Source organism: Nipponia nippon, unplaced genomic scaffold (genome assembly GCF_047370975.1).
Source record: "Nipponia nippon isolate SJK-2023a ecotype South Korea unplaced genomic scaffold, ASM4737097v1 scaffold_4, whole genome shotgun sequence".
NCBI classification, from domain to species: domain Eukaryota; kingdom Metazoa; phylum Chordata; class Aves; order Pelecaniformes; family Threskiornithidae; genus Nipponia; species Nipponia nippon.
The window spans coordinates 26,100,207-26,212,125 of NW_028262358.1; the positions used below are offsets into that span (position 1 = coordinate 26,100,207).

General features: G+C 36.8%; 1 protein-coding gene across 5 annotated transcripts; it reads right to left on the minus strand.

Moving 5' to 3' along the window:
• Positions 1 to 7,108: 7,108 nt before the first annotated feature.
• On the minus strand, positions 7,109 to 93,435 carry SYT14 (synaptotagmin 14). Of its 5 annotated transcripts, XM_087775089.1 has the most exons (9): positions 93,367 to 93,435; positions 81,178 to 81,225; positions 66,249 to 66,413; positions 59,505 to 59,723; positions 32,747 to 33,015; positions 30,326 to 30,775; positions 13,646 to 13,835; positions 10,505 to 10,561; positions 7,109 to 9,342 (listed from the first exon to the last, which is right to left on the minus strand). In XM_087775089.1, exons 1-9 carry the CDS (start codon positions 93,377 to 93,379, stop codon positions 9,029 to 9,031), a joined length of 1,725 nt encoding a protein of 574 aa, XP_087631215.1. In that variant the 5' UTR covers positions 93,380 to 93,435; the 3' UTR covers positions 7,109 to 9,028. The 5 variants fall into 5 exon arrangements, with proteins under 5 accessions (XP_087631215.1, XP_087631217.1, XP_087631216.1 ...); XM_087775091.1 differs by lacking the exon at positions 59,505 to 59,723; XM_087775090.1 differs by lacking the exon at positions 10,505 to 10,561.
• Positions 93,436 to 111,919: the final 18,484 nt, after the last annotated feature.

Sequence of the window (111,919 nt, forward strand, 5' to 3'; positions counted from 1 at the left end):
CAAAAAGCTGATTCCATGTACAGAAAATACTTTGAAATAACCAAAGGATACCCATTCCAGCCCTCAAAAGGACAAAAATACATTTCACAGAGGTATTCAATACAAATAGAGAGAGCAAACAAAATACAAATGCACAGCCGCGAAGCTTCAGATACGCGAAATGACTATTTTAATGTTGTGACAGATCCATAGCTTGAAAATATACTATAGCATGTTTTAATCAAACTAACGTGGGATTACAGTTACCTGTGCTGTACAGGTAAATGTAACTAAAAACAGCTGGTGGCATTCTGCCTCTCCCCAAGAGCCTAACGGTAATGGGATGTGTACGCTGAAAGTCCAGCTTTTCTTACAAAAAGAGAACTGACAACATTAAACTAATCTTGCACACTGGAAACCCTCAAGATTATTATACAGTAGCACAAAAATGATAAAAGTAGTTTTTTGCTGGGTAATAATATAGAAAACAAAACAACAGATATCTGACAACACACAACTGGAGATACTGTAGATACGATGTGACACTTAATTATAAATCCCTCTGGGGATTTACAATCTGACACCCAATATGCAGATCTGCACATTCATCGCCAGAACTCCTGTTTTCACCTGCTGTGGACCAAAATGCCTTGAAACGTATGTCTTCATCTGGATTATAATGACAGTTTCAAACAAAATCCTAAGACTTTAATAAGCTGCATGAACCGTTGCAAACAGTAATTTGCTCTATGTTACTGTCAAAATGTAAAAAAAAAATTTTTTTAGAGAATTTTAGTTACTGCTTATTCAACTTAAAAACATAGCAGAAAAGAAAAGAGGCTCAAGGAATTCTGCAAAGAGGGGTGAATTCAGCCACAGACATTAGTTAGGGGCTCCAAGGTTCTGTACAGAAATGAAAGTATGAAAACAAAATAAGCAAATTCAGGAAAGGAAATGAGCACTGATATTTCACCTCTAAAAACTTCAGCAAAAATGCTTTTCTTTAAATGCGTATAATTAGGAGCATGGTTGATAACATGACTGCAATATACTAATTTTCTACAATCTTTGATTGATATATAAAAATAATTCTCCGATTTCTGTGCCAAACAGGACTTGCAAATATAACCTATTCCCATTAAAACTGTGCTTGGTGTCTTAAATGTTTAAGGCTATACATGCACTGAAATTTAAGGAATTTCAAGTTGAAACAGTACTTGAAAACTGTGTTATATTACATAAATTACACAATGAAGGGATACTGGTAGGAAACGTACATACAATGCAGCATGAGTCTGTTTCTGTAAGACCAGCATAGACTAGACAGTTAGATAATATCAGAACTTCAGACACAGAAAAGCTGAATCTGTTCTCAAAGTTGCACGCTTCAGATATAGGTTTTATACCTATGGGTAAAACAAGCTAATTTGACAGCACTGACTTACTTATATTTCTGCTTGTGATGGGATTTTGATTAAAATGCACAAAGAAATACAACTCAAACACTTTGCTACTGATACGATAATGCACAACCAGTCAGAAAAGAGGTATCTTGCATTCTCAGCTGTGAGTCACATTTGCAGAAGCCTATTTTATATTTGTTCAAAGAGATCCATTATATCATTTCTGTCTTTAAGTAATAGCAAGTCCAAACATTATTTGTCCAAAGAATTAGAAACAGACTTGGTTCTTTGGTTAACACCATGTGACTTACATCAGACACAGGAATCGACTAAGAAAGAACAGTCGTATGAGGAGGTTTCTTGGAAAGGGGGGCAAGGAAGGAAAGAGGAAAACTTCCAATTTAAAGAAATGCATTGCGTTCAACTGAACTGCCACTGGAAACCTCCTGTACTAGGAATAACCAGGTTAAGACATTTCTTCAGTTGCAGTGACATTGCTTACACACCATAACTTTAGTTTCTCTACGTATTAGTTTTATACAAAAGAAAGAAGGCACCGAGTGCATCGGTGGCGTATAGGCAGTATAAAAGTATGCAAGAAAATGCTACATACTGTATATTTCATACACTTTTAAAAAATGCAGCGAATGCGTGCTATCTCTATGCAATATGATGCTTCACAAATCCAATTCCTTATATCCCAATGAAAGAATGAATTAAAATGCGAAACACGTTTTAATAATCTTGCTGATAACAGCACGATTCAATATTTGTATTCACTAAGATCAGTTATTAGCTTATAGCCACCAGAAAACAAGTTCAAAATTACTGAAGATCAAGGGAACTAAAATCTATAACTATACTTTTGGGACAGAGCCAGCAGCCTTTACTCATGACAGATGTCCTACTAAGAATGGAGAGGAGGCTCAGTTTTACCACTGTTATTCATGTTAATAGTGCCTTTCTCGGAGTCATCCCGGAAAAACAGATGGAACTGCTTATGGGGAAAGGTACTACACAACATGAAAGACGTGTGGTTAAACCAGGACCTGAGTAAAAGGCAGTAGGTTCAGGCCCTCAGTCGTTATATTAGCACTTTAGATTGTGTAACAGTGATATACCTTGCTCATAGAGCATTTAATTTTACATTGTTGAATCATCTTATATAAAAATAGGTAAGAAAGCTCTGTAAGAAAGTATATATACTATATAAGGAGAAATCTCTCCTTAAAAAAAGCAAAGAAAGGGAAAAATTGAATAAAAGGTTTCACTAATTACACTTTGTCATGAAAATCACATTAAAAACAGTTATCGTAAACGAAACAGTACTGAGCACTAATGAACCTTGTGGTTTACCGGAAAGGACAGCAAACTAGCTGTAGAGTAAGAAAAGATCATTGCTCTATCTCCTTTTTTGTAAATATTCCTTAATACATTCAACTGCTTAGAAATTTTCTTAAAATGTCATAATAAGCCATTTGCAAAATTTACTATCAAAACTTGTTCAAAGCCCTGCTCCTTGCTTGCGCTATGGCCTAGAGCCTACATCTCAAAGCGATGATAATGCTTCTATAGTTAATTCTGTAAATTCATTCAAACTCACGCTTTGGAAATGAACCAACAATTATAAAGCAATCGACTTTAGACCCTCGGCATGCAGTGAACGTCCACAAGATTTGCAAAACACCACAAAAAAATTAACTTGATACAATGGGCAAGACTCCTGTCTTCAGATGTAAGTGAAAAAAGGATGGCATTAGTTACATCCCTGAATGTCCATGAGGTATTCCTTCAGTGGTATGGAGTTACTGCTTCTGCTCTCCTGAGTAGGGTCCTCAAAGACAGGCAGCTTTTGGAGGCTTTATACCAGCCCTACCGGTAGATGCTTCCAAGGAAGTGAATGAGTTGTTCATCCTATTAGGCTAGCCTTGCCCATTTTCTGGGCATAGCTGTTTCCTGGTCTTCATTCCTATGGGAGCAAGACTACCCACTTCCCTGACTCCTGGCACGTTCCTCTGCATAAAGATCTTACTTCTGTATTATACCAGCATAAGCCTGCACAGAAAAACCTCATCCAGCATGTATCGGACCAATTTATCAATTCAGTCACACCATGTTACGTATGAACTAAGCTTGCTAGCATTAATGTAATTGTGCCGTATTCAGGTAGGCATAATACAAGCAGATACACTGGGTGCATAAGATTTCTGCATAGCCTGCAGAAAGGAAGAAACCCTGCTTGAACTTAAGGAGGGGCAGTGATAAGTTTTTAAGGCTAAACTAATCCATGTCACTGTAGGCCAGTTGGTACCCTAGGCAAATAAACACCATCTACCCTGCTTACATCTGAAAAATACACTAGGTTAGACGCCATGGAGTGCCCACACAGGCCTCTGCCGCTTTGAACGTATAAACTCCCACAGTTCACGTGACACGGTTCCTCTGAGTAGGGCCTTTGGAGGGCCACAAGGCTCCAAGACTGGAATTTGAGTCACTGTCGCTGCCACTGTATGAAGCCGTCTCTTACTGTAATGCTCTCGCTCTCAGATGACATCTCTTCATCAGGCGTTGATTCACCGGCAAGCAAATGCTCCTGTGACGTTCCCATCAAAAACTACCATCAGAACAAAGTAGTCTGAAATCCAGCTGTGATGCACTACAAAATCCGGCAGTTGAGTTAAATAGACCAAAATATAGAACATTCCCGCTGGCCTGTTCTAACAATAAACTTTGCTGAATGTTCCAGTTAAAATGATCAAGATGTTTGGGGATTGCTGTAACATTTTTAATATTAAAATTTTAAAAATATTTCAGAAGCTGAGGAACAGAAGAAACAAAAACAAGAGAAAATGATTAAATAACAAGTTCGTGACAGTATCCGGGTATTTGCTTTTTTACTTCCATTCACAACTGAAATCACATTTGATTGTGTTGCGGGTGCCATACTGTATCACCGCTCTAACCTACTGATCCTGTTGCACTTCACGCTTCCAGGGTCAGGTCTGCTCTCCTGTGGATGCCCATGGGCTCCTCTCATTCACATTAGTGGCAAGTAGGCATGCACATCAGTGGGAGAATTAAATGAATGTTTAGCTGTTACTGAGAATTCAGCTTCAGGAGGAAGTCAGTCTGCCTTGCAAGTGACAAGCCGTAATTTTAAAGACTGCTTTAAACAGGACAGCTTTTTTTCCTCCAGAGAAGTGTGATGAATAAGTAAAGGGTTCAATACAACTCTCAGTTAAATGAAAGGGCATTCTGCTATTAGTTTCAAGTTGGAACAGCTCAGGCCAAAAGGCTTCCCCTCAAACCTCATTCTCTGATTTTACCGCAGATTTTTTGTTAGAACTTGTACGTGTAAGAGTGATCTGTATTCAATTCCTACATTAAAACGTCTCCTTCAAAGAAAAAAAGTTTTCTTCTTCTCGTTCACTATATTAAGTTGAGCTGGTCACAGAAATTTTGCACCAGTACCGTATTGTAAGAGGTGCAGAGTGCCCTTGACTTCTAAGGTCCAGTGACTGCCACAGACAGCGTCTCAGGGTGCTGGGGAGCTTGCAGGACCAAGTCATTAGGCAGAAAAGAGAATACATCAGTAACACAAACACAAATTTTAGACAACAAAAAAGATTTCTCCAAAGGTGTGAAAAATAGGAAGGTACTGATGCTGGCACTGCATCTGCCATCAGGAATGGTTGCAGAAATTTACAGGTGAAAATATCTCCTACAGTAAATGCCATAAAATCTGTTTTCAGCTGAAGTATTCTCTTAATTGATAAACAATGTTCAGCTCCAGTAAGAACACATACATTCATTTCAAGGGCTCACCATATTTCAAAATCTAATTATTAATGAGGTTAGAGGATTTTAATTGGATTTAGAAATTACATCATGTTTCTCCAGTAGCAGAACTTACACCTTGCCTAACTTCTGCCTTTGCAGTCAGACCTCGCAGTGTGGTTACAACGTGGATGTCTTAAGTCCTGAGCGTGAGGCAGGACCATGGGGACCAAGCTTTGAATCTTACCAGTACTATCCTCCTTCCCTGTGCCGCCTGGCTGAACAGGGAACAGAAGCATGGCTCTGCCGACTCCTTGCCTCCACCTGTGTGGGAGACAGCGATGTCCTGCAGACGCTGTACAGCCTCTCATCCTTCTGCACAGTGATTTCATGCTTGCCTGTACTGCCCTGCACAATCTTGCCCTTACTACAGAAAGGAACTAACCAACTCTTTCCTATTTATAATACTTTAAGAAGACCTATGTGAAATGTTCTAAACATTAAACGGAATAGATCATATGCAGAAAGGATGCAATATTTTCAAGAATAGAATCTGTAAGAACGTCACTGTTCTATAATTATTTAAGGCTACACTGACAGGAAACAGATTCCATTCAAGAGCTGTAATCTCTACATAGTATACTGGCACACAGAAAAGTAATTAATTTGATAAAGTCTTCCAAGTACTTACTATACTTTTTGAACAAAGGTAAACAACAAAAAGCTATGTAAAAAAAGCACAGACAACTCTGAGGAAAACACAAATGCCTCTAATTTGTTTTCGATACTTTGTTCTTTAGAAATTCTGTTGCATGCTTAAGACCTAACTGAATGCGCAAAAACACGCTGTATGTATAAGCCCTTACGTAGGGTTTAAAAAAAACAACATCTAAAGGCAGATTTCAAATACAAAAGTATAGGTTTGCATAAAGCAATAAGAAAACCAAAATTACAAACAAATCATAAGAACGGGATCTAGGAAGAAAAAACAACACGTCAGCTATCAATACTATAACTAACTCATAAAAATCCCAGGGCGAATCCCGTTATTGTTGTGACTGGCTTTGCATGGCAAATCCATATTCTACTGCCTCAAAATTGAACGTTCATTTCCATTCTTTATACATTCAGTTCCCAACCTCTGTACAGTATAAATCCAAGTAAGCCAAACCTCCTTTTGTGAAGCACAGACTGGACATGGATACCTTGGGAAAAGTCACATGATCTAGAAAGAGATTCCTCTTCCCAAATGTGCCCAAGACAGACTACTATAAATCTCTGCTGTGTCTAAATTAAGATTTCAGTGTCTTAGAAATCTAAATGGTTAGATATAAAACTGAAGCAATGCAACCCACAAACAGAAACCCAAGTCATGACACAGTTTAGTTTAGTTTGGTTCTGTAAGAGGTTATTTGCTGCACCTTCCAAACTGACTTCTTCATTTGTTCAATGGTGATGTTAAGTATATTCTCCACTGGAACTGATTTGCTCAGTTCTTCCTGTTAAATACTGTACATTATTTTAGAAAGCAACACCTGTACAAAGAGACAACCATCAAGAGACAACTTTCAGCTTTAGAAAAGAGCATCCAAATATCCACAAACAGAATGCGTAAAAACACTTTCACATCCATTGAAAAATTGCTTTTAAACAGCTTCTAAGGTAGTGTTTCTATTATATGGAAAGCTGAAAGGATTGGGAAAATCTGAGCATTTTCCTTATGCATATAAAATTAATGTTGATTTTTTATTAAATTCTACGCTCAACATTACATTTCACAAACTAAGCAACAACGAGGACTGAAAGAGGCAACTTGCATTGTATTACTGCAAGACCATTCCTGTTCAGAGAAAGTTTTTGCATTATTTGTACTTAATAAATAAAGCTTCTGTAAATGAAGCAGCAGCGCAATACCGGGGGGGGGGGGGGGGGGCGGGGGGAAGGCCTGTAATAATGTTTTATATCTTTAAATCAATAAAAAGTGAAAGCCTGGCTCTGCAAATAAACCCCTCAAAAGGCACCAAATAAACCAAGAAGTGGAATTACAGTATCCTTTAAAAAGGACTTAATGACATTGTTAAGTAGTGTGAGAATTTGAGAACCATGTGAAATATCTTTATTATAGCATACTCACTGTCTCCAATCTCACTGTATTTGACTGTCTGTATACCCTAAAGCCAGGATTGTTCAAAGGTATTACAAAGAAATCCAAGAGAAAAGCATTTGTCCTAATGAGAACGCTCTAGGCTGCCACTAATTCTCTCAACGAAATCAAAAACTTCACTCTTCTACCCACCAAGCGCTACAACAGTCAGTGAGGTCCCATATTAGTAAGACATCACCATCATTTATAAGAAAAAAAATTGCTTGCTTTCCATACAGCAACAATTAAAAGTAAATGAAACTTATAATTACAGGCAAAAAGAATATTTGAATTGGGAAGCTTTTTAAAAATATGTTTACTCAAGAATCCACAATTTCAGTAATATGAGTTAGATTCATCAGTCAGTAAATCAGTACGATTCCAATTGAAGTATTTGGGACAAATAGGAATCTCTGAAGCACTGATATTTCCCTAATTTCAGCAGAAGCTGTGAGTGTTTATCTGATGGCAAACTTTCTTGTGATACTGCGGCTTCTCAATTGTGTCATTAGAAAGTTCTGTTTCCCAACCTGAACATAAGCAAAGCAAACTTCTATTTCGGGTGTGAACATGCATTCAATTGCTGGCAAATCACTAGAAAAATAACTTACTAATGTTCTCTTCTCCAAGAAGAAAGGTAAAAACTCCTGGTCTGCTCTCTGCTTCCCACAAACAGCATATGGTAATCCCTAAAACAGCTCAGAAGAGACTCAAACGGATACTTATTTCAACCAAAGCCACAGTATTTCACCTTCATTCAGAATAGTTCAACTGCTGCCGCTTCCTTCATAGTCTTTCAACCTAACTTCTAACTGCTGACATTTTAAAGAAATCCGTATCAATTTGTTTAACGAAAATATATTTTAGTAAAGTCGTGCTCTGTGAGCTTCCTACATTGGAATACATGAATACAGGAAGTGCTTTCAACAGAAAGTTACATAGTTTTACAGTACAACCTGTCTAAGGAGATTTGGAAGGGACCAAACTAATGATCTGGTCTCTTTCGATTAGGCAGAAGTACAGGCAAGAGGGAAAAACCCAATTTATGCCATATATAGAGCTCGTTCCTGTCACAGATTGAAGAAACATTAGTTTGATGTCAAAGTTCACCTGATGCCCAAATGCTAGTATTTTTCAAACCAATTGCATATCAAACAATGAAAACTTACTTGTACTAAGCTCCTGGAAAGAAACTCAGTGTAAAACAACAGTATATTCATATTTGCTATAGTACTAAGTGTTCTCCACCGGTGTAGTTTGGTTTTTTTTTTTCCCTTTTGCTCTACAGATTATTAACTTTTTCTCAAAGTGCAAATTATTGACCTTTAATCTGAATGCAGGCAGGTCAGAAGCTACAGTTTTAGAGCAATACAAAAAGTACACAAGGAGGAGCTTACATTAATTTGGAGAACCTTACATAAAATGTTTCTGAATTGAAAACCACAAAACAAACCCAAACAAATACAGCATCAGGTGGATGGGGGAGGGACCGCTAACTTATCTGTGTACAGCAAGGTTTCTCTGACACCAAGGAAGTGTCTGACACTAAGTGAAGATTATATATTAAATCCCATCATTTTGCATGGTGTGCATTCTTTACGATGGAATGTTGACCTCAATGTTCATTTTTTACTTCCACAACAAATCTGTTGATTGTGGCTGGGGATGATCATCTTCTTGAGAGACCAAACTCCCTTAAAACCATGACTGCACTTCATACCATCCATTACGATTCTAGTAAAGTATGCCATCTACATACTTGCTGTCCTTTAGATTCTTTCATTTCAGTCCAGTGATTGAGTTCATCTTCTCCTGAGCTGTTGAGACCTAAGGAAATCCACCCTATCATCTCTTTTCGTTTCATGCTGCGCTTATTATATACAGACAGTATGAGCGTCACATCTGAAAGCTGAAACAGTGCCACTTGGAAAACGAAGGTTTCTTTGTATACTGGATTCGGCTGTCCTCGGCGGATTGAAGTTTTGCATTTGGACATCTCTTGCCCCATTGAGTTCAGCAGTGTTAACTTAACATATGTATCTACAAAAATAAATCATATATTGGAATGTCAGATATCTTAGAGCAGAAGTTCTTGAGAATGAGAGATTTACAAGACACAAGGATATGGTGTATACCAGGTTGACTGAACACAGCTTAGTTAAGACACATGAAAAGATGACAAGTAAGCAAAATATTACAAACACAATAACAAATTAACTAGCTTCAGTACTATGTAAATGGGTTAAGTTAAGGGTATACCTCATAATCCTCTTCCCGTTGACCCCCCTTATTTGTTCTAAACAGACTTAAATTGCATTAACATTTAGCAAGCTCCAACTAGCCACAACACTGTAAAGCATACCACTGAATTTTCAGAGAATAAGAATAAACAAAGTAGAATGGAGGCAACTAATGAAGTGAAAAAAAAAAAAACAAAAAAACCAACATTGATATGCAGTGACGATATCAAAACAGCCAGAATAAAATGCTTAAGAATAATCTCTGCATGGATGTGGTTCTCACTTTGGGCTTTTCAGTTTTACTCATTTTAAAGACCAAAATGTAGCAAAGTGCATTCAAAGGTAGAAGCTTACACAATACAAAAAAGCTCTTAATTCCTAGATTAATGAAGGAATACATTTAATACAGTTTTAAAGAGAAATAAGTTTCTGCATTATTCAATATGATTGTTTAAAACATAGCTTGTACAGTGCTCTTATGAAATACATTTAAGAAGCTGATGCAAGTAAATGTGGTTAGCACACATTGGGTGTTAATATTTGGGTATAAATCTTTATTTTTAAAGCTCTGTTTTCATTTGACTAGAAGCACCAAGCCATGCTCCTGCAGAACAATGCGCATTTCATGAAGTTATAACTGATTTTAAGAAATATAAAACTGTATAAAACAATCTGTTTTTTCATTCTTTATTCCTGTCACATTCGTGTTAATCAATAATATTGTTAAAAGATTGGAGGTTACGTAAAAAGAAACACATTGAATATTTTCACTTTGCAGGTACATTGAAATCCCAACATCCATAATCAGAGATAAATGCAATTTTTGCATTAGAGTGCGCCACAAATAATAAAGGTATACTTTCATAAACCAATATGGTAGGCAGCCGTGGATAGCTTTACTGCTGGCAGGTTTTCTTTTGCATGAAAAAGACAACATCCAATTAGTTTCTATAGGAACTCACCTCGGATTATATAAACCTGTCCACCTATCAAGTGTTTTAGACAACAGAACAGTCCGTCTGACAACAGGGGGTGGAAAGCAGTAAAAGAAATAATGACCAGATGTCAATAGTTGGGTGAGAGAGGATCAAAGGTTAAAGTTTAAGAGGAAACACTATTCGCTGGAGTGGAAGAACACAAAACCTTAGCATCATAGCTCGGAAAAAGGATTGAACAAAAGGATTGTTGGGTAAAATTTAATGAAATGAAAATTTTGTGCAGTTTTTGTGTAATCTTTAACAAAAATTACACTGCTTACATAATGGGTTATCTTAGCACTAATAGCTACTGGGTTCTAAAGCACACTGAACATAGAAAGAATCATGCAAATGATCAGGTTATAGAAGACCAGGTAAAAATCACTGTATCCTTTTTATCAAACCTTATGCTTTTTCATGCAAACTCCAGCATATTAAGAAAAACTGCACACAGTAATTATACTTCATATATTAAAAGCATTAAAATGAAAAATCACTGAACTAAGCTGGTTTTGCCCTTAGATTTTATAGTTACAGATATTGAATTGTAATACTTTAGTTCTTGAGTAGTGATGGACTTGGGCACGAGAATGACTCTGATCTAATCTCTAAAAATAGCTGAGGGATGCTTACACCTGAAATTCAACTATAGGTCTCTTTAAAATGTAAAGATCGCACTTGTTAAAAATCCATATATTTATGGATTTAACGTGTGTTTGCGTGCACACACACATATGCATTTAATATGCAGAAGCTCATACCCCGTTTCAACAAATTTTAAAGGATACTAAGAAGCATCTTTTTCTCAGACAAAATATTAACTGTCACACAGAGAAACAAAGACACATTCTAACCTCAAATGTTACTGCCGGCAGGATTTGGCTTATTATCCTGTACTTAGTTGCTAAATGAGTTACAATATAACATGTAAATATCAGCAGAGTATATACTACCAAGAAGCAGAAATGAGGACTCAATCCGTATTTGCTGCAGAAGCAGTTCACAAGAATTGCATCGGTTCACAACGCCTAGACTACAGAAAGGATCGCATGTGGGAAAGAATAATTGCTTCCCTTTCTATCATAGTTTCTCAAGACCTGAATGAAAACTGACCTATGCGTGTACTTTGCAGCCCTTGTCAGGATTTTGGACCACGGATGGTCCAAACCACAAATTTGATGAGAGTATTTCAGCATTAACCCTGTGGGCCTTAGTGTTCATTTTGTGGGAATGGCTGGTATGTGCCCACGATGCAGCTGACAGGGAGTTAGGAAATGGCAGCGGTATGCACCTGGGGCCAGGAGTTTACAAGAAAGTGCTACCACTGTTGGGGAGGAGCGGAGAGGGACGGCACAAAACAGCCCACAGGAGAAATTTGGATTCCATGATATTCTGTGCATGGTCTTACCAGACCCAGAAAGGGCATTCGTTTCCAGCTTTTTAGAAACAACAGAACTCCACACCCACATTTGCCTAAACAGAACTGGACTACTATTATTATGAAAACAAAACTTCCCCCTGTCCTTCACAGGGGATGACAAAAGGTAACACACAAGATCTTCCCTCCAAAGAGGTTAGACAGAACGTGGTATTACAGGGCTATGTGCCATGTTCTGTGTTGCTTTCTTGCAATCTGAAACAGATTTTCACCCCAGTGACACACACAACTGTTAGCTAGACAGCATGGACCCACGGAACGCATTTTGGGAATTAACGTATCAGTGAATGAACATATCTGTCTTCAAAACAAGTACTGAACCCCCATCTAACTGGCATATTCTAAATATTAAGAAAAACTTGGCTTTCTCTAGAGATGCCAGAAAGATAAGCATAAGCCACCTACTGTTTTTCGCTTTAAGGGAGCACATGGTCCCTTCTCTGCAGGTCGTCTCTCCCATTCATTCCTTCCCCCATCCCAGTATCCTTGGGCTTTCTTGGCTTTCCCCATCTACTTCTAGGCTTTGTCTCCAAATAGGAGGCTCTGGGGCAGCTACCTAATTATATAAAAGTATTCGAGATTCTTCTTTCACTTTCCTTCTCTGGTCACGTTAACAAAGTCTGGCTCCATCAGTGTGAAAAGGATAGAAAAACCAAAGCAGAGTAAGGCTGAGCCAAATGTAATTAACAAATGGAATAAAACATGGGTCAAGAAAGAAAGAGGAGAGCATCAGTCTCAAGTTGTTTGGCTTACTTCCTAAACTCTGAAGACAAAGTGAGATGTGCAAACCACTTAGAAAATGTTGGCAGCCTGCTACATAATCTACTAGTGTCAGATAATATGCTAGTGCCATAGAAATTTGGGGATTATGGAACAGAAAGAGGGGCTAAAACCTAAGCCTCCAGACAAAATCAAGAGGAACAGGTAGATATGTCTGGCTACAACTTATGTAAATCAGACTCATCATCTAAAAAACAAGAAAAAATATTTTTTAAGAATGTTCATTACTGAACTTTCTCAAGCTATATCAAAGAACTAGAGACAGTAAAAACATTCTGTGTGTGTGACATTCCATCTGGCTCCACTTTAAAAGTGTATAAAGTTCACAGATATTTCAGACAAATGTATTTTTGAACAAATGCTTGAACAAACAGTTCAAGTCCCTTCCGATGACAAACATTCCTTCTGCACAGTATATATGCCAAAGGTCTCAATTTGTTTCTCCGTTGTCTTCACTGACATTCCCAAGTTACATATATTACCACCACATCTACACGGGCACAAAAGCAATTAAAGACTGCAGTATCAACCTCTCTAGGAACAGCAATAACTGTTCAGACTGTTTATATTAATATTAGCTGGCACGTACTTTCTCTTTAAACACCAGCTTTTCATTCTTAGCCTGTGATGTGAGGCATTAGTAATTTAGCAATTAATCATTATGATAAAGGTAATTTATTAATTACTTATGAAAAATTAAACCAGTCTTGTCAACTTACAATTAATATTTTGAATTTCAGATTTTTGCTATTTCCCAACTGACTAGAAATATAAAACATGAAACAGATTAGTTGACGATTGCTCTATTTCATTTTGTTTCGGTAAGACTAAATGATAGGATTGAAGTCCTTGTTACCGAGAGCCCCACCAGTACAGAAGCATTAGGATGAAAAAAGATTTTCACTCACTGGGTGGTCTGTTTGCTGCCAAGTTTTTGAAGTGGCTGCCTTTTATCACTTCTGCTGATAATCTTCCAGTTGTAGCGTTATAAAGGAGGCCGATGAGGATTTCTGGAGCTGAGCCATGTACCAGAGACTGACAAGAGGAGGTACTTTCACTGCAGGACACTTCTGACATGCTCATTTGAGAGTCACAACCCTATAAAACAGATTAAAAGTTGTAGGTATTTTATGCGATGATGTTACTGGGAAGTCAATTTTTAGAATAATGCATAGAAAATTAGGAAAGCAATGTACTGACAGTAACAGAAGTTCCATTCAATCACCCAATAAGAAATGTACATCCTTAATATATACTCAGTTTGCACATGTTAGAGGTAACAAAGACTAAAGCGGTCTGGAATTAAAATAATTCTTAAATTTTGTGTTTCCGTTGCTTCATAATTCAGGAGGAATAAGAGCAGAAGATGAAGAGCAGCCATTATGGTCCCTATTTACTTCAGTTGCTAAGATAAGACCTGTAACACAATTTGTCCGCATCCTGGAGAACATTAAACCTTGGATCTTTTACTTTCCGAAAATGGAAAACACTAGTGGAACTTTGAAGATAATAAAATGCAGGAAATTCTTATTCATCCTTGGTAAAGGTTATTCTCTAGACTGAGAATTTATGAGTAGTAAAATAACAGAACACATGCAAATAGAAAAATGCACTCTGTCTAGAATAAATTAGCTTACAAGAAATTTAATTGATCTAGGGATACAGAATTGCAATAGACCCTTTGTCTTGGGTGGGAAAGGAAGAATGCCACCCTAAGGCTCAGCAGGTGATGCTTTAATTTCCCCCCTGCAAGCTTCCAAAAAAATTCAGATCTCTCATGCATTCCCACCATGTCACATCTTTGACGGGAGCTTCTAATATTCATTTTTATCATTTTAACGCCTCATTACTGGCCTTAAAAAAAGAAAAAAATTAGACTAATGCTAATCATACCATAGTTGTTCCTACTTTCATTTCTTGATTTAATACGCTGGCACATAGAGTTGCACCACTGAAAACAAGAAACTGGACAGAATCTAGGTAATGGCAGGGCTATTTGCTTTGTAGCCAGGAAGAGACTTTTGAATTATCAGTATGTCCCTTTATGATTCTCTCAGAAAAAACATAAATTGGATCCACAGATTTTTCAAATATGGCTTGACTCATTTGGGAATCTGGCAGCACTCCTTCAAGGAGTCATGATGATTTTATGAAGCTGATTCTTCCAGATTCCAAATGTCTCTACCATTTCCAGCAACAGCTGACATGGGTGCAAGATCAGACCTAAAACCTAAATAGCACAAATCCTCATCAAGATAAATGTTAACTTTAAAAGCAAGTCACTTAATCTGACATATAAAGCCCAAATGCATTACAGAATCTCAAATTATAGAAGACGATACCTACAAGAAGAAATTATGAACCTACATAATATCTTTCATACTGACATTGTAACTAGTTCTTAATAGAACATTTCCAAGAAGTCTGGCCAAAGTTTTAAGTAGCAATCCAGTTCCTCATTAATAAACATTCACTGTTGTTAGCAAATGTATTCTTACTACTAAAGAAGGACCTCAACAAAATTCTCTGACTTCCATCCCCCAAGCTGCTAATTCTGAATTTTAAATCTTTGGTTATTTCTCCGAAAGTTCTTTATTCAATTCCAAGAATAAATTTCAAATGGGTTGCAAATTGTAAATTGCTGAAAATGAATTACAAGTACGCATTCATTCTCTGGTTCTTGGCACTCACAAAACAGGAAACTTTTGATTCCTAACTTGAACAGTAGAATACAAAATGGAAAGTTTAAAAGAAAGATGGCTTGATTCAGCAGTCACAGTACATATTGCACACTTGAAAGCCTCAGCCTGTCACAACTGCAGCTATTACTTATGTCTTCCGGTCTTTTAAAATTATAACAGATTACCCCTATGGTGCTTATTCATCTTATTATTTTGTTGGGCCAGGAATTTAACCACAGTCAACCTGATACTGTTCAAAGCTTAGGTCTCAAATTTGATTGTGCTCATGCTGCAAGTCCACAAAACAGACATAACACAAAGCGAGGAGCTTGGGTACCACTCCCTCACAAACCATCAACAAAGGGCTTTGACACCTGTACTGAGAGAAGGTGACGACAGCACTTTTTCCTAATTGTGACTTATTTATACAGGTTATTGATGTTCTCATAGGGACTCAGTCTAAATCAGTTTATGACAGAGTTAAACTGATTACAGTGGGTATCAGAATAAGGTTTAGAATGCTAGAAATAGTAAATAGTAAATGAGTGATGACTGAGAGGGAATGAGTCCTGAAGTACCTTGAAAGGGAAGACAAGTAGCTTCTGTGTGATACAATAGAGAAGGGGGAAAATAACTGAGAAATGAAGCAAGTGTGATATTACAAAGTTACATAAGGATGGGTTAGAAATATCATTCCTTTAAAGCAAAATCCTGAGTGGACCTGAGAAGGACAAGACTGCCATTTGTCAAAGCCAGAGAAAGGATCTTGCCAGCTGACAGGTGGGATGAGAGGACCTAGGTGATGCTTCAGATCTATAAATGGATGGAAATGCAACTAAGTGGCTGTACCTTAGAACTGTTGCACAGAAAGAATTAGTAGATGTAGCCTTGATGAAAATCTGGAGAGAGGATTTAACTTAAATGTTTTGCTACAATATTTTCTAAAACAAAATATTTTGCCTTTTGAGACAGGTGGCAGGTTTGAAACAAACAAAAGCATGTTGTTTAATCCTTAGTGTATAATAAACTTATGAATCTCCTTCCTACAAAATGTTGTGGTGACAGAAGTTCAAAGACATTAAAATAAAGCAACCAAATTCACTGAAGAAACAATCTAACCAGTATTTTGTTTTCCATTTCACATTAAAAAAAAAGACTCCAACCCATTTTGTTTCATGCTGACCCAAACATATTTTAAAAAGTACTCTGCTTTTCAGTTATGAACTGGAAAATCTTAATATAAAAGAAAGTGAGACGTTAAGAAAAATGAAGCAGTGAGGTGTGAAGCAGATTAGAAGACAGACTGATGTTACTGGGTAAAAACAGGGTTAAACCACATAAACCAAAGTACAATTTCTGTGTCTATGATAAGGGAGAAAACAGAGAATTTGGGGGCAAGTAGGTAAAAAGATATGAGAAAAAGGGGAAGGTGAGGTTGTATTGTGTCAGTTTTCTTTTGGAAGAAAACAGAAAGAGCCACTGAGGAAGACAAGAAGAAACAGCAATCAGGGGAGCTAAAGAGACAGCCGAGATCAACAGGGCTCAGATCAACAACTGAAGACTCTTCATTGCAGGACAAAGTTAAAATCGGGGATACTGACTATTATTAGATGTCTTCTCAAAAGTATTTTCTCCAGCACACAGTTTATTGTTCACATTGTGGAAATCCATTCATTGTTTTAAGTAAGGTATTCTGTGATAATCATGTCTGTTGGCAAGTAACCTGACTTTGTCTTAAGTCCGTAAGCTGCACTAGAATTGAAAAGAACAGGTTTTTAAGTCTCTGTTTAGAGTTTTTTTCTGTTTACATAGTCAACATTCAAGAAGAGTCCTAACAAACTCATCAAGAAAAACTCAGCAAGACAAGAAGTTAGATTTTTACCTGCTCAAAATATAAGCTTCATGATCACATGCCAAATTATAAAACATTAACACTGAAATTGCTAATTGGTACAACATGAATATAAAGTTAGCTGCAACGAAGCTTTCATCTCAGGACAACATTATAGTGCTACCAGATGCTTTTCATCTCCATACAGATTTGCATTTAGTCTATCTGTAAATCTATCTGTAGGTCACTTTGATACTGTAGCTTCATTGCGGGAAATGTAATATTTAGACCAAAAGTTACTATCTGTTTGAAATAATCTGTCTACGTAAGTTTATTTTTATAACTCTTCCCACTCTTCCTCTATAAACACTGTGTGTATTTTAATAAGCAGGGTAAAAAAGAACTAAGCTTCCATAATAGCAGAAGCCTTCCAAGGTCAGTGAAGCACCAGAATAGCCTAGTAAGAACTGTCGTAAAATCTTAAATGCAGATTTTTAAGAACTTGGATGAACTGTCAAGGTATTGATGATCTAGCCACAGTGCAAGGAGCTGTCTCTTGAGGTTGTCTCCAGGATATTAATGCGAAATCACTAACCTGTTTTTGTCAATTTAGCTATAAAAAAAATATATTATTAACAGTAAACACAGGCAAAAAAACATTAGGTAAAGTCTATTCCAAATATTTGGTTCAAAGGTCTGTCTTACTACAGTAAATTACAAATTTGCAGCTTTTCAATTTTATAACACAGAGCTTTGCGCAAAGGACCTAAACCTTTCCCATATACGCCACAGGATAGTACTTTATTACAAAGTTAGGTGGATTTTATTTGATCAACACTTACAAGAATTGCTGCTTTTCACTGGATTATAAGAGTAATATGTGGCATATTCTACAAAAACTTTATTACTAATTCTCCAAACTGTTGTCCTTGATGACTTCTTTCCATATACTATCTAGGGAAGAAACATCACTTTTTAATAAATGTATAATAAAAAAATTCCCTTTAAGCAGTATTTGTATTTCATATGTTCCTGTTGTACAAAAGTTGGCAATCAAAAAAAGAACACTCTTTTTTCCCTGAAAAGAATGGAAGCAAACACATACAATGCACGATGTCACACCTGAATGCCTAAGAAGTATTTTCAATAATCTTTTTCTCTGCTCCCTGACAACATAGAGAATCCTCTATTTGCAACAATGATAATATATGTAAAATGTATTTATTTGTCTTCCTTCACCATAATGCCATGGAAACCGGATATTGGTTACTTACATATTCATCTCCTACTGTTATTTTTCTATACCCTGAAGTTCTGCTTAGAAATTCTGCTCTTAAGCCAACTGGAGTTAATCACAGGGAATAACGCGGCCATGCTCTGAGGGCAGTTAAAAGTTCATTTTCCTCATTGCACAGGTTAAAATCATGCCTCTGTAGGCTTACAGAACAAGAACATCTGATTCTCTTGGCTTTTCAAAATATACACAAGAAAGATGAAACCTTGCTGACAATCCTTCAGCAACAAAAATCTGATTCACAGCATGTTACTTGTCAAAATGTCTCTCTCAAATTTTAAATGTTAATGTTATACCACTAATCTCTTAAAGAACTTTTTTGCACATTACTTTCTTCTATATCAATACAACTGAGAGGTTAGGAAGGGAATTTGAATCCTAGTAGGCAAAAGAGGGAACTGAATCCAGGTCTCCAACATTTTAGATAAAAGTATTCATCTCTCTTCATCATCAGCCCAGTGCTGAACCCCAAAGCTACTGCTCCACTTGGAGGCAAAAGCTTGCTGAGGTGATGAGAGCACTCAGGCACCACACAGGCTCCAGATCAGCTTTTAGCCTGGAGCCCATCCCCTACTTCTGCTCTGAGAGCCAGAGAAGAGGAGAAAACTGAACCTAGAGGCTCCACATCCCTCATTAGTGGCTTAAGCCCTAGATACTTTATAAAAACATGTTTCAAAGCTAAAATACTTTTGAAAAAATATCAAGATCATTTCTAGGAAAGAGAACTTAAACCACCTGAAGAACTCAGCCCTGAAAACAGAGGGATGTAAAACAATTACAGATGTCAAAGAATGGAGCTTTATAATTTTGAATTCTGGCATCTAAATCCCACTTACATGCTATACTGAACACTTTGATGCTTTTGCAGAGATGTTTGCCTCAAGTCCTCTTCTGCTTGTTTCCCTTAACTCATGGAAGAACTGTGAGGATCGATATACTTGAAAAAAGGAAGTCCTTAAAACTATGATATTCATAACAAAACAGTTCCTTCAACTAAACAATTGATGCTCTTTCTGTATACTAATACCTGGAGGAAGTATCAACTTTTTGTTTCTAAAGGTAGAACTCAAGTGTTACATGATGCTCAAAACAATAGTAAATGTTCGAAATAATAAGATTATTATTAAGTTTAATAATAACAAAATTTAGCAAAGATATTGCAAAATAAGAATTAAATGAAGAAGGAAGTGCCAAAAAAGGTTGGTTTGTTTTTTTAAAAGGTTTCTTTCTGTACTGTATACCATTTTCATTTTGAGGCTTTGGCGATTTAAAAAAATACCTGATTTTAAATAGTGTCAATCTAGATGTTCTAGCTGGGGTTTTTGTTTGGTGGTGGTTTTTTTTTTTAAACAAACAAACAACACAATATTTTTGAAATCGTATAAAGCTACCTATCTTCACAACATGTTAGGGAGGAAATTCCAATACCTATTGTAGCTAGCTGTCCTGTATAGTAAAATTAAGAGAACATACAGAATCATAGAATCGTTTAGGTTGGAAAACACCTTTAAGATCATCAAGTCCAACCATTAACCTAGCACTGCCAAGTCCACCACTAAACCATGTCCCTAAGTGCCACATCTACATGGCTTTTAAATACCTCCAGGGATGGGGACTCAACCACTTCCATGGTCAGTCTGTTCCAGTGCCTGACGACCCTTTCAGTGACGAAACTTGAGGCTGTTTCCTCTAGTTGTTATCAGTATATATATATATATATATAATAGTATATATAATAGTTATTAGTATTTTGCTTTAAACTAATAAGCTGAACATGCAAACATTGAAACATATAGTTTTAGGCATCTCACAAAGATTCAAGTTCAGGAAAGCATCATTATTTATGACAGGTAATTATTCATTTTTTTCTGCTTAATAGCTTCCTTGAAGCATGTTCCAATTAAGTATAATGCGCATTTTAATTCATGTACTTAACACTTTACAATAATAATATCCAAGTCAACTTAAATCATAAACATGAAAGGAAATCTTCTAGTAATATTTCCATTATGCAATTTGATATTAGGAAGCAAAACATATTTATTTTGGGTAGAATGGCATGCTTTAAAAATTACCAGGACTTCCTATTCAAAAATTCCAATTTAAAAATTTTCAGCAAATAAATACATTCAACATTGATGGTATTCACATCAAATACGGAATTGTTTTGATTATTAAACTACTATTAATGTAGTAAAAAATCAGATTATCTGAAGTGAAAAAATTCACATTCCTCATCGAAAGCTTCTGCTCTACCTTGTTTTTTTACTCTCAAGAAGAAAAAAACTTCTGGATGCAGAATTTTACAAAACACATTGTTTTCTCACAGATGAAACATTGGAAAATGGAGATCAAATGAAAAAATAATAATTCTTTCATTCACTACAGTCAAGGGACTAAAACCTTAAAAATTCTATGCACAGCTTTCATTTACCACACATGCTATGATGTACATAGCTATAATACCTCCTTAGATACATGACGATACTACCCAAATTTCAATTTCAAAGTAATTTAAAATTAATTAATTTTAACAAAAATTAAAACCATCATGGGCTTTATAATAAGAAGAATACAGTGTTATTAAATTAGCGTTTGTTTTCAAACTTTAGGATACCATAATTTAGTCATAAAATGAAAACGACAAAATAAAATGTGTACATTCTTAATAATGGCAAAACAACATTCCACTTTTCTGAAAGATTTTGAACAAGTTCACGGTGAGATTTCTGTGTTGATTTTCATATTTCATGAGGATTTGCTATTAGTACTTTCTGTCTAAAAGTTTTTAAAATTATCAGCTCTGCAGAACAAAACATTAATTCTCTACAGAAAGGGAAACATTTTAAGTTTTCTATAACTTCTATTTATCTGCATTTAAATTACACCTTTGGCTTCCTGGCCACATTATGAAAGGTCACCTAGTTGTTCCACAGACTTAATGGGCCTGAAATTTGCACAGCAAACCCAAGCAGCAGTGGAGGCAATTGGAAATGAATGTACGATGGAATTTACAGCATTTACAAAAGTGCTCTGTTTTCACATTGCAAAAGTCTACCAGCTTTTTATACAGCCATGGGTGAGGGGAGGAAAAGAGGCGAGAGGCCTTTTATTATTGAATTCTGTTTTCGGAGATAAGACATGTAGTAAAAAGAAACACTCAAGCACTAAAAGCTGTTAGATGTTTGTGCTAGCAATTTAGTTAAGAACATCTGACACAAAATGCAGACATTTTACCTGCACTCCCAATGAAGCTATGCTAACAGCTCCTACACAGACTCACTCACACCTCCCCCTCTCTTTACTCCCTGTCAAACTTGTAAGACCACGGAGATGTTACTGTGGGACAGCTTCCAAGACCACAGACTTCTTTAAATGACAATGCTCTGTCCAGATGGAGCTACTCTCTATGCTCATTGGGGACATCAATGGCAAATAATTTCATTTTTCTCTTTTCTCTCTTGATTACAGTCTTTCAAACTGGGAAAAGAGAAGAAGATTCAGTGATCAAACAGTAAGCATAATTTATGAGTAGTCAATCTATGGAATAGTATTTGATTGCATAAACATTCATGCAATTATTTTTCACAATGAACAAATCCATAACATTAAAGGTATGTTTATAACGCATTTGTCAGTTAAACTATTTGCGATTAACAGTTCACCCAGCTCTAATTTAATCTGCTGGTGGTACCACTTTTGATGTGTTCCGGTCATGTTTAATCTCATGATCTGAGGATCAGCAGGTGTTGGCAGTTGCAAGGGAACTGCTTCAGTTCTAGAGCTATCATAGACACCACAAAGAAGGGCAAGAGGTGGAGATAAGCTGGATTCTCCTGGGGCCAGCTGACAGCTGATTAAGCTCAACAGAAAGACAGGAGCTGTGAGAGATGCAGCTCAAGGTCAGACAATATCCTCAAGCCTGACAAGAGGCAAACACACTAAGACTAAAAGGATCCCTTGCTAAAGGCACCCTATGAACAGAAATGTTTATCTGATACCAAACACAGGCTGCTTGAATATACAAAAGAAGTGATTACCTGGAGACCCTCAAGTCTGAAATGAAGTACACTTACATTATACTGCAAAGCCCAGGAGAAGAATAATCACCCAGTAAGTAAACCAAAAATTAAAATTAAAGTTCCACAAACATGTAAGTTATAAATTTGCAGACTAGGTAACTTCACCTGTTTGTGCTACGTCTCTGATTAGGATTTCCCCCATTGGAAATAAATTGGAGGAAAACACTGCACATGCTTTTGCTGAAGTGTGCTCAAACCTGCAAACAGAACTGTTTCTGTGTTTTTCCTTTTTCTTGTTTCCTTGAAAGACAGTAAGAAAAATGAGAAGATGTTTGTATGTACACATACGTGCAAACAAGAAAGAATTCAAATTATAAGAAAATAAGATAGTTGGGAAACACGGTATCTCTAAGGGAAACGGAAATTTCACTTGGATTCATAGGTTAAAGAACATATCTCCACTGAAAATGTTGCTTGAAGAAGATTTAAGCAGCAGCCTGTAGTCTTCAAAAGTGGAAATTTCATGCTAGTGACAACCTTGATAGTCTTTATTTGTAACTCCTACAAAGCCACTTCTGGGAAATTTACAGTATGTTTTTATAGTATGATTACTTTCCTTACTGCTCTTTGAAATTGCAATCCAGGTTGGGAAATCATACTCATGCCACAGAGAATGATAGTCTGAGAATCTCACAGATAACCTCATGAAATTCTCATTTTTCTAGCTTCATGTATTGATGAGTTTTTTTTTTTTTCCATTTTATTTTTTTTAAAGATGATCAAAACTAGACATACAATTCTAGACAATATGTTTGTCACTGATGGACTGGCTTTCTGAGGAAATAAGAGTATTGCTCAAGAGGATTACTTTGATATAATCTAGAACAGTCATTCACAGCCTGTCATTTGACTGGGGGCATTTTAGAGACTGAAAAACATCATCACACACTCAAAATAGTAATACCATGTCTGAAACATAGTTTCCATTATTTGCTGACCCAAATATCAAAGATTGTGGGGATCAAACTGAGTAAATAACTTTCTTCAAAAACTCATTGATTAAAGGAGAAAGATACCAGTTTTTAATTGTTACTTTACTCAGTGCACAGATATTAAGATAGAGAGACAACAAACAATCTTTATTCTGGCTATGTGACCAACTGAGGATTTTGACAAATAGATTAAATTTTTACATTGCTGTCTTCAAAGAATTCTCCCAGTATCCTACATTCAGGGTCATGGTAATAGATCTAGTTACCAAAGTAGGAACTTGCCTCCCATCTGGATATCAGCAAGGTAGTTGAAAGTTCATGTTAAATTCAAATTCTGTTTTTGCTAATGTGTTGAAGAAAGCCCTGGTGTTATTCTGGCATTTTTTTTTTTCAACCTCTAAAAACCTTAAGACCAGGTGGACCTTGTTAACTCTGCCATGGCAGTGGCATGTACATTCAGAATGCTTTGACTGTCCACATTGGTCAGCATATCCCAGAAATGGTATGTAAGTACCACTTTGATACAACTTTTATTAGCTTTGTTATCCATGACTGGATAACCCAATAACTGGAATCAAATTATTCTTCATGTATCTTAGAAAAAAGTCCAGCTTACTGCTGGCTAGAAATGCAAATTAACTGAGAAATGTGGTGGATGGACAAGATTCAACTAAAGGTTCTCAGAACCTCATAAGAAGTCAGAAGCTTGTTTCCTGAGAATTAGGATTTTTTATTTGGAAAAGGTTTATACTCCTTGAATTACTGAGAGAACAGGAATCACAATCCTAGCTAGCCCAGACACGGCAGAGTGACAGACCTTGATTGTTACTTTGTGGAAAGCTTCCCGAACTGATCCTGGACTTGATTTTCAATGGACAAATAGCAGCAATATGGCCCATGCCTATGATGGTATAAGGCAGAGCATTCTGATGACAAAGATCCCTCTCTTGATCACAGTGGAGATAGCAAATACCCCATGAAAGCACTGACGTACTGAGTTTAGTTATAGAGTTTAAAGCAACTTGCAAGGACTATTGCCTCTATATGAATTTCTGTACAGGTTGAGGAAACATTCTAGCATTTCTGGACAGCTTGCTTGAGAGGCTTGTTCAGTCTGTGACAGAAATAACCATATCACCCTCCACAACAGTAATCAATTATCAAAACCAAGCAGAATATGTTGAAACTGGTCAACCATTTTGCTCCCGAAATGACAGAATGGCTGCAGTCACCTGAGACAAGTTGTGACTGTAAAAAAAAAAAAAAAACAAAAAAAAAAAAAACAAAAAACTTGAAAACTATGTAAAAGTGTTCTACAAAGTACCAAGGTTATTCTATATGGGACTGAAACAGTCTCAGAGTCTCACTGCCTAGTCCAGTGCTTCTTGGATGAATAGACTAAGTATATGCCAAAATTGGCCATGAATGATTAGACATTTACATAAGAAAAAAACAGGAGCAAACAGCACTGATTTGGAAAGCCAATTAATTTTTAACTGTGACGACTGAACTTATCTAGTGGGAGGTCCTTATCATCTGGTCAGACTCTATTTGAGTTCTTGAAACTTGCATCTGTCAGAACAGTGCAGACACACCATTGGTTTTAGAGCACAGCAGCCACAGTTGCCTTTGGATTCTCCCTGCCTCACGTATCCTCATGAAGACCTGAGCAGAGAGAGCTGTGGGTTAGCACTTATCTTCTCAGCTGCCAGGAGCCATGCTCAGGGAACAACACACAAAGGCACACAAGTTTAGGCAGCCATGACACTGAGAAGACAACGGCTGGTGCTTGCCAATACTGCTGTGAGATCCTGCGCAACCAGCCAAACACAGGGAGCCTGCTTCATTTCCCAAGTACTGTCAAGTTCTCCTGCAGCCTCAGTAACATGATCACCATTTTCCAATCACCTAATAATTTTCTTCAAAGAAATCACAAGAGTCATCTTTCTTATTGTGTCAAAGAACGAATTCTCATCTTCCATGTTTTACACCACTAACTCAAATGAATTCAGCAAGCTATTACTGAGATAAGAATGTGCTCAGCGTTTAAAGATAATTGCCCCTTACTTTGATGGACATAATTTTTACACGCTAACTGAAAGCATTTATGCACCATCACATAGGAACTGATCCTTTTAGGTAGAACTCTAGTTAAATAAAATACTATGAGCAAAATCTTTTGAGTCTTTTTTTTTTCCCCCTCTAGACAAGTCTTAGTCATTTTTTTCTTTAGCTGTTTTAAAGTATTGTACTGGTAGCTACTATTTAGTAAAGATATGTTTATACATATGAATTTTAGTATTTAGCCTTCAAATACAATCCTGAATAGACCATGCCATAAGAACACAGCAGTAAAGTCACCAATAGGCCTAAAATATTAGGATTTGCACAAAACCTGGCAGCTCAACTCTATAATGGCCAAGAATTCACAAGAAAGAAATGCCACGCTGAAAGCTTTTTTCCCGAGTTTATAAACTGATAAACACCCATTAGAAAGAATACTGAAGATATGCCACACAAAAGCAACATGGAACAAATGCCTTAAGCGCAATGTATAAAACAATGTATACTAGAAGATTAACCATCGTCCTCAAAGAGGAGAGAGCACGCAAGTGCGTGTGCAAGAGCATATTTATACAATGCATGCATAAACGCCTTCACTCAAAAAAATTATAATTAAAATAATTCTCAGACACCCTGGCTATTTATAGTAAACATACATAGACTACTCAGAGGGTGGTGAGGCACTGGAACAGGTTGCCCAGAGAGGCTGTGGACACCCCGTCCCTGGCAGTGTTCAAGGCCAGGTTGGACGGGGGCCTGAGCAACCTGGTCTAGTGGGTGGTGTCCCGGCCCATGGCAGGGGGGTTGGAGTCAGATGATCTTTAAGATCCCTTCCAGCCCAGCCATTCTATGATTCTATGATAAAATAACCACGTATGAATGTCTACACCATCTGTTCTTTGTTATAGGAATCACATCTGGGAGTTCAATATGTTAGAAATGAAGAATGTTACAGAAAGAAAGAAAAATAAATTTAATTCTCCACAGCAAATATCTTGTTATTGACAATACATATTGAATGATTACTAGATTTGCTTAGCATGAAGAGCTGTGTTTTGGTCGTTGAAACTGTACTTCCAAAATCAATCAAAAAAATCTAAAACATGATTGTTGTTATTCTACACCAAAAAGCAACCTATGAGATGGTGAAGAGGATTACACTTGGTTTTTTTGATCTTTTCCAAACAGATTTCACTCAATAAACTGCTTATATGTTTTTATAATCACATCATACTGGAGGCGGCTGTTCACCGTCAGGAAAATTTCTTTGCTTTAGAAGAACAAAGAGCAACTAAAAACAGGTCCACAGGGATTTCTTGAAGAAAAATAAAGAACTTCACAATGGATTCTAAACTCCAAGACGGGTGAACAAAAATTTGTCTACCATTGTAGACTAAAAGGAAAATTTCTCTAAGAGGATCAGCAAACGTCTTCCTAAGCAAACTATACTCAGACAAAACCACGATGTACAGCCCTGCTATTAACTTTTGATGAAATGGCCACTTTCTATCAAATCTGAAAGGGACAGTCTCAGATCACAGTGACAACCACACTCTAGCTAGCCCATATCGGTTCTGTTGCTTCTTCCTCACTCAAACATACACTGAACTTGGAAGGAAGGGTGGGATAAATAAGAGGGCTGATGATACTGTGTGAGGAGGAATTCCCTGTTACACGGGAGAACTGTAGCAACGCAGGACTGTTAAAGACAAACGGCAATAGGACTGTGGATAATAGCTGCTAATGCGAGACGTTACAGGCAATGTAGGAAGGTGAGGAGCTGGGTGAAATCTTGGGTGAGGAAGATCGTTTGTTAATACATTTGTAAATTCGAAGCCATGTGTAGTTTTGAAACCCATTTAAGGAACATACTAGTATCATGTACTCACCACGACACATACTTATTCACATTTTAGGAATAACCAGAGAGCTGCAGGCCTGCTCATGTGAGCATGCCGCTATGTTTCAAAGGCACTGAACTTGCTGGTCTACCTTTAACCAGATTTCCTTGTGAATAGCTTTAAGGTATGCCTGAAAAAATACTAAACTTCACAGGATATGAACTGTTCTTATACAATCAGAAGGCAGATGATTAGCTAATAAAATACATAAATATAATACCAGGTGCAGACAGAAGCAAATAAAATACGTTTCTGCAGAAGAGATTAGCATAGATGTTTCAATGGGTTAGGAAGTTTCAGTGACAGAAAGTATATTTAATATATAAAATCCATATAATGAGAAGCAGTGGAAAAAAAATAGGGCAACTGTCATGTGTCCAAGAAATATTTTCTAAAAAAGCTGTCAAATATAAACACTTCACAGCAACAAAACACTCTGCAACTGAACAAGGCAAATTTAATTCAGAATTTACAATGTACCTCATCATGGATTTTATAATTACAAAAAACACTGAACAGCTACATCTCTCCAAACTGAAACAACACTTACCTTCTCCATTACATAACTCCTGCCTGCCATTTATGATTAGTTGGACATAAAGATTGTTGTTGGTTTATTTTAGCAAAAGGACAGTTGAGAAGGAATACAACCAATGTGTATAAATAGACCCAGAGGAAAACACCTGAGAAGGGTCAGAACTAATTAAGCTCAAGGACCATGCTGGCATAAGAACAAATGGTTATAAATTGGTCATGAAGAAATTCAGGTTGGAAATGAAACAACCTGATGTTTTCAGATGAAAATTCACAAATTTGTGATCAGGATGACCTGGCTGTCTGCAATAACAAGGGCTTGAACTCAAGTGACCCAGGATGCCACCCCCTTCCAGTCATACATCCTAAAAACACAATAAATTTTAACACTCTTGCAGAATAACTATATGTTAAATCCAGTAATAGATCTAGTCACTGAAAAAATGTTATAGGCTATAAATAATAATAGAAAAAATACCTATAAACTCAGATGTGAATGAATTTCCAAAGGTTTAAAAACTGATTTGTGTAGTTCCAAAAAACCATGGATCCTCATTCAAGCTATCAAGACTATGAAGTTTGCCTTCCAGCAATAGGTAGGGCTAAGATAAATCTGCCTAAACCCCATTACAGCAACAAACTTTGACTTTCATTTCCTACCAATATTCCTTGTTCTTGTTCCTTCCCCCCAAAAAATAAGGAGGAGAGTAAAACGCAAATACGGCATCCCTTACCATCACAGAAAATAAATAACAATCTTATCTTTGATGCCTTCTGGAATTTTTTACTCTCCCTGCCACAAAAGCTCAAGAAAATAATACAGAAGAATAACCAATGCACATATGGGATATACCAATCAATCAAAAGGCCCATTCACTGGCCTTTTTCACCAACTTTGGTAAATGTGATACCAGAACCTATTGAAAACACCCTGTTGTTTCATGGGGTGCTTTTTTCCTAGCTGTGAAACAAGTAAATTCTGCATTAGGAAAGTTCACACTAGGTAAGTGAACCGCTTCATCCTTGGAATACGGAATCTTAAAAAAAGCTGTTCTATTGTCAGTTGATCCTCCATCCATCAGATCCAAGTTTTAGTCTCGGCTTTTAATAATGCTAACTAAAATATTTTTAGTCATTAAATACAATGGCATTTTATTTTGAGTGTCTTTTGTAATACTCATGTTCAACAGAAATGCCATTTCAATTGATCCATACTTTTTTTGAAAATGCAGAACAAATTAACTGCATTGTTTTACCTGAAAAAAATCTTTTCCTTTTTTTCCCCTTCTCATCCTCTTTTTCTTTTCTTGACGGTTTTTAAAAAAAACACAAAACACATACAATGTCCAAATAAGGATGCTTTTGCTAAATCGCCTTCTCTTTCCCCCAAAAGTCCATTATTTAGCACATATGCAGCTCTTAAGCAATGAACGTTAAAGCAATCCTAGCCTAGGAAGCCCTGACCACATCATCACAAACATTCCCCTTCTGGACAAAAGCATACTTAAATACTTACAAAAAAGAAAAAGGAGATAATGATCACTGCCCATACAGTGATCTGTGTTTTTTGATAGTGATACCTAAGTTTACCCTTAATTACTGTTGCTTTGTTTTATTAAAAATATTAAAGTTAAATTATTTTGGGGGACAAAAAATTTTGTTCGTCAGATAGGTAGGGTTTTTTTTCAGCAAACGAAAATCCTTTTCAGTTTGAGCTACTTTTCACACTATTTTTCACTTCAGACTGAACCAGAAATCAATTATTCATGAGGTTCTAAGCTGAAGTTATTAAAAATGGCTTTGTGCTCTCAAAATTCCTCTTTCCTACCCTTCTTTCTTGAAAGGAAAATACCTATTGCAACCAAGAATGAATTGCAACAGATAGAGGGCACTTGCTAGTATAGCTCCCCCCTCCCCCTTTTTTTTTTAAATGCTGTGGGTAGCAGAGTAAAGATTATACTATTAAACACATATATATGTATTTTCATGTATATATATATATACACACACATGTATTTACCAACTACATCCCTATTTATAGACTGGAAAATTCTCAGTAATTAAAAGGAAAAATATGGGCAGCTTCTGCAGGTGGAAAGTGAATGCACTTACACAAGCTCTAAGGAAATTATCGTTGTGCTAATATAGTGCTATGACTGTTGAAAAAAATCGAGTGGATGTGATGACTCTATAAATATACACACTATTCTTACAAAATTGAGGACACTGTATATCACTGCATTCTTATTCTGCCTCATTTAATACTCACAGACAGATTGTAAGAAGGTTCCAGTATCACTGGCACTGACATCTTCCCTTGAAGATTCAATTTTGTTAAGTAAAAAATCTTTTCTCCCACAATCCTCTCTTTTTTCATGCGACGTACGCTGTACAGTCTAAAGCGAACTGCATAATTCCCAATCATCTCAGACTCAACGTGATTAAATTTGAATGTCTCTGTGAAGACAGGGCACGGTCCCCGCTGGATGCTGGTTTTTGCTCTCTGCTTCTTTATAGGGAGAAGAACTAGGTGTACTTGCCACGAGCTTCCACCTGTCCTGCTGTATGTGGGAATGTCTGTGACAGCTGTCACTGTCACCAAAAGCTTCTGTTCCTGTGAGTCATAGTCAAAAGTCACATCCAGTGTGCCATATTTAGCTACTGGCTCAGGATCAAAAGGTTTAGGAAGCTGTGAAGATGATCCTCGAGCTGACATATCCTGAAGAAGAAGGAAAAAAAAGCTTTTTATTTATTTATTTATTGTATTCTATTATTAAATCTATCGTGGAAATATATGGCTTTCTCTACGCAATAAGAAGTGACTATGATCTTTTTGTTCATTTCATAAACAAGGTAATTAAACACTGAAAGCCTGAGGAGATGGCTGACTAGCAGCCAAGAAGAAATCAAAAGACTTTACCTGGCCAATACTGCCAAAAGCCAACTCCAATCAGACCGAGCTCAGATTAAATAAGGCTGTATATATGATCTCTTCTTCCATGCCCCACGTTAAAATCCATACACATTTGTTATGAGATAGAACTACGTTATTTCTGTGCGAGTATACACAAATTTTTAAGTTAATGTATTATAGTTCTTTAAGAGCTGACTGCTGATTGAGAGCACAGTGAGATGCCAGCGAAGAACACAGGAATTACAACACCTACTTGCACATGCAGCTCTTGTTGCAGTCCACAAGTGTTCTATAAATGTGCCAAAAATGATCATGGCTTTATTAATGTAATTGTACTGGAACTGTGTAAGATGCATCTATTTTGAACACGCTTTCTGAACTTTCTGTAAGTGGCATCAGTCCCAAAACTGTATTTTAAACCTAATTTTAAAATTGTTTATCATTAAAATTTTGAACAAAATATTAATCGCCTACATTGTTACAACAGCTAGTTTGATAGTGATACTGAAACACAAACTATTTACAAGTACAGGTCAACCTACTGTTCCTATAATAAGTTATTCCAAGTAGGTAAAACAGATGTATTTCCTGTATATTTTCATATTATCAAAGATACGCTTGTTCACGTAAATGAATAGATGCCACAATATAGCCATTTGGATTAAAAAATGTTATGTTCTTGTTTTAAACCGGTTGCTACATAGCTACGGGAATTCATTCCTCTGAACGCTTCATTCTTCAAGTTGTTGAGTGGCTATAAAAAAAGTTGGCAGCATTCTCACTTCTTATTGGGTGTGCTTACATTAATGACTGGTGTGACACAAAGGGGGAAGGACTAGGATTAGATTTGCTGCAATCCGTTCAGGTTCAAGGACCATATGTACACACTATGTCTTTACCAGAAATGAAGTTCATACAGATTGTGGTCCTAGCTGATCATCAGCTACTACTAGACAGCTAGCTACTGGAGAACCTTGCATTCACATAGCAGGTAGGTCTTCCAGATGTTGCACCAACACTCCAGGTATGCAGCATCAACTTACCAAAAGGTCTACTAAGACAGAAACAGCTGTTGCCACATCAGGAGTGCTCCCTAATATGCACTTCAAAACTTCAGGTAGAGACAAAAGACAAATTTGTACCAAAAAGAGCCTCTTTGCACATGACATCACTAATGTAGACTTACCCATAAATGTCAGTGCAGCAACTGGTTGCTAAAGACATTTCAAGGAAATACACGTCAGAAAAGATTATTTCTTCATAGTAAAAATAAATAGATACCATTACATTTTACAGCAGAAAAAAAGGAAAAATAAATGGAACAAATCTCTATACTACCATCAACAATTGAAAAAAATTCTTTGTAATACTTTTTTTTCCATAACAGTTGTTTTACATTATGGGGTGTTCAGTTTGAAAAGTGTAAACAGGTTTTTTAATTTTTTTAAATTTGAGTTGTTTGAAAAATTACGTGGAAGAAAAAGAATTTTGACTGCAGTCCTCATGGGTGATGAAGTTTTCTGAGTTGTTTAAAAAACATTCACTCTTACTAGGAGCTTGTTTGAAAGTTATGATGCCATAAAGATAACTATAAAGAACAACCGTAAAAGCTATTGTAATATTTTCTGACAACCTAACTTTTTTAAAAGAATGAGCTGCAATATTAGTGTTCATGTATCTGTACATCGATCTTTAGGGAGGGGAGGGAAAAAAAAAAAAATCTCTCAAAAGGTTGCACTGCATGACACTTCAGAACACTCAACTGGTTTCATTTACCTCCGGACTAAGGACAGCTGTGCTATCACTTGGGACATCCTCTTCGTATCCTTTGTTATGAAAGCTTTCTATTTCGTGTCCCGTGCTTCCCTCACTTGGGCACTTATATGAACATCTTGGACTGTTGCTACACTGGGAAAATTCACATTTACTGTCTCCAACTTCAGAAGGCGTACATGAAAGATGAGGAGAACCACTATCATCCTGGTATGGAGGCGGCTGCAGTTCATCTAGCGGAGGTGTTCTTCTCATCCTCTGAATGCAGTTCGCTGAGAATAAGCGAAAATTCTTTACTTACTTTCTGATTATTTACTATTGAAACAGTTCTGTGGAAAATGATAATTCCAAATATCTGGACAGAGTATTTAAAATCTATAAATATCTTTTTTTACTTTACATTTTAAATTAGATACCAAATACTACCAAAAAATATTTGTTTAAAAATGGAAACAAATGATCTCTCAGATGAAAGAGATGTGGGAAAAAGCAAAGTATTAAATATATAGTCACAATGGGCTGTGTAAACCATATATAAATAAATATAGCACAAATATGACATGACAAAAATTCTAGGCTTGAATTTCAGGGTTGCTTACCTTGCAAAAACCTCTGGATAGCTTAAGTCAGATTCTGTGCAGGTGGAATGCAGACCAATTAAGGAAACAAAATGCACTCCCTAAAGCCATGATATCAAACTTCTGATTACCTCCCATGCTGTTGCTCACCCAGGTAGATATTAAATTAAACTCTGAAGACAAATAAGGTACTAATAAAGGCAGACACAAGCGCTTTCACACAAGCGAACTCTGATCACCAGTGAATTTAACAAGGGAAGCAGTGTCTCAGATTCTTTATTACTTGTTAAGGACAGCTAAAGGGTACGTACCCAGTGTCTAGAAGTTAGACACTAGGTCCAGTCACTAAAGACAGTGGCAAAAGGACCATGAGCAATCTTGTGCTTGGGATGAATACTTGATGCTGACCATCTCTGCTTCTCACTTACACTAGCTAGCTAGCTAGAAATGTGGTTATACATCTCCTCAGAAAATAAACCCAGGATGCATGGCTATGGATACAGAAAGTTAATTCAAAATAATTACATCTCAATTTTTGATCCCATATTTTACTATGCAGCATTACACAGTTGACTGGAGTTTGGACAAGCAAGACAGCAAGGTGTGCAGTAGCTGATATGAAAGGAATACCAAGGATAGGTAAAACCTGTATCACATTTTGTTTACATCTTCATTAAAACCTCTACAGAAGATTTCGATGCCCCTCACATGTAGAATTAACTTATACACAAAAATTTCAAAGCAACAATGTTTTCTGGTGTCAGACATACCACCTTCACTCACAGAAAAAATCTACCAAACAAGGAAGTTAACGGAAGTATTAACATTAGAACAATATAAGCTTTAATTTCAGATTCATCTAAGAAAGAAACTGATCTTTCCCACGTAACAAAGGTGGTACATTTTAGCTTCATCATCAATTTTTTGTGTATAGGATTGCCCTGCCTGTGTCCTAAAGTCTCACAAAGCACATCAACCTTTTAACTGCTTCAGAGGTAATTACCAGTTGTTCAACATATCACATAAACAGAGTATGCTAAGAGTTACCCTTTATGGAACAAGGCTGAAAACACAGTAATGTGGCTCTCTTGGGAAACAAACAGTCTTTGCGAAAGGCTCCCCTTTGTTCTCCTTTCCTTTGGAAGTCTGGGCTGTTTCTGATTGTGGCATGCAGGAACATTTCACAGTTTCTGGCATTTGATGTAAACCCAAACCACCGTGGTTTCGGTGCACACCGTCCACGGGAAAGCAAACCCAGACACATTGACTAGAAGGGAGCCCATATGCATTGCAGATCCCCGAAGCTGGACAACTGAGGGACAGGACAGCTTATTATGGAGCACATCTACTGCACAGATAGGCAGAAGCCTCAAAGATAACGAGGGAATGCAGGGCTCTTGTCTACTTCACTGGGCTCCTAATGGAACTCCTCTTAGCTTTAGCTAAGGCAAATGAGTAATTAAAACACCACCAAGCACTCCTACCAGATGATACCACTGTCAGGAATCCTCTCTTCTCTGATAAACCCATCAGAGCCAGCCCACCACTCAGAGCGATTCCAAGTTACTCTTACAGCACTCATGCAAAGGTCTTCTGCTGTTAGTTAGCCCAGTGCCACTAACTCTTGAAACTCCAGCCCCACAGAGCTGGAAAGGGAAACGGAGCAGGCAGGGAATCCTATACTCGAGATGTAGTCATACACATAAAAGCTTACATATGAAACAGAGTGAAGTGGGATAGTCAGAATCTTTAAATTGCCATGCAGAAGTAGTGAGTAAGCTTTATCTGCAAAACATGGAGAGATCTGGGAATGCACTTTTTTTTTTTATATTAGATAACTTGTGTCCATGAAACTAGACAGACATAATTTTAGAATCTAAACTGATACTTTAATCATAACAAAATAATAACAAATATCCTTTGACTCTCTATACTGTGAAAACAGGACTTCCTTTTCATAATTTATATAATTAAATATTCTAGCAAATTTAAAGCAACAACATTTCTGCTCACTGTTGCTAAAAGGCAACGAACAGCATTAAATGAGACAGTAACCACCATGTAGCTATGACTTAATTGCTTTCTTTTCACATGTAGTCTAGTCTGCAAAGACTTTAACTCCCAGCTTTTCCACAAGCTAGAGAAATGAAAGCGTGTCTGGGTAACTATCAACATCATTATTGTCTTACATGAGTAAATAAATGACTGTGTGACTCACTTTTTTCACTTTGATGAACTCCACTATATGTCCCTATGGGAAAACTGCACAGGCTGTGTGACAGAAAAGGTACTTTTAATGTAGGCGGTAAAGAAGTGAAGAAAAGAAAATTCTTATTAACCAGCTGTGATTCAAAAATCTCAGAAAAAAACTGAAACATTAGGGCAGGTTTTAACTATGTATTTTTGAAAGTTTAGTCTACCAAACAGAAACAGAATGTAAATTCTTAAAACAAATATCCAGGTTTAAAAAATCTAAGGACACCTATGTCTAAACAGGCATAAGCTGTTTTTGAACAAAAGGTTTCTCTACATAAAGAGATATCAAAGTTTTCAAATGAATTTTTGAAGTGAAAATGTCTCATTTTAAATTAATCTCCCCCTCCCTGCAGTAAATGATGCAATAAAATCATGATTTCATGTTACATCTCTCTGAACAAATGCTGCAAATTTGAGTTACATGAAAACATTCTAATGACCGACGATATCAAAGACAAATGATATCACAGACAAAAGTGAATACAGCAACACTGAATATCTGATACTGGGTATTTTCCTTAAAAATTACACAGAAGTACCAACAAACTTCAACAATCAGTCAAGAGCATTTTGCGTATGTAGCAAAGTTTCAAATAAAAAAACCATTGCTAAGGCATGCTGGCCTATCACTGATTGTATTGGAAAAAAACATTTGGAGCTGAAAGGAAAGCATGTTCTGAAGTGTTTGCATATTTACCTATAGAACCACCGTCTATAACATACCTTGTACCTTTCATTTAAGGTGTAAACTTAGACACTGTTACACTTGTGCATACTTGTATACTGTGACAAAGCCAAAGAATACCTTCCACAGACCACTGAATGTGGATAATAACATCTGCTAGAGAGTTACTCTTAACAAGCAAATGGTTACAGTGAAATCTAAAATTAATTGTTGCATCGTTTCTATGCAAGTTTGCCAAGAAACTTTCTGCTCTCAAACCAGATAGAAAGTAAATTTTGCCAATTTCCCCCAATGAAATTAATCATATTAAATTACTATACAATTTTGGACTAGACAGCGTGAAAAACAAGCCAACATATATCCCAAACCTGGAAGAAGGGAATAATCACAGAGAAACCAAATCGGGTTCCTACCAGCCAGAAAATGCCAGAACAGAGGAAAGACAAAAAGAAAGTTATAATAGGATGAAGATCCCAGATCCAGTTTTCCACCCAAAATATGTGAAATAACTGCATTCTCATAACATAAGTGAAACTAAGCTGTTTAGTAATAAGTATTTAGTAAACTCTAAATTGAGAATACACTGTATTGCTGTGAATAGGTGGATTTGAATAATCACTCTTTTAAGGGTTAACTATTTTAATTAAAATTTTCATCCTTCTATAGTGGGCTGGGAAAACACTCTCATAGTGGTAACAGCAAAGTCCTTGCTTAACAGCTGAAGAAACCAGAACTATAAGCGAAATACCTGACAAACACAAGCAGATTAGCATTTTGCTGGTACACTCAGAAATTACAGCGTGCAAACTGTCATTAGCACATTTAAGTCAGAAGTAAATAAATACCTTCTTTTTAGTACTGTTTGTTAAACAATGAAGGTTAATCTGTTTTCGTAAATCCCTGTAGAGGGGACTGATTGAAAGGCAAGGGGCGATTATACCTATTCTTGCCATCAACCTCAAGGGACTGGTCAGTATAACCAGACACAGCAACCACGGCCAAAATGAGTATTCCTGGAACATACAATTGATAACTGTGAGAAAACACACAAACTTTTCCAGTCATTTTTCTGAGTGGAATCACAGCTTAAAGACACACGAACTTACTACAAGAAATGTTTTTTCTTTAGGTTTTCAGTTACTATTTGAACTTTCTGCTCCCAAAGCTCCTCATTTCTCCTCTCTGTCCTGGTCCCTTGTGGACCACGCTAGGCTGTACAACATTTCACCATGAAGCTGGTGATGTTCCTTTCCATGTTTACAACATTTAGACTTTGCTATCTTAATTAATTTTCCCAAAGGTTGCCAGCAGCAGCACAAACCTAGCTTTCTTTAGACCATATTTCCTAATTCCAAGAACATGCATCTCTTAACATATGGAAAAAGAAACTATCTTTGTGGTTTTAATTCCCCTGTCTCCTAAGCAGTAATTAACTACACTTCCGCAACATGGAGTTTCTCATATACATTACTTCTTTAAATATTCATACTATTGTGGGACGCAGCATTACCGCAAAACTTCTTTGGGAATCTGGTTTCCAGTTCCTTTAAAACAAATAATCGCTACATAGACTAATAATTTTTGCAAGTCATATTTTGTAATTATCAGAATATCTTCATACTCAAACAGTACCTTTTCTTCCTCTAATATATGTCCACATACACTATGCTTCATAATTAATTTTTTTTAATCTAACCTAAATTTCAAGTTTTCAAGCCTTCAAGGGGTTCTATGTAAATGTTAAGACACTTTAAATAAAACATAAAATGAAATACATGTTTAAAAATTAAAGAAACCTTTCTTATTCTGAATGATTAAATACCCTTAGAGATTTCTGATATGCAGCACAGACAGTCCAAATGGAATTTTCATGTTTGAACTTTTCTACCATCCAAAATACTATATTGACTGAATCACCCCACATTACGAGGAGTATAAAATATAAGCATTAAATATTGAATGAAACCTTGGGGCTCTCTTTCCTTTAAAATGAAAAGCTTACATGCATCTTTGTGAGGAAAAAAACCATATTATTTCACAATAAAACAAATTATCTTGGCATTATTCTATTTCTTTTCCAAAAGAGTTATGGCACGAGTCTTGCTTAATGAACAAAGGGGGAATATAGGAGTGGTATAGGGTCATTATGGACAACAGAAAATAATTCTTTTATCAGCTTTCTCTTTGGATTTGTCACATTTTAGACTTTTATTGACAGTTTAATTATCTTCTATGCTAAGCAATTCAGCAGTAAACAAGAAAAGTAATCACATCTGTTTGGTTGGGTTTTTTTTCCCCCTCAGTAAAAAATAGTTCTCCTCTGTTTCCTAATATTTAGAAAAATTCCATACGCTATGAGCTTAATCCCAGACCTGTGGAAATCAAAACAGCGTTGCTGCCATTTACATCTGATGTCACATGAAGTTCTTAGCACTGCATTTTCCTCATCTTCTAAGGCTAATTCTACCGGTCATTCATGTAATAAAAAGGTTCTCTTTTGTTTTTTAATAAAACTAATCAAAAATTATTGAACTATCTTTATGTCCAGTCCTTAAAGCTTCAGTTTTCTTCCTCAGGAAAGGTCTAAGACCAACTGAAGTTACTGATACTCGCACAGTAATTTCCTTTTTTATTTGTCTGTTTACATCATGAGCCTGCAGAAGTACAGCTTGGTTTTATTTGCTGACAAAAGAAATTTGCTCTTTTCTGCACTTATTAGAGCACTTCTGATTTGTAAGAATTTATCGTTCTGTTTTACAGAGCAATACAGAAAAGCACTGCCTGCTGAAAAATTCCAAGCTTTCTCTTCCCAAAATTAGCCCAAATTAGAACATTTAAACTACAAATACATTATTAAAGCATTATAGTGAACTAACTGTCAAAGACATTCTTTTGTTTCCTTCCCAAATATTTTGGTCGTCTTTCAATGAAAATTATACATTAGCATCTCTTGAATTCATTTTCTTTCAATTTAAGTATCATTCTCTGATTCCTTATACAGTATTTCTATTAATTTGAATAGGAAGGAGTTCTGCTACCTGGTTCTGTAATTTATACTTTCCAGCTGTCCAAAATACATCTAAATACTGCTTAAACCTACTGGTTCAATATTTTAATCTCTTACTGATGCAAATATCAATAAATCAAGCTTTCCAGAATTTTTTTTTTTTTTTTTTTTACTTTCAAAAGGAGACTTCAAAAGCTCTTCGCTCTTTCAGCTCTGAAGCTTTTTGGAAGCAGTGATCTTTAAGAAGTTAAATTGTAAAATTGTTTGCCTTCCCTTCCATAATTATATTTCCTTAGGTAAAGCATTTGTATTAAGTATGTTCATTCAACTTCTTAGGTAGAAAAACTTATTTTCTGTTCCATTTAGATGCTGGTTTCACTGTTACTGGTTTTATAAGCTGCTAACTTTCCTTTATACTACTTTTCAGATCAGTATGTTGGTTAACTTCATAAATGAACAGGTATTCCTTTGCACCTCTGTTCACTGTTAATTTTTTCCAAGTTATCAAAATTGTTAGAAGAATACCACTTCCAAAAAGATAACAAGTTAAATGAATTCATAGAACCTTCCTTTTTTTTTTTTTTTTTTTTTTTTAGTCTTTTAAAATACACTAGAAGTCCTGCTTGCTGAAGGTGATTGACAACCGGCTTTGAAATCTTAAGAGTGTCTTGGTGACAAGGAAATGCCTTTTATCATCTCTCTCACCAGCATTTACGGATGCTTAACAGAAATTCAGAGCTTAACAGCTAAAAGCTTTGAAAACTCCACCCACTGTAAACCATTTCAGGCCCCTGAGAATCCCCATTTCTGACCAGTGTGTGCATACTAGCATCTCTTCATACCTCTGGACCACAGCGGCTGGATGTGGGCTTAGAAAATATTTTCCTGTTGTTGCTATACTTCATTTGAGTACAATTTTCACTTTAAATTATAGTTCAAATTCCAGTCCAGTTTAATACTACTACAGCACTACAGCTGCAGCATTAAGCACAGGAGTTGAGCAGCAGGATAAAGTGCTGAAAAGGTGAAAAAGATTCTACAGAGGTCTAAAATCAATTCCCAGTAAAGTATTGTAACACACAGCTAATATTACTGTAATGTTCCTGCTCTCATTCTATTTGGTCTCAAATGAGGAAAGAAAGCATGATTAGAAAGCAAGATTAATGTGTTATGTGTATCATTTTCTTCACCATTTTAATATTTTTGCGGCTCATTTCAGGCATGTTCATTTTTATTTCACAAAAAAAAAAAAAAACCACAAAGTTTTCTAAGCAATAGAGAACCCCCCTCTAAAAGATCTCAATAATTATTCATTTGATGATATAAACAAGATCCATTCAGCAGTATACACTGCACTTAAATGTGTTCCTTAATTATCCGAATTCCATCATTCTTTTTTCCATATTTTTATTTTAAATAAGATACAACTGCTTCCTTTAGTGAGAACTCTTTCTGCAACTTAATATGCAATAACTTCACGGTTTCTTAAAAACAGCTTCACCTTGGTAGCTGCATTTTGCAATTTTTTTCAAAAAATTGTGTAAAGTTCCCTAGTATTTTAGCTCTCTATTTATTACTACCCTAACTGGTGAAAACGAACCAGGAAAGATGTTTTCCATCAAGAACTGCTTCCAGAATAGGAATACAAAGCTTGCTTTGATTCCTCTGCCTTATTTTCACAGCAATTTTGAGCGCACTCTGTTGGAGTGAGTCACTAACACAGAGCAGCACTACAATGATTCTGCATGAACCATTTCAGTAGGGCATGAGTTAAATTTTCTGCCCATCTACTGAAGATATCTATATGATCCCAATTTGGGTATCTTGTAGCTGTTAATATATATAAGTGAAATATATATTACGGTGAATAGTAGTACTACTATAATAGTAGAAGTTAACGTGTTTGGCATTTTACAGATGGAGAACTAAAGTACAGGTTTAAATAAGAGGTAATAAAGACTGCTGTGAATCTAGCTCAAAAGTGCTCATAATCACAGAAAGCTTCCAATGAAGTGTGGAACTGAAACCAAGTCTTTTAAGACTAGTACCCTAGCTGTTTCTTCCAGGTATTATTTTTTTTATTTTTACTTCAAGCCTTGTAGTAATTATTATTAGTCTAAAATTCACCTGAATTGTGTACCACCACCAACATGGAAACCTCCAAGCCACTAGCTTCTTAAGAGATATACCCCCACAGAATTTTCCATTATCATCAGCTCTGCAGTGGAAGAGAAGGAAGAGAAAACAAAAAATACAATATTAGGGTGGGGAAAAAAGTAAAGAGAAGAAGGAGGGGGGAGAGGCAAAATAAAAAGGTAGAAGGAGAAAGTAGGTGCAATGATTCAGAAAAAAGTGATAGGTTGTTGGGAAATGAACAAAGGAAAGAAATAAAGGGAGAGAAGTTTAGTAGATCTGTATAGAAAATGAGAAAAAGAGCAAAGAGAGGAATAAAGAACAGACAAGATGCAAACAGGAATGAAAAAGTACAAACAGCTAAAATAACAAACCAAAAACGACAGAGGAAGAAAGGTGAAGGAATGGGGAAATAAAACAACACATGACATGCAAAAAAGTGGTTCAGATCTGAGAAAAAAGCAATGTCAACAGAGCAAAGAGATAAAAGAGATGTCTGATGGGTGGGAATATCCATATTTGTAGATGAAAATCTGCACAACCTAGAGAATACAGCTAGTTACATTCCAGGAGAGGCAAGACATTTCCCAGAATAAGCATTTATTTTTATATTTATATTTTATATTTATTATCATTTTTCCTTTTGAGCAGGGAGATGGTGGCAATTATTTATTCAGATCCTGAGATTCCAAAGGACCTTGATTTGTCTTATCTATTGAGGCACTTTTTCCCCTTCTTTCCTTGACACACTGGCTCAGTGACTTGCTTTAGTAAAACGGACTGTATTTCCTGCAATATATTAGAGTATTCCTGTAAAAAGGATTCTAGAAAATTCAGATTTTTTTGCTTTTGAAACACCTCTCATAACTTTACCAAATAAAAAGCAGCTAGAGCCCAGAAAAATCAAGGATGATCTCAGTTTACAGGAGAACCTAGCAGGTCAACAACAAAAGAAAATTGTCCATATATACTCAAGAACTCCTCTAAAACCTTTTAGATATTAGTGCCTGCAGAAAGTATACTTAGGAATAATGGCACTAGTACCACTTTTGGGGCCAACTGTCTGCAAAAAGGAAGGCAAAACAGACACTGTGAAATCATAGGAAATGGATATGCTTCAAAACCAAGGTATCTTTCCTTCACACACCCAGTAAGAGGGCTACGAATTCACAGAAAAGGCACGGATTAAGCAGCAGGGAGCATGTCAGTCTGTTCCACTCACTCCAGCAAGGCCTCAAACAAGGTTCTTCAGGCATAAAGAAACACATTTACTCAAAACTAAATTTCTTGCACTTCTTTGTGGCGCTTCTGAGACCTCCCACTGTCACAAATGAGCTGCTTTACTAGGCTTATATGTAATATATGATGTAGTTGTTGCTATGTTTCCATAGTTGTCATGTAATTCACAAAACGGGTAATTTTCTGCATTTTGACTGGACTAGATGAATATGAGTCTGCCTGGTGAAGATGTTCTCATTCAGCCATAGCACCAGTCATAAGAGCTATGCAAGAACTTATGAGGATCAGAGAACAGCGGCCAAGCTGCATATTCCATACGGAGGGCTTATAAGGTCTACAGAATGATGCTTCAGCCCTCAACAAACAGTCGGAGAGGAACTGTTCTTCCCTGCAATCCACCCAAAGAAAGAGTAGCACTGAACAATCACGGGTCAGAGTGCAGCATATCATTCTCAACCCACTTAACTTCCCAAAACACTAACTGGTAAATTGTGCTGTCATGAACATGGTGTTATACCTACAATATTCAACTTACTAGCCTTTGTGACAGAGTAAAAACATGCATATCCATCAAAATATGTTTCTCACGGACCTTTCTTATACTAGCAAAAATTTATATACCTAATTTGAAATTACTGTTTGATGCTGCTTGTTGAATAAGAGACTTAAAGGTGGTGCACAGCAGTTAATTAGTAATCAAAGCCTGACAGCCACAGCTGCAAAATGTTTGTATGATAATTTCAAAATTGAAAATTATTTATTTCACTCTACAAGAAATTAGTGTACACTCATTAGAAAGTCAGTGATTATCTTGAAAATAATACTACTGGAACATTTCAGTAGCTTTGCTACAACATCACAAAGTATACAACATATGTCTCCAGACCTATTACCATCCCATTCTTTCTCATAATTTGGTGTCAGCAAAGTTTTTAGATCTTAGCATTACAACTGAAAACATATGCAGCAGAATGATGTTTAATACGGTTCATAACCAGAATGCTGATTTTTTCAAATCTCAGCATTAAGAGTTTAAGCTACTTTATTAATAAACTACTTTATTAAGCTATATATAAACCCGACATATAACTGATATGCGTGCTCGTTGCAACAAAGGAAATTCTGATTAAATATAAGGAAAAAACTTTGAAATCAGAGTGGCTACAGACTGGAAGAAGTTACTCAGAGAGGCTGTGTAATTGACAGCCTTGAAGGTTTTAAAAGTTCTCCTGGCTAGAGCCCTGAGCAACCTGGTCTAACTTTGAAGTTAGCTCTCTTTCAGGAGATCAGACTAGATGACCTCCACAGGTCCTTTTCAACCTATTATTCACTGATTCTACAATACACATTGAAAAACTCAATTCTATACTATAACAATCAAGGATGGGGATCATCTTAAATACAGGTATCTCAAATATCTATAAAGCTCCTTCTATAATACAGCAGTTTAACAATTCACAGGCAGGTATAACTCCTCTACATATGCTAGTTACATTGCTGCATCCTGCATTGAACACATACACCTACCAGCATAGTACTGTCATTGCTAAAAATCAACAAACAACTCCAACCAAAAAAACCTCAAAACCACCACCACAAAAAACCAACCCCCAAACCCAACCCCAAAGAAACAAATACAAGGAGCAAAAGAGATTCAGAATACTTTGTTAACTGGTGACGTTGTATTGCAGTATACTTTGTGGCTGACTAGTTTTAGACAATGTAGTATCACTGAAATTTTTACTTTGATAAAATGAACATGCCAAGATACACACTTTTTAATTAAAAACATCCAGCAATAGTTTACACAGACACACATAAACACATATATACATACACACACCCCATGGCCATGTATCAGTAACAGGAACAATTTAAGGTTTATGAAATATTAAATATAATTAAGATTACACTGAGGAAGTAATATCCATTACAAAATGCTGATGTTAGACAGCAAATATTGAACTTTATAATTTATCAAGTTAAAAAGCCTTAATTTGCTTTTTATTCAAACTTTAACAATAAGTATGATAGCTTAGATGGCAGAAAGAAAAAAAAAAAAAGAAAACAGCATTTGCTATCACTTTGCATTAACATTTTGACCAGTCAACAATTCGGCAGTGATGAAATGTGCAGTTTGATTCAAAGTAAAACAAGGCTATTTAAATAACTCAAAATAAGAAATGGGTATTGAAACATGAGAATTTTGATAAGCGATCACAGCTGCACTAGAATTAGTTTCTATAGCAACAGAGGAAATAATGTGGAGAATTGCACTGCAATACAAGATGGATTCCTTACAAACACTGCTGTTCAAATAGAAAACTTTAAAATTATTCACCGTATTAAAATATTTCTATTAAAATGGTTATTCAAATATCCTATACCTTGTACTTCACACATTGTTCTATTTTCGTTCTCCAGGATTCAATTCTAGTCCATCCATTCAAGTTTCATATTACATTTTTCACACTTTCCCCCATTGCTTACCTTCTTATTTTAAAATTAATTAAAGTGACTTATTCTGAAAAATACTGTATCTTCAATCTCAAACTAATCTGCATTTTCAATCATCTTTTTATTATCCCTACATAGGAGCACCCATTACATTTATTTTTCCAGCAGTGCACTTGCAAAACATAAGAGAATGCTTTGCACACGCTATTCATAAGAAGCTGCATCACAGCCATGAGAATTAACATCACTATGGAACTTCTGAAACTTGTAGTCATATGAGACTTGCACTAGCTTTTATCAGTGTGCCCTCTCATGTCCTAAGCATGATTAAGAAACCATAGCAAATCTCTTAGTATTCATGGACCAAATACCCACAAGAAGGTAAGAGAACAGCCTTTCAGTTGAGCACGTCTTTAGATTTCAAATGTTGCTCATTTCTAACACTAAGAATTATTGTTTCATTGCATCGTCTCTGATTCTAGCTATTTTTTGGCAACTAATTAAAAGCATATGCCTGAACCTTTTATGTATTTTGCCCTTATAATGAGACCTATTACTCTGGCTTATTCTATCCTTTTGAGTTCCAAAGTATCTTTCGAGTTACCATGGATACAAGTGATATGCTTTCTCCCACAACTGCTTTGTGTGCCTTATCAAACACTAGAAAACTGGCACAGTAGGAATCTGAGCCATCTATGCAGGATGAATACCTAACCCCTTGGAAGTCTTCCCCCCCCCAAAAAAAACCCTGAGGTATACCATATACTAACATTTGTAAAGAAATAAACAAGCAAGTTCTTTTCTATCTGAAATCTCGTACTTTTGCTCAAGGAAAACAAAATGAAAAAGGTGCAGACATAAAACAATTTAATCTGATCAACCCTGAAACAGTGTTAAAATTAAAATTCCAAGTTTGCCATTTATTACGAGTTGACAGAGTTTAAGTGTTTCTATATCAATATACCCACTGAAGATGTGAAACGCAGCAAATTTTGAGCAAGCATTTCAGAAAGGAGCTGCAGAAACATTATATGCAACTCTGAGATTATGCATAAACTATAGTAAATAAAACTCCTTTAAACAGAAATTGTTAGGCCTCTTTATAGCAATTTATTATGGGCATTTTCAAATGCAAATTGCATTCCAACAAGCTGGGAATAATTTGTACTAATCAGTGAAGAAGAGGGCAGTTAGTAAACTGATTTTTCCATTATGTTTCTGTATTCTGACCTCTTCTTAAAAACAAAAGACTCTCTCCCACTCAGACAGCAAAATTTACACAGGATTCAAAACCCAAGTGCTGATACTAACATAATCTGAATTAATGTATGAGAAGTAAAGGGGAATAACCAGAATGAAAAATAAATTATTGTAATATGAACTCAATATAGACTCATTCAGAACCATCTCCCAACTTTCAATGCATTAAATCATTGGAAAGACACCAGCTACATAAATGAGTGCCACAAAGGCTACTAAGAGCTAGAGAGCCAGGGAAGAATGGGTAGGCAAATGCTGCTCTTACCCCTTTTCCTCAGTTATCTAAACTTCTCTAAGTATTACAGCAAAACTCTCGACAAAAAACTTAACCTGACTTGTTCATATCCACAAGCTCAGCTTTGCTTTAAAATAGAGATTTTGAAGCATAATATCTGAGCCAGAGACACTGAAGCATAAAAACCAGACTCTTACCATTGTTTGTATTAACATTATGAAATAACTGTATCATTCTGATAAGTTTTCCACAAGCACATATGAACTAAAGACATATTAAATATTTTCATTTTTCTAACAGTATCACTGTAGGTTAGACTTACATTTGCACGGATTTCATAAAAAGTATTTATTTTAACTTTTAAATTTAACTTTGAACTGTCTCAGGTTATGATACTTTATTTTGGGGACAAAAAACATCCACATAATGTTTTTACTGTGAACACTCAACTGGAATTAAATCTCACTCCCCCCCTCCCCCAAAAATTTCTTTTCAAAAGTAACTGAAAGCTAGAGAACAATGAAAAGGAACTCAAAATTGACTGCTACATTGTGGTATTTATGGTAAGTCATCTGTATTATCAAAATATTACTAGTTCTGTAGTTTAATGTTGGAACCACTCACAAAAAAATGAGCATCTGGAACGGTGGAGATATTTACACAATGGCTCTGTACTCCTGCCATTACATTCACCGTTACACATGCCATCATTTCTTCTCTGTATAATATTCTCCTGGATTATCTGCACTGTGCACAAAAGCACACAAGAGATCCCCCATTCCCCTCTGAGCAGAACTAGAGTGAAAACTAGTATTTTTTAAGAAATAACTACCATTTTTACCATCCTTCATAAAAAGGGCTCTTAAGTTCTTCCTTCGCAGAATCTCAAAGTTGTCTGGAAATTGCCACTGTTCCCTACACCTCTGAGGCCAACAGATTGCCTTTAACACTAATGACAATTACTGTTTTTCTTTCCAAAGATTTTCTTCTTTTAAAGCCCCTTCTTATTAGCAGGAAGGAAATGGCACCAGGAAAAGCAGATGATTGAAAGCAGTGCTTCTCATTGCCAGTGAAAGGAATTTTGTTCTGAAAGCAGGCAAAGATAACAGTCGTTATCAAACAGGATGATGAGTTCCTCTGGAGGACATTAGACACCAGTCTCTTAAGAGATTAATTATTCCTCAGTTAGAAGGGAAAATGACCATCAACTCAAAACACCTTTTCAAATTTTACCAGATCTATTCAGGATTTATCTATTGGCCAAATTTTGTGTGGACGTACAATTCACGATCCAAGATTTGACAGGAAAAGAAAAAAAGATATCAGAGCACTATACAATCACCTTCATCTTCAAGAAGAGCTTTTAAGTCATACGTTTACTTGCAATTTTTCATGTGATTATTTCTACACTAAAATATAAGCAAATAAACACTGTAAAGTCCAGGGAAAATAGATCATTATTCTCTCTTGTTATTCTCATAATCTAAAAGTAGTTCCATTCTGGCATTACGTACAGAATTTAACATAATCAAATACGAAGCACTCCAAGCAAAATAATTTTGAGAAGGCAGTTACAAATTAATGCAAAATTAGACTAGTTTTCTGGTTTGAACCCATCACATCTTGAAAACAAGTGCAATAGATTTTTTTTTTATTTTCACGCAACTCATCAAATTGCCATAGATGCTACATATGCAACAGAAACACTTCGAAGTATAATAAATCTTAATAGAATGTAACATAGACAGCATTGTATTTTTCATTTCAGAGTTGTCTTTTTTTCTATTAAAATTCACAGGAACTTGGACAAAATTCTAAAAAGATACTATCTGTTTTAAATCTTATTAACACAGTGGTTTTAGTGCTGAGGATTTAAAACCAAAGTTTTGGAAGTCATTACACGTACTACCAAACTACAGACTGCTAAAATACAGGGATGACCAAACAGATCGGCTATAACAAAATCAGGAACTGAGAGATACTGGAAGCCACAGAAAGTTTGAGAAAAATCAAGCAACATTCTAAACAAGATTCCTTGAAGACATGACGAAAGAGTCTAATCACTAGTGTTAATCTTGATCAACTTAAACAATAACAGACCCTGCCCCGCTTTTTTGCCAAAAGATGCAGAGTTGGCCCTGACCTTTTGGTTATGAGTGTGGTTTCTGGTACAGATGTCAACTCTTCGCAGTAAAACAACAGCAATCGTGTCACCTGCTCAAGTCATATACATAAGCTGTATTTGTTTGGGCTGAGCATTTTCAAAGAAAAGAAAATCACACCTGAAGTCAGCCTCTTGAAGAGATGAACCTTTTGTAGTTTCGTTCTCCAAGATTTGGATTTTTCAGATACACATGCTCTTATCAGCTCTATTTTTAACCTGCTGCTCATATAGGATACTTAAAATTCTGAACATGTTTACATTATCCATCCAGCAGGCTAATGGAACTGCACACCAGACAGTCATGCATAATTCAAATCAATATCCTCAGGCTTGCAACTCTAAGTCAAAGCTGCCTTTAAATAAGCTGGGTGTGACTTTAACATGAATAAAATGTATCTAATTTTTAACCTTTATCTGACAAATTGATATATTTGCAAAGGAATGTCATAAATCTTCTTTAAAAATTAAAACAAATAGAAAACGACAGTAACTGAAAATCTTTTAAAAAACACTTCTAAGGACAAAATTTAGAATGGTTCAACAAGACTGAGCGCAAAGGTTTCAAAAAGAGAGCTGGGTAATTTTTCTGGTTTTTTTTTAAGGAAAATGTACAAATATATACATAAAAAGACATGCTGGCAGAACATTAAGTGGTGCGGAAGGTGAATGTAGCAGGATTTCCTATTTACAAATTTAAAAGATCAAGCTTTAATTGAATTGGGCATAGGTGACTCCACACAGAAAATCTTATACCAGTTAAGCATGTCTGCTGGCTTTTCTCTAAGGAACAGAATAAGAATTTCCATAATAAAATAATTTTCCCTTTGAGTTTTCCTACATGCTTTCATAAGACCATAATTCCATCACAGTAGATAATCTTCAGCCACACTGAAATGACCAGAAGCATTGCAATTACACCAGCTAAGGATCAATTGCCAGCTTACTTGTAAATACAGTGGAGGAAAAGTAATTGCAAACAAACAAACAAATAAAAAACCCCAAAACCCTCCCCCCAAAACCCTCATCCCAAACCAAAAGAACAGAAAACAAAAAAAAAGGACTTCAAGTTGTACAATATAACATATCACGCTTTCCCTCTCCCTCATGGAAAATATTCCAATAATTCCTAAAAGGTAGGATAACTTCATGACACAAAAGTGTTGTAAGTAGCACGTAAGAGCCTATTTTAAGAAGAAAAAAAAAAAAAACAATTTCATGTTGTTTACTCAGATACCATACAGTCCCAATAAATAATATACACAATTAAAGTAGCTATGAAAATAGTCATCCTACCAATGAAATACGTGCTATTAGATAAAAATGGTAACATCATTCATCTTGTACGAGGACAAAATATTCATTGAATAATTCCAAGAGAATACTTATGATATAGTTATAGCATGTCTATGAAATTGATACATATGCATAAGGAAAATAATCTACACTGACTAGGTAACAAAGAGTTCAGTTACAAAAATAACACGTTGTTCTTCTTTTACCAGAGAGACAGTTGAAATATAACATGATCAGATGATAAAGAACAGTCCTAATGGTAACTGGTCTTTAACCTAGGATAAAAAAGCACAACTGGGAGGCAAACATTAGTCTCAGACTAGAGTTAAAAATCTTTTGATTTTAACCTTTAAAGGTAAGAAGAATGATCCATTTATCCACAGGTGCTATGGAGAAATAACTGAAAAACTGTTCTTTTGTAATATTCTTACGTAAAGTTGTAATAACGTTTTTAGTTCTCGTATTTATGTAAGAAGTACTGCTCCATTCTGCTGGCCAAGTAGCATGACTATTCTCAGCAAATAAGTAGAGTACTGGGTGTATGCAGGGTAAAATTCCTTTTTCCAATGCACCTAAAAAAATGTCTACACAGAGATTTCCAGTCTACTGTTTGATCCTGTTTCTTACTCACTCATTCCATGCTAGAGCCATGGGGTCTCTGCAATTATGGTTACGATTAATGAAAACTGTACCTACTGTTCTGTGGAAGTCTTTCAGAACAAGACATGTCTCATGGTATACATGCATAAAGATCAAAGAAACTGGTCCCCTATATCACTAGATATTACAGTAATACCAAGAAAAAAGAATGCCCATACTCAATAGCTTTTAGATGATAATAGTAAAAGAAATATCCAGTTTCCAATGTGAACTCTCAGAATCAGCAAAAGCACTAGGTTCATCAAGGAAGTGATCTTTTTTGCTGATATAGGACTACCCCTTGTATTTATATCACAAATCAGTTCTACATTTTATTAATGTGGAACATCTATATCAAATACAATGCCACGAGGAACTACTTCAGCCACAAATATATACGTGAGCTTTTCCAGTTAATGACAGATCTTGATCCTTTCATAAATTCCAGGTTCAAATAGATGAGAAACTTATTAAAATAATAAGTTTACAATAAAATGGAAACTTTCCTGTAATTATTAATGTATGGTTTACATCATTTCAGATACATCACATTGCTAAGGGTGACTTTCTTCAAAGCCTTCACATCAATGCAAAGGGTATTTCTTCAAAGACTTCAAAACACTGGCAGGAGGAACCTAATTTGCCCTTTCCGATTGGAGGACAGTTTTTCCTCCTCTTTGGAGTTGGTCTAGCTGGAAAAGGAATTTTCCTGTTGAAAATCTTATCATCATCACTGACTTTGAGTTTTGTTAGTACTTTTCTCCTCTTCCAGCACCTCTGCTGCTAATCACAGGGTAAATCCATGATTTCAGAATTATTGAAATTCATTCTATCAAGCACTTTCTTGCGTTTCCTTTGGTTGACAAGATACTTATTGTGCACAACTTTGATATCACCTATGTGGCTTTTCAACTCAAAAGTTCTCAATGTAACTCCATTCTCTTCCAAACTATGTGAACTCAGACACAGATCTCCTTTGCATTTAAATCCAATGTTTATGTCTTGCCACCTCTGTAACATTCCTCAGGAAAATTACAAGAATAATACTGAATTACGCATGTACTTTCTACCCCATCTGTGAATTCTGTCCATTCCATGTCTGCAGACTCTGTAAACGCTATGCTTGTCTGCCATTCATGCAGGGAAAGAACCATAACCACAACATGATCGTAGCCTAATACATGAATTACTTACATGAAAAGTTCCTTGCAATCAGGAACTTTTCAGAAGACAAAGGGTAACACTTTCTTGGGAAGTAAAAAAGATCTGAATTATGTAAAACTGAATAAAAGACAGAGCAAAAGTTAATCTTCAAATCACCTTAGTCTCTGCAATACTCAGTTGACTATGTTTTTGGGAAACACACATCATAATTTCAAATACTTAACAGAACTGACTGTCTTCCACTATTATAGAAGAATAACAGAGAACCGCCATAATGCACTAGGAAGCTACTTCGAAACTCTTGTGGGGTGGGGGGAAACAAACACAGCATCAGAAAAATTAAGTAGAAAGCAACGCAAATCATGTCAGCGCTGGCCAGTATTCTGCAGATCCTTGAATTACTAATGTATCTTTTGTACTACACAAAACTATCCCTAATACATTCCCTTGATATAGCTATGGATTGAACTGCCACACTCCCCAGAGCCTTCAAAACCACAAGAAATTATCTTTCTCCATTTTTTAAGGGCTTGGAGCCAACGAAGACTCACTCCAATTTACCAATACACAGGAGGCAGACACACATAATCAGGGATCAGAACTTTGTATCATTAGTATTACATCATTGCATTTTCTCCTGTACTACATGAAGATTTTAAATTGCTCTTGAAATAAAGAGCGTCAAGGGTAGCTGCCTACATAACAGAAAAAAAAGCGTAAGTAAGCTAGATCAACTAAAGAAATAATGTCATTTAAAAAATCCCCTTTTTCTCTCCCAAGAATCTCTGAAAAGTGCATCAAGAATGATATCAATTGATAGTACACATGTACTATCAGCTGAGGTACATGAGTATGAATATTTGGAATATCTCATAGCTGTAGCATGACTCAGCCTTCAAAATACACTCTCAAACATTCGGGAAATACTGCTCTGAAGATTACTTAGGACTTTTCTTAAGTGTCTTTACTGAAGACCCTTTTGAAGTATCTGATGAACGTACTATTTGAAGCCCTAGATCTATTCAAAGCTGCCAGCCAAAAAGAGTATTTTCTTCCAGTAGGTATTATACCAGAAAAATCTCACAGGTAACCTGATAAAGACACACCAGAGAAAAATGAGTGGCCACCTTCTTCCTAAACACTCTTTCCATTGTATTTCTAATTTATTTCTTTAAAGCACATTAGAGGAAAAAGAAGAGAAACAACTGTTTAAGTTATGATCTAGTATTCAACTGATCTTTCAGTCTTCCAGTCTGAATACTAGTTCATAGTTCTTATTCCATGTAAGCCATCTTCTTTTGTCTGTAATTCTTAGCATCTGAAATGTACAGAGAGACTAATTTTGAGAGAACTTTGTGGCCTTATTTTGCTGAACATGATACAACCATACTGAGGGCCTCACTCCATAATTTTGAAACAGTAAGTCTTCATTCACATTTGGCTTGAAAATAGATCTGCTTATATGCAAGGAATGATGACAGAAACTGAACTGGAAAACATATGATTATCATGGGATTCCCTGAGGGATCCATTCTTCCTCTCTCAGCCTACCCTGTGGCTTTCACCTTAGCTTGGCAAGTCTGAAGAAGCAGGATCCTGCTTTACAGAAGGTATTTCCTGCAGAAAACTCCCCCGGGTTGCTTTAACAAACTGGGGAGATTCACCTGTATACCAGTTTTGAGGTGCTTATGAAAGGGCTTTTGGCATTTAGGTTGGGAAGATACTGAAAGAAAATCTCTCTATATACTTCGAGTAGTTCAGTGAAGAGACTTTTCCCGAGACATGAAAACTAACAAGAGAGAAAGAAAAGGCAAAAAACTGCATAAAGAATCAGATCCAAGAGATTCCAGAAGAACAGTCGCCTTCACGTGCAAAGATTGACACTGAGGAGCAAGGCGAACATATGTCCAACAGACACATCAACATAAAGTGCCGAAAGCCTTGAGAAGAATAAAAGTGGAGAAGATAAACTACAAAAATAACATCATACTCTACCTTCACAATATGGAAAAGATGGATAAAATCCAGTAGCATATGCCTGCTAGAGCAGCAGATTCTCATTTAAAAGAACTTATGTTTTCTCACTGCAGTCTTTTAGTGCTTCCATATGTTTCCAAAAAACCTTGTGAAATGTAAGGCACTTGGGCCAATCTCAGAAATAGAGTCTCCGAACAAACATGTCTTCAGCCGTGGGGCTTTATCAATTGAGAAGTTAGAAAAAGACTGTAAAATAGGCTGGAGATGGAACCTGTGGTTATACTGAGCTGCTAAACTATAGCTAAATAAAGTACATCTAAGTATGCTACGCAAGCCAGTGAGCTTACTACTTTTTCCATCATGATGTCACTTACTTTGCCTCAGAATAGGGATCAATTCCCCTTGCTTGCTCGCTAATCTGGAATTTTGCACAACTGTTAAAGAGGTGATTTGGGCAAGACATGCTTTAAGAACATCACAAATTAACTATAAAAAAAGAGAATGTTTTTTCCCCTCTTCTACCTTTCTCATCTTAAGGGATTCAGAGAATCTTGATTTCAAAAGCAAAGAAGAACCTACAGCTTTTTTGACATCTGCCTGCAAAACTCTAATTTCAATATATTTACCCCAAAATTTCTAAGTTTAAAAACTTCCATTTTTAGGAATTTAAGGGACTGCTTCCTTAAAGAAAATATATTGTACTTGCATATGACGCTTATAGAAATAAAAAAGACACAACAACTTGCTTGTATAATGCTTGAGTTTTTAGAGTTCAGAAAATAGCCACTACTGGAGACAAAGAGGCTAGTTTAATATCATATTGTAAGTTTTTTTGAAATTGAAGTTATTAAGAAATGGTCCATTGAAGATCACGACCGATATAGATGCTAAAAAATAATTCCAAAGTACAAAGAATAATGCCAATTTTAAATGTAAAGTTTGTACACTTCCTTATTTAGATCACTATTTCAATTCATAATCTCCTTTTTAGCAGAAATATCTTCTGGTGTTATTTTTGTTTTTTTGTGGTTTTTTTTTCCTTACTTTTGTTCTTTATTTTCTGAAGCAGATGTATATCACAGCCTATATTAATCCCCTCTTCCAAAATATTACAAATAATTGGAGCACATAAAGGCAATACTACATATTCAACAGGATAATAAGAGCATTTGAAATGGTAGGGAATAATACAAGAAGTAGGATGCACATTATAAAAAATGAAAAGGAATCGACATCAGGATATGTATCAGGGAAAAAGAAAAAGGTCACGTCAGTAGTATCCACACTTTACTGGATCACATGAGAAAGAACACAAAGAATATTACTGGAAAAAATAAGATTTAAAACTTTGAGTTGACTCTAGAACTGTGGGCCTTAGCACAGAGACTGGGTTAAGTCCACACATAGCTATCAAGAAATACTGTAGTTATAATCTTTTCTGTGATTAACAGTTTTGAGTCATTTGTGCAGAGTTGGAAATTTCAGATGTAAACCTATCTTCTGTACCATTTTATTTTGCCATCTGTACCATTTACTTTGCCATTCTGCACCATTTTACTTTTGATGACGACATTTGTCATCATCTTGATTTTCTAATGAACTAGATTTTCCTTTAGAGATACTCTGATATTAAGCCTGTCCATGAGGAGCTCACTGCAAAAGTTATATATTTACAATAGCTCGGAGTCTGTAGGAATACTTGCATCTAAGCAGAATTTTTTTTCCATTTAAAATATATATTATAACTTATCAAAATCTAAGTGCATCGAATGTGCTATATGAATATATGAAGTGGATCAGACACTGGTCATAAGCAGGTATTTGTGAACCAAAGTTTAAAAAATCTAAATTTCATAGAATGAACTCAAGCACTACTGGAACATTCCATCATCAAAACACACCAACAAAACCCCAAAAATATATTACTTTCTTCATTTAACTATTAAAAACATTATACAAAATGCCATGTCAGTTCTATATAAATATGCTGAAAAGGAAGATTAGTATGGCCATCTAGAGGAGAAAAGAATGATGTGAAAACATGCCACACACATTTTCAGGCTTTAGAATGAAACATTTTGAGAGGCATGCAGCCAGAAAATAGATGTAATAAACTAATTATGTAATTGATAATAAGCGAACCTTATAATAATATGATCAGAAATTTTGTAATGCAAACACATTAATATTACACATGATTTTAGCAATGCAAGCAAAGCTTACAGGGTGTATTAATAAAGGCAAGATTATATTTTTGTCTCATTGTGAAATTTTGCATGTGCATTGTTAAGTGCAGACATGCCTAAACAAATTTTAAAAGTGAAGATTAAAGTGCAGAGCAAACAGTTATTAGTAAAACTGTTTATTGACTCCTTTGAAAACACAGAGCACACTGTTGCAAGATACAATGTGACAGAGATTAACTGCTGAAGACAAAATAACACAGAATTTTCCTAAAATGAAATATCATTTTCATTGCTCATATTACTTTACCTCTGATGGAATTTTTAATGATATCATCAGAGTCTGATTTACTAGCGATGAGCAGGGGGAAAAGAGAGATGAGAAAAAAAAGAATTCTCTCCTCTCATCACTTCACTGTAACACTATCAAGCCCTGCTCAACATATGGACTGCGTGGTGCCTTAAGCTGGAAGTACGGCTGAAATATTTAAGTCTTAGAAGAAGAAATGATAAAGTACATATGAGCAAACAGAAGCACACAAAAGTCAAATATATTGACAATTCTTTCTCGTATGAAATAACGTACATAGGAACACACTGCTTGCTCCCCCTCTGCTACAAAGAATCAAGAAATGGTTCTATCATTTGTCTTTACACTTCTTATAAAAATAATTCAAGTCATAAAAACTAACTATTTAATAAAAATTTCAGGATTTCTACAGCATCAAGTCTTCTACAGATTTATTTTGCAAGTTTAAGGAACAGTAAAGCTTTGCATTTTTAAAAATTACACTGAAACATCTAGAATGTTGATACTCTCCATTTGGAATCAGAGATTTTTAACCTCCTCTGTTCAGTGAACTGAACACATATGAACTGTTTGGTAGCGATAGCCAGTCTATCATTTATTTTTGACTTCAGGCTTTCTTCATGAGGTTTCCACCTCCTCTTTTCATCAAAGTTCTAGGTTGGGCAGCTCTGTAATGATCATAACATAACAAGGCATATTCTGTATTTTCCTCTATTCAAACACATTTTTATCATTGTGCAAAGATTCTTTCTTTTATGTTTGAAATAATTTAGGAAGAACATAAAAAGTACTAACACTAATTATTCTAGTGTGCCACCTTTAGGTCACTGAAAAGTGAAAAATACTGATTGTTAATTTGTTGCCACGTCCAATACCACAAAACTCTTTAATACTACTGAACATAATTTTGTTGAGATTAATGGATTACAAAAATTAGACAAAATCATCACTCTAGTTTGCAAGCATTTTGCAGAAAACTGTAGAATGATTGCAGGCTATCAAATAAATAACATTGCTGATTCTCTACTCCTGGTAAAACGTGGGAGGAGAATGCTCTCACAAGCAGCAGCAAAAGCAAAATACTGACAGTATTCAAGCTTTTTTGCAAGTAAAACTATGGGGTTAAAAATTTACAGTTTTCTAAGTTAGAAAGTTTTGACAGTTTTTGCTTTAAAAGTTTTTTTCCAAACCCTGAATGTTCTTTCATTATAAAAAATTCAATTTGCATAGTAATTTTAGAGTGAATATGTGTGTGCATATATGTACATGGGTTTTACATCCAGCCAGCTTCCTGAATGGAAAGAGCATTGAGAAGGGGTAGCAGCTGGTGACAGATATCTTTAGCAATAGAAGAAAAAAATGAAACAGGAGGAGGGCAAAACAATTATAACTTTCCTGATGCAATACTTGGACTTGCCAACAGGGTTCTTTTGTCTTAGATTCTAACCATGATATAGATTTCCAGACTGGAGTTCTCATTCCCCAGAAGAGGATAAAAGTCAGTGACTATAAATTTTTATGATCTGAGAGGATGATAAGGAAGACAATTATTAAAAAAACAAACAAAAAAACCCCAGATACAGGCTAGTACAACGCCTTTGGAGCTTAAGTCTTATAGACCCAAAGTAAAAAGCTCAGATGAACTGAGACCTTTTCACTGAGAAGGAAGATAACTAGGCAGGATAAAAAAATCTGAACTGTGAAATAGAGAGAGACACGTCACATGTTCCCTCCCATAGGAACTATTCTATGATTATTTCAACAAGCAGCCTCAATAGTTTGAGAAGAGACAAATACATCATTCTCGGTATCTGAAAGTAGTCATCTTGTAAGATTTGTATCTGGTATTATTTGCTAATAAATACAACTGAGTTTTCCATCTTCTGTTAATATAAATCACCATTCTTTCCCAATAGTGACATGAGCCATACAAAAAATTAGCATCTTATCTTTTATATTCCCATCAACGCTGTTGATAGATCTCAGTAGATATAAAAAACAAACATGATACTTTCACTATCCCTCTTCCTTGTAGTCCTTCTCCATCACAGTGTCCAAGGATCTGTTCTTACCACCTGACCTCCCCTCTGCATCTCCTTCCCTAGCCTCCCTACAATTTAACAGCAAAGGAAAGAACCAAAATTTCTGATGATCAGAAAATAATCCTCTTTCTTACTCTGCAACTTACTTCAATTATGGCTTTCATGTCCTTTGTGTCTTAACTTGGAATCATGAATGAGCATGCACTGTTTAAAATTTCAGTGGCAAACACTTTTATATAATTGAAGTACATAATATAGTAGAAAATATAAATTTTTTCAAGCATTTCTGGACTGTACAGAACTTTTAATTACATGTATCTACTTTTTATTATGAAAATATTAATCTCCAAAAAACCTTTTCATTTTAACATGTTAAGGGAGACCAACAAATATCTTACTATAGCACAGCATCTATATTAGAATCTGACTTTTATGTAACTTCAACCAAAGCTCACTTTTCATGCTAGAAAATGACTACAGACACAGTTCTCACATACTATTTTCAAGCACAAAAAGTATATTGATAAAATATTGACAGCAGAATTCTCAGCCTCTATGTCAGGTTGTCACCCTAACTTAACAAATATATACCACAAAAGAAAACATCCATTGTTTACATCCAACTTTTAACTCCATAGAAAAAATTATATTAATCTAATCTTTGTAGTAATTTCTTTCTGTGATTTCAAGAGAAGAAAAGATACAGAACATTCCAGTAATGCACACTGCAATGACCATATGCACCATAAGCAATAACCAATTCCATTTACTTTGCTGTTATGTCAGCTTATCAATAGAGGAATAACAGGTCTTTGTATTTACAATACCACAGAATTCATCAAGAGTTGCCATGTTTCCTTCCTAAATAAAAACAGTTTAAATTCCCCCCAAAATAAAATGACTAATGATAAAATTGTATGAAACTTAACATAACAAGATACTATATCATTTGTAGTATTTCCGGAAGAATGCGCAGAAGTCTGTGCCTTTTTTTGAGCATGCACAAATATAAAAGGTATCTGGATATTTCTTGTAGACATTGACTATTTGCAAGTCAAGCTGTCCTCATCTAGGACTTACTTATCCAGAACATAATTCTGAAATTTGTAATAAAAGGAATGCTTTTAAATCACTCTTACCTTCATCTATTGAGGCTTCACTACTGTATCCATCATATTCTGCAGACAGGGGACTATATTTTTGTCTGGTTTCCCATACATAGTTTTTTTGTTGTCTGCCATCCACCACTGGCAGCCTGGAACTCTGGGTTCTAGACAAGGCCTCATGATATTTACCCAGTGCTTCATCTTCACTCTCAGATGATGAACCATGCTGGTCTTTACTCATATAAGAGTTGTCTGTTTGAATAAAATAAAGCAAATCGACTACAGCTCAAAATAGAATACAAGAAAATAACCATAAGAGGTTATCATTGAAGATATTTAAGCTATTTCAATTAAAATTTCTGTATAAAAATATCATCTTGTTGTAATTATAAGTATTATGTGATTTTGTAATTGGTGAGAGCTATTTTTATTTTCTAGAAAAACTGAAAGATCATTAAGCCCCCAAAAAACATTCTAAAACTTATTCAACAGAAAATGGATCCATTTATGTAAGGCAGCACACACTGAAGTTCTTGAAACCCTTCATTAAGTAAGAAAACGCTCAAAATAATTTATGTAAAGTAAATTCAACACTGCTGCAATATTACATTTGGATACCTAACATATCAAAAAAGCAGCTCCTGATCCTCCATTCCCAGCTGATTTTTGCTCTGAGCATGCAGTATAATGTTGAAATGAAACTGATTTACAAAGAGAAGCCTACAACAAAATCGTCTTAGGATATTTATGTCAGTAGTGCTTAAATTCACAATAAGAAATGGGAAAATGTTAGTGAAAGATGTTTGCATGCACAATTTTATTTAACTTGTAATAAACAGTCCCTTGTTCAATAACTGAAATTAATGCAGATGCTCATTGCAGACATCTGGCAACAGCAAAAATTGCACAGAAGAAACTATCTAGTTAATTCTTTTATACCAGTTCCTCTATAATGCCCACTCCTGTGGCCAACTTTTTCCAACTACATCTCAAGTATGACTTCCTCCCACAAATCAAAGCTTCAGCTGCATTTTTATTTCTGTAAAAGGAAAGCTTCCCCCTCCCTTTTCCAAACCTCAAATGGATTCTGTCCAAACTTAACATGCCCTGCAGAGGTTCTGTAGATCTCAAACTCTAACAGGCATTAAAAGAGTCCATGTAAACTCAATAAAGGTCAGCGTTACCACTACTCTGTGAGGAAGCCTATGGTATATGATTTGCCAATGGATTTCCATTACCGGCAGAGCTCTGAGATGCCCATAATGCTGTTTTTCGCTCCTGATTCTGCAAGGGAATATTGTCTAACATGCTATCCAGCCATGCTCAACTGCTTCTCCCCTCCCTGCTTTTATGCCCTCCTCCCAATCCCTGTCCTAGCTCTAGTTCTGCATTTCCGCTCGATTAGTCTCTGTCTTCATGCCCAGCCAGTCTCACTCCTCTGCCTGGGTATTTCAACTACAGGAGGGATTCAGCTTACCCAAAATTCAGCCATTTAAAATTAAAGTAACTCAACCTATGCCAGCTATTAGGCCTCTTTTACAGTCAAGTGTTTGCCTCTTCCTACTACACAGGTCCTTCCTTCCCACTTTTAGTTAAGCCTCTAGAGTAGACGAGTAAAATCACTTCCCATAGAAGCGATTCCCTGGTACTCATACAGAGAAGTCTATGCTGCAAGTTTAGACATCTTTTGCAAAGTTACATTTATATGAGTAGAATCTTATCCTAAGTTTCTGTCTCCTGGCCCCATACTCCAGGTTCCTGCTCCAAGCACCCAGTTTTGGTCTCTTATGGGGATTTCCTCTTTATTCTCTTTGGCTATTTAATCCCAAATTCTCCTTACTTGCACCTAACCAACTACATGTAACGTTAGTCTTTCACCCTTAGGTCTCTCCACCTTCCTATAATATTATCAGTTGTCACCCATCCTACTTCAAATCCCAGTCTACCACTTCCATCGTGTCACGTTTGTTCAGGAAGTTTCTGTCCTCACATAAATCATGTTTATTCTCAATTCTTCTGTTCAAACTTCCAGTGTCCTTCAGTAACCGTAAGTATCAAAAGCAGGATAAGACCTGCTTTGTTCTTCAACCCCTACAATGAAGCATATGAGTACAAATGGGATGGTCAGTGAATTTAACAAGCAACTTATAAGTGTTTACTATGCTTTTTCCAAAGGCAAAGGTTCTAAAGATTTGCAATTTGGTCAAACGTATGTGTTTTTTTGTAGAAGGATATGGGCATCTCTGTCACGGGAAAAGTGCTCTCCCACATTTCGAGTACATACTCCAATATACAAAGGTGACAAAGCATCTTAGTGAAGCAGATGTGAAACATACTTATTTTTTGCACAGATAACCAGCATGTTTTTTCCATACTCTATTCCCGGAAACAGCTAAAGATTTTAAACTATAGCGTAAAAAAAAAAAAAAAAAAAAAAAAAAAAAAAAAAAAAAAAAAGAGGTCAGACAGAAAGCATGCCAAATTTCATCCCAAATATTTCAAATTTGGCACACAGTTATAAGCAACTGAAAATAAGGTCTTGAAATGGAAAATGTCGGGAAACCTTAACTGCAGATGGTGCTACCAGCTCTACATGCAATGTGTATGTAATCTTAATTCAGTATTTATAGGAAAACAGGTGCCATAGAAGACTGTTAATGAGCTACTAGATCTTTCAACTCCAGGCTATCAATTTTAATTCAAGTCTGACTTCTTCCCATTGTATGGATGGCTATAAAGCAAGTTCAGTTTCACTGATCGCTTATTGAGAATATCACAGCAAGCAAGGTATGTTCTGGCTAGCAGATTCACTGCAAGAGGCTGCCCAGAAAAAGGAGCCTCCTTTGCTGGTACACAGAGTAAAATTTTGTATCTCACATGGCCCTCAACAGGTTGAAACCTGCCACCTAGGAAACTTCTACAGATTTCCACAACTGTAATTAAAGCAGGACATACCAGGACTAACATATAATGCCAGACTTCAGTATTAGATGCATCATTTATCATTACAAGAAATGTATTCACAAATATGAAATTAGGTTCGTTAATCAGCCTGCATAAAGAATGGAATAGTATAAAACATGGTAGCAACACATTTAAAAGAAATGATGAAAGTTATGCCTCTAATCATACACTGACATTTGTAAGCACCCAGAAGTTCTCACTGATACCAGATATTTTTTCTCCAGTTCCTAGCATAAAAGAAATAGAATGAGGATGTATACTGTTATTACAAGTCAGGAAACAAGACTTCTTCAGAGGACTTAAAAACCTAATTAAAGTTAAACCACAAGCTAACCAGGCAAACATTTTTTAAATGAACAATACAAATCTGTTTCAGTTTCTTGGGAAAAAATACCTTCCTGCACATTAAAAAAAATCATCAGGGTTTTATGCCTCTCCTTGCCACTTCTCTTTTGATTTTTATATGTTAGTTGGAAACTTGCCTAAGAGAATTCATGTTCTTATTAAAAACTTTCCTTTATTTGGCTAACACAGGTCATATTGAAAGCTATTCATTTGTTTATTATGGGACCTAAAATGCCATTTTTGATAGAGAATATACTTTACATATATTGTATTACATGAAGAAATAACAGATAAGAACATAGTTTATCATACAAACATGGAAACCACCTCCAAAATGAAATTAAAAACAAACAAACAACTCAAAACCCAACAAAATTAATAACTGAAATTTTCAGATAAGGGAAAACACACACACTGGAAAAAACAACAACAACAACTGATTTCTATTATGAAATCATTCGTTTCTCTACAGAAACAGCCTCTCCAGAAAAGCCTGTGTTGCTTTCTAAAAATTCACTACAGAGTCTGCAAAACAATTGTGTAAAATGCAAGGTTTTAATTCTTACTCACAAACTATCATTGCAATCCCATTTTCATACTGTTTAAGATTGGATGTTGAAGACGGCACACACAGCATCCGTATCAACAACACATAGGTTTTCTTTCTAAGACTACAATTTTAAGAAAACCCTCATTCAATTCCTTCTGTACTTAAAATCACTTAATTGCCACTTGTCATTGAGTTTTGCATCTTGAAATTACTCTTACGTATTGCAGAAATACATTCTGAAGACCTACTATAATGTAAATGTAACATAAGGGTTTTTTTCTTTATCACCTTATCATATTTTATGCAGTATTTTTTAAAATACACAAAATAAAAACCACCTTTCACAGAACAAGTGTTAATTTCCAGTATTAATTAATTCATCGTTTTCAACAGAAACCACACAAAGCACTGCAGAAAAGGTAAGAAAAACTGTATATAGGAAAAGAAAAGTTAGAACGTAGGAAAGGCATTTATTAATCGGTTCCTTTCAGTAATACTTTAAAAAGTAATTAACTTCAAAGAAATATCAACATAGAGAATGAAGCACTGACAACACAGACCTACTTTCATCCACAGGAAACACTATTACTAAATGTGTAAATTAGGTGAAAAAAGTAGGAAGTATCATAAGTTTCAGGAAAGGCTGAAGAACGCAGTTTGCTGACAGACTCCTCACCTTTTCCTGCTGTTTTCTTATTACATAGCTCTCTTGAATTCTTTTCTGATTTCTTTGAGTTTTTCTTTTTACCCACTTTTGCAATTGTAGTTGACACATTGTCTTCATCCTTTGATACAGATTTTCCTTTTCTGTCAAAAAAGGCTTCAGATTTCTTTTCTTTGATTTCATTAATGCAATTGGGACGGTTATTGTGTGTCTTCTTCAAGCTGGAGTCTGATAATTTTTTCTTCTGTGCTTCAAAAAGTTTTGTTTCTGCATCTTGGGGAACCTTCATACTATGCACTTCTTCAGAATCCTTAAAATCAACTCCAGGTGACAGTGGTTTGATTTTTCTATGCAAGTGATTCTTAGAATTATCTGATACTGCATGTAGGCAATTATCTTGTTCCTCAACAGATTGCTCCATTGTAAATTTATTACTTTTCAGGTTACTATCCTTCAAGAACTTATCATTTACAAAACACTCATTTCCTCCTACTGCTTCCCTTTTAAAAGGTCCTCCTACATTCTTCAAATCCTGAGGTACTTCTGTATCACTTAAATGATTATTACTATCTCTGCCTTTTAACTGGCACTGTTTTTTGTCCATGACATGGTCAGATAATCCATCTTGACTTGTATCTTTTTTTACAAAATCTAATGAATTAGAATAATGAGTCTCTTTCTGTTCTGCAATACCTCTCTTCGCTTTCATATTAATTTCCTGAAAATGAGTTAATGACTGTGCATGTTCCTCTCTCCCTTGCACAGGTTTATCATTCTGTATTTTGGAGCTTTCGTCTTCGGCTCGAAGGCCATTTATCATGCTTGTTACTTGTTCTGTTACTGAATCAGCTACACTGTAGCCAACTTCACCAACAACACTGGTCAGGTCATCCACAGCACTGCTAAGTGTGTCAACCAGAGAAGACACAGAGGGAAGGCTCAGATTTTGGTGGAGGTTTCTGAAAAATGCCATTTGTCCAACCTATTCAGCAACAACATTTAATACAGAAAGGTCCTCCGTTTCACAAACGGACCAACTCCATTTCTCCAAGTTCAGAGCTATTTGCTTTTTTTATCTCAAACTCAATACATTTACCAAGGGAAGTTGCAGCTTTGCTCTTTCCATTCAATATGCATTGAAAATAATAAGAAAGCAGCTAAGTAAATATCTTGAAATGAAGCCACAATCAACCAGCAAAACCATAGTCTTTCATCAACTGCAGCATCAGCTAGCCATAATAAAATTCAATATTTTCAAAAATAAGACAACTGTGTGAGGTGGAAATATGTTTGTTTTTTTTTAATTCTAACCTGCAAAGAAGAAGTTGTGAGACATTTAAATTACATCCTTTCATCAATGTCGCACTAAAACAAGCTTTTAACATAATAACTGCACATAAAAACACGTATCACGGAGACTTCTTCACCCCAAAATATTTGTTGTCTTTTACATAAGGCAAGATATTTCAGAACTGCAGACTTGTTTTGTAGCAAAAAGAAAGTTGACAGACTTAATTTCTAGGGGTGAGAACTTCTTCTGTCTCCAAGAAAATTGAAATAAAAATTTAGCTGCATCTTTTTAAGGGGAAGAAGGGAAGAAAACCTCTCAAATTTCCCATTCTGTTCTCTGGTGCCTCTCTCTTCCTCTCAAGTCAGCTAACAAAGCCCATTCAATTTCCACAGCCCAAAAGCAGAAAGGGGTTATTTTACCAACCCTCAATATCTTTTTTGAGGTCTAATTTTCTTCATTTCACATTATCCTTAAAGACCTTATTCTATTAAAGAAGTATAGAAATAATTTGTTAGTCAGAGATAAGATGTCTTTAGTTTCTAAAGTTTTCCTTCTTTAAAATTATTTTACAGTTGAGTAAATGCAAGACCTTCTCCAAAAGGTTGGTGAAGGATTTTAATAGGCTGAGTGAAAACCCAATGATCCCATTCACAAGTTTACTTGAGAAGATTTAATTATACACAACTATGGAACGTTTAAGATATGGTCAAGAGTATTCTCATAGTGCAAGAGAAATATCTTCCCATAAGTAAATGTCAATTCTTTGGTTACATAGCTGTTGAATTTCTGTGGCTTGTGAATACAAAGGTTTCTTTGTTTCCACATACTGCACAGTCAAGGGAAAAGTCAACATTATGTGTTTTCATCACTTGAGTCAAGTGATTATTTCTGTATTTCTACACATCCTTGTAAAAATGTGCATTCTTATAATTAGGTTTAGTACACTGTATTTCAGATACTTACAAAGTTTATCTTGTGAATTCTTTCTTGTAGTGTATCCTGAATCAAGATCTGGGAAACCACTAACATTTTCAAAACACATCTTCTTATTAATATATAGGAAAAGCAGCAACATGAGAATAATGAACACCCCAACAGCAGACAGGAATCCAATTGCTTCAGGAGATACTAAAAGAAACAGAAAGAACACATTTTAATAACTCTTGTAAAAGTTTAACTTGTAAAAGTTATATTTATCAGGATTGATCATTAATAAATACTACTAAAGTTCAAAATATATATGCAAGATATAACTGAAAAACCACCATTTAAATTTGAGTTAATGTTCAATACTGTTAAATTTCATCAGTTTTTTCTCTTCCAATCATCTTTTCAAAGAACAAAAAAGTATCTGGTCCTAACCTAAGGGAGGACTGACACTGTGAGCAAGAGGTTCTGCCGGAGTACTGGACCCCATAACAAGACAGGATCTCTGCGGAAAATGGGGAGATTATCAGCAGATGCCAAGGCTGATGATTTTTGATGGAACATCAGAGAGAGAGAGAGTGTACTGGAAGGGAGCTAAGAGCATCTCCCCTTCCTGGAAGGGGCTGGAGGTTTGGCTACCTGGACTCAGGGCCAACTCTGAGACAGTATTACTGGGGAGGGACTGAGCCCTTGCTGGTGAGGCCATTGCCTCTGTCAGCCTTGCTATGTGCAGCTCCTGGCTCCTCTTCCCCTAGGGACCAGCTGGCCCTCACTGCTCCCTGACAAGCAGTATACTGTGCGAGCAAAAAAACAGAATGAGAAAAAGCACATAACGCTATGTTCTTTGCTCTGGTACATGTGCCACTTGTGTATAAACCAAGAAAGAGCTAAGTAGAATAGAGATAAAGCATACTTAATCAAAACCAGGTAGAGGAAAAAAGGCTGAAGTAGACTGACATGTCTTAGAAAGCACATAAAATAAAGAATATGTAATTGCTATTAAGCAGACAACTGAAAGGGAGTATCAGGCATCTTCTGCAGGGGTAGAATCTTGCAAGTCCATCAGTACCTAAAAAACAACATCAGGAATACCATTTAAGGCCAAGATTACCTAGGGCATGCTTTTAGAAATAAGAAATCTGGGAATGGATGTAGCAAATTGGACCAATTGGGAAAGAGTAATTAAGGGGCAGCTTGTTTATTTGAAAGGAGACTGAGTAGAGAAAGGGATATAGAAGGGTGGCAAAAGAGAGGGTCTAGAAATGTAAGAAATAATGAACAAGTTATAAAAGCAGTTCAAGAACAAAAGAGGTCAGATCTTTTGACAGAAGGAATGCAGATGCCCACGGACTATAATGAAGCTGACCTGCTTCGTTAATCAAGGCTGCCAGGATGTCAGAGGGAAGCCCTTTGGGCAACCCACTGGACTCTCCACTGGGTCTACATCTGAAAGACTTGATGTGAGAAGTTAAAGAGTGACAGAACTGCAAATTTGTTAATAAGTAGTGTGGGAGGTCAAAGTGAAGGGTTATAGAACTGTAATTCAATAACATTTGGGTGCAATTTGTAAGAATAAAGTGATAGAACTCAATAACTGCATGCAATTAACAATAGTGTAAAGCATTATGGAACTGTAAGTGATTCATAGTGGTATGTTTATTAGTTAATTAATCTGTTAATTGGTTTATTAGTAGTGTGCTGATCAATTAATAAACATTATAGACTCTTATATCAGTTATGTCTCAAACCTGCATTCTAAAGAGGGAGAGTGAGACCTTGAGGTAACAGACACCTTAACACTCAGAGTGTTTTTAGTGGCCTCAACACACAGAGGGGCATCTTTCAGGATTGAACATGGCTGCATTCATCTGGATGAAAGCTAGGATTTCGCATATCCCTTTCTTCCTGCTGTTTTTGCTAGACTAGGTGTCCCTGTACTCACTACCATAAATACCATTCTTGGGGGTTGAATTTTTTCTGTTTATGTAAGATCTATGAAGATTTATCAGATTTATGAATTTTGGTTGCCAAGATCTTGGCACTTCACTTTAGGAGTACAATGCTGCATGGCAACATCTTTCACTATGTAAAAAGGAGTGGGATTAAAGAAAAATTGGCAACATACTCTGCATTCTCAGATACGCAATACAAAAGGACAAGAGGCAATAGCCCGAAGCAAGAACAAGGAAAATTCTAGTTGGAGGTGAGGGGAAAAAATTCCAGAATAAGAGGGGTTAATCACTGGAACAGATTGCCTAGACTAGTTACAGAATCCAGCTTCAGCGTCAGCCCTGCTTTGAGCAGGGGGCTGAACTGTGAATTACTTTCCCAGGAGCCTTCCAAATTAAATTATTCTCTGAGTCTACATATGCCCTTTGTAAATCTGGGCTCATACATCTATGTAAAAGTGCTGACTGAGAAACACACACAGTTCCACAACCTCCTCAGTTTGTCTTGCGGGATGACAGGGAACATTTGTGTTTGTGGTGCTGTTCTTAAATAATTACACAGGTGTGTTTTAAAAACCAGAAAAGAAAGATCAAAAGAAATGCACCTTCCACCATCTAAAAGGAATTGGTCAGATTTGCACTTTTATTTTGAGCTGGACATCCACACCTATCTGAAACTATGAAAATTATTTTTGCTTCACTTTTTACTTCTGACCAGAAGAGACCACGTAACATTGTGCCTAGAAGTCTGAAAATTTTCACATGAAAAAGAACCTGCCAATAACTTTGAACCACCCATCCTGACAAAATTACTAAAGAAATACCAGAATGGCAACCAAAGAAGTCCCAAAAGGATGGAAGGGAACACGCAATTAGACTAGAACCTCTACTTAGTCAATATCAAACCTGAGTAAAATTTTTTCTTGTTTTATTAGATCATACCAGAAAAGTTAGGAAAAACACGAGCAACTCTCAACTGTTGGGAACATTGTCTTCTGAAGAAATGAAGGCAAAGCTAGAAATAATTGGAAACCTTCAAAATCTGACCTTCACTTTCCAACCCACTGAAGTCCAAGAAAGAACAAGAAATATAAGAACACAGTGTAACTGCTAATAGGGCCAGAATAAAACAGACAGTGCAACAGGGAGGAGCAGGCATATGGTATTTTCAATTTCAGACAGTACAACAGAAATACAAAGATGCACAGAGTTACAGAGTTCCCCATCAGTCCCTCAGGATGACATGTCCTGCTGCATCAAGCAGAGCAACAAGGTGAGAAAAGTGGAATTATATTCTGGATCAGAGAGGAAAGGAAGCTGAAACTTTTTAAACATTTTCATTACCATGAGCAAATAGGAAAAAAAAAATCCCTTTGTTCACAAAAGATCTTGGTTGCACATCATACGAAGATGACCTGATATTCCTTTCAGAAGTCTGTTTGGAGTTGTTCATAATTTAATTAAAATCACTAGTTATAGCTGAAGTTTATGGCAACTCTGCCTCACACTGAAGGGTTTTTGTTTGTTTTTAAGTTCCAAAAAAAATAGTTAAGCTGTGAGCAAGAATGAGCTGAAGAGAAAAAACTATCACTGTAGTGGTGACTAATTTTTTTTTTTTTTTTAAAGTCCTGGTGTTCCCTGATTTAGAGCAAGGAAAATTTGGCATTTGTCAGGCGTCCATTTATCATTTGTCAGGTGTCCATTTACCATTTTCATGGAATCTTCCTAAATATGGGAAAGCTCTGAGATTTGCAAAAGCCTCAGTTTGTGCATATTCATTTCTGACCTCAAAGTTTAACAGACGAAATTTCCAAGGTTCTGCTGGCAGTAGGCATGCTCCCTCCCCTCCCAAGACTGCATATGGATAGCTGAGAATGTCTGGGGCTATTGGAACAATATCCAGTTTTATTTGAATTATTGATCCTGACCCAAACGAGACTAGAGACTGGGACAAGAGCAGAAAATCAAAAATTCTTCAATAACTTCCAGTTTTAACACCTATCAAACACAGAGGCAGTGGGAGAAATGGCAGGAAGAAGAAACCGCGATTCACCAGGACACAGGGACCAACAGAAGTGAGAGTGAAATGAAAGGTGGCAATTAGGCACAAGTTAATGATGTCCAGTGAGGAAATGGGAAGCATGAATTACGAACAAGGTGTAACATTGGGATGGAGTACACAGAACAAGTTGGTAAGTGAAAAGAAGGCAGAAAAAGAAGACAGATTAGGAAGACTAGACAGACAAAGATAATGGGACTACAGAAATTTATCGATGAGGATAACTGCTTTATTATTGGAGCAGGCTGTCCTAAGCAACTTTGCCTGACTTCAGTGTCAACACTGCTTCGAGCAGGAGATTGAACTGAATTCCAATCATTCCATGATTCACAATAAAGGACAGTGAATGTTTTCTTTTAATAGGATAGATTAACTGTACAACATCTTCAGAGAAAAGTGCACTTTCAAGTATTTCACATTTGATCTTTTAAAACCATGGGTTTAAATTTTTTACTTATGCTTATGTTGTTCGGCAATCAAAGCTGCTTTGATTCATCAAAATATGTGGTTAAGGAAGTTAACCACAACCTAAAAGTAACTTGAAAAACACAATACTTTGGGGTTTTTCTCACGTACTTCCTGGATACTAATTAGTTAAAAAAGGCACTATATGCAACTGTATAGTTCTCTATGGAAACACAGTATCTGATGACATCTTTCTGGAGTGAAAGAAAACATTGGCTGATACCTTACAAAAAGAATGAAACTTTAGCTGCAGCAGGACTAATTAATTATTTATGTAATTCAGTGTGAACACAGGACTTGAAAATTATATTTCCGTATCAATTTGCAACCATGTAAAGAATCTTAGAATGCTTGTTCACAGATTAAGTATATTATCAAGTTAAAATCCTTTAATGTATTACCATTATAAAGCCAGAAAAAAAACCCAAATAAAACTGTAGTTCAATTTTCCACATGTAAATGTCTGCAGATTCCCATCTATGAATAAAGGTTTTATACATCACATTAATCCTTCAATTAGTTTCCCAGAGTTGAAGTGTCAAGCAGTTATACTTTGTAGACAGGAGAAAAAAAAAAAAAAAAAAAAAAAAGATATTTTTTTGCATATAAAATATATCTGTGCCACATTCAGCACCAGATTTATTTTGATTTAAAACACATTGTCATAAATTCTGATTGGCTTGGGCATTAATTGTACCACGAAAAGCATTTTAAAAACTCTCAGATGTTCCCAGTGCTTTCTTCTACAATCACAAACCAGCAGAAAGGCAATACTTTCTCATAGTCATATTTCAAATTCAAATGCCCTGTTTTTATAAACTTCATAATTATCCTCAGTTCTTAAGGAAAACAACAATGGATACTTGAAATTCATAATATAACAGTTATAAAAATACTAAAAGAACAAACGTTTTACTACAAAGTTAAGACTAATTGAATTGCTGGCTATGGAAACGGCATAGAAAGTTATACTCATTACAGAAGTACTACATTAACATCACTTTAATTCACTTGTATTGTCATCATCACTAGAATTATTAGAACACAGAAACTTACCATCTCTTCATCTTAAGTATCAAATCAGCATCTCTTGCTCAAATAACAACTTCCCTGTTAGTAAACAATTTTTCTTTTCCAAAAGATGTTTCAAACTCTCCACAAAATAATGGCATCTTTAAGCATCACCAAACCAACAAAAATCCTCAGACATATTAAAAAGCATTTAATGTTTTTAATATTAAATTTAAAAGCATTTTATGTTTTTAATATGTATCTACTCTCCCCCCTAATTATATTTAATATCCGGTCAATTATTTTTGGAGCTCTCATACTCCACATCAGACCGCTCACTTAGCTAGTAAGGTACATAGCCACATGGTTATCTTAGTGATGTTTTAATTATTCATTTACAAATGCAATACTATCCCTTCTGTGCACAAATTAAGTAACTAGGGGTTTGATCCAAAGAAACTCAATTAGCTTTAAGATCCTAACACGAAAGCATTTGAAACGAAAAATGTAAGCTTGTTTTTAGTTTATAACCTGTTCTATTTGTCTTATTTTTTTTACAACTTGATCTAAGATATTTTAGCCTTTCAAATTCTTTTAAAGAAACAGGACTGTTGTTTTGTATTTTACACCATTACATCTTGACATTACATGAAAATAACCTGCGCTGTCCAGCTCAAAAATATTTTCCTTCAAATGCTATTCACTGCTCCTTGTCACTTCATACCAACTTTCTGACTTGCATGAGACATTAACATATTTTCAGAAAGCTGAACAGGTTACTGAACCACAAAATAAGATTCATGCCTTGATTGCCTTTTCTCCATGCTTGAATTATTTATCTCCAAACAGCACATATTTATTTCTCACAGACAACTCATGTCATAATGGAAAAAAACAAACTAACAAAACCCTCTACACCTCAGAGTCAGCTCGGAAGTCAAATACTTTGGTCTGACTGATTACTCCACAGGAATAAGAACTGTACTTTTGTATGTGTCCGTTTACGTGTAAATATTTTTTTTCTTTTATGACTAATTACATAGGATGGTCTCTTCTCTAGAACTGAACTCAAAGGCTACCTAAAATTTTGTGCTCTTTTCTAAACAGCTTTTATTTGACAAAGTAAACTCAATACACAAAGCTTCACAAGAATTATTATCTTCCCGTTTGCTGGGGTAGTTGAAGAAGCAATTGCAAGTGAATAGAACCTAGTTAACCTAGACAAAATGCTACACCTACTGGGGGCAGTATTTTATCCAGTGTTGTGTTAGGTGACTTAAAAAATTAAATTCTTGACTACCTGCACTGTTTCACAAACAAGATAAACTCAATGTGGCAGCTGACATTACTGTCAGAATACTTTCCCGTATAAAAAATGGAAGCAACTTCACCACAAAAATTGACTAGCTGAAGCTTCTGCTAAAAATCAATGACAGACAATGAACTCAGAATTCCCTCTAAACATTTTATTAAATGTCTCAAAAGACAAAATTCCAAACATATTTCCTATGCTTCCTGGTTTATTTTGTATTCATCTTTCTTCCTTCTCTCAAATAAAACATTGGAACTATGTAATTCCTTTCTACAGATTTGCCCATTTCTTTTATGTTTTGCCAAAACAAGCATCAGGAAAAGTATTTTAGCTCAACTTAAAGCATGCAATTAAATCTCATCTATTAATGTTTTTCATTTTTTAGCTACATTTAGGTAACATTAAAAATGAAACTTTTCTGTATAAAGATGCTGCCCCCTTCAATTCAAACTTGCATTTTGCCTTTCTTCTGCAGAAGTTTTGAAAGACTGACAGAATGAAATCAGGATAAAAGTGCTTATTTAACTTTCTATTTGGAATAACAATGCCCTTTAAAAATTCTATTTATAAACCTTTCCAAGTAATACTGGGGAAAACAGAAAACTTACATTACCTGAAGTGATACATGATGCGATTTAAAGGTTAATTTATAAAAAATGTCATACACTTAGCATTAAGTAAAAAGTAAATGTGCCTGTTTACACGAAAAGGTTTACTGGAATTACTGTATCACAACAGCTACACTGGTCTAACTCCAGCAGCACTTTTATTCCAGTGGAAAGTTATAAGGAATAATAGTGACTTTTTTCATCATTGGGTTTATGTCACTTCACACTGGCTGAGGGATAATCTGCACTGCTACAGAGGTAAATCAGGACTTCCTTTCCCCCTTGTTTTCTGAACATCTAATTACAAGGACTAATAAGAAAAAATAGATTTTAACATCTAGGTTCCAGGACTTCCTTCACACAGGAAGAAAGTCTAGAATGTATTTTAATTTTAAAAAATCGATTTATTTAATTTTATTATGAGCAATTAAATTACTTGACTAAATATTTACATCAAATAGAGTTTAATATACATCATAAATTATAGTTTGTATTGAAAAGGTCTTGGTTCAGCGAGTTAACTAATCACATACATAACTGCACAAAAATACTTGTATCAACTCTAGTACTGCCTCTGCAGTTTGTCATTTACAGTATTCCTTTCCCTTTCTTTTAAAATACCATGCTGAAACTGTCTTTTGGTGATAAATTTAATTATAGGAGAAAGAGGACACTGGCTCCAAAACATCGCTGATCTAAGAAAGAATTTGGGAATAACAGAAGCCATACTCTGAGACAGAGATTTAAATTTTTGACAAAAATCTTTTAATTCCTAAATCCTTATAGGCTGAAGAAGTTGTCAGCCTGCCACCCCTGCTGATTTACCAGTCCCTCAACGTCTTTTCTCTCTAATATGGAATTAATCTCCTATTAAGTAGTATCTCACAACAGAAATCTCTGAAAAGAAACAGCAAAGGAAACATCACATTGCTACTTGGAATAGACATAGATCATGGAATCATCTTGATTATCTCCAAATCCCAATAATCTGTTGCAATTAGATAGCATATTACACTACTGTATTCTTCACACAGTGGGTAAGAGAACAGCAGTGATTATAGATTTTTAATGGCACTCCCAAATAATACTCCCGGTGCAAAAGTATTAAAGACCTGCAGGGGTCTAGAGGCTTGTGGTTTAAAAGTTCACAGCTACTACAAAGTAGCTCTGCATTACTGGGAAAAAAATCTATGTAATAAAAATCTTTTAAAACCACATTTTTCCTATCAGCCACTACAATTAACAACAAAGCGTGAGACAATCCAGGATCTAGATTTCTGAATAGCACGGTGATTAACTAGGATACATAGCAAAGTACTATGCAGTAAAAATGATTATATGAACATTTTAAGTGAAGAAATGCCAGGGTTTGGATATAGCAAAGTTCTTACACGCAAAACTTGCTACGTAAGAAAAGGTAGTGTCATAGTTGGAGTTAAGTGACCCCAGTAGATGCTGCTTTCCAGAAGACTCCAAACAGAGGAGAACACACAGAAACATAACTTGGCTTCCTGTGTGGGCATCAATAACTTCAAAGAAAAATATTTACTTCATATTAAATTTTCTCTAGTGCAAAATGTATAAATACAGATTAGCTTTCCAATACAGTACAAAATTTAGCATATATTCTGGTGTTGTTAATTCTAACATTATTACTTTTGTTTTTTTAATATGTAGCCATACTTTTATAATATCTCCCAGATCTATTAAGTTTACTATTCATGGGATGAAGGACGTGAAACTTCTAGCCTGGAAAAAAATATGTATTTTTCTATTTAAAATTAACTAGTGTACAATTATGAACAGATTAATTACTATTTTTTGCATATATTATAAAAGTAGCTTTAATTGTATATACTATAAAAGTAGCTTTAATTGTATATACTTTTTAAAGAAGAGTTTTTATTCCTATCTCTGTAAGAAGAGAAAACGCACTTTACTTTGTACTGTCCACATCTGAACCCTTAAATGAGTAGAAACAACATATGTTTATAACGTTTTACATTAATATGAGGTTACCTAATATTAAGACATTCGCTACCATCTGTGGTATCACCTTTCTCTTGATGAAGAACAAGAAGTTCTACCAACTGGATGACAGCAGAGGGAAAGGGGAAAGATTATTTTGTTTCTTTTTCAGAGGCACTTACTTAGTGTAGACTATCATAAAAACTGTAATATAACTTGAATATCAGACGCAGCTGACTTTCAATAAAACAATGTTTCTACTTGTAAAATGAAACTCATGAATAAATATGACATTTTTCCATTTGAATTAAATGCAGTTGGCAACTTAACATTCACATACATGCAAATGGATAAGGAAAGTTGACCAGAACATTAAAGAGGACATAGTTCTAATTAAAATATACTTCTGACAAAACAAAAATTCATACCTTCTTATCTTTCCAAAATTATTATTAAAAATGACATTTTTCATTGTCAGCCAAAGACACTGTCTTTTTGCAACTTCTTTCTTTTGCATATTAAAGAGTACTTCTGTTCCATTATTAGTCACAAAGGTGTTTTTGTTTTTGAGACTGCCACAACAACAGAAAGAAAAAAACATCTTGCAAAAGAAAAAAGGGCTTAAAAATAATTTCTAAAAATCTGCACAACTCAGACCTTACTCAGATACTCAATCTACATTTCCATGAATTAAATACAAAATACATTGCTGAGTTAGAAGTATCACTTTGCATTACTTCAAAAATACACAAATGAACAATGAAAGGTGAAAGAGACCTAAAAATAATATGGCCATGCATTTTCTCTTTTTAATGTCATTTTCGTGTCGTACAGTGAGTATTATACATATCAGAATACATTAACGAGGGCTTTTCTTCAGTTACAGCTCAATATCGTAAACACTCATCACAAGTCTGTCTCGTCTGTACAAACAGAACCTGAAAACAGCCTTAATTAAAATATAAGTACATCTAACAGCAGTCAATTCCAAGTTAGACTAGCAGCCTCGCTACAGTGCACTACACAGCCAAAGAAAGATAAATCTTTCTGGTCTGACCTTAAGTTCCCTAAATTCTTTTATGTCCATAGCAAATAACCAAGGGAACAACTTATGACTCTCATGACTCTCTCAAAAACATCTCTGTGTTAGGAGAATAGCCAGCAAAAAGGCAAACCTTTAACTGCTTAATTTCAGAAAAACCCTGTCACCTCCTTCTGCTGTCAAGATCCCTAAGTGACTGAATGAAATGACTCAGGCACTACTAACTAAACTAAGCAGGACTCTTTCCTTAGCCAAGTCTTCAATTAGTATTGTCAGACAAGAAGTAAGAATTTGAATGTGTGTGTGTGCATAAAATAAGCTGGCACTAAATAACAGAAGTAAACAAGAAGTTCATTTATAATAAAAGCTAAAATATCTTTTTCCTTTTTCCAATTTCCAGAGTTCAACAATGTGTAAATACAAAACGCCACAAACAGTTCAACGACTTAGCTATGTTAAACACAGGAGTCACAAATGTCAGTGCTGTATTACCAAACTTCTGTAATAACTGATCATACTTCTCAAAAGTTCTTCTCTATAGCTGGAAATTGACTTGTTCTGTATTTTGCAGCTATTAGATGTTACATAACAGCCACAAAATAGGCACATTTTCAGGACACTCCTCCCATATTTACACATTTAGAAGAAGCCTCTATTTAAAAATACATACAAATTAGATTTTAAGGCTTTCCAGAAAAACCCTATCAGTCTTCTTACTCCTGATCAGCTCTTTGCAGATTCTTCTCAAAAACGTATGAATCTGCTAAAAGGAAACTGAACAAGCAAAACACGATAAAAGCACTGTAATCCTTCTGGTGCAGACTAGAAATAGACCCACCACAGTCTACCTCGGGCAACTATGAAGCTGTAACAACATTATGTGACATGGGAGCAGGCCCTGTGCTAGATAACTGCTACACCTTTGGTTAGCAAATCTGAGTTCTGTACTGATACTGTATTGGTATCATATCTACACTAGAATTCAGATAATCTCAGATATTCAATAAACATTACAACTGGTACTTGCAGATCTTTGAGCCTTAGAAAGCTAAGAATAAATCTACAAACCAAAGTAGCTTTATTTATTTCAGTGGAAGCATTGTTAACATCAAAGATGCTTTAATGATGCTTTTGAATAAAAATGCAACGGTTTTAAATGAAAACGCAACTGTTTGCAGTCCCAGTACTGAAGCCTAGAGTACCTAAGAAATTGAAGATAATGAATGTAAAAAAAAACCCTCCACGGCTTTGGCTAATTTGAGAAATGCAAAACTTAAAAAAAAAAAGTGATGTTTCAAATTATTTTCATTGTAACAGCTGAATATTCTTAGAGCAGACATTTCCTTCTTAAGCTTTGGGTTTTGTTTTTACAGTTATGCCTTCATGTATAGATAAGAAGTTTTCATTAAATAATTTGAGCTAAATGGTGTGGTCACACATAGCCTTGCAGACCTTTCTGGTCCCTTTCCACACTTCATCATCTGATACCCCAAGGTTCCTATTTTTCTAGCAAAAATGAATGGGCAGGCAAAAAATAGACAATTTAGGAATATGTTACTTTGCTAACCAGAAAGAAAAATTAATCACCAGCAACAGGCGTTCTTCAAGTCTTATAATCCCCATATAAATTCTAATTACACTCCATCACTTGAAACTGGAAAGTTTTCCTTTGCATTATTCATAGAAGACACATGCTCGCTTGCCTGCTTACTTGCTTTTCCCTTCTCCCTGTTCAGTACAGGACAAATAAGATGGAACATCGCTGTTTATCATATTAGTTGCTTCTCAACAGCAATGTACTTGGAAGGACTATGAGAAAGATGGACAGACAAGCAAAGCACAAAATATACACTGGACATCTTTAAGAACTCTAGCTACTTACGCTGGCTATTTACTACTAATCTTTCTTTCAGAGGTTCCACGGGGGCACTCTAACCACAGTCACCTGGCAGTTGCAGTTACCTGGCAGAAAGCATCGGAGGCTTTCAGGCAAAGAGCAAATGCAGAACCATCCTGTCAAACACTGCACCAACTCTCAAAGCCTCATACATAGCATTCAATGAAAATGAGTGAATGAATGCTAGGGGTGCCAGGGTGTACTCTTCTGGTGCCACAGTCACACAGACATCCATGAAAAAGGAGAGGCGGACAGTGCAAACTTACCTAGCACCAGACAAGGCTACAGAGAATTATCTATGTGTCAATGTGAATACTTAATTTGTCCATCAAACTTCCACAGTGCGCTCACGGACCAAAAAAGGCTTGGCTTGCACGGCACAGCCAAGAGACGGTGAAGGGGAAGACCTCTATGCCACAAAACTTCTCAACTCGATCCTGTATAAGGTTGAAATGAGCCCCCAGTAACATTTAGGACAGAGCTGGAAGGTCTGATTTGACCAGCTCCAGACTGCTGGCAGCCAGGAATTCTCAACTTGGAAAGGCCTTCCTGTTCTAAGGAGGTGAATATGGATCTTGAGCATGCGCTCTGATCCTGGCAAAGAAGCAGGCTTGGACAACTAGCAAATAAAATAATCCTTAAGAGCCTGGCCATTAGTCAGGCAATAAAAACATCTTGAATGCATATCAGATGATGTAAAGTCTTAGATAAAGTAACCAAAACACTACATGACTGGAAGATTTGCAGTACAATGGCAAGCACCTTCTGCTTTTTATGTACACCTCAAGCAAGGAGAGAGGACAGACAAGAACGCACCTGCTCCACACACTACAAGGAGAAATTTGTCAGTAACATGGCTGGGCATAGGGGTACACAAGGTTAGAATACACATGGAAACTCATATGAAGAAAAAAGGAACCCAACACATTGCAGGAATAAATGGCACTAAGAGGATACTTCTCTTTTAATCACACTTATCCCTAGGCTAATTTATAAGCGCCAATGCTAAAACACAGGTTCCATGAAACTGTTATTAAAAAAAAATGTTTATAATATCATATTAGTGACAAATGGAGCTTAGAATCTAATGTTCAAACATAACATAAAACCTTAAAAAAAGCACGTATTTTCAATTTAGCTTCGCAGCAACAACATTAAAAACCATACAGCACTGCCTCCAAGAACGCAGAAAAATTTTCTTAAAATCACTACAGTACCCTGAAATAAACAGGGATTAGCAAGATTAATAGATTTTGAAACTTTATCAGTAGGCTTCCTGAACTTCCAATGAGTTTCATAATTCAGAAAGAAAAACAGAGCCTATTACAGAAGCAATACAGAGCACTGTGTGTGCCAACTTACCCATCAATGGAAAAACAGAGAAAGCAATATAGAAGATTTTTAAAAAACAAAGCTAAACAAAAGAAAAACCAAAACATAAAAAGGAAGAAGTAACCTCCACCCCAAAATGAGAAAGAAGTAACAAAAAAAAGCAAGAATGAAATGTTTCACTGTTTAAAAAAGCAGAACATTTTTTTTAATTACAATACTGTCAAACCACACACAACACTCAATTATTCTTTTAATAGATATTTGGAAAAGATGACTTGTCACCATAAAGCTATTTTTCACCTTAACCAGTAGACTTAATTCTGAGGAGATACTAAGTAAATGTTCCCCAAACCCCCCTGATTTTACTAAAACCTGTATTTGAAGGCAGTGGAAACTAAGCTCTATTCAGAGTCCAAACAAAATTTCTTCCTACCAAGTGTGATCTGGTTTGATAATACCATTGAACCAGTCTAAAACTTAGTTGCTGTCAAGAGTCTTGCAGCCCGCCTCCTCTCCCACCACACCTTCTTACTCCTTTCTTTTTGAAAGCACTGAGACTCTTCTGATCTGATGGTGAGTCAATTCAAGGAACTAATTCTTGAAGAAACTTTTTTTTTCTTTGGTTAAGGTTAGTTTAGTCCTTAGTTCTTAAGATCAGAACACACAGATTCAACAGCAATGCCGCATAAAGGAGCAGAGGGCTGGCAAAAGGGACAGAAACCAGAACTGTATCTAGCTGTTACATCAGCTGAGCTGTACTGTCAAACTCCAACTTCAGTCATTGTAACTCAGCTTTAAACCTAGAAAAGTCCTCTCTTGAGTCCTCTCTCTGTTTCAGGCTCTGTCAATTACTGGTTTCATTGCTGATACAGTTGTTGTCAAAGAAGTTTGAGTCATTAGTATCTCAACTGAAAACACAGGCAGAGATTGCCAAGTCCATTACATCAGTTGTTTAAAATATCCTCACAACATTCTATTACTACTAAAAATCAAATCATCCTACAAATATCTGGACAAGGCAAAGATCAAAGTTTTTGTGGTCTCCTATCACAGTTGAACACCAGTAACAATTTCCGTGTAACTCTGAATGTTGGAAGAGTACATTTTTCCTTCTGTGAAAAATCAAATTTTATTTTGGAATTTCACATTTCATTTCATTATTTTTTTCTTTTTTTCATTGACAGTGTCAGCACCAAAAGATTTTGCGACACAAAGATGCAACACTAAGATCCAGAAAACGTAAGATCGTAACATTAGGTAGCAGATTTCTCACCAGTACTATTCACAAGCTAAGAAGTTCACTTTCACAAATCACTGCTTACCTTTTCTAATGCAGATTAGCTCATGTACACCGCAAGTTCGTTCTCCACCTATGTGGAAAAAAATACATTAGAAAATATTAACAAATAAAATGTATTTGGCTTCTTAATAAGGCTTATAAACAGTGTAAAAGAAAAAGCTGTAAAATCATGTCATTTAATAAAAATGCAAAAGATTGACTTAACAAGTTTTCAATTTATACAATATATCCTTTGGAGAAAACAATAAACGTACCTTTGGCTTAATATTGCTAATGACGGTGCAGTTTGAAGACTTTCACATAGAATTTATACAGATAAAATTACAAACAGAAGCAAATTAAAACTGAAGCCACACTAATATTTCCCAGGTATAAAACATAATTTCCTGTTCTGAGGAAACTACCATCTACAGAAGAATTCTCAAAACATCAAAAATATTTGGATCATAATAGAATGCCAAAATAATGTTATGATTATCTTCCACGGTCAAAAAAGAGAAAGCCTGTTACTAAGGGCTGGGTTTACCTGGAATTTCTCCTTAAGAAGTTTTTTAATTAAAAAAACAGCTGTAGAGAATTTGAGACACTTATATGAGAATAACAAAACTGTTGCTAGAAATACTAAGCTTTAGTTTACATGTTAATAAAAAACATTTTAATGTTAGAATTACATCTAGTGAACAAAACACCAACACATAATATACCTAGTGAGGACAATGAAGGAATCCACAAAGGAAGGAGAATACATTCAGCCAACCATGTTGAAAGAGGAAGGTGTTATACAGGGATGGGACATGAAAGAAGCTAGTGCTAAGCCTTGTAGAAGGCGGAACGGACAGTTACAAACTGTTGAAGAGATTCTTTTAACGGTATCTAGAAATTATTAGAAGAGTTGATTTTTTATTATGATTACTTTATATTGAATACATTTACGGTATTCATGATCCTCTTATCTTTTAAATTAATACATTTTGGAATGATATGCCCCACGGTCAAACCTCAAAATTCCAAGCTACACCAAGCTATGGCCTATCTTAACCATACCCTAATGCTCACTAAGCCTTTTTCCACTGACAACAAAAGACTGCATGTATATGAACACAGAACTGAAGGGAACTCCCTAGGTTTTCATGCCCTGCATGAGTTCTCTGCAATCTCATGAAAATACAAAAGAGACAGCTCCAAAACCTCACAAAACATCTATTCCATACGCATTAATCACTACTGGGCTCCAAACGCTTCACAACACACTAAAACAAGCTTTAGAAAACAAAATTTTTTCAATCTCAAATATGTGAAAATACATTATATAGCACTCATCGCTCTCCTTCATTCCATAATAAAGGAATTATGTCATATAATACAGGGTATTATGATATAATATAAATTAATATTTAAAACTCATAATTGATAACACTAACAGATGGTGTTGTAAAAGTTTCAAGAAGATACCTGTATTTGTAGTTAAACTTACATTTTAAAGAAATAACTGTAGGAAATGCATATATTAGAGGAAAAAAAGGACAAAAGGGATCAAATAAATGGAGTAAAACATAACTCTTCTAAAATAAAATGGTCTGAGGTATGAAATTAAAAAGAATCCTCATTTTATGTCAACATACCTTTTTTCAAATTCAGTAATACGAAATACAAGCCTTAGACACTCTTGAATGGGAAATCAAGGACCAATGAGTCTGAGGATCCCATGAGTTTTGTATAGTCATCACCATTTACAAAACCCACTTAAAACAGCAATATAACAACTCCCTCTTTTCAGGGCATTCTAGAAGCTGGACAATGTCATTTTCATTCAGAAAACATTTTGGAAGGAAAACATAACAAAAACTAAGTAAAGAAAACTAATCTGGTTTTATGACAACAAGGCATTTTAAAAAAGCAAACAAACTTTGGGAGAAGATTACATTAAAGTCATTGCAATCATCTTCAGGCTAAAAAAGAGAAACTAAAAGAGTGACTGAAACTATTCTCCCTAGATTTTCTTCCCCCCAATAGACTTAAATTCAGCAGTGAAGAACAAATAAAAATTACTGAAAAAAAACCCAATTTTTCATTACACAGATGCTAGACAGTTAGTTAAAAATAAAGATTCACCTAGAAATGACTGAGAGAAGAACAGTGAGCAGCATTAGATTTTAATTATATACTGCCCTCAGTGAAATCAACCAGCTTGAAATCTCATCATAAAATACTAATTTTAGGTTTGGATTTTGCATTGGTACCTATTGTTTTCTAAAGAAAGATACCTTTTTTCAATTGTTTAGATGCCAAAATACGATGGTGTTCCACTAAATAAAGCCTTTACATTAATCCTCATGTTATTTTTTATTGACCACAAGGCTACATAATAAATATATACAATTCAACATGCATTCATTCAGGATTTTAATTTTTTCCTTTCTATTTTGTTAGAAAATGCTGAATGATATTTCTTATTTAACAGGTGATTAATCTATTACTCTTTTTCCAAACTGCTTTTGGATGGAAATCAACTGTTAAATAAAAACACATCAAGTGACCTACATGTTTTGAAAATAAAGTTGAAGAAAGCATCTTTTATATTTTAAATTAACCAATTTATTAAACACATGAAATATTATCCTCAAGGGACCTGGGCAGATTCTTCTTTTCCCTAGTGCTCCTCAAAACTGTGGAACTAATACACTACTGACATCTTCCTTTTACCCACAGATTAACAAACGAACACAAGATTTTCTGTCTTTCCAACTCCCAAGAAGTCTCTCAGCTTTGAATAACCAATTCATTGAAGGAAAATAAACTGATAATACGAAAACATTTTGCATGACAGCAAGATGTCAACTGCTAATTTAGCATTTCAGTCTGAAAAGACTAGTTTTGTGTTGGTTAGCCCACAAATCCCAAAGGTTCAGTGGCATAACCCTCTTAAATTTTACAGTCTTTAAACGTTACTTTAAAGTATTTGATTTTAATATAGTGTTAGGTCACCACACTTTTATAGTTAATTAAAATTTAAGTTTGATTTAGATACAAATTATTATTAATTCTATTTCATCTTGACTATGAACATGAACTCCTATTTAACAGTTTAAAGTGAGTTTGCACATAAAACTACATAATACTTTGTCCAAAATGCAATCTGAGAATACAAAAAAAACATCTGGGGACACAGAGCTTTTCATAATTTCAGACAACTGAAATAAAATGAGAAATAACGAAAGACGAAGTAATTTTAGAATTGCACAAACATTTGAATTTTCTTGAGCAAGAAGGACCACCTAGTGGCCTTACAATCTAAATCATTCAAACATTTAGCACAAACAGAATGGCCAGATGTTTTACAGAGGCAGCTGAAACACCTGACGAAGTTTAATTTTCTCAATTAAAGAGTTCCTCAGGGCCTCAACCAACCAAGTTCTGCAGGGACTGAGATGCCATGACCTCTCCAGGCACTACCAGTTCCTATGGGAAGGTGGGGAAGGTATCACCCCTCTCACTCTAAGTACTTCTTGCTTGTCAGGACTTCCCTCGATGTAGCTCACACCCATTGCCTCATGTGCTTTCACTGTGCACCTGAAGAACCCATCTCCATTTCTTAGACCCCCTTATATAGTGAAAGGCTGCAATAAGAGTCCCCTTCAGGTTTCCCCAGACTACACAAACATATTTCCTAAGTCTCTCCTCATGCGCCGTGTACTCCAGTCCCCCACCAGCTTAGTGGCACTCTGCTGGAGTCTCTCCAGTTTGTCAGTCTCTCTCATACTGGGTTAACACAGCTGGATATGGAGTCAGTCTACATTGCTGCAGAGGCACATGGCTGATCCATGTTCAACTTGCTGTTCACCAGGATCCTCATGTTCTTTTGTGCAGGGTTGCTCCTGGCCAGTCTGTCCCCAACTTGTGGTGCTGCATGGGCTTGGACTTTTCATTTGTCCTTGTCAAAGTTTATGCAGTTCCCTTCAGCCCATTCTTGCTGAGCTGAAAGATAGCAGCCCTGCTCTCCAGCATATTGACTGCTCCCCTGTCTGGCGTCACCCACAAACTCTGTGAGGGTGCGTTCCATCCCTTCAACAAACATGTCACACAGTCTCAGTTCCGGCATCAATACTGTGGTGCAACTTAGGGTACTCTGTATAAAATACATTATTCTTCAGTTCAGCAACAAATCCATGTTAGTAGCTGCAGCAGAACTAATTTACACCATATCATAGAGATCTCTGTCATCAGGTGTAACTTTGGGGACATACTTTTTTTTACTTACTTTCCTGCTGAGGATTGTATTTTAATTAGCATTTTCATAAGTTTGGACTACATTCAACAAACATTCACTTAACATTTTATTCAACATTAGACAACTATTTTTTCCCTTGACAAATCCGTGAAATTCCAGTGCAGAATGACAATACCACACAGGTTGAGTAGCACGGATAGGGTGAGGGGCACAGTGTTCATTACGGCCCTTGAGAGTCCACCTTGTCAAGTTACAGAGGAGTAGCTGCTGCTCAAGCACAGCAATGACAAGGGACATGCATTTCAGCAGAGCTCCTCCACGTCAGACACAGCAGACTTTCACAGAACAGCAACTCTACAGCTGGCATCAGTGTGGGATTTTTCCTAAAAAGGTTACGTATACTCACTAGCCCATCCTGACCCATAGTGTAACATCACCTCTCCATTCCTTCAGTACCCTTTTTACAATTTTAGTCTACAAATAACACTGCATATGTAAAATATGAAATGTTTAAAGCTGAATCATTGGTAGCAGTCAAAAGGAAACTAAAAAGCAAACAATGTTTGAATTTATTAGGAAAGAAACAGCAAGTTAAAAAAAAATCAAATTTGCTATTTTATATAGTTGTTACATGCCCACATCTTGTATATTTTGTGCAGTTTTGGTCTCCTCTCTGTCCCACCACCTCAAAGAATAAAATAGAACCACAGAAGTCACAGAAAAAGGCAAAAAAAAACCTCAATAAAATGGTTAAAACACAAACATTTTCCATATGAGGAATGATTTAATAGGCTAAGACTCTTAGACCTGGAAAAAAGACACAATAGATGGTGGATGTAAGCAGGTGAATAAAGAGCAATTATTCACTGTCTAACCCACTAATAAGAGAAGTAAGTATCAGATTCAATTAGCAGCAGACATGTTCAAGACCAGAAGTTTTCAAGCGTAAAAGTTAGAAATCAACATTCCGGTTTTATAATACAAACTCCTACTATAAACACTGTCTTCTCTGCTAGAACGATTTAAAATGATTGCTATCTATTAATTTCTTAGCCTAAGGATAAGGTCATCTACCTGTCCTGACTTAAGAATATTTTGCTTGTTGTTATCTAACCATAAAAGTAGTGACAAACAATAACACTTTTTTCACATGGAAAATATTTAAATTTTGATTACGTTTGTAATCAACAGAACCAACAACACTGATCAATGAATTAGCAATCAATGACAGCTAATCAAGAATAGCACAGCAATTTCTTTTTCTCTAAAAAATTTTGCATCTGGTCCTTCCCACACTTAAATAAAAGGAAGCACCTCCATGGACTTACAGAAGCCAAAAAGAAATAGAGATAGCACAGATTTTCTAAGCTATGTCATAAAGTAGAGAGGTTCTCGGGGACCTTCTCCCCCCCATCATGAAAATATTCTCTCAGCTTCCTTTCTACCCAGAATGACCGGACACTTCTCTTTCCCCACTCTTCTGACAACTGAAATATAATTAGCACTAAATAAAAGATTAACAAGTTCTTTATTTTACCTTGTCCTCAGTCAAATACTTCTTCAGATAAGTCTTACTAGTGGTAATTAAGAGATACAGTAAATATACCTAGCAACAGAAACATTCAGTATAAATGGTTCAAATCTGACCTGATATAAAACCTGTGGGTATTTTTTTAAATAAGAATAGAAAGAGAACCAGCAGTTACAAGAAGAATTGTTACTTCACTGCAAATGACAAGAAGCTTAAATAGACATTGCCAAGCAATGTACATTGCTATCAAATGTTCTGGAAATAAGAAGGAAGATGTCAACAACAAAAGTTGATCGCAAAAGAGAAATTAAAAATTAGTATGACTTTTAGCTAATTCCTACGGTTTTTAGTTAACGCCACTGAATCACCACTCTAGAGCAAAGTTTCACAACAGAAAGTAAGCTGAGAAAGATTTCTTTTTTTAATGATTAATGATCTACGGACTTGTGTGTATAATTTATTTTAAAAGTGCACATTTTAATAATTTTAGTTACTCAAAGAAATGGTGAGAAAAATATACTCACAGAAATGGTAACTGCATTTCTTGTATTTCAGACAAAACAGTTAAGTTTGTGATGCAAGGGGAAATTAATACCAAGAATTTATACTTCCAAAGATCCCAGTTGATAGGAAAACTGCTTATTTTAGACTACATAACAAAAATACCTGTAAGATGTATGTCAATCATACTGAACCTACCACTTTTCACATTGAAGAAAATGTTCCTCTGTAGAATGTGACCTATTAATTCACAAACTCAACACTCATTTGCTGTCTTACAACTAACGTTCAAAACCATTCGAAAGTTTCTCCATCTCATTCTAGAGACAGATTTACACAGAAATCAGAAAACATCTCCTACCTCCAAGAGTTAAACACTCAAAAATTAGGAAGTTCAAGGATTAAATGCTGACTTGAAATCCTCACTTCGATTCCCATGTGCACATTTAGTTTTATATACAACATAGGATCTTTGCCTTATGCAGTCCAAAACCTGATAATATTCAGGAAAAAGCCTGAGATTATGAGCTGTGGATCCCTCGCATCATTCATTGCAAAAGCTGGAAGAAGTATAATTGAATCAGGCTGGGAATAAGGTGAAGAGAAAATATGACCTAATGGTTAAAGCAGTTGAAAGTTCTCCAGAAGAAAGCAAGACTCTTTTGTCTCTTATAGATCCCCTGTATTTTGATGGGCAGTAATATAAGCCAACATTTTTTAATCGGGTAGCAACTGTGTGTTTGCTTTCCTGCATGCCCATCTTGAACGCCAAGAGTTCCAATTTGCAAAAGTGCTAAGCATTAAAAATGAACAGAATTCAAGAATTTCACTCTGCAACATATCAACTGTTCTTATATCAAGTATGATAGTTTCATCTCAGCCTATGAGGAGCTTGTCAAAAAAAAGTCTGTAGAGCATTAGAGGTTAGATTTTTTTTTTTTTAAAGGTAGCCCACTCTATTACCTAAAAGGCAATAGAGACCTAACAGCTTGCTTTATTTCAACAGACCCATAACACTACAGTGATGATGGTGTAACACAAATCCAACTACGAAATCGGTAATTTTGCATATGGCACAAGGTTTTACTGTCATCAGCAAATAATGTAGGGAATCATCCTTACAATGACATTAAAAAAATTAATACCAGGTAACACCCACTGAATAGTTTCCACTACAGACAGTGAATGAGCATAAGACAGCATTAAACAGGTTCTGTGTGGCTGATCAAACCTGATACCCTGACATTTGATCCACCCCACATTTAACAAGCGTGTCTAAAAGTGGGCCTAAGTACAAAATACGGCTTCTTACCTTTAGGCTTTATTTAATACTGCTGCTGCTGCTCAAGCTGCTCAACCCCTGCCCTGGCTGCACCACCTTGAATTCAGAAGCACTACTGCCAATTCAGGTCAGCGCTAACTTGAGGATCTCTGTGTCATCTTACACCCTTCTAGTACACATTGCAGTGACACCTGAATATCCCAGGTAACTTGGAAGTCAGGATAAAACCGTTCCCTCGGCCAGATTCAACCTATGAGCCACACATATGATACTCCTACCTAAGCACTGTACACAGCTCATTGCTCTCTTGTTTCCTTTTCTGGATTCTGGAAATTTGCAACTAGGCATAGTTTTCATGTAACGTATATGAAGCAGTGTTCTAAATCCTCTCCCTTCTTATATCATAAACAAAAAGTAGGTTCATTCAGTAATTTTTGTCTTTGTTTCCCAAGGAAATGAGGGTTATATAATTAAACAGTTTATTTCCCACCCCATCCTTCTATTGCTTACAAATTCACTGGCTAATTTAAGCCAAAATTGACAGAAAGTTTTAAGAACTCAATACTTTCGGATTCTATGTTTCATAAAACATCAGCAGTCAAATACAGCACAACCACAGACACCACCAAACACATGGACAGCCAACCAGCCGATAAATCCATGCACGGCACACACAGCTGCAGCTGCCTGCTCCCAACCAAACAGCTGGCAGATGAGGAAAGAGAGGGAGGGAGAATCTTGTCAGAAACATCGGAGAGCTCAGGACACTTCAGAGACACTCGGGAGATGCAGGAACAAAATGAAAGGTATTCAAAACCCTAGATACACGATGAGGACCTTGGCATATTACATCAGGAAGGGCAAGTGTTACACTGGTAGGATCACAGGGGAAAATATGGAAGCCATGTTCATTAGTCTCATTACTCTAGTAATAACTTACTAGATGACAGCACCACCCTGTAATTCTTTCTTCTCTACTAGATTCCTTTTATCTGTATGGCTCATTATTCTCTTTAATACTACTTCTCAGTTCTTAACGCTGAACTCCTCACAATGGAAACCACAGGAAAGAGTTTAAATTCAAAAAGGATTAACTCAGTCTGAAAAGGTTCATCTCTAAATGTACTCCCCGTCTTGAGAAATGTACACTTTTGTACAGCCTACACCACGTTACAGCATGTTCAAGTGCAGCCCAAAAACCTGGTAAAAGTAGATTCATGAGGATATGCAAGGTTCGCAATTCTGCTCCCACTGCGACCTTTACATTTCTTTTCCCTCCTCCATGCAACTGCAATACGATTTCCATCGCTAGCTCCTCACCCAGACCTCAATTCAACAGAACTTTTAAGGTCGGTGGCAAAGTTTTGCCATTGGTCAAAAGAGGAAAAGCAGCATAAAGAAATCAGACTAATGCTGCCATGAGCAACATTACCACGGTGATGCTGAAGGAGTCTCAGAAGTGACTCCGCAACTCTCTCTCTTCCTAATCCCAGCAAACTGCCACAAAACCCCAGGCCTGGGAAGCTGCAGGTGAGAGGATCTTAATCTCAGACTGCCTCCCATTCTGGTCTTACTACTGCTTTCAGTCTGGCCTTCCTCTCTTACCATATTTGCCATCTTCCCTGTTCTGATACTCTCCGTATTAGATTAATTTAACCTTTCCCTATGAAAAAGTGGCAATATTAAGCAATAAATAATCTTGCATCTTAAAATAGAGCTCCTACTTAATACTAACCCTAATTTTGTTTTGGAAGAGAAATATACAGAAATAAGAACTGTAAATACAATTCTTTTAATCTCATTTGAGCCAAAGCTTTTCCAACTGGGTTGCCCTCTGCTGTTTCTCGCAAATCTGAGATTGCCTGACCTATGCAAACTATATACCTGATGTCTTTATAAAGAAATAAAAAAGAACATGTTTTAACATAACATTAACTTTCTAAAGAAAAAGATGCAATTGTTCCCGCAATCACTAAATTAGGGCTTTGCACTTGGTCACATGAAGAATACTTGTCTTTTAAAAGTCAGACAGCGATCATAACGCAAAAAAGTAACAAAGCATTGTCACTGAGCAAAATGACAATGGGCATTGGCCATGGCCAATGGCTCCCTGGTTCTCTACACTACTTGATACAAAAAGCCTCACTTTTACAAAAACTTTGGGTTTTAGTGTTAGAACCAACATAAACTGGTAGGCTGACAAAGTGACACTGGAAAAAAATACTTAATGATTTTTAAGAACAGCCAAAAGCACTTAATTTCTTGCAGCTAACAAATCCTGTTCTAATTTGAGCTCTCTTAATTTCGTGCACTCTTCACATATAACTGTATATGTCCTGCTTTGAAGAAGTTTTGAAATATTTTATATTTATTCTTCAATGAGAAGTTTTCAATCTTGCTTATTTCCCATGCCTTTACCAAAAAAAACCCAAAAAACAAAAAAACAAACAAAACAAAACAAACCTGGACACCTGCAGTGTCTTTAAAATGGAACAAAGTATTTTCTCTGTTTACTTAATTAAATACATTTACAAATTTACTCAGACACAATGTAAATTCTGTATTTTGACACTTTAGACTCTAAATCCTATGGTTTGATCCTGACTTCAAGAGCTAGTATTCAGCCAAATCAAACTCATATTTTTAAACACCACTGGCCAGGAAACAGTACTGCTAAACTGTGCAGTCAAGGCAAGGTACTGTTGCACAAACAGGAGGAAGAGAACACCAAGATGAGGAATAACAATTATAACACCTACTAACAAATCTACAGCAATTGGCTATTCGGTTGAAAAGAGAGAGGATGCTGCATACCTGCTACAGACTACAGCAGAAAAATACATTGCATTTTCTGTCTTCAGGAAGAGTACTAAATCAAAACCTGGCAGATCACTTTCATGATTGGATTTTTTTTTATCCCACCTCACATTTAACTGTAAACTATGCACCCAATTTTCTCAAGAGCTTAAGTCCCATTTTGGCTATTTCACACAAGTGTCTACAAGACAGTTGGGCTGTTTCTGAAGTCTGGCCCGAATGAGAAGTGTTGCATTCTTTTCAAAGGCTAGATTGCTTAATTCATTCAGGAGTATTTGCTTTAACTTTTAAGAAGTAATACCCTAAATCCTCTGAAAATATCAAACATGAATTTCACATTTGGTGAGTATTTTCAGATCTAACAAATTCTTGCAGATTTCTGGTATAATGCAGCCTAAAATGAAAACAGAGACAGATTTTGAAGGACTGATAATTTTTTTTTCCTGAGCTTGAGTTATGTAAAAAGTCCAGACCCTGCAGAAATTTTTGCTATATTCTTGATAATATTAAAGCGGGCTTTTCAGCAGAAAAGAACCTAGCCAACTTAAAGCCGGCCAACTTAGGCTCCTGGTGTGCACAGCTTCCAAGACAGGGTGAACACGCAGCTTTGCTTGCGCAGTGCAACTTCTCCTTACAGAGGCCTGAATTACTAATTCAAGGAAATTGACAGCACAGAAGCATCCCACAAGCAAAACAAACAAAACCAGTTTGTTTTTCCCCCCCCCCACTGTTTTCCTAGATTCTTTAAGTTGTAACAACAGATGCTTTCAGAAAGAAACACCACGGTGGAGGAAGCAGCATACCTTAAGACCTTCTTTTGCTGGAAATAAAGTTCTGGGGTTTATTTTTTTTAAGGATTTTTTTTTTTTTTAACGAGGTGTAAAATTACTCTCAGAATCGAGAGGAAAGGTTTCGAAACAAAGCTCAGAAGCCCTGCCTTTGAAGATGACCACCTCCAAAGAAACCCAACAAGTGTCTAGTCCACCTCACTCCTTTGCTGTTGTTGTTAAGTGATGACTAGAAAGATCTGCGGACACAAGCTTCGCCACAGCCCGCCAGCTCTCAGCAGCTGGGCAACCGGCAGAGAGCAGGGAACCTCCCTCGCCTGGGGAATCCGTTTTCAGAGACTTCAGGGCCAGGAGGCAGGATGAGTTTGAAAGCAGTTGGCGAAGTCTCTCCGGGGAGGGCGGGTAAGACAGCGCACCTTCGGCAACTGACATTTACAGGGCTGTTCCGAGTCACCCCCTCGCTCCAGCGCTCTCGGACCCGGCGGCGGGCAGAGGCGGCAGAGCCCCGGCCCCACGGCCGGCCCCGGGGGGGGGGGCCGCCCGCCCCCGCCTCCCCCTCAGAGCAAGGGCGGCTCACGGCACGGGGAGGACGGCTGCCGCCTCCCCGGGTCCCCTCCGCGGCGCCCACAGGCGCACGCCCGGCATCCCTGGGGCAGGCGGCGGCGGCGGCGGAGGAGGAGGGAGAGGAAGGATGCCGGCCACCCTGCCAGGGATTATTTACCCCTTCCCGGCTCTCCGGCACGGAGAGGGGAGGAGGGGGCAGCGCCACGCACCTCTCCCCCACGCACCAAACAGCCCCTCCGCTGCAGCCCCCGGCGCCGGGCCGGGGCGGGCAGAGAGAGGAGAGGAGGCGCCCCCCTACCGCCCTCCTCAGCCCAGCCGCGGGCACCGCCGGGCGGGGGGTGCAGCCCGGCTTCGCCGCGCCCCCACCTCACGCCGGGGTGGGGAGCCCTCCCCCCGCGGAGCCGCCCCCCTCCCCGTGCCCGGGGGAGGAGAGGGAGAGGAGGGAGCCGGGGGAGGGGGAGCGATTCGGGGCGAGAGGAGCCGGTTATTGGCCTACTTACCGTCAATCGCCATGATCCCCGGGCTGGGCCGTACCAAGTGGAGCGCAGGCAGGAGAGGCGCTGGCAGGCGCCGCGGCCGCGAGACGGGAGCGCCGCGCGGGGCCGGGCGGGGGCGGCGGGGCGGGGCGGGGCGGAGCGGGGCGGGACAGCGGAGCGTGCCGGGGCGCGTGACTCCTCCCCCCGCCGCCGCCGCCGCCGCCGCCGCCACCGCCCTGCGCGCGCGCGCGCCCGCCCGCGCTCGAGCGGCGGCCGTTGGAGCGGCGAAGCGCCCGCCCGCCCACAGCGGGCCGGAGACCCCCCCACCGCCCCGCCCCGCCTCGCCCCTCAGCGGCCGGGGCGCGGGGAGCCCTGGGCACCGCCCGCGTTTGGGGAGAAAATGTTGGTTTTCGTCAAGGGGAGGTCGCATCGCTTTCCGTGGTTCTGTTCCGTGGGGGTTTCTCCCCAAAGCTGTCGGTTGAAGCAGAAAGCAAAGCTATTACACCACTCGTTTCAGTCAGGCCGCGGTTCCATAAACACCTCCAGAACTTCGCACACCCAGCACCAGCAGTCAAGCGTGTGGAGCTTCCCTGTGTTCACACAGGTGCGGCCACGCTGAGTGCCTGTACAGCCTCATAAAAATGCTGAAAAAAGTCTTACTTTTACTAAGTAAAGCTGCTGAAAGACGGGAAATGTCAGAATTAAAATTACCCAAGCGGTCTTGGCTTGCTCCACAGCGCAGGTGATACATCGCAACAGAGTGCCCCTGCACGATCACAGACTTTTTTTCCTCCCATCGTACCTCTGCCTGACTTGGTGCAGAAGACAGATGGCATCTGAGAGTGAATCAGGATCCTGTGGTGAATAAAGGTACCATAAATCTCAGGTTTGGTAGCTTCCATTTCTAACCATAACGTTCTGTAATTGTAGTGTCCGATTTCCCATGGTTTTGGGGGTGTAATACTGAAATAACATTCTGTCACGTGGAGCCACATTCACAAGCACGCTATGCTTCAGAGGAGCTTGATGCCTTCGAATTTATAGCAACCTTCGACAAATGCTTAAGGTGAATTTAATGCTAAGAGGGATTCAAAGAAATGAGAAGGCATTAATGGATCTGCAGTACTTTACACAGGGATTTTTTTTTGGGGGGGGGGATGTTTTCTCATTGAAACTTGGCTATGGCAGGCACTTTCCTGTGGCTACACCCTCCGTTCACTCCTCCTTTCCACCCCTCAGGTCCTGCTCAGGTTGCTACTCTTTCCTCTCTCCCACCTGGCCACAGGTCCTTCCTCTCCTTTCCATGCCTTTTCCTCAGCTCCCTCGCGCTTGGACCAGCCTGTCTTCCCCCGGGAGTCTGCAGTTGTTGTCCCACCCAGGACATCCCTCTTCTGCGCTTTCCTCCTTGCCTCCCAGAAGCTCCATGCAAAAGGAGCAGCACAGTGAGCAAAGGGGGCAGGGTCTCACCAGGCCCCCGCGGCACTTACCACAAGGATCCTCACAGCCAGAAGGACATCTGAGCCACGCCATGCATGGCCTCTGCGACTGACAGAGAAACCAGCCAAGTGGACTGGTTGTGTTACGGATTTTATATTGTGAAAGGTGACAATACGTACATAAAACTCTGTTGCTGTGTAGCAAAGTCCCGCCAGTATTTGGAGCTATAAGGAAACAGAACATGTTAGTACATGCAAATGAGTTTTTCAGACATGTATGGACTGGCCAAACATAGGAAAATTTTCACAAGATTGTCATGAGGAATATCTTTGGTACCAATGTATTCTTTCTGCCAAATATTAAGTCACTGTTCAAATCCTGGAAGCGTTAATCTCTTCCAGCCTAGCAGCCTTCAGAAATGTTTTGTCATATGGAAAAATCAGTGTGTTTTCTCAATTTCATTCTTCACCTCAGTTAGAAAAAGCAACTTAAAAGTGAGGAGTTTAAAAGCAAAGTCAGCTTGAGCAAAATGGCCATCTTGGAAAACACGAGTTCCAAATGACAGACATTTGTCCAGACAAGAAGCAACTGTAAAAAGGATCTTAAAAGAGAAATGTCAGCAGAGCTTAAAGGCAAATACATTTCTCTGTACCAGCACTGGCATTTACCTCAGACACCCCGATGATTTTCTGTTCGTTCCTAGAAAGTGTTCCAGCACTGAAGTTTTCTGTACAATTTGTCTTGATAGCCATCTTTCTGACAGTATTACTGTATTGAGCACAGGAACGCAAACTCCTGTGGGATCAACTACATAGTTAGAGTTACTATTTTTCTCTACTTTTATTTTCTTTCTCCCCCTGTTTTTGGAAGCATCACAGCCACTGATGTCAGGAAAACTTCCCAGGGCCCAGATGTCCACCCATACAGAATCCGGGATTCAGTTTGCGAGATGTTTAAAAAGTCATCTAACATTTTTTGAGTGCCTCACATGTCATCACATTTCTGTGATTCATGTATGCAATTAACATAGTGGGATGCAGAAGTTTGTATCATTGGACAAACTCTTTTTGGGGGTGAGAAATGAATGTATGTTTGTAAATTAGTAACATTATGATTGGAACCCTTAGTCCAAGCTTTTGGTTTTCAAAACGTGAAAGAAACATGCAATTTCTACCAAAGTAGTGATTTGCTCAGTTTGGAAAAACAGTTTCAGGACAAGAGTAACAAACATCACATCACCAAAGAGATGGTATGAAAAGCAAGCGTGAAGAACCAAAACGTGACTTTTCAGAGCAATGCTGAATCAAATCATCTCTATTTGTGCTTTACTTTCACAAGCCCATGTTTAAAATTTCTAAGCTTTATTCAAACGTTGGATACTCCTGCCCACCACCATAAGAGTCTCATTTTTCCACGTTACCAGGAGGGACAAATCTTCCAAAATTCAGCTATTTTGGGTTTGTTCCCATGGTATAACTGTGACAGTATAAGCTACAGCTCCATCCATTCCCTGCATGAAAGGAGCACAGCTGATCAGTTCTGGCTGTGTCAGAGGCTTTCTACTAAATCCAGTGGGCAATTCATTCTGCTGGAAGCATGTACACGTGATCCTACGAGTCTGCCATTTTCAGAAAAGGACAGCTGCACACAAACGTGACTACAGCTCAACACGAGACCTTAAGTAATGGTGACAAATCAGTGGTGTACAAACAATTCACAGGTTATCAAGAGTTTCCTATCGAAGGGAAGAAGTAGCACCTGTTGTGACAACAAATTTGCCGACAGCAAGTTTGCCTCGCTAATACAACTAACTAACACATACAGGATAAATTTTATCCCGTAAACCCTAAAGCTTTCAGCAAACCACCTACACAGGAGAAACTTCTCCCACTGCGCTGATGTGAAGCCACTTTGGCGACTAAAATTGAAAGCTGCTGGAAACGTTGGCATGAGGACCATAGGACGATAAATACATTAAAGATCATGAAGGTCTCAGTTACTGGGAAAACAGATACAATAATAGAATATTATATAAGTATGTGTATGAGATGATAGAGTATATTTTTATACATATATGGCATGGGCACATAATTCTATTTTAAGACCAAGCCCGTTTAATATATCTCAGTGCCATTGTTTATATACATTTTTTGTCTGTGTTCGTTATACAAAAATATTTGCTTTTTCTGAGCAGAACTCTGCACTGATTTTTCTCAAAACCAGAAAATATTTTATGGGAGATTGCCTCATAATTCTAAGTTATCTGATCCTTGGAAGAAAGCTTCAAACAGCTGGATGTAAATCGATTCTTTCACATTTAAGGCATGATCCACGCCAAACATATTTGGATTTTCTCTTCCACCTTAGCCATAATCTTAGTATTAAAGCAGATATGATTAAAGAGTCTATGCTTAATGAAGTTATAGAATATATGAAAACCATAGCATATATGAATGAAAAGACTAACTGGAGGGTTGGAAAACACAGGCTATCAGTAACCAGAAAGGCTGAAGTCCTAGATTAGTAATCTGCTAATTAAGATGCCAGACAGATAAGCTATCTGTAATTGTCATGATGTGAACAAAACGAGTTCACAATTAAACAAACAGTGGAAGAAAGCTTCAAACAGCTGGATGTCAATTTTCCAGTGGAATGTTGCCATTTCATTCAGATGTAGGTACTTTGCAGAAACATAATGGTTTCACTGAAATGCCATTGGAGAGGGAGGCAAAATTAAGAGCACATGCAAGGTCTTTCATTTCAGAAAAAACTTTTAGTCTCAACCCTTTTTACTTCATATTATATATTAATATTTTAACATAATATTGACATTTAAATGAACCGTCTTGATTTTATCAATATAAAATCTTTCAGTTAGAAAACTCAACCCTTTGTTAAAATTTCACTTAATGGAGTGTTCCAAGAGTGTGTGTGCGCACGCGCACACACACATCTGTGTGCATATGTGTGCCTTTTCTCAGGTTGTATTTCAATCTGGAATGAAAACAGATTTTGAAAGCATAGATCAAAACTCCCACAAAACTGAAATTCTGTTTATTTAACCAGGAGCCTTACAAAAGTCCCAGCAAGAAGCAGAATGATGTGCAGTTCTACAGTATTCTACCCTTGCGGATTATTTATAGGAATGCAAAAAAATCTGCGGCAGCAATGTTGAAACAAAGAGACAAATGGACAAACTCAAAAGCTCTAGCCCATAATATTGAAGTTAAAACGTGACCTCTGAGATGTCTTCAAGAGATAGCTCCCAAAGATATTAGCTCCAGCAGATTAAAAGATAGCTAAGAATTATAATAAATAGTGCTGTGCCCTAATTGATTTGATATCAGTTTACAACTTTCCCTAAGAATCTTTGGCAGCAATTTTGTGAACTCTGCCAATCAGATTTGCAACTTAATGTCCATCCAGATTAGTTTCTCACACAAAGTGTTCTTTATTAGGACATTAAATTCCTGACCTTTCAATATTAAGATTTGCATTATCAGGTTGTTGGCACCAAGTAAATAATCTGTGACTCTTAGTCTTCATTCCTCATCATTTTTGAAAGCTAGAAAAGACAGCCTGAGCCCTCTGACAGAAATTGCATAGCTACATCTGGTAAGAGTGATCTACCAGATACCCTCAAGTCTGCAATTGTTGGAAAAGGATCATAAACCTGACTCATGAAGCAAGTTATTTGGCCAAACACCACTCAGTGTTTAACTTCATGAATAAATGATTGAGAAACTGGAGAAGAATATTTCCAGCAGCACCTTCCTTCTGCCAAATTTGGGACTCCACAAGGTCAGATTTCCAGCTAGGATACAGTTGGAAAAGGTCGTATGAGCTAAGGCAAAGAGCAGAGATTTTTGTTCAGTTTCACATTGTTAATCTATAGGCAATGCATCTGCTACAGAAATAAAAACTGAAAACATAAATAAAACCATGACTTTTGGTGCCTAATTATTCTAGCTGATGTTCAGTTAGCCACAAGTCACATGCAGGCTTCAGAGCTGGATAAATTAGATGACGACTCTTACTGGTACACTCATAAAGAACTTAACTGGCTCAAGTTACTGAAGTTAACATTATTCCACTGTGTTGCCTTGCACTGTTCCAAAACAAAAGCATCATGAAGATACAGCTAGGATTGTTAATTGCAATTCCAAAGAAATGTGCCTATCAATGAGCATACTTGCTCATACAAACCACAGAAATTGTAAACCACAACTGTGCCAAAAAAATCCTGTGCCAAATTAATCCAAAATCCATGCGGACATGCCAGTTTTTCCAAGAGAAGCTGAACTAATGAAGCAAGTTTCCTGCAGATGTAGTTCTTTATCGCTTATCTCCATCCCTCCTCAGTGGGATGTCCCTAGCTCACCCCCATGACATCCTCTGTTATACCCCCAGCAAAACCAGCACATGTTGCAATTATTCCAGAGCTTTGCACAAGCTGTTTGAACAGTCAAGAAGCTGCCAAACAAAAACTAAGTGATGAATTGTCATGATTGATGAATTCCCCTGGTCTTTTCTTCAATGGGGGCACTAATTTCATTCTCTCTTTCCTCTACATGGAAGTTAGTTTCCATGAAACTAGAAGGAACCTATTTTTTTTTCTGAGATCTTGATGAATTTGACCAACCGTTTCAAAGCTGAGGCTTCCCTCAGCTTTGACAGGCAGAAGCATTTGGCAAAGAGAGCATGTTCACATCAGCCTCATTTGCCTGGGAAATCAGGCTAAAAATCTCGAAGCCCAGCAAATGGCCTACAGAACTCCAGCAAAATATGAAAAATGAGCCATTCAGCTACACTTGCAAAATAATACGTACAATTTAATACAAATGAACAACGACAAAGAAACCTTGATTTTTCAAAGACGGGTATCACATATGAATCTCTCAATATACGGTTGGCATTATGGTACTTTCTTACAGAACAGTTCTATGGACTTCTAATTAGAGAAACCATAGCACACAATCATGATATGAAAACAGGCAGATACGTAGTATGAACAAACAGCCATTCAGAAAGTCATGTCTATTTTTTTTTATGGAATAAATCATCTTCATCAAAAAGCCATCAAAAGCAATACCATGGAACAAAATCAAATTCAATTTCCGTTATTCCTACTTAGAATATTAAAAGGGGATGGGAAGATACAATCCAGCTCTCCCAGAGGGCTATTTTTAGAAAGAACAAGATCTTGGATGCTAACAGAGCCTACTGGTCTGGTTCACACCAGCACAAAATGAATGACCTTGCTCTCACGACCTGATCTGATAGAGGTGAGAGGCTGCAAAGGCTTTGCATGGAGACTGAGCTGCACCAAGCTGTAAAACTGTAGCATACACAGAGGCAGAGCTAAAGTTGTCACAGCGTTGGTTACTGAAACATTTTCATCTCAAAGTGCATGAACAGTGCAAAGGTTTTTCTGTCAGGGTGTTCTTAAAGGTGATTGCTCACCAGCTGGTGCTGAAGACTATGAGAGTGGGAGAGATTCACCTCCCTGTGGCCCAGGTAGCTCGTAAAAGTGGAGCAAGCATAGGAAGTGGTGGCAACACAGGGAGTTAATTGTCCTCCCAAGGAAGGGGAAATGATAACAGATTCACAAAGTGGTTTACAGTGTTAGTTACTTACAGCATGGATGCCAGTCCTGTTTTATTGACTAGCCCTGGCCAAATCTACCCACGGTTGCTGTTCTTGGCTAACCTTGACGAAGTCATTCCCGTTGCCATGAAACAGCTTCCTTCGCTCTCACTCTTCATCTCCCTCTAATTGCCTTTAGTGCACTCTGATCTTCTGCTTTGTTTCTCTGCCCTCCCACCTGTAACCTGGTTAGCTCAAAGCCGCCACTTCTGGATTGCATGGAGTACTTTTATGTAGCTGCTCGGCATGTAAAGGAGGAGAAACTGGTCTCTGCAGAGAAGGATGACAGTATCTATTAACAAAAGAAAGTGCTTGACAAACACTGTCCCCTTAGCAACCAGATAAGGCTGTAGCCGCAGCCAGACCTCTTAGGGTCTCTCTGGAACAAACTGGTATCCTTAACCGTTCCTACCGGGAGGCTTGTGCACAGTATATAATCTGCATTTAATTTCTTTCTAATTGCAGTGACTTATTTTGTGTATGCTCCTGCACAGCTGAGAGCTCAAGCCTGTGGAGTACTCAGTACTTTCCTTTCCCATTGGACTTAGCCCCTAGGAGCAGTATTGTAAAGGCGATTTTAAAAGTAATAAGGGTTCAAAAGGCTGCATCCATCTAATTTCATGCCTCTTTTTACTGATAAAAGCTTTAGCGTGCCTTTTAATTATTTCAAATATTCGAAAGGTATACAGCAACATATGAGCTACTCTGATTCTTGGACTTAGCAGAGCTGTTCTTAATGCTGTTTCTGAACATATGTTCTGTTCTTACTTTTAAAATAACTACCAGAATATGTCATTCATTCTGATGGCACCACAAGTATTCCATTGATGCATTAATGACACTACTGAATCTAAAGAAACATTTTTACTAAAAATATATGCAACCTGCAGAATTGTTAAAATCACTGTTAAATGCGGGAACCTATTTAAATACAGTTTTTGATTAACATTTCTATTGCCTTATTAAAAGAGTTCCTTCTGTGAAAAAAACACATTATATGTAAACTGAAAGTATAGTCCTGGTTCTTTTAAAGATTACTCTTTTGTACAATTACAGCAAGATTAAGAATTCTGCAGGAAAGCTGTAGAACCACAAATTTAAGTATTATTTGTATGAAGTACTCAGGCTTTATCTACATCTTTTAAGGTAATTAATAAAAAGCTACTGAATTAGTTCATTAAAACCATTTTATATTTGCTAGCTTAAGCATGTGATTTTGAAAATTGCCCAACTTCCAGTCTGGCTGTTGTTTAGCAGAAACTTTCACAAAGATTTCTGAAATGCAAATACTCATCAATGGCGAACTTCACAGAGGCAGAAATGATACAAAAAGAAACTCAGTAACAAATTAATCTGCGGTTAGTTTGCAACTGAAGTACGTAAAACAAGCTGTTTAAAAGCCAATCGACTAACCTGCTTTCTCCTTCCCCAAGACCCAGCTTCTTCCATTAGAAACAAAGTGATATATATTCTAGTCTGACCTCCTTAATTCCCTTCCAGCCTGAGTTATCCTCTGATCCTACCGATACCCCATGGTAATAAAGAATTCAAATACTGCACACTTGCACTTAACTGAGGATGTTGTCTACGGAGAAATAGCTCCAACCCTAGAACAACAGATAAGTAAATGTGATTCCCCCAGAGAAGCTGGCACTAGGCAGAGCTGCCAGGGCATGATGGCACTAGAGCAGGGTTGGTTTGGTAGGGGAATGGATGAGGTGTGTTTGTAATGTATGGAAACATACGACGGGGGCAGTAATGCATTAGCCATATAGCTTTAAAAGCTTTATTTCTGCTTGATGTGAGTTTGACTTTGGCATAAATTTACTTTAGCCATCTAAATGTTTTTCACAAAAAGATGTATCTTAATTCCTCTGCTTTACAAAAAGCTTAAGGTAGACATATTGAAATAAAACAGTGTTTAATTTCAGATTTATTAAATGTCCATCTAGTACTCACATCTTTTCTAAGAGTGGTAGATACACAAGTACCTTTGGGAAAAAATGTAATGGAAAATTCAAAGGAAATGTGAAAAAATATTCACAAATCCACTACGAAACTTAAAAAATTATCCTAAAAACCAAGTTACTGTGCTGGGGTTTTTTTATTACAATATTATTAAAACTGTGAGGCAACAGCTGTCTCGAATGGTGCTTTCTGCCTTTCTGCCTTCTTTGTCCCTTTCTAATATTAAACTTATTTTTCGTTCTTTCCAACTACATGTTACCCGGCATCTGGAACCTCTCCACTTCTGATCTCAATCTACACAATTACTTTGCCTTGGCAGTTCTTGTTGGCTCCCCAAATTGTTTTCAGTCCAAGAGGTGGTCCAAGTGAAAGCTGTATTCTCCACCACCATTTTCTTTGCCAATTCTCCCAAAGTCATTGGTTCTTGTTGCTGGTTATCATCTGTGTGCTTCGTTCCCTCTCCTCTACACACACTTAGCGTCCTTGGTAGGTCATTCTTTGGCTCTGCATTTCATCTGAACCCACTCCCAAGCCTCACCTTTGATATTCTTCCAACTGCAGCCTGTGTGACTCTCCAAAAGAGAAAAGTACTTCACTGGAATTATATCACTATAGTTTAGGACAAGATCTGGCCCTCCTTTAAATTATTTAATGAGATTAATCATTTGTTGCATAATAGAATATTTTAGTCGAAGAGAAATCAAGTGCCTTTAGTTACATCTTCATTGTATTCATCCCCACAACACTATTGCAGGGAAAGGAAAATTCCTTTATTTTACAGATAAATAACAGTGATATAGAAGCTGTAACCACATTGCTCAATAAAACAGGACCAGGGACCATCCTGCGGCTCTGGGGTCAGTTGGCACAGCTTGGATGTCTCCACACTGTGCATGGCCCTGGGTTCTTTTTTGGTCTCATGAAGTGCCTCTGTGGTCCTAAGACATATTATTATTGTATACATGACTTTTTTTCTACTCAAAATGTCTCTAATGTAAGAGCTACATGCAGTCCATCAGAGCGTATATTCATGGCATTTAGTGATATGTGGGTAGGTGTTGCACACCACTGGGCATGTTATGATGGTACAAAGAGGTAGTTAAGGGTGAAAAGTCTGCTGGGAATGTGTTGGAGAACTATGCAGGGTACAGGGACCTCATACAGGTTTTTCTGTACCACCCAGTGGCAAGAATTTTGATATGACAAATGGCTTACAAGCTTTTTATGAGGCTAAGGAGTGGTCTTCCCTGAAGCAGGACTCTGTATCCCTTAAAATAAACTTACTGGCTAGTCTAGATGTACTATGGTCACTTTGCCCAGCCATGAAAATCCAATGGAGTAGATTTTTCTTACACTAATTAAATGCAAGGCACATCTCTGGGATGTAAACTTACACATTCCAAGTTGTATTTCAGGGTATGGATAACACAATGACACCAATACCAGGCAATTCATAATGGAAGATGACGCCATTGTAATACAATTTGGCTTTGTTCATTCTCTCTATGGAAAAGTTTCTTCCATAAGCCATTAGGGAATTTATTTTCAAACAGATTTCATCTTCGGCAATGTTTCTCTGGTGGCTGAGTTCCTTGGGTTAGTATTTTTTTATGAAATGTGCATTAGTATTTCTATTACATGCCTCTAGCCTAAAATATAGCTTGAAACAGAAACAAGTACTTACTCATTTAGCTATTAAAGTAAGTTGATAAGATTCACAATTCATGAACTGTGAATTAATATACAAACTGAATTAATGAACTTACACAAATTCATAGACTTATGTTAAATGAATTAATAGACAAACTGTAAGAGGAGATAACATATGGGGCCTGATGGTGCATGGAAACACTCTGCCACTCAACTGTATCTTAACATTGCTATCAGAAACAGACAAACAGAAATCCAGCATATTCAATCTAGCAGACCAGTGCCATCATTTAATCCATCCAAATGACTAGTACTAGACCTTTCCTTAGCACAGAGTACGATTCTTTTAGTTAAGGCAAATCTGCCTAAGTCTAGACAGCAAGCATTCAAGTGGAAGCTTTTTGCTTCCATGATAGCACAGCAAACAGAGGTTAGAGCTTACATTCTGATGTCGTGATGGGTTATAGACCACAAAAAAATTCTTGCTTGATGAAAAAAACAGTATGTACCTAGGGTACCTGGTGATTATTGGAGCATAAGCAGTGGGGGATTTTTGTCTTCTCATCCTTCCTCAGTTATAAAACATGCCCATTAGGATTATTTCTTCCCATTGGTGACCAGCTTTATAAAACTACCCTGCTTCATTTTATTAGCATACTAAAACTACAGCTCACTGAAGTCAATGCTGTTGCACCAAACGAGAACTAGGAAACTAATTGCCTTTCACAATAGTGACACAATAGAGGACAACTGGTCACAACAAAATGACGACATACCCTCCTGCCACTCATCATTAACTTTTCCTTGGAATGAGAGGAACATGCTGTCCTGTTGCAAAATTAACAGTGTGCTTGGTTGTGAGCCAGAGTCAGTGATAAATACATTTCTGATTACAGCCAGCAACTTAATTTGCAAGCATCTGATTAAAAAACAAAACAAAACAAAACAAACAAAAAAAAGCCAAAACAACAAAAAAACAAAAACCCAACCTTTCAGAAAATACAGCGATATAAACAAGACAATTGTGATCTAATGTACTGAGCACAAGATTGGAGTCATAAGACTTGGTATTCCCACTGCTGCCACTAACCTGCTGTAGGACCATGAGCAAGTCATCGGATGTCTCTATCCCAGTTCCTTTGAGTTGGTAATTAGTTACCTTTGGAGACAGGTTAGAGAGCTAGGCTTCAACTGTCATCTCTGGATAAAGTGTCCTGTTTATATAGAAAAAGTTTCCATCATTTTCAGGAGAGATTTGCAGTTTCAACAGTTGAAACCCTTGAACTGATCTATACCTTGTCTGCAGGTATTTATACTGGGGAATTTTAGCAGAATTATGTGCCCACGTGATAAGGCCAAAGGAGTAAAGATAATCCAGCTTTATGCAAAATAAGATCCACGCAGTACAAGTCCCACTCACAGGTTTTGCCTCAAAATATACTGGTCTTCTAAAAGTCTTCATTTGCATCAAGCCAGCATATTACAATTGTATCAGACCAGTCAGACCAACAAAACGGATATCATTTATCTTCTGAGTTAATGATCAGACATTTATTTTAAAGATCATATACTGCTCTGTGTCCTAAATGAACCAGCAATACGTGATTGAATAGAAAGTATGCAATTCTGTGCTGATGTCCAGTAGGCAGACAACAGTCCTGAGTGACTCCAGCAATAAATGTATCGTTGTATAAAAAAAATGCACTGAGCCATAACATCAAAGTTAAATGCCAACCCTCTAAAACTTTCTGCTTCTGGAAAGGAAATAAGCAAACATTTGCCATCAGTGCCTGCGAATGACCATACTGCCTTTTTACTAGTTAACTCTAATGGGGTGAGCCTTTTAGCATGCCGTTATTTCGGTTGTCCAACTTTCCCTATAATATCTTGTTTTCAATTGCTCATAGAGTTGGCAAATTTAAAACATTTGCCCAACAATTTCTATTGTTAGTCTCAGCTTTAAGAGTAACATTTTGGAAAGTTGAGACAAACTTTTTGCTGTTTGTGAGAGCATGCTTAGGGGAAAAGATTGTTTCAGTAACATTAACCTATTGACGCTTATCTTGCCCTCTCTATTGGCTCTATGACTTTTCCCTGGTTCGGTACAGGAATTTGTAACAAGTCAAAGTCTAAATCCAACATATCTTTTGTGGTTCCCTGTGGAAGCCACAGTAAACTACCATTTCCACAGATGCAGCAGAAGCTGGAAGTTTGCTCTGAAAATGTCAGTGCATTTCATTAAATGTGCTCACATTGTTCTGAAGTAACCAAAGACACCAAAACACATGGGGAATGGATCTTTGCTTTCCGGGTGCATGCTTGTTTTCGTTGGAGGCTTCTCTGATTCAGAGCACAGACTGAACAGAGCTCTTGGATCAGAATCACTCTTATTTTGTTAAGGAAAGTCTTCTCTATACAACTCATATCCTTTATTTTAGAAACTGTAAGATGTGCACTGTAATAGATGAGGAGCTGTAGGGAAAGGAAGAATAGTTTTCTCAATAAAGAACTGGGCAGGCATTGGAGAGCTGTGTTTTATTGCCAGCTCTACCACACGCTGCTCATGCTATGCTAGACAAATCAATATTTTTTAGGCAGTTATTCCTTATACAGCTGATAAGGGAAAGAAAAAAATAAAGCTCATGGTTTGTTTTTAAATTGTTTGTCAGAATAGTTTTTCATGGGTTATCTTTCCAAATCCTCTCAATTTCAAAAACATTTTTTAAAACATTATTGGAAAAGATTGAGTCTTTTTTTTATGCTTTGGATTGGAAAGAGACAAGGAAAGAGAGAAAAAAGCCATGTTTCACTTTCATATGTGCATAATTTAAGATCATAAAGCAAAGAAATTCAAAAGATCTGACTTTCAAGCTTTCAAACGCATTATCCCATCTGGCTTACATTTTGCCCAAAGAAATAGACTCTGCTGTCTGGGGACAGGGAGAGAACAACACTTAGGAAGCGTGTTCAGCAGAGCCTAGCAAGGCTTTGACCTACGCTGATCCATGGTGGCACTACAAAAGAGTGCGTAGGAAGCGAGAGGAGGCGTGCGGTTGATGAATCCATGCCAGTGTCATTCCACTGGCAAAATCCCCTCTGGGGAAAGGGAAGCTGATGCAGGAGCTCCTGCACACTGAAGGCTGCAGCTGTGTGCATGGAGTACTTATGCTAATTTTGCCCAACCTGGGAAAGGATTGGGGGCGTCTTTATCACCAACACAGTACACTTCTGCTAAACACCCTCCTTTTCGCTTGGGGCAGTGAACAGAATTAAGCTCTGAGAACAGAATCTATTAATATGAATGGAGAGAAATAATCAGTTTATTTGGAGATGTCAGAGTTTTTCCACTGCATTTTAAGGTCCTGTGGCCATAGTAGGCATAGAAGTTCAGAACAGTGAACTGCTGTTCATGAAGGAACTGGCTCTGAGGAGTTACAGAACAGCGGTTCAAAAAAGGACACAAAGGCAATTACAGAAACTGCAGGGAAATGAAATATTTTTTCTTTTATCACAATGCTTGCAGCTTCTATTTTGACACTGGTGGCACAGAATAAATGCCAAGAAAAGAAATTCAATCTGCATTCAAAGAAATGTGATTTAAAAAAGACAGATCAAACCATATTCTCAATACATGGTGACAGTGTTCTTGAAATCAAGGACTGCCTCATGTAAAAATAGTCATGGATTAGACCTACCTCCTGAATTTTATCCTAGGATCAATATTTTATAGAACTACTAAAACTGGTGTATTTCATCTAAAAAAAAAAAAATATTATGGGTTATGTTTACCTGATACGCGGTTCTTGTTGGAGGTAATTAATGCACATAACAAGACACCATGTCTTTAGATACTGCTTTCTTTTGAATCATCTGTTACACAGCTTTATAGAGTTAATTTCAATGCCTGGCAAGCCGAGAGAAACTGCTATTATGGGACCCTTTTACAGCTTGGGAAGACAAAGTTAACAAACTTATAACTTCCAAGTACTTACACAGGGAGTCCATTTGCAAAAGAATTACATAATGCTACATTTGGCTGCAGTTATTCTTCATAACATGTGTTTTTAGGCAACCGTGCGCTTCTAGAGCCTGGGCCAAAAGATCTTGTTCATCCAATGCTCATTAAAATTTTGAATCTTTAACAGAAGCAGGATGGGATCATTACTATAAAACTACATAGAAATGTACAGAGCTTTGATTCTGGATATATTCAATTTTGCATCACTGAAGGTAAATCTGTTTTGCAAATGCAGAATGAATACATCTTTATATTTCTGCCCACACCCAGCTTAGTTTACTGCTGCTAACAGAGAGGCTATCACAAATGCTGTGGTTTGTAATATAAGAACAAAAACCTCCTGGGTCTCTGGGGTGGGAAACTACAGCAACAATTACCAGCTTCCAATCTTTGTTCTCGTGAATTGATGCGGTGACACATATTTGCATTTCTCTGATAGCAAATGATAGGGCATGCTAATAGCTATTTAATAGTTGAACAATTATTTAAATTCAGGTTATCCCTAATTACATTTTCTATTAAATCCAGTGAGCTATTTCCCCACCTCCAATGGAAAGAACCACGTGGTGAGACTTACATGCAAAGAAGGGTCTCTAAAGCTTTTCTCATACCGGTTCCCGGGGGCAGTCCTGTGGAAGGTGTTGCTTTTGACTTCTTGCTTCTTTCCCCCATCCTAGGAAACTGAAGTATCAGAAAGGATCAGGACAGGAACTATCCTAAAGCAATAATATTTAGGTTTGCTGATCCTCTTTGGCCTGATAGCCCACTGGACATATCCACCCGACCCAACCGATAAAAATAACCCGGCGCCCAAACTCTGCCATAAAAGCTGGATGCAGGGGCAAGTAGAGGGCGGCAGTTCTGTTTCACACCACTGTCTTTTTTGTGGAAACTCCAATATGACCCTTCAGCGGAGGGCTGCCCGGGCAACACCACATCCCCAGGTGCAGAAGACACCTCTGGAAGTGTTACCTCCTAAATGGCATGAGGAAGACAGCAGACCCAGAGGACCTCTTTTGCCGAGCAGAGCTGAGGGGGATTTGATCTTCAGATGCCCTTGCTCATTTTTGTTCAGCAAAGAAGAAACAAAGTAAAAACAAATTCCCTCTGCATCCCCTAAAAAAGACTAAATGATTCCCTCACATCTTCTGGAATGTCAGCCCAGGTTCTTCTTTACCCTCTAGTTAGTTTATTACTGATGGATAGTTATTGAAACACACACATGGTCCATCTCTATTATGTAAGTGAAGGTTTTAGTTGGGAAACCTTGAGATGAGGTAATCAGAAATGCAGCCATTGTTCATTCTCACTGTTGACTAATTTAATTTAGCTTTAAACATGTGATTAATTTTAATACTATGGGAAATTAATTAAGTTTGTGTTCTAATGATCAGTATTAACCTAATTAGTGACCATAAAAATTCCCAAGCACAGCACTTTTAATCATATTAGAATTAAGATTGTAAATATTTTCCTAATGGAAAACTTGCAGTAAAACACTAACGCGCTCAACAGCTACAACCACAAGAAAACAAGCAGCATTTGTAAAATTACTTCCATAATGAGTTTCTGATTGCTAACTCTGCTACACAAGGTAACAGCGTTTTTAATATGATGTTAGAAACATATCCATACATCACAAGTAAGCTATGCAATACTTGAATCAATGCTTTTAAGCTTCAGTTCGCCGCATATAGCAGAAATCCTTTTCAAGAATCTCTTTCTCTAATTCCCAGACAGAAGTGGTACCCTGTCCCTATCCCCAGGACCACTGAAAACTGTTTTGAAGGAACAAATCCTTCCCTCAACCTACTTGTCCTTCATGTGCAATCATCTTCCTGCTGGTAGCCCCTGGGTGCCCACCTCCTGCCTCCCTCCCAGTCACTCCTCTGTTTTCCACTCTTCATATCTTCTGTAGCGCTGTAATGCATGGCAAGTAACTCAGAAAGGAGCTGCTGCACCCTGGAAAACACGGGCCGGAGATGCGTATTAGATGGGTAGAATAGAGAATGCCACTGCCAAATCACAAGACAACTGTTTTTGCAAATAAAAGGACAATCTCCAAAAAAAGCAGCATTATCTTCTGTCTTCCAGGAGACATATGGCCTTCCTAACCTAAGCACAAGTCTATTGTAAAGAGCTTGCGTATACAGTGCCCACAGAAAACATCTTAAGTCCACTTTTTTTGTTTAAAAAGTTACGCTCTGCTGTGTTAATCTACACAGCCCTTCTTGTAATTAAATAACACCAAATAACTGAAAGAATCATTACAGTTCCCCTGGGATAATATAGTTATTCATACCTGAATCTGACACTCCTTTCATTTGCTTTGGTATAAAAAGCTTGCTTTTACATTACTTGCAGAAAGCACTGTCCCAGATTTAAGCAACTTTGTAATACAGGGAGCATATTTCTCACTATGCTCCCCACAGGCTACCTAACATTCCCAGGTACTGGGATGATTGCAATTAAAGTATTTATTTAAGATAAAAACTCTGTATTAAATTAGAAATTGATCTTCCACTTGACCAGATAGTGTTGTTTTATGTATTCATATACAGGTCTCTTCAATGCTCTTGCATCTGTATGCTGCTTGGAGTGAGTGAGTGAGTCTTCCCCAGACATGGAGAAATAATACTTGGAAATATAATTCCCAGCTTTTGTGGGGCTCAGGATGAATGGGGCAGGCACTAATTCTCTTGTCACCTCCCAGCCCTTGGTTAAACTAGCTATCTCAGCTACCAACTGTACTCAAAGAGTGCCAGAAATGTATCAAGTCAGTATTACATCTTATCAATTATGTATTGTCTCCAAACACAATACAGTTCATGGAGTCTAAAACACAAACCAGAAAAACAGAGAATATGTTCCTCCAGAGCTGCATAATTTATGCACAAGATAAAGATTTTCACTCTGAAGTGAATTCCTCTCTTTCCTTGCAGCTTCTTCCTTTTTTATCTTACCCTGTAGTTTCTAATCTAATTTACATATTTAAAACACAGAGACAACTAATCTATTAAAGAATTAGTGGAGGTAAGGTCCTGAGGAGAAGCTGGCTCCAGTAAACTATTGGTTTACCCTGTGAAAGAATTTGTAAGAAAGATTTTTAGTTTCCTGTTTCTTTACATTTACATTAACGGTGCTACATATGCATTTGTGCCTGAGCTCCCCTTTCCTGGGTAATAAACACACCTGCATCTCCCACTGTTATTGAGGGCGTTTATATACGTGGATTCATTAATGGGTGGCTGTGCTCCAGCGTATGCCACGGGCTGTTTACTCTTTTGTCTTTTGCTCTACTAGCTTCAGTACCTTGTGACAGCATGTCATGGATGGTAACATTAATGATAGAGCTCTCCCAAGATCTCTAGGAAATGCTTTATGGAGAGCAAGAAATAAAAATAATATTCCAGTATTGATTTGGGGGGGGGGGGGGGTGATGTCTTAAAAATCTATATCAGTTTTCAATATCCCAAAGTATCCTGCAAAATATATCTGTTTCCAGAGACTTGTATCACAATAATCTCTACATACATGGAGGCTTTTTTCAGTCATCTTTAGGTACTAATGGTTGAAATTGATGCCTTGGAAATCAATTTACCCTGACATGGAAAGCCTGGGTTTATTTTTTTCCAACGTGCATAACACAAAACGCTACAGATATTGTGTAGGTAATTCATTCATGCAATAAATGTGTTTGCTGTCCTGGCTTTTTGAAAATCAAACATGTTAGGTCATTAATCATTTTTAAAACTCATAATCATGATAAGAAATAAAGCAAAGCCAACTTTTTTGATTGATGGAGATTTATTAATGGAAAGCTTTTATTGCTATATACTTAATTTTGAAGCTACTGAC

Bases quoted from the DNA above. Each gene is read 5' to 3' on its own strand.
- SYT14 (XM_087775087.1), bottom strand. From the start codon at position 64,967: ATGGCATTTTTCAGAAACCTCCACCAAAATCTGAGCCTTCCCTCTGTG. The intron at 30,776-32,746 runs GTAAATGAAACC...CTTCTTCTTCAG, and splicing joins CAGCTGTCCTTAGTCCGGAG to GATATGTCAGCTCGAGGATC. The intron at 9,343-10,504 runs GTGAGTTCCTAT...TTATTTTTGTAG, and splicing joins ACAGGTTTATATAATCCGAG to ATACATATGTTAAGTTAACA.